This window comes from Prionailurus bengalensis, chromosome D4 (assembly GCF_016509475.1).
Source record: "Prionailurus bengalensis isolate Pbe53 chromosome D4, Fcat_Pben_1.1_paternal_pri, whole genome shotgun sequence".
NCBI classification, from domain to species: domain Eukaryota; kingdom Metazoa; phylum Chordata; class Mammalia; order Carnivora; family Felidae; genus Prionailurus; species Prionailurus bengalensis.
In genome coordinates, this window is record NC_057359.1 from 91,769,377 (window position 1) to 91,905,407 (window position 136,031).

Consider the following 136,031-nt stretch of genomic DNA (forward strand, 5'->3'; position numbering starts at 1 on the left):
TGGCAATCAGACGTGGGACGAGTGCCTCTCCCCGAAGACCACCAGCGAGGGCCCCCGTAGGGTCCTCTCCAGCACGGCGCCTGAGGCCACCTCTTACCGGGTCTGTCTCCCGCACACGGCCTCTTTCCAAACCCGAGCAAAGCCACATCCCACCCGTGGGCCGGTTTACGGCGCAGCCCGCTCTGGCCGGTCTCTGTGATGACGCCCGGCACTCAGCTGGCGACCCCAGACGCGCCGCGATCAAAGACCACCGTCTCTTCTGGGGTCCTGCCTCCACCCGCGGAGCCGCCACACCGGCCTCGCTTGCTCCTGGAGGCCGGTGTCCGAAGGGCGTGGGAAGAAGGCCTGGACCGACCCTCAGCTTTGCAGAACGGCTTCCGTCCTGGACAGCCTGTGGTGTGGGGGGGCCTTGTGCTGCTAACCCGGGTTCTCCAGAGACACAGGCCAGGAGGACATGCACAGATCGAGGACACCATTTATTGTAAGGAATCGGCGCACAAAGGCTTGGAGGCTCGCAAGTCCAGATCTGATCTGCAAAGTGGGCCAGCAGGTGCAGATAAAGTATGAAGGCAGTCGCTGGAGAATTGGCTCTTAGGGAGAGTTAGGCTCAGCCGCCTCCAGTTCATGCCTTCAGCTGATGAGACGAGGCCCACCGCCGTTAGCGAGGGCCATCTGCTTTACTCAAGCCACGGATTCAAGTGTTGATCTCCTCCAGAAATGCCCTCATAAAAACAGTCAGAATAACACGTGGCCAAATATCCGGGCACCCCACGGCTCAGTCAAGGGGACACAGAAAATTAGCCGTCACATAATCATCACGTTCCTGCCTGCGTTTCCCTCCACGGTGAGACAAAGGCCTCTTCCTGGGCCCTTTCTCCCCAGTGTTGAGTCGCAGCACATACAAGTGCGCCCCTGCCTGTCCCGTACAAGCACACAAAGCACTTTCTGATGAGGACCCTGCTGAACCTTGCGGGCTCCACCCACTCTGCTGGGAGTGTTTTGGGGACATCCCGTGGGCCCGCGGTCCCAGCGCCTAAGAAAACACGAGCTCGTGGCCCACCCCGGGCAGACTAACTGTGTAGACCGAAATCCCAAATCCCCACAGGGTGTCGGCCAGGAACCAGCCTGTGGGCGCGGGGGGTGGCCGGTCCCCGATTTGGGGCAGAGTCTTTCCAGAGAACAGGCCGGTCGGACACAGCCAGAGCCCGAAAGCGTTCTCACTGGCCTGTCCGCTTTTCCCCTTGCCCATACCACTGACTCGGCCCGGGGGCCCCCACGACTGCATCTCGGAGTCCTTGAGGGGCTCTCTGCCTACGTGCCTGCCGCCCCCCCATCTCCACTTGGCATCTAGAGCGACTTCTAGAAGTTCATAGCAGACAGTGACCCTCCTCCTCTCCTCCAAAGCCTTCTGTGGCTCCTCAGTGCCCTCGGAGAAAAAACCCATATTGTACCACGTGACTGGCCAGGCACCCTGGGACCTGGCCGTGCCCCTCTCTCCTACAACCCCCCTCACTCTCCCCTCTAGCGAGACCTGTCTCTCACGAGCCGCGTCTTCTCCAGCCTCTGTCCCCTGTGTCTGTGCCCGGTACACCCTTCCCTGCACACCTGACCAAGGCTGCTCATCCTTTAGGCCTGGCGCTTACTCTCCGAAGCCTCCCCTGGCTCCCCAGGCCAGTGGGGGGCCCCCGCTCTGAACTCAGGCCGCCCCTAACACGTTGGGTGTGACCCCCACCTCCCTCCTCCCAGAGTGTGAACTCTGCCGGGCAGGGCCTGCACCGTGGACCGTCCATCCCAGGGACAGCATTTCACAGACACGGGAGCCCCGGCCTCGCGGAGATGCTCACGTGGGAAGCGAGTGCAGGCGCCGATCTGCGGGACCCTGTCCCCGGGGTAGGGGACCCAGGCGCAGCTTGCTGACCGGCCCGAGTCACAATGAACACCTAAAAAGCTTCCACAGGAGCTCAGCTGGCGCAGCCCTGACTAGCCCGCCTGCAGGGCCCCCCTCTGCTGATACAACGTATCCAGGACCCTCAGCTTTGGGCCTGGAGCCTGCGGGTTTGCAGGGCACCTAAGAAGGGACAGGAGGCAGCCTCTGGGCTTTCTGACTCTGAGATACAGGTGTGCCGACTGAGTTCACGGCCCAGCAAAGCCCTGTTTGTGCACAATCTTCACAGCGGGATGGGGGAGGGAGGGTGTCATTTTCCCAAACCCAAGAGCCACGGCCCCTGCCCTGCTGTGTGAACACCTTCTCAGGGCGTTGTGACAAGAAGGGGTCCTGTGTCCTCCAGAAGAAGTGGCTGCCCCGGGGGCCCCAGCCTCCCCACTGGCTGCATCCCGCAGGGCCTGGTCTTGGGCCCCCCTGGGCTCCGTACGGAGCTGCACGGGGTAGGGGGGTGGGCAGGGCTGTGTGTAGACGCTGGCGGGTCGTGCCAACCGTTGGAGAACCGCCGTGTGAGCGTCCTCAGACCCAGCGGCATAAAACCACAGAAGCATCGCGTGTCCCAGTTCTGGAGGCCAGAGTCCCAAATCCAGGGGCCGCGCTCTCTGCCTGTCGGGGACCATGCGTCCTGCCCCTTCCGGCCAATGCTCCTGGCTGGGGCTGCACCCGTCTGGGCCTCTGCCTGACGTGCCCCTCTCCCGCGTGTCTCTGTCTTCACGCGGCCACCGTCAGATCAGCCCGGGGCCCGCCCTTCCCCTGCACGACCACAGCCGCACTGGGTACGTCCACACCGAATGACCTCATTTCCGAATCTGGCCACATTGTGAGCCACGCGGAGGGGGTGCTTAGGACTTTCACGTATCTTTTTGGAGGAGGGACAGAATTCAAATCAGAACGTGCGATTTTGAGGGTCAAAGCCATTGCCGTCATAAAAGGCCTCGCCCCCGGCCTGGGCCACAGGTGGGGGGCCCCCAGGGGGAAGTGGCATCCAGACTATGGGTCTGGCCCGTCAGCAGGCCGTGTGGCTTTACCTCCTGGCGGTGGCAGTGCCCGCACGTGTGGGGCCGGCTGCTTCCGCGCGGCTGCGCCCCCGCCCTGGCACCAGGACACTGCTACTCGTGGGTCAGCTCCCACAGTGCCACTCTGGGGGAGGTCCTGCCCGTGGGCGGCTGTCACGAGACAGCTGGGCACCAGCTCTGGGGGCAGGAGGGTTCCGGAGCCCCACCTCTGCAGGGGCGGCCAGATGATTTTCCCGCCATGGGTCTGATGGGGCCGCCTGAGCGGGGGGACGGGGTGCCCAAGCAGCTGGGGGTTTGAGGGTGACTCCTTCCCCCAGGGTCAGCCCATTGAGCTCGGCCTCCCCCAGCCCATGAGAACAAAGCCCCAGGCCCCTTTTATCTTGGCTGCTGAGGTCCTCCTGGAAGAGGAGCAAACCGAAGCCTGACCAGCACATCTTCCGCCCCCGTCACCTTCTGGCCCAGTCTTTTCTTCCCTTTATAATGCATTTTAATAGGGTCAGACCAAGATGGATGAACCCCACCCCGGGAGAGGGGCAGGCCCGCCTCCCCCCCCCCCCCCCCCGCTCTGGCACTCCCGAAGGCCTCCAGGAGGAGGTGTCACACGGAGGGCCGAAGACGGCTGGCCCGTGCCCTGACCTGGGCTTGTGGGTGCCGGCCGACAGCCTCGACCCGAATTCTAGTCTGCGTCTGCTCCCCGCCCCCCCGTCCCCCGGGGTCAGCGAGGCCACGCGTGGGCCCAGCCCCGGTGTGGGAGGGGCAGAGGGGACCCCCAGGCCAGCACCCACTCTGGCCACGAGGACAAGAGGTAGCCGCCAGCACTCGTAGGTGAACCTGTGCTCCGTCACTCGCTGATCCCAGGGCTCATTCACGTGTGACCCGTTCATCACCGGTTCCTTCTCAGCGCGGCCCGCCGGTTCACTACCCGCACGCTGAAGCCGCCGGCCACGCGTCGTGCGTCCCCCCAGCATGGGCTCACTGGCCTCTCTGAAGGCCCCGGGATGTGGGTGTCATCTTCCCATTTTGTGGATGAAGAGACTGGGGCACTGCGGCCAGGTCAGGAGGAGCTCTGTCCCGGCAAGGGCCCCTCCCTGACCCCTGGCCCCTTGGAGCCGCCCTCGTCCCCCATGGGGACACCGAGCCGCAGCCGGCCCATCGGAAAGCTGCACCCTCCTTTGAGCATCAGGAAAGGGGGGTCTGGAACCCGGCACTCCCGCCTCCAGGCCGGCCTTGCCTCTGCTCGGGGACAGGAAGTGCTTTTGGAAATTGGAAGGGCGTAGTCTCCCTCCCGGGGGTCAGTTCACAAATCAGCCTTAAAATGTACATGTGGGGCTTGACATTTCCCCTAACGAGAGGACTGTTGGCTGGCTTCTCTGGCTGGTCCCTCCTTCCGGGGGCAGCTCCCTTCACGGCCGCCAGAGACGGTAAGAGCCGCCGTCCTCCAGCAGGTGAATGCAAACAAAGGTGCCCGCGTCCACACAGTGGACTATCGCTCAGCCGCAAGGAGGGTGAAGCCCTGACCCGCCGCCATGTGGGTTTACTTCAGAAACGCCATCTCAGCGAAAGAGGCCAGACGCGAGCGGCCACCTGCCGCGTAACTCGACGTCCGTGAAGTGTCCAGAGCGGGCAAAGGCACAGACACGAAAAGCAGAAGGGTGGCTGCTAGGGGCTGGGGAGAGGGGGGACTACACGTGGGACGGGGCCTCAGTTTTGGGTGACGGAGATGGTCTGAGATGCGTGGCGGTGGTTGCATGACTGCGGATACGCTAAAAGCCGCTGAACGGTAGGTACGCGTTAAAAGGGTGACGTTCTTGGCTCGGGGATCACGCCGCGAGCTAAAAAATACACGCAAAAAGCCACGCAGGGTTGCGGCGGTCAGCCAGGGGCCACACCCTCCTACGTGGCCAAAGAGACAGCAGAGCCGGTCCTGTGCCTGGTGCTTTTGGGACTGGTTGCGGTGTAACCCTGGCTCGCGTCGAGGGAGGCAGACGGGTGTTGGAGGGGGCTGGTGGGATGGGGTCTGTCCACGGGGAGCCGCGGCTGCCCTTCTTAGCCCAGCTCCTGCATTTTCCAGACGGGGGACTGCAGCTCAGAGAAGGACGGTGACCCCATGGCCGACCCTCAGTCCCCAGCTCTTTTCCCTGGGTTGATGGGTGCTTCTATCTAATGGGTGCACCCAGAGACCCAGGGTTTGGACGCCAAGCCTGGGTTTCCAACCGTCCCTAGGTCTGCGGTCACACGCTGTGCGGGTCATCCATCGTCACAAGATTAGGTCCCCAAATGCCCGAGACGACAATGACCATTGCTTCTCTCCCACGGTTTCTGGGGGTCCGGAATTTGCGGGCCGCTTAGCCGGGAACGCCGGCTCTCGAGGTGTCGGCTGGGCGGACGTGACTTCATCGGGGGCTCAAGGTCCGCTCCCAAGGGTTGGCAGGTCGGTGCTGGCCGTTGGCGGGAGGCCTCACTTCCTCCCCGCTGGACCTCGCGTGTCCCCGCCCCGCGGCGGCCCGCTTCCCCCAGAGCCAGTGGCGGAGAGAGAGGGAGGGGCGGCAGCCAAACGTCCCGCTACCCAGCCCACAGTCACATGGCGCCATCCCCACTGGGCCCTGTTGGTCACTCGGGGAGGCCCCACCAAAGGGGAGGCACCAGGAGGCAGGGGCACCATCTGGGAGGTTGCCCACCACCAGCGGGAACTCACGAAATTGCCTTGGAAACCCAAATCTTCCTGGAGTCCGCGAGCGCAGCCTCCCCAGCCCTCCCCGATTGATTGCTGTTTCGCGTCCCCACAAGTAAATCGACGATAATGCCCTGCCATGACTCATGCTACACCGAGCCTTGGGACCATCTCTCTGCCTGAGGCGACATTTTTAAAGCTGCCCGACACTGTCTCTTTAGCAGGCAGGGAGGCCGGCATCCCCGAGCATCTATGGCAAGAACGTCCCCGCTCACGTCCGGCGGGGTGCAGGACGGCTCGTGCCCCCCCCCGGGGAGGGTGACAGGAGGTCATGCCCCCGTGCTGGGATTTCAGGTGATAAAGAGCGTCCACAAATCCGTAGGAGAACGCCGGCCCCTCCCCCAGCCCTCTGCGTCTCTGGGTTTGGGTCACAGCACCCTCCCCCCTTGCCCCTTCAAGCCTAGTAGGGACCTACAAATACTCACCCCTGTGAGCGCTCCTCAAATGACCCTGCTTGGGACTGCCAGCGCAGGCAACCCCAGCGGATGCGCATCCAAGGGGAGGTGTGGGCAAAAGACAGTGACGGATGGCCCCAGGTCTTGTAAATTCCGTCTCCCTGGGTTCTGATCGGGGCTGTGGACGCGAACGTGAACCAGCACGTGAACGTGTCCTGGTCGTACGAGAAATGCAGATCGAAACCCCAAGATGACACACACACACACAAAATTGTCAGAGTGCGGTGCAAGCTGGTGGCCGGTCCCTTCCTGGCCGCACCGGGCTGGACGGGCTGGACCAACGGCCATGTGGCGGCAGGTGGCCGTGAGCAACCTCTGACCCAGGGTTCCACCGCCAGGGTGTGATAACCCAAGACGCACATTCGGAAGTCCTTAGTTCTGGGAGTAGTTGATTACATCTGCCCGCTGGACCCCACTGGAACCGTTATAAATAGTAGTTGGGCTATTTAATGAGACAGGGAAATACACAGGATGTAATTTTTCTGGAAAAATTGGGTACAGGACACACGGGGGGCTCAGTCAGTTAAGCACCCGACTCTTGATTCGGCTCAGGTCATGATCTCGCGGTTCATGGGTTCGAGCCCCACGTCGGGCTCTGTGCTGACAGCTCTCTCTCAATCTCTCTCTCTCTCTCTCTCAAAATAAATAAACTTAAGGGAAAAAAAAGGAAAAATAGTGTAAAAATGGTAAATATAGCATGAGCTCTAGATTAAACAATAAAGATAATACATAAAACATGTAATGTAATAATACAATATAATATAATACGATATAATATAATAAATACATTCACAGAAAAAAACACTAGTGGAAAAGCCACAGTACTTATGATGAGATTGTTGGTATTTTTATTTTGCTTATCCTTTACTTTTGTATGCTTTCTAGACTTTTTCAACGAATGACTCTTTTTTGTTGTGGTTTATTTATTTTTTATTTTTTTAAAGTGTATTTATTTTGAGAGACAGAGAGAGAGAGCGAGAACGCTTGAGCAGGGGGAGGGGCAGAGAGAGGGAGAGAGAGGGAATCCCAAGCGGGCTCCACGCTGTCAGTGCAGAACACGGGGCTCGAGCCCACGACCGCGAGATCGTGACCTGAGCTGAAATCGAGAGTCAGACGCTTAACTGGCTGAGCCCCCCAGGCTGCCCCGACTTTTTGTTGTTGTTTAAAAAGGAAACAACTTCCAAACTCATGCCCCCTAGGACCACATGCGGAGAGAGGGCACATCTCGGGCAGATGGCATGATGTCATCACAGGGACGTCTGACCAAATACACACACGTGCCCTGCACTCTACAGTTTGCAGATGCCTTTCCCTCGCGTCCTCGCCGGCTCTGGCCTGCCTCACTGTGTCAGCTCGGGGGGGGGGGGGGGGAACGCTCTACGCTGACCTTCTGTCCCCTGAGACTCAGCCAGAACACCGGTCACCCGCAGGGGCTGCTTGTCGGGCCCTGGACCTAACTTTGCAGTCGGGATTTTGGATTGATCTTCTTCAAGAGGCCTGCAAAGTGTGTGTGCCTCGTGCCCCACAAAGCCTGGACCTGCCCCGACGTGGAGGTGTGTCGGAGCCCCTGAGGAGGACCCCTGGCGGACAGAGGGCGGCGGCGGGTCTGGGCACGACCCCCGAGGCCCACGGCTCACCCCCTGCCCCTCTCCCTGCCGCGGGACCCCGAGGAGCCCGGCCCGTTCCTCAGCCTCGCTGGCCCTCCTGGTGTCCGGGGCTCCGTTCGTGCACTTCCTCGGCGGAAAACAAGCTTCCACGGAGGTGTCCCTCCCTCGGGAAGTCCCTCCAGTCTTGGCGCCCGCACCCCGGACCACAGCTCCCCTGCCCCAGCCTCCTGCTCACCGGCCACCGCCGTAATTGCCAGCCCGGAAACCCCGCAGACGGGGCGTCTCTGCCCTGGTCTCTGCCGTCGCGTCCCCCCTGTGCCCACCACATACAAGTTCAACGCCTTTTTCTAAAGGGACACCAGAGTCAAGGAACGAATGACACCGGACCCTTGCCCATCCACGTCGCCCAACAGGCCCCGCGCGTAGGCATCTGAAGCCACGGGAGACCGAGGGGGCGGCGTGCCTCCCGCCAGGGGCGCCTCACGCCCCTTCCTTCTTGCCCTCCCCGGCGCGCTTTGCGGCCCAAGCAGGGCGTGGGCCGTCCAGGAAGGCCCCAGCCTGGCTCTGATTTCCTTCCCGGGAGCGGAGGGGCGCCTTCCCTGCTCTCCCACTGCCCCCCCCGCCGCCGCCCGTGTGGGGCATCCAGCTGGAGCTCATCCAGAGGCTGGGGGCCACCCCGGGCGGGGCAGACAGGGCCGACTGTTCCCCACTGATCCTGGCACCCCATCCCAGCCGAGCCCCACGGCCAGACGGGCTTGCTGCTTTCCTTTCGACTCGCCGTCGTCGACAATGCCCTATTAAAAGTTGAAAATACATATGCCTCCTGCCGATCTTTTTCCTTTTCATTTAGCAAGCATTGATTTCTCCCCCTCCTGCAGACGGAATAGAAATGAAATCACACACGTCTCTTTGGGGTGATTTAGTTGTCAGGGCTGGAGGCAGCGGGCAGATGCGAGGTTCCTCTTGTCACCTCGTCCACGGTGGCTGGGTGGCCTGGGATAGTCGTTCAGCCCTTCTCCTCCATTGGGAGCCCCACCGCCCCTGTCCTGGGAGAGCAGGAGGCCCTACCTGCCACCCAGGGGAGCCTCCGGGAGGCTCAGAGGACAGCTCCCGTGAAGAGCCACGTTCAAGGTTGTGTCAACACCGGGCACCACGAAGTGGCAATTATCCAATTAACTCGATTCGCGTAGACAGAACCGCCAGCATCTGCTCTGCATCCCCCCCCCTTCCGCCGGGCTCCCCATCTCGGACAAGAACAAGGACGAACGTTGGAGACCGGAACCCGGGCCTCCAGCCACACCCCGGCCGTCCCTCTCCGTGCCTGACCGGCCTGAGCCCCTCGACTCTGCTTGGTGGGTGATAAAGCCTCCCTCGAGGGTTTGTGGTGAGGATTTGCGGGCCGCCCGTGGTGAGAGTTCTGGGGAGACCACGGGAGCAGGTGCTTAAAGGGAAGGCGGGTGGGCAGGGCGTGGGGTAGAACCACTTGCACCCGGGGCCCAATGCTTCCATCAGGGTCACCCTGGGCAAACTACTCCATGCCCGGGTTTCTTCACGTGTTCCATAGGGATTCCAACAGCCTTGGTCTCAGAGACGCACAGCACAGGGTGATGGTGGTGACGACGGTGATGATGTTCACGGACAGGATAAACCAACCACCTTTCTCGTGGGTTCTCTGTACGGCCAAGCAAAAAAACAGCCTTGCCAAAGAGCCCCTCCAAAGTGATCCCTCCCTTACCGAGAGGCGGAGTCTAATACCTCTCCCCTTGAATTTGGGCTGGCTCCACGGCTTGCTTGACCCATAGGACATGGCAGAAGTGATGCCACGTGACCTCGAAGTCTAGGTCAGATGATGCCTCGGAGCCTCCCTGACCCACAGGCCTCTTAGAACCTTCTGAGCACCCTAAGTTGTGACGCAAGGTATCGAACTATCCCCAGACACCACACCGGAGAGGCCCCGTGTAGGCAATCTGGGTGATAGTCCCAGCTCAGTCCAGTCTTTTGGTAAAGCTACCAAAGAACCACACTTGTGAGTAAACCCATCTTGGACTCTCCAGACCAGCCTGACTGCCAGCTGGATGCCGCCAAGTGAACCCTGCCAATGCCACGTGGAGCAGAAGGGCTGCTGAGTGGGACCCCTGCCGGGATTCCTGACCTCTACGTTGTGAAAGATCGTGAGCCTCTGTATCTGGTGTTGGCCAGCGACAGCCGACTGGAGCAAAGGGTCTGGATGGTCTGGTCTCGGCCACATCCCAGACGAGCACGTGTCTACAGGTGTCGCTTGGCCTAGCGTCACACACCTACGTCCCCTACCTGTGGCTTGTGCCGATACGGGTCCACTTTCTACAAAGAGCCCTCTGATTTCTCAGCCTGGGGGAAGGCACATGCGCTTTGAAGCTGGTGGTCACAGGAAGGCCACGTATGGGCCGGAAAGAGCCCAGCACAGTGCGAGCCAAGAACTACCCCCAGGCCCCAGCGGGGCACCACCAGGGCCCCCAAGCACGCCCACTCCTAGCAGGGCAGCCCCAGAGGACAGGCTACGCCGAAGGGTGCCACCTCGACAGCCCCCGGGGGTCCCCAAGCCGACCACAGCCTGGTACTCTCTCCCGCCAGGCCCTGCTACAGAGGGAGCCACTGAGGAGTCCCGAGTTTGCTGCCCGAGAGGAAAAGGGGAGAAGGTTGTGTGGAGGGAGTGGGAGCCTGTGCTGGGCCAGAGCAGGAGCTGCCAGTGCCCCAGAGCACAGACGGTGGTGCCTCGGAACTTCCTTTCCTGCCCTAGATGAGATTTTCAGGGGCCAGACCGAAGTCCCGATGCTGGGCAGGATCTGAGCCAGGTCTGCCTGACCCCCAGCCCATGCCCCCTGTGCCTTCACGGGGCCACCCCATAAGGAGTCCCAAGGGTTTTTACTTTAAGGGCGAGGGGCTGCCTTTCTGAGCCTCAGGACCCCAGGGTTTGGCCGCAGCAGGGATCTAACCAAATGCCACCCCGTAGGTGAAGTTCAGGGTCCTCCAGTCAGGCAGGCCCAGCACACAGAGGTAACGGTATTTTATTTTGGGGGCTTGGGAAGAAAATGCAGCCAAGTGCTGGGCGACCTGCGTGGGTGGGGGCGGGGGGTGCAGGGGCAGCAGAGCCCATGGCTTGCTATTTGGGGACAAGGGTCATCTTTTTAACACGGACAAAAGCCACTTGTACCCCTGCTTTTTCCTGACTTCAGGAAAGGGGGTGATGTTGGTTTTAAGTTGTTCTTTTCCTTCTGTATTTAATTTTTTTTTTTATTTTGTGACGGTTTTTACTTATTTTTGAGAGAGAGAGAGTGTGCCAGCGGGGAAGGGGCAGAGAGGGAGACAGAGGATCCAAAGCAGGCTCTGCACTGACAGCACAGAGCCCGACGTGGGGCTCGAACTCTCGAACCGCGAGATCATGACCTGAGCCAAAGTCGGGCACTCTACCGACTGAGTCACCCAGGCGCCCCTGTATTTTTTTTTTTTTTAAAGTAAGCTCTATGCCCAGTGTGGGGCTTGAACTCATGACCCTGAGATCAAGAGCCACACGCACCACCGACTGAGCCAGTTGGGTGCCCCCTATGTCACTTATTTTCTACAGATTCTCTTTTTCAGTTTGTGGAACTTCTCTGACTTCCAACCTAATCTTCTGAGAGTTTCTGTCATGACTGGGTGATGAATTTTATCAACGCTTTTCTGAATCTTTTGAAATAATCGTATTTTTACAGGAGTTTTCTCCTTTAGTCTGTTAATAGGGTGGATTTTGTTGGTTGTCTTTCCAATGTTAAACCAACATTGTGTCCCTGAGATACATCTCAGTTGGTCATGAGGTATCCCTTTTATATATTGCTGGATTTAATTTGTTAAAAATTTAATACAGATTCTTCTAAAATCTTTGAAAAAACATGAAAAAATTTTGTTTAATGTTTTATTTTACCTTTGAGAGAGAGACACACACAGAGTGCAAGCAGGGGAGGGGCAGAGAGAGAGAGAGGGAGACACAGAATCCGATTCAGGCTCCAGGCTCCAAGCTGTCAGCACAGAGCCCGACGCGGGGCTCGAACTCAAGAACCGTGAGATCATGACCTGAGCCGAAGTCGGACGCTTAATCGGCTGAACCTCCCAGGCATCCCAAGTTCAAGTTCTGTAATAAGCTATAGGGCTGATCAGATCTTCTATTCCTTCTTGTGTCGATATTGTAAGGTCTCTCTTCCAATAAATGTGTTCGTTTCATCTGCATTGTCGTATTTCTTGGCAAAAAGTTGTCTATAGCATTTTCTTACTGATATTTGTAGGATCTGTGCTGATAACCTCTCCTTATTCCTGATACTGGTGATTTTTGTGCTCTTTTTTTCTTCCTGATCATAGTAGCCAGGGCTCTGTCCATTTTGTTCATCTCGAAGTCTCGGTTTTTGTCTTTGTTCATTATCTCTGTGGTCTGTTTCTGTTTCATTGACTTCTCTTTATTTCATTCCTTTTCTTTAATTTTTTTAATGTTTATTTATTTTTGAGAGAGAGAGAGAGAGAGAGAATGTGAGGCAGAGAGAAAGGGAGACACAGAATCCAAAGCAACCTCCAGGCTCCGAGCTGTCAGCACAGAGTCCGACGTGGGGCTCGAACCCAGGAACCGTGAGATCATGACCCGGGCCGTACTCGGATGGTTAACCCACTGAGCCCCCCAGACTCCCCTTTTACTTACTTTGGATTTAGTTTGCTCTTTTTTTTTTTTTTTCAAACTCATCTTAAGGTGAAACCTTTGGTCTTTGATTTTAGATCTTTCTTCTTTTCTAATATAAGCATGAAAAGCTATAAGTTTCCCTCTCGGTACTGCTTTAGCTGCACCTATAAATTTTGATACATGGGGTTATTTTCGGATTGCAAATGTATTGCCTGTATTTGGAGAGGACAGGCTGTACCCGTGATCCTAGTTCTAGGCACAAGGGAAGAAGTCGCCCAGTGATGCTGTGAGTTCCTTGGGCCACTGTGGAGAGGGCGGGGTCACCTGCTAGATGGTTCCGCCCACCCCACCCATTTCAGACTCGTAGTGGAAGCTGCACGTTCCTGCTGGGCATGCCGGCCGGGGGGCTGGTCCCAGGCCCTCCCTGTCAGAGGGGGCGCCTCCTCCAGAAAGGACCCTAGCGAAGGCGGGGAGCCAGCCGCCGGGCTGGAGGAGCTCTGCGTGGACGCACAGCTCCCGGGAGAAGAGCCTCCCCCACGGATGGGTTTGCAGGGGTGACCGGGGGTCCCGTTTCTTCTCCCAACAGTCAAGTGTTATTTTTGTTTGAAGCAAGACCTATAGAGTGCTTGCTCTGTATGTGCACCGTGCCACGATCGTTGGAGCTATGACTGGAGGGGTTGCCACGCCCCCTTTGTGGGTGAGGAAACCGAGTCTCAGAGACAGGACACACAGCCGGGTCGGCCGGGCCCCTCAGGCCAAGCCATAGATCCCCGCAGCCTGCCCTGCGGAGCCCCGGAGAATGTGGGTAATGGAGGCACAGAGGTCTTGCCCGGTGGGTCCCATGTTGGAGGGAGAAAGCCAAAGGGGACCTTTAGGGTGTCACTCTGGGCCAGAGGAGGCCAGCCACCGCCTCGCCGGGGAGACCGGCGTGGATGCCAGCCCAGGGAAAGACCCCGGGACACCCGTGAGGGCAGCTCCGGTCCCTTCAGGCAGCTGTCGTCGCGGGACCCAGGAAACCCAGTCCCCGGCACAGGGGTCACTTTAACGAGACGTGACACTCAGAGTCACATCCTTGGAGCGTCACTGATCCAGTCACGGCGGTGACACTGAGCAGGTATCGACACCATGCCCTGCATCTCTGAGCTCACAGCTGCCTTCCAGAAGGGCCCGAGGCCCTCGCTGTCAGGGGGAGGAAACAGGGTGAAGGCGGCCAAGGTGCCAGCCCCCGGCACGTGAGGCGTGGCGGAACAGGGGTTCAACCACGGGCTGCGCGGAAGGCCCTGCTCTGTCTGCACCCCACTCCGTGGGCCCCCCAACAGCAGGGCCGAGGGCTGCCCGACCCACGGGAGACCTGCCGTCTGTCCTGGCACCCGTGACCCCTTCGGGTCACAGGGGCCTGCAGTCCGGCTCAACGACCAGGTACCAGAGGTAGCAGGAGGCGCTCAGGGCCGGTGGCCTGGGCGGAGGGGGGAGAGGCAGCGTTAATCCCTCCTGGGAGGGCCGAGGGGGGTTCATGGCCAGAGTGACAGGGCTGAGAAATCCTGTTAGCCCTTTGCTTGGCTCCTTCTTGGGTGAGGTGGCTCCCAGACAAAGCCGCTCCTGGGGCAGCAGCCTGATAAAGAGCTCAAGCATTCATGGGGGGGCGGGGGGGAGGTGGCATGGGCCCCAGGAGGCACTAATCCTCTGCAGCTCGCTGAAGGGGGGGGGGGGTCAGAGGGAGGGGCCCAGCCTCTGCTGGAAGCTTCTGGCCTTGGACAAGCCCCTCCTTTCTCCTGGGCCTCCGAGTTCCACTTACGGTGGGCTGGGAGCATCTTGCTCGCGAGTTCTCTGGAAGGCGGTCTTGGCGAGGCTCTCTCGGGGCTCAGGACAGTGTGGGCCCAGCCCCCGCGCCTCCCTGGGTGGGGCTGGGGGTGGGGGCGTGCACCCAACCTCCTGCAGCGGCCAGCCCGGCCCGGCTCTGCCCTCGGGGCACCAGGCTCCCAACAGGGCCCTAGCACAGCTCCGGTGTAAGGCAAGCCGCCTGGCATCTCCAAGCCTGGCTCCTCCTGGCAAAGTGGGGCCAACGATGGCACCCCCTGGAGGGCGGGTCCCCCTGGGCTCAGACCGCCAGACTCCCTCCCACCTTTCAGCAGCCCCCTGGCTGGGCGAACAAAGCCCTTCCGAACCTGAGCCACCCCGTGGCTCCCCACTGAGTACCGGGTCCCTGGTCCGCCCACCCACGTCCCCTGGCCAGACCTGGCCCACCTTGAGGCCCTCGGAGCCCTGTGCCCCAACACCTGGCCAGAGGGCCCTATAATGCCCTCTGGGTGTCTCTGACCCTCATTTCTTTCTTCTTGGTCTCGTGTCCTGCCCCCTCTCCAGGGGGCCACAGGGTGGCCTGGTGGGACCTGGCCCATGGGGTGTCACACAGCGTGTCACCTGGAGGCAGAGGGAAGAGGGGCCTGGGCTGTGTTCTCCCTCTTCGTTGCCCCCCATCCCCCGGTGGCATCTGCGTGGTGCTGGGGTCCCGGGCTCCATCCTGCAGCTCAGAACCTTTCGGACGAGCTCAACCATTGGCTGTGTTGGCAACAGACAGCTGGGAACAAAGGCCAAGTGGCTTCTGTGTCAGCTTTGAAAGCCACTGAAATGATCTCACTTATCTGCCGCGGTCCAAATATTTTGGCCATTTAGATACAACCTTCCACGCTTGTGAAATGAAGTGTATTGTTAATTCTGCCTGGCCCAGTGACAGGTGGGCGGATCGGACAAACCCCCTCCCGGCCGATCGAGGGGAGGGAGAGCATATTCCTATCTGTACAAAGTAGTCATGGATGTTTCCAGAACGACTCGGGTGGCTCAGAGCCTGTCCCCGGAGGGAGGCTGGATGGTGGGCACAAGGAGTCCCCCATGACAAGGGGGGGGTGCAGAGAGGAGAAGAGAGGGCTCCGGGGAGACGACCACTGCTCCCAGAGCCTGTGAGGCTGTCACATGGGCGCCACGGGGGTGGGGGCCGGCTGGGGGTTCTGAGAGGGGAGACGGGACAGACTTTTGTTAACCCTACTTTTTTCTGATTATAAAGAAATAAAGGCTCATTACAGAAAACGAAGATAACTATGGAGGAAGATCTGGACGCCACCCCCCCCCCCCCCGCCCCCCGGCTCTGTGGCTAGAACTCACCACCGTGAATAAGCGGTGGTCGGGGGTGGGGGGTTCTCGCCAGACTCTTGGGCGAGCGTTCTTAACTGGAATCCTTCTGTATGTAACTTTAAGCCGCTGTGTTTTCACTTGTCAATACACTGTTTTTGCACAACTGTGTATTTAACTGGCCAATCGTTATTAACCGGCTAACCCAGTGACTGTCCAGGCAGCGCCGGCCGGCCTCCCCCAGCACCTTTGCCCCCAGGCTGTCCTCCGAGATTATTTCCCTAGGACCCTTCACGGCATGGGGGGGCACCGGGCTCCCCATGGTTCCTGCTCTGCTCCAGGCACCCCTCCCTGCCCTGAGGGGCATCGTGATGACCAGGGCATCCCCGGGAGAGAGCTCTGGAACCCCACACCGGTGGGGCGTGGAAGGCAGGCTTATTTAACGCAGGAGGTCGAGGGGGGGGGAGCTGAGTGACGGAGAGCCTCACTGAGTCTGAACCCCAGGAGGCGACACCAGTCAGACCAAGAGGGTGATGGCATGCCCTCCGGCGAATGTTTCTCTGATCGGTTTGCTGAGAGGGCCAGCAGCTGGGCTGTGGTGTGCCAGCCAGGTCCTTGGCACCGGTGGTCACGGGTGTTGTGTGGGGACAGCGGCTCCCCCAGGGGCTCTCGGCCACGCTCTCTGCCCACGGCGGATGCAGTGTGCCGTTGGCAAGGCAGGAGCTCGGCTCTCTGCTGCTGACCCTGTGCCCTCCAGCCAGCTCGGACAGGCTCCCGGCGCCCACTGGGAGGCCCTTCTGTCCCCTCCTGCCTGCCCGGGCATTGTGTTCCTCAAGAGCCGAGACCCAGAAGCCCGCCCAGCACGACGCAGCTGGTGGGGAAAAGCCCTTAACCAGCTCGGCTCCTAAGGGCCCGAGCCACTCGCCAACACCCCATCTGTGGACAGACGTCACTAGAAGGGACCTGGGATACCAGGGACTGACATATAAACACCAGCACAATCTGGAAATTTCTGCCACGGGGTCTCCATCGGGCAATGCTGGGGCCTTTCCAGACAACTGCTGGGCTCTGGGCTGAGCGGTGCCCTGACCGAATGTGCGTGGGGAGCTGCACCCCAGCCGGGCCTGATGATCCTATTAGCCAGGCGGTTTATTCAGCGCCAGCTTGGGGCAGGCCTGGGCTGGCGGCTTTGCAGACATTATCTCATTTGATCCACACTTGAACCCCGCAGGGTCAGTCCCATCACTCCCCGCACCCCCCCCCCCCCGCCACCGTCGGTTGGGGTTCCCTCCTGATTCGGGCGTCTGTGACTCTGCGGTGACTGGACGGCCCCTCTGGAGTAGACGGGATAACGGGCAGGTTCGGGGGACCCCCCAGCTGGCCCCAATCAGGGCGCAGCCCCTCCCCTGTCTTACACCTGCCTTTCCAGACCAGGATCACCGAGGAAATGGAACCAAGCAAAATGCTATACTCCAACCTTTCTGTGGGTTTCCCTCTGTTCCACCTGCCGTATTCATGTCTCCAATCTCGTGTCCACCTCGATGCTGGAGTGGGGAGGGAGGGGTAGGAGGGTGTCTTGTCCAAAGGCACCCTGGTGCGTGTGCGTTTGCTAGGTCACTCGTCCGTGGAAATAGTTTATGACCCTGAAGAAAATCTTTTTAGGGGGGGGAAAAAGTCAAACGTCATTAAGCCCGTCTGACACGCACTGAGCTCGGGGAGGCCGTCCGGGCCAGGCATGGGACCAGTTACCTCCTGGTCTCCATTCCCCCGCTACCACTTCTGAATTTCCACTGCCCCTAGGCAGGTGGAGACCCTGATGCTCACATCCCAGGGAAGAGGGCGAGGACTGGGGCCGGGGCCACAAATGCCCACTGCACGCGGGGCTCTGGCAGGGTCTGTGGGTGAAGCAGAGGGAGTCCGAAGTGTGAGTGTCTCCTGCTTGAGGGAGACCCTGGGGGGTCCAACACGTGGACAGCAGGAGCTCCTGCCCGGTCCAGGCATTTGTTGGCAGAGCTGGGAGCCCCACACGTGACCAGCGCTGCCTACACAGCAGGAGGCTGGGAGCATCAGTTGGGGGTCCCTAGCAAGAACCAGGTCTCCCTAAAAGGGGTAAAATAAAGGTCTGTGCCTGCAGGCTGGGAAACACGTGCTCTGTGTCCTTTGGCTCATCAGCGACGCTCTGGCCTGGTTTTTACCTTTCCCATCCGTCCGTCTGTCCTCTCCCAGGGCGCAGACCCCAGGCACTGTGTGCAGTGGGGCCCCGGCCCCTCCTCCCGGGTGACCTCATTTCCAGGACTGCCCCGCCCCTCCTGCCGGTGTCTCAGCCCAGAGGCTGCTCCTTTAGGGAGCTGGGACCCTCATTAGTGGGACAAACAAAGGCCCATTGTCACCAGGAGCCGGTAATTCATCAGCCTGGGGTCCGGGCTCCCTGATAGGGCTGGGGGCCAGGCGGGTGGGGTGAGGTAGGGTGGTGGTGGAGGGGGTTAACCCTCCCCCAGGTTTTCTCGGTGACAATGCCCGTGGGCACTTCCCAAAGCAAACTCTAAAAGGCTTCCTGTGAGGTATTCAAGGGGCCTTGACATCCCCATGCTGAAGGGTCACTGTACTGAGAGGTAAACCGAAGTCCTGGGAGAGAAATACTTCTCTAAGTCTAGGAGGACCTAGGTGGACAATAAACGAGGATCCTGAGGCCCACCCCCAGGGCTTGGAGGGGGAGCCATTGCGTGGCCACGGCAGGGCCCAGGGCCCTTTAAAACGGTGTCCTCCCTGCCCCCACCTTGGTGACCATGGGGGACTTTCCACGGGAGAAATGGAAAGCTGCCGATCCTGGGTCCCTGGCCTTGGGAATATCAAGGAAATAGGCCACACAGAGGCACATGGGGTGCAGGTTGCCATGGGGCACAGAGAAGCCCCAGCCAGGCTTGGGGGTTGTGCGTGCTGGGGGAGGGTGGTCTGCAAACTGCCGAGAGGGGCCCGTCGGAGCTGGGCCTTGGAGTGTGCTGTGGGGTGGCCAGCTGGGGACCGTGGTCCAGAGCAGCAGTCCTGCCCTGCTGCCGGCCTGGGGGGTGAGGTGTGGCTCGTGGGAAGGGCTGAGGTTCTCTTAGGAGTTTGGACTTTATCCCGAAGGCAGTGGGGAGCTTGAAAGAGTTTTTAAGCAGGGGAGTGACTGACTCACAGGGTGGCGGGGAGGGGGCTGATGCTCTCTTCCGCTGGGTGGAGGCTGGGGACAGGCTGACCTGTGGGGGTCTCCGGCCAGAGAGGGTGGGGCCCGGGCCTTCAGTGGCCTCCCCTGTGGGGACCCTGCGTTGCAGCTTGGAGCCGGGGCTGGCCCTCCCGCGACACCACCGCCACCGGCCGAGCCCCCCGGTGCTGGCAGTCTGGGGGGGGCGGGGAGCGTCGTCTCAAGTGCAGGTTCTTTCGATGCGAGCCCCAAGGAGCATTGGGGCCAACTCCTCGGTTACTTTCCCCATCCTTCAGTGCAAAACGACTCCTTTTTATGGCCGCTATCAATAACCGCTCCCAGCTCCCTGTTGCCCCAGTGGCCACATATATAATATTTAAACCACATTGGTGGATGACAGAGACGTACGGATATTTTTAATCCCAACAGGCTATTACGGTTCATATCATGTCTGTCAAATAAATATTATGAATCATTTCCCGTTATCTTTATGGGGGCAAGTTGACTCCATCAGTGAGATTGGGCTCGGTGGCTTTTCCCTGCATACTTACCCACCTCTTATGTATATGCATGTGTATAGAGGGAGATTCATGAGGCAATTGTCGATAATAAATGCCCCCGATAAAACACATCTCCTTCTTGCCGGACGGGCGGCGTCTGAAGAGGGCACGGAGGGGAGGGGCCGGGAGGGGCGCACCCTCTCCAGTCAGGCGAGGTTGGGGCTGACGCCAGGGCTGGGACGCTGTGGCCGATCCCTGCGGCTCCTGGGACGGATCCCGCCGTGCACAGGTTGTCCCCGAGTGCCGGGAAGGTTCTGTGGCTGGTGGCTCCTCTCTTCCCGTTTTATGGGAGGCCGTGGACCCGAGAGAGCCACGAGAGGGCTTCCGGTACCCACCCCAGCACCCAGCCTTCCAGTGTTGCTGCCTGGCCCTCCTCTCTGGACTCTGCCCGCCCCGTGCTGCCCAGCTGACCCCCCCACACTGTGAGGAGCTGGGCGCTGGGACAGTTAGCTCCAGGCAGGGGTTGGGAGCCGGTGGTTGTCCCGAGGCTTCCCCGGTAAGCAGCTGATGCCCCTGGTGCTGAAGCCCCCGCATGGCCTGGAGCCAGGCTCCCTTCAGCCTCAGTGTCTCCATCTGAGAAATGGGGAAATGCAGGGCCGGGTGTCTGGGGGAGACAGTGCCCGGCAGGGTGCAGAGGCCTGGCACCGAGAGGCACCTAGGAAGCACCGGTGTCCTCTCCTGACTCAGACCTCACGGAATCACAGGCCCTCTCCAGCCTGCGGCTGCCCCCCCGCCCCTCCCAGGCAGCTGGGACCGCTTCTAGGCAGCCTCGGAATCCAGATGGAGCGTCTCTTTGGAGGGCCCTGGAAGGAACCCACCAGTCCTCCCAAATCCTGGCCCTTCTCCCCAAACCAGCCCCTCCCCCCTCAGGCCTGGCTCACGTGAATGGCTTTGCCCAAACCGCCCTTGGCTCCCTGGAGGTTTGGAACTGGGCTTCTGCCACCCATGAGGGAGCAACCCTCAGGGCACCTGATTCACACAGCACCCATCCTCTCTTTCTGGGGTTCCGTCTGCCGGGCCTGGGTGTGCGAGGCCAGCTGTCCTTTGGGGCCAGGAGCTGTGGACAGGTGCGGTGTGGGGACTGCAGGGCTGCTGGCTTTCCACGGAGGGCCAAACCCGGCCACGGAAGGCACCCTCCCGTCCCCTCTCTGTCCTCTCCTTTCCCCCCTCCTCCCCCCCTTCCGCTCCCCTCCCCTCCCCTCTGTCCTCTCCCTTTCCCCCTCTTCCCCCTCCTCCCCCCTCTCTCCCCTCCCCATGCCCTCCCCTCCCCCCTCCCATCTTCTCCCATCCTTGCTTCTTCCCTCCGCTAAGCACAACACTGGAGGCCGAGGACACAGGCAACTTTCCGTGTCCTCCAGACTGAGGGGGAGACAGGGGCAGACTGAGGGGAGCCCCATCAGGCCTCCCTGTGCGATCTGGGGCGAGCCCTTGCCTCTCTGGGCTTCACCGCCTCTCAGCTTGAGTCATCTCAGCGCAGACAGAGAGCGTCACCCCCAGAAGAGCCGCGGAGTCAGTGAGAGAGGGCACTCTGGGCTGGGTGTTTGGGGACAGAGGCAGGCCACCCACCCATGAGGACGAGCCTAAGCCCCTGTGAGGTCCTGCTGGTCACCAGCTCGGGATCACGAGGACCCTGTTTACAGGAAGGAGCCAGAAGTGGCCGAGGTGCCCCTTGGTGTCCCCTGAACTGCTGGGAGCTGTCCACCCAGACACCAGCCTCAGGGGCCCCTGCCCGGCAGACGTGGGCCTTTAAAAAAATATTATTCACCAAGTGATTCCGGAGACTGTTTACCAGACTCTGCCGAGACAGGCACATGAAATAGACCAAAATACCTTAAAAAGCATCCTTCAGGGATGGTTTAAAAGAAAAAAAAAAAAAAAAAGCCCCAAACAAAAAACAAAACCCTCTTAGATCTCAGGTTGTAAATAGATGGGATATTACTATAAAAACATTTTTTGGCTGCAGACTACATGGCAGGAAGGCTGGGGGCGTTTTTTTCCATGGTTAGTTTGGACCCGGCTACACCAAATGGGGCAGCCGCCGTCCCGGGCGGTGTCCTGTGGGAGCATTTCCACAAAGAGCCCCGGTTTCAGGGGAGTGGAACCTAGAAATAGAAAGGGCATAGGCATTTTCCACCAAGGAGCCGGATTTGCTGCGGCCCCGTGGCCGCTGGCGGTGGCTCCAGGGCACCCCGCACCCTGTACCCCTTCACCAGAAGGCAAGGCTGAGGGCACCTGTGGTCGGTCGGCATCTGTGGGCCCCGAGGCAGGAGCATAAGTGGGTCTGAGGCCCGGGACCCCGCACTCGCTCCCCTGTCCACATGCTCGCAGGCTGGGGCTGGACGACCCCTCCTTGGGTCTGTCTTAGGAACAGAGGGCCCCTCACCCCCTGGCCTCCGTGCCTTCCCTGGGGCGGGGAGCCCTCATGGAAATTCGCCTGCGTGTGGCTCCCTGGCTCCAGGCCCCAGTGGTTCCAGCGCCGAGTTTTCCGTGGCAGGGGTGGGGCTGGGGAGGGGCGGGGAGCCAGGCTGCCCACCGTCAGAGGTGACTTCAGATGCCTGAGCCCAGCCTCCCAGGCCTCCAGGACCGGCTTTCCCACAGCGCCCAGCGAGTTGCGACCTGCCGGCCGAGCGGGCTGCCTGCCGTTCCTTCCAGGAGCTCAGTACCTCCCCTCCCGGCCAGGCCAGCGCTCACACGGGTCCGGTCCGGCCGCCTGGAGTGTCCTCACCCCTGCCTCTACCCGGTGAAAACTTCCCTCCTTCAAAACCCAACTGGAGGACCAGCCGGACCCGGAAGCGCCCGGGGCCCCCGGCTGCACGTGGCCTGGCCCTCCAGTCACTGTCCACAGCTCTTCCTGCGTGCCCATTACTCTGCACCTAAAAGAGAGTTCCCTGTGGACACGTCCTGGCTCTCCTCGGGGCTGGGGCTCCCAGAGGGCCTAATTCATCACCTAATGATAGTGGTGGCAGGACAAGTGGCAACCGAGCTCACTTGGTGCCATCTCATGTCGTCATCGCGGTGACTCAGGCAGGAGGGCATGTTGTCCCTGCTTTGCAAATGAGGAAGCTGAGGCATCGGGAGGCGGGTGACCTGGCCTGGCTGCACGGCTGGAAAGGGGCAGCGCTGGGATCTGGCCCATGCCTGTCCATCTGGGACCACACCGCCGCCTGAGCAAGGGCTCAACGGACGTTTGTTGAATGAATGAATGAATGAATGAATGATCCACAACATTGGACAGCAGGGATTACTTATCTCTCTCTCTCCTGCTCCTCCCCACTCACTCTCACCCTCACCCTCTCTGTCCTGAGGCCCGGAGCCTTGGACTGTGGACGGGCTGTCCATACAGGAGGTGTTAGGGAGGCAGCGTCACTGATGGTCACCCAGGCCCCCACGGGGCCTGTGAAGGCTTGCACCCTTGCTGGCACAGAGTCCAAGGACGGGCCCTGGGTTCAATTCTGACTTTGTCCTCACTGCTGTGTGACATGTTCCCGTACGTCCCCTCTCTCAGCCTCGTGTTCTCGTCAGTCAGGTAGCTTGTACCGTCCACTGTCCCTGGGTTGTTGGATGACCCTGTCAGGCAGAGGAGTGGGCGCTGTGGTCCTGGGGAGCTTCTTCCTGGTCAGTTGTGCCCAGTGGGGTCCCTGCAAGAAAAGGGCACCTGGCCTCTTCCGCAGTGGGAGTGGTGGGGTCTGATGATGCCGGCCGGGAGGACAGGGCCCAAAGGGACCTGACCGTGCACCGTGGCCAAGGATGCGCGGGGGGCGATAGAGGCAGGCCTGAGAACTGCTCTCCATACGTGTCAGTGCCTCCGTCTGCTCCTTCTCGGAACTTTCCCTGTGTGCTTGCCTGCCCCCGGCCCTGGCAGGAGGAAGGGAGTTTTTGAAGCTGCGTCCCAGGCAGTGAGGAGGGTGTGAAGACAGTGGCTGAAGGCCACAGTTTAACAGGCCGAGGCTGAAGGGAAGGCAGGGAGCTGTGCAGGTTGGGGGGGGGGGGGGCGGTACAGGTGGGGGCTCAAGGGCCAGCAAAGGGGAGGCTTTCTGCGGCAGGGGAGGGGAGTGTGGACCAAGCAGGAGCCAGGGGGACAGGATCAGCCCGGGGGGGTTCTGCTGTGGGGGTAGCTCTCCAACAGTGTTTGTCCCCACCCCCCACCATCCTCCTGCCCCAGTGGGATGAGAGCCCCCCTCCTGGACAGGCCCAAATGGCCCTCCAGAGACCCAGCTCCTAACTGTCAGGTGGGAGGTGGGTCCTGTTACTCCCCATTTCACAGAGGGGAAGGTAAAGCCCAGCAGGGTCTCAAGGCTTGCTCAGGGGCGCACCAGGCAGGATCCCCCTTTCCTTGTCAGGGCTGGGGTCTCTCTGGGCAGCAAGGCCGTCCACATCCAGTCATCCTCTCCCTCCACCTCAGGCCAGGGTGGCCCCAGGACCACTGCGCACAGCCAGCGTGGCTTCGGTAAGCCCCTCCACCTCCCGGAGCCTGGGTGGGTCTCCACGGGAAAGATCCTGGAGCAGTGCTCCAGGCTCCTGGGGGCTGGTGGGGAGGGGGCGCCCCTGGGCTGCATGTGCTGAGGGAGGGTCGCCCCATGCAGGTAACTCATGCACCCCAAGTCCTGCTGCCGAGCGGTCCCGGTCTCAGGGCCAGCGTCCTTCCTTCCGTTTTTAAACAAATCACAAATTTAAAAGTCAGGGTAGGGAAGTAGCCACCGGCCCCAAAGTCAGCGCCCAACTCACGGCAGCTCCTCCCCAGCCCGGTGCTTCTAAAGAGGGGTCCCCGAAGTCCGGCCACTGTGCAGGGAGCGCGAGCCCCGGCCTGGCCCGGCTGCCCGGTGGGGCCGGCCGCGGGGCATGGCAGAAGGTACCCGGGGACCGCGGCTTTCCATGGGCGTGAAAGTGGGGGCCGGCCAGAGGACGCGTCCAGAAACTGGAGGACTCCTTGGCGGAGGCCTAGCCCGCGCGCCCGCTGGAGCTCGGGCCACCGCCAGCCTCAGTTTCCCCACGTGGCGGCGGGCGGGGGCAGCGCGCGGCGCAGCCGGCCGCTTTGTGTGGCCGCCCAGACAATGGCCGGGCCGCCTAGGGCTCCGCCGCCCGCCCGCCCGCCTCCCCCCTCCGCGCGGAGGGCTGGGGACAGTGGGGAGGGAACCCCGCGCGCGCGCGCGCGCGCGCGCGCCCCTCCCCCGCCGCCCCCGCGCGGCTCCGGGGCGGCCCGGCCGCGGCCAACTCGCAAGTTTGCGCGGCGCCCGCTCCGCGCTCGCGGCCCGGCGCGCGCGGGGGCGGGGGGCGCGGGGTCCGCGGGGGGGCGCGCGCCGGGCGGGGAGGGCCGGGCCGGGCGGGGCGGCGGCGGCGCTGCGCCGAGTCCGCGCCCGTCGCGGGCCCCCCGCCGCCCCCCCGCCGGCGCCGCCGCGGTCGGAGCGGAGCGGGCGCGGGCGCGCGCGCGGCGGGGGCGCGGGCGCGGGCGCGCGGCGGCGGCGCGCAGCTCAAGTAGTTTACATTGTTGGGCGACTTTTGCAACAACTCGCCGCGCCGCGGCCTCCGCGCGCCGCCGCCGCCCCGCCGCCGCCGGCTCCCGCCGCCCGGGCCCGGCCGGCCGCGCCGGGGGCCGCCGCGCTCGCCCGCCGTCCCGCCGCCGGCCGCGGTCGCCGCCGACATGGACACCAAACATTTCCTGCCGCTCGGTGAGTGCTCGCGGGGCCGGGCCGGCGGGGCGGCGGGGCGCGTTCCCGGCCGCTCGGCCCCGTGCCCCCCTCCGCGCGGCCCTGGCCGAGTTGTTGGGGCGCCGGCCCGGGGCGGGCGGCCGGGCAACTTTTCCCGGGCCGGCCGGGGCGGGGGGCGCGGGCGCCGGGCCGCCACTCGGTCTCGGGGCGGGAGCGGGCAACGGGCCGGCGGCGGGGCGACGGGGGGGCGGCGGGCGGCTGGGGAAGGGGGTCCCGCCCCGGTTCCCCCCCCCATGCCCCCCACTTCCCGGGCTACGCCGGTCCGCCCGCGGCCCCGGGCGCGCAGCTCCAGCCGGGCTGCGCAGGGGCCGGGCCGGGGCGGGCGGAGCAACTTGTGCGCTCCCAGCCTGCGGCCGCCCTGGCACCGGGACGGCCTGTGCGCCGCCGCCCGGGCTGCCGAGGCCAGCAGGCCGCCGGCCCTGGAACGCGCGGGACCCCTCCTCCCCCGGAGCAGGGCGCGGGTGGGCAGGGTCAACGAGGGGGCCTTGGCACCGGGAGCCTCAGACCCGGGAAGGCCCCATTCCAGAAATGGGGCCCCTCACTCCGGCGCACCCGGCTGCCGTGCGGGGCGCTCTCCGGGGGGGGGGGCTGGCCCTGTACTTGGGGGGAGGACACCCCTGAGGCGCGGAGGCTCAGTTCTCCTGTCCTGCTGCCATCCCGCGCAGCGGTTTCCCTACCCCAGACTGTCCCCCCACCCCGACTCCAGGCCCTGACCCACGTAGCAGGAGGAAGGGGCTTGGCCAGGCGTCTCCCCCCCACCCCCCCGCGGCCGCTGCCCTCCCTAGGGTTTGGGAGCCAGTGAGAGGCAGGGAAGGGGGGAGGGGGTGGGGAGACTTTATGAACCAGCGCCTGGAAGGATATTAATTTGGTGGTGGGGCCGGCAGCCAGGCTGTGAGGCTGGGTGAAGGATCTGTGCTGAATGGAAATTCAAACAGCTGATTATGAATGAAACCCCTCGGTCAGTCGTCCCTCCTGCCTGCCCGCCCCCCTGCAGCCTGGGGCGCAGTTTGGCCACCAGGTTGGCAGCCAGAACCCGGCACAGCTGTGGGAACGTTTGCTGAGACTGGGAGGTGGCGGGGAGCCAGCAGGTGCCCCCCAACCCCGGGTGTCAGGGTGAGGATTTGAGCACCCCAGCCGCCCCCCCCTCCCCACCTCACAGACAGGGCGCACTGTAGGGACACTGGGATACGGGTGGTCAGATCTGGGAACACCCACTCTGCCTCTAAGGTGATGACTTCTGCAGGCGCCAAGCTCCTCCCAGAGCCCCCAGGGGTGGGCACTGCTGCCCATTTTGCAGACTGGCTTTGAGAAACTGAGGCCACAGGATACGAAGTGGTAGAGTTTAGATCCACACCCCTAGGTGGGTGCCTGCGTGTGGGGAAGAGAAAAGAAAGCTAAGTGTGGGGTGGCGGGGCCCCGTGTGGGCCGACAGTGGCTCCGTTTCCCCCGTGAAAGCTTTGCGCGCTGGCACGCACACAGAGCTAGGCTCTCCCGGAGGGTCCTTTCTGGAACAAGAATGCTCCGCTCTGTCTTGGCTCCCCGCCCCCGACGTGGCAGGGCCCTGGCTGGGTACTGGCAGCAGGAAAGGTCTGTGCCTCTGACGTCCCGGGAGGGTCCTGGGACTTGACATGTGCAGGGCCCAGGTCGCAGGATTGCCGTGCTGGAGTCCCCCCCGAAGAGGCGAGGTCCTGCCTCTGAGCCCTGGCCCCGGGAACCTGGACGGGTCCCTCAGAGACTCAGGCTTCGCCTCCACCAGGCTGGTGGCCTGCCCAGCAGTCCCAGCCCCAGGCTTGAGTGGAGAGTCCTGGGCTCTGATGACATTTTATTTGTTTTCTGAGCCGTGGCCTGCTCTGAAGCGTAGTGGAGTTGAAGGTCCATTGAAGCAGCTAGTTGCCCAGGCTCTTTTGTAAACACGGCCTGATCCCTCCTGGAGGTGAGTGTCGGAAGGCCCCGCACACTCGTCCGGGGCCCGGCTGGCAGCCTAGGTCAGCCCTGCGCTGCTGGGAAGGCTGACCCACCTGCCTCTTTCACGTGTCGGGCCCTGGGCAGAGAGGGCCTCTCCAGGCTTGGCGGGTCTGGGCACTTGGCCGTCACCTCCCTGGGTGTCCCCCAGCTACTGCCCGCTGAGCTCCCTGGTGAGGGCAGGGACGAGCCCAAGGTACAGGTACTGGTGCTAGTAAGTGGCCCAGGGCAGCCCCTGCTTCCTGCCCCTGCCCCTCGGTGCCCCCCACACCCACGGAGGAGACCTGCAGTGGCACCCACCTGGGCGGTGGGGCTAGAAGGCTGGGCCTGCACAGGCGGCCAGAGGTCTCAGGCCTGGCCAGACCCCGCTGGGCTGGTAGTGGCTCACTTGCCTGGGGGGATGGGGCAGCCAGTAGCAGAGTGATAGGCCCCCCCGGCCATCCTCTGGGGGACTCTCAGGGACCCGAGTGAGCTGGGAGCCCTGGTGAGGGGCTTCTGGTAACATCAGGGCCCCGAGGGACCCAAAATAGAGCACATTCCGGGGCCTCCCGAAATAACAGGGTCACATGACTCTTGGGAGGCTGGGCTTGGAGTCCGGGCTTGGAGTCCGGCCTGCTGAGGCAGTGCTGTCTAGGCCTGGGCACTGCCGACTGTTGGGGCGTTTGTTTTGGTAAACTCCGGAGGGGGCTCTGTTTGTTGACAGGAGAAGTGTCAGGGCGAGAAAAACAGCCCTCGGTGCGGCCTGACCGTGGCCGAGGCCTTGCGGCCTGCGTACTTGCCTGCATCTAGCTGTCGTGCCTGGGCCCGGCGTGCACCCCTGACCCCCTCTGCCCAGACGTGGGTGGAATGGGCTGGCCCCAGGAAGGGCCGTGCTGGGAGCGCCGTCGGCCGGGAGCTAGGGTTAGGCAGAGTTGAGCCAGTAGACTTGCTCACACAGGGGCCGCTGCTGGGGAGTTTGGGTAGTGTTTCCAGCTGTGCGTGTCCTTCAGAGCCTGCGGGGAACCGAGCTTCCTCCAGGCAGCCCTCTACCTGCTCTCCCTGGCCCCCACCTCGCTCCCTCTGTTTCCTCTCCTGGGAGGGGAGGAGGGGGGGCTGTGGGACTGTGCGGGCACAGAGTGGGTGATGGGGCGGGGCCGGGTGCCCATGCCAGGGGCTTGGGCGTCAGGAGAGTGGCCCCGTGGTGATTCCAGGCGGGCCAGACTTGGGCAGCACAGAGGTGGCGTGGGGCGGGGGGGTCCTAAAAGCCTCTAAAGGCCCAGACCCCGTGGAGCCTCCCACAGAGTTCTAGCATCTTGGGCCTCGTGGCTCTTGCCACCACGGTGTGTTTTGGGGCCGTGGTCTCGAGTGGCGAGGGAGGCCCGTCCTCTGGAAGGGGCTCCTGGGCCCAGCTCAGCTAGCTGCTCTCCACTAGACACAGAGCAGGGGCCACTGAGCCGGCCCAGTCTGGGCGCCGTCATCGGGCTGAGGCTTTGTAAGCCTAGACCTGCTCCTTCCCTTCTCCACTGGCTCCCAAGTGTGTCTTCCGTTGTGGGCTTTGGTGGCTGGGGCTTTGAGGTGTCCATCCCCGTGGGAACTGGCCACCGGTGGTGCTAGGGATGGGGAAGGGGTCCGGGCCCTCAAACCCTGTGTGTGTGGACTGAGAGCCTGGGCGGCTGGTGGGCTGGTGCCCCTTTGGGGATCCCCTTCCAGACCTTTGTCCGGATACTCATTAAGCGTGTTGATTTGAGGGATGCTTGGAAGAGGGGGGGGTGGGGAGAGCTGGTCCCGCCTGTACATTCCCTCCTCTGTGCAGCCCTGCCCGCGACATTTATGTCCTGTGCGATGCAGTTCCAGCCCCCCCCCCCCCCACTCCTCCTCCCCCTCCTATCATGCCGCTCTGTCACTTGCTCCCCACGCCTGCTCTCTCTGGAACGACCCGACCGTCCCTGGGGGTGGGAGGGACCAGGAGCAGCACCTTCGTGGGGGTCCGTGTCCCGTTGCTGGGCTGGTGGTCATGCGCCAGGGGTCCAGTCTTCTCTTGGCCGTGTGTGTGTGTGGGGCCTGCCCGTCTGTCTTTCAAGCCTCGGCACGCATCTGTAAAATGGACGCGGGTGCTGGGGAAGGCAGCCCGTTTCGTCCTGACGGCCCCACTTCGACGGTGAGGTCTGTGGCCAAGGGCCCCCCGGGACTTCTGCCTGGGTCAGGGCGGGCCCGGGCCTGGAGAGCTGGATCACACAGGACCCCGGAGCGGAGACCACGGCGGGTGCTCTCAAGGGCAGGCAGCAGACGCGGAAGGGAGGGCCGCCCCCGGCCTCCGTGAGTTGAGTGGCCCCTCTGCCGGGCGCCTTCACCCCCGGCCCTCTCCTGGAAGCCCCCAGCAGGCGGGTGGGGCAGCGGACACGCGGGCACCCCTCCCCGTCCTCCCATCCTGGCGCGAGGCGTTCTGAGGCTCACAGTTGTGCCCGGGGCCGCACGCACAGGGAGATCGCACCCTGGAGTTAGAAAGCAGTTATGGCGCTCGGCAGTTGAGCGAGCGCGAAATGGGGCAGAAAGCAGCTAGATGAGATTGGCGCGGCCGGGGGGGGGGGGGGGGGGGGGCGCACACGAGCGTGCAGGGCCTGGGTGTGTGCATGCTCACGCTCACATTCTCCCCGTCAGATGGCTCTGGCCCTCGCAGCTGGGCCCTGCCCGGTGCTCCACCAGGAGGTGTTACGTGTCCCGGAGATCTGTGTCCCCGCGTCCCTACATCTCTGGGTCTCTGTGCCCCTGGGTGAGCAAGGGGGCCGCTGGGGGCCTGATTTCCTCATCTCCAGAAGCCAGACGGGCCCCCGAGGTCCCTGCCCACCCCGTTTGTCTAAACTTCTCCCAAGTTCTGGGCCCTGGGCTGCCCCTTTCGAGGGTGCTGATGACTCCAGTCTTTGGGCACCTGCTGTGTACTTGGGACTTGATTTTCAGGACCTCATGGAGGCTGCAAGGAGGCAGGCCCACTGAGCACATGGGGAAATTGAGCTCTCCCATGAGGGCTGACGTGGCCTTTGCTGAGCCTCTGGGTCAGGACCGTTCCCCAGGATTGGGAGTGCTGTTCCCTCAGGCCTCTTGACCGTCAGGTAGCATTTCTAGAAGACGCTTGCGTCCCGGGGCCCGGATCTGTGCCCCGACTGGGCTGCCTAGGAGCTCTGTTACAGATCTTGGGCCCACAGGTGAGTGAGTGCTCTGTTCTGTGGGACTTGGGGGAGGACTGAAACTTCACTATGTCCCTTCTGTCCCCTTGCACCCACTGAAGGCTCTGTGGGCAGCAGAGACCCCCCCGATCCTCATCCAGGGTTGTCCTTGGCTGGAGGTGGGCCAGAAAGCTGTGGGTGGGGTCAGCAGCCAGAGGCACAGCCTGAGGACCCCTGTGGCCCGGTGCCCGCCTCCTCACCCCGCCAGGACCGAGCTGTCCAGGAACAAATTCCTGAGGGAACTGCGTGGTGGTCGCTGGGCTAGAATGGCCACACCGGGCCTCCTGGGCAGGGCGGGGCCTTGGTTGTCTCTGTGATCACCATTGCCCGCGGACACACTCACACACGTAAAGTACGCGTGCACGGAGACTCATGTGCATACACGCACACACGAGCGCACACACAAACACGGGCATGTGCACACACGCGTATGAACCCCCGTGTGCACGCATGCCTGCGCACACACAAACACACGCATATGCACGCACAGGTGCGTACCCACAGATGCACACTTGCACACACCCGCCAACACGCGTTTATACGCACGCGTGCACATGCACACATACACGCGCTCACTCAAATGCAGGCACACGTGCACACGCCGGGCCTTGCCGGCCTATCCTAACAAAGTCTCCACGAGCTTTTCCTTAGGAGGACCCAGGCCTGATGGCTGGCCTCGGTCCGCACGGCACCTGGGGCGTACCTGCTGGGTGCTGGCCTGTCCTGCCGTCCCACCGGGGTGGGCCTGAGGAGCAGAGGGCAGGCAGTTTCCTGTTGGAGCTGGTCCCTGTCGTGAGTCTGGAGGAGAGGCGGCCTTGCAACAGGTGGCAAGGGGAGGGGACTCCAGGTGGCAGGGACAGCCCAGACAAAGGCCCGAGGCCAGTCCTCCGGGCCTGCGTGGCTGCAGCTGGGAGAGATGGTGCCTTGTGAAAGGAGACGGCATGTCACGTGTCCCGGCGAGGGCCTGGGATGCAGGTAGGTGTGTGGGGGCCCGGGGCCACGGGGCATCATGGGCACGGTGATGTTTGCGGCTGGAATTAGGCTCTGTGCAGAGGGTGGGCCGGACGCAGGCCGGGGCTGGAAGGAGGAGGGGTCCCAGGAGGGCCTGGAACCTGACGTGGCAGGTGTGGGCTGCTGACCTTGCCCTGGCCGGGCCGCCCCGAGTAGCAGCCTCCTGAGGGTCAGGCCAGGCCTCTGGGCTGGCTGCGGGTCTCTGCCTTCCCCCTGTCAGGGGGTTGGGAGAGTGGTTGTCTCCCTTCCCACCCCTGCTCTCCTCCTTCCGGGCCCTGGGGCCCTTGGCCTGTCCTTCAGGGGCAATGCTCTCCAGCCCGTGCTCCGTGCCCCACGTTAACTGAGATGTCCAGGGCCTGGGGTGCTAGTGGGGCTCTGGGAAAGAGGATGGGACACTAGGGTGGTCAGGAGGGCTCAAGCCCAGTCCCGGAAGAGGAGTCAGGCCCAGGGTACCCGATCAAGTTGAAGGGATGGGGTGACCATGGCGGGCAGGGTGGCCGGGCCTCCTGGGGTCAGAGCAGGTACCCGAGGGCCATGTTGGGACTGGCCTTGGGGCCAAGGAATGGGACACTGGGAGGCTTTTGTGGGGCTGGAGCCCCTGGGGCCTCAGTGTGAGGCATTACCTCCAGGTCCCCTCCTGAGATGTTCACAATTGGCCCTTGGCTCTGAGTTCCTGAGGACTCTACGTCTGCTAGCTGGGGCTGGGGGTGGAAAGGGGAACCCTTGGTCTGAGACCCTGCTCCTGGGGTGACTGAGGGCCTGGCCCTAGCCTCTCTGCACCTCCGTGGGCCCATCTGAGCAGCGCCGGTTTCCAGCCGTGCCTCGGTCTCCCTGAGGTGCTTGGGGCGCAGTGCTGGTGGCGATGGGCCTCAGCAGAGGGGAGGCAAGAGAAGGGGAGCGCGCGTTGGGCCTGGGCCAGGCGGCGTGTAAATCCTGCAGCGCAGTGGATAAACCCGTGGAGTTCAAAGCCGGCCCCGGGTGCGGCCGCCCGGCTGTAATGAGGTTACTGATTCAACAGGCTTCCTGGTGCTGCGGCCCAGAACCGAGGGAGGCTGGGAAGCCCCGGGGAGGGATCTAAGTATCCCATAATTGACCAATTTAGCTTAAGTGTCCGCACCGGCCCCGGGCAGAGGTCAGGCGGTGACAGCCCAGGTGGCCCGAGTCGCCGCGCTCGCGGGCTCCCGATGGACGGCCGCCTCGTCCAAAGCTCTGGGGAGTAGGTGCGCGTCAGGCCTGGCTGGTGCTGCGCCCCCCCGCCTGGACACCCCCCGCCCCCCCGCGCTGTCTGTGGCGTCTGCCCTAAAGTCGCGTCCTCTGCCGTGGCCTTCTGGAGGCCCGCGTGTTGCCCCAGCCTGAGCCGGTTTGTGCGCAGAGTGCAGTGCGGCGTGCTGGGCGCTCGGGCCCCGCCGTCGGATCCCCGGCCCTTGGCCGGGCCGTTCCCCCGTGCTGCCTCGTGGGGACCCGGGAGGGTGAGCCGGCTCGGTGCGCACAGGGGACTAGAGGCCGCCTGCTGTGGGCTCCTGACGTGCTGGCCGCCCACCCCGCCTTCCGTGGTCCCCGAGGCTTCCTGAGAGCAGGGCCCTTTCAGGCGTGTGCAGTCACGCGGCCCCCGGCACGGGGGTCCAGGCAGCGCCCGGCTGATTAAGGACCAGGACAGAGAAGACCCCGCGACTGACTGTCGGTGGCAGCTGGATTCCCACGCTGTGCGGGCCGTACCCAGTGTCCTGGCGAGGGGCTGGGGGGGGTGGGTCCGGCCCCCGCTCTCCAGTGAACCCAGGCCTCGTGCCTGCGGGACCCGCTTTGCTGGTTGGTGGCCCCTCAGAGGCGGGGCCGGGCATGGGCAGCGTTGGCCAGTGACCGTCGAGGTGACAGTGGTGGCCGCCGTGGGGGCCACGTCCTGAGCCGTGTTCCTGCTCAGCCGCGTCCGTGGACGGGCCCGTGCGTGGGGGCTGTTTCGTCTGTATTCTGCGGTGGAGGTTTCAGGCTCGGGAAGGTTGGCCCCGAAGGCTAACTCTGGGGTCTGAGGCGAGGCGGGTGTCCTTCCCTGGGACAGTTGGTGCCCACTGGTACCCAGTTGGTACCCCCTGTGGCTTGGCTTTGTCCAGAACAACTTCGGGGTGCTCCCGGCGGAGGCTGTGGCTGCCGCTCTCGGGAGGGGCGCTGGGTGGGGGGCGTCCCTGGAGCCCCCTTGTGTCAGCCTGCTCGGGTGGGTGGCTGGTCGCCCACCCCTGCCTCCTCGGGGCCCAAGAGCCGCTTTCTGCAGGGGTGCGGCGCAGGGCTGGGGTGGGTGGTGCCGTGCTCCCCGAACCGGCTTGCTGCATGCCTGGGCAGGCGCCTTCTTCCTTCTTGGCCTCGGTTTCCCTGGGCTTCTCTGGCTGCCGGAGGCTTCTGCCCTTCCCTCCTGGCACCTTGGCCTTGTTCCCGTAAGCTCGTGGCCATCTGATTTGGGCGTCACAGCTGTGGACCAGCTTCTCCGGAACTGGCTCTGTGCCCTCCCTGGGCCGAGGGGGACGGGCTCCGGGCTGGGGGTGGGCTGCCCGTGTGCTGGGAAGCATGGGCTCTGAGCTGGCTAGGGTGGGGCTCTGGTTCTGAGCTGGGAGAGTTAGGGCCAAACACTTTGGGGTAAGCTGCTCGTAATGGGGAAGTTGTGAGCCTTAGGAATGGCTGGGCACCGTAGGGGGCGGCGGGGGCACGCTGTCACCACCCGAGGCCAAGCCAGGCTCTTCTTGGGCTCTGACCTCCCCTGCCTGGAACACTCCATGGCTCCCCATTGCCCCCAGCATGGAGGCCAGGCCTCTGCTCAGTGTCGCGTGGCTCCGTAGCCTCTCCGGCCTCATGAAGCACCACTCCTTCCTCGCCTTCTCGTGTTTGTAGCTTGCTGGCGAAGGCCGTCCCGTGTGAGGAGTGAGTGCCAGCTCTGAGGTGGGGGCTGTGTGGCCCTGGGTTGGCAGATTTGCCTGTCTGGCCTTCAGTTTTCTCAGCTGTAAACCGCCTGGGGAGGCTTCACGGAGAAGGTATTCTTGTAGTTGGGTTTTGAGGCACGAATAGGAGTTTGCTGGGTAGGCTTGGGAAGGGAGTCCAGGTGGAGAGAAGGGGTGGACTCTCCCTGGGGATTTCTGGCTCCAGCCAAGGGTGTGGGGAGGGGATGCCCGTGTGGACGGGCGTTCTCCCTGGAGAACTTCGGAAGGATCTGACTGCGTGGCCGGGCCGCTGCGGCTTGCCCCTTGCTGGCTGGGTTACAGGTCTGTCTGTGCTGGTGAGGAACCACAGGAGCATTGGTTTGGGGGGGAGGGGTTGGTCAGCTGGTCTGGGAATAATTAACCCTGTGAGGAGTCAAGGGTGGCGGTAGGCCTGGCTCTCACCTGGTGGGCCCCGTTCCGGCTGTAGTCAGCCCCTCGGAGCCGGTTGCCCGCTGGCCTCATGTCCCCTCTGCGTCCAGGCCCTGACATGTCCCTGTCTGGAGCATGACCCACGCGGGCCCACCGCGTGTTACACCAGCTCAGAGCTCCGGTTCCTGGGGTGAGTGGCCGTTGCCGCGTCCCTCTCCGGGTGGAGGTGCTGGGGGTCCCTTCCCCACCCCGCCTGGCCGTCCCCGTATCCCTGGTCCATCCCCGCGGTGCCCCCTGCTGCACGCCTGCCCCTTCCCCCCTGGCAGCTAGGTGTCATTTCCCAGGGGCCTCCTGCGTGAGCGCTGCCTGGAGGAGAAAACCGATGGGGCCAGAGTCCACGGGAGGTGGCTCACCCCACCCCTGCTCCTGGACTTTCTGCCTAGGACCAAGGTCGGGAGGAGGGCTGGGAGGTGGGGACCACAGGCATGGGTGCGTGACCCCTGGGGCAGGGCAGTGCTGGCTTTGGCCTTCCTGGGCCCAAATGGGGGGTCAGCCAGGGGAGGGCAGCCGGGACCTCGCTCTTCCTCCTTCTGTCTCGGGGACACAGGGTCAGGGTACCAGCCCTCCTGACCTGCGGGGCCCGCCTGCCCCCAAGGCTGGGACCCCAGGGAGCCTTACCCCCGAGAGGCTGACCCCTCGAGAGCGGGGGCCCCGGGGGACGGGTGGCCCGCCTGCCTGTCCCGTTCTGGCTCTGCCACGTGAACTCTGTGACAGGGAGCACGTTACTTCCTCCCTCTTTATCTGGGTTTCCTCGTTTGTCAAATGGAAGGAAGGATGTTGGGGCCGGAGGTGGGAAGTGTGGCGGCTGGTGGCTGCTCCCGGTCGGGACTCTTGGCAGCCGTGCTGCCTGGGAGCGGCCCTGCCCCCCGCGGGTCCCCGGCCCGCGGAGCGTCCCTCCTCATCCGTGGGGTGGCTTCTGGTCCCGTTTGCGGCTGAAGCCACGGTGCCAGGCGCTGCCCGGCCTTGCGAAATGTTTGTTGATTGAATTAGTGCTTCCCGCAGGTGCCTCCCCTGCCCTCTGCCCTTCAGAGAGGTGGTGGGGGGAGGGAGGCTGCCCCTCACGAAGTTGACTTTCACAGTTGCTGCTGTGGCACGAATCACTCTTTTTCCGGGGTCTGCTGGCTGTCGAGGGAGGGGGTCCCGTTGTGTGTAGCCTAGGAGGGGGGCAGGGAGAGGCCGGACAGGGGGCCAGGCCCCTGCCCTGGAGGGTCCCCCGGGCGCCCTCGAGGGAGCCTGCGGCCGTGTGCGTTCCTGCCCACGGGGCGAGCCCCCCGGTGGACCCCCGTGGATGCCAGCCGCTGCCCGCTGCCGGGGAGATCTTGGGTCTCCCGTGGGCCCAGATGTGCAGATGCGTGTGGGGAAGGCCCCTCAGCCCCACATGACCAGTCGTGTCGGGATCTGGTTCCTTCCTCTGCTGCTCAGCACGTCTTGTTGAAACTGGGTCGTGGGGGGTGGGGGGGGGGAGGGGATTAAGGCCTGGCCAAGAGGTCCGGAGCAAATCTCTCGCCTGCCTGCTGTTCTTGTCTGTTCGTCTGACTGGCTGTGTGTCTGTGGACATCTGGCCCCGCTGGGGAGGCAGAGTTGAGTGAGGCCCATCCCCCGGTGGGGTCAGAGAACAGGGAGGGACCCAGTGCTGCCAGTCGAGAGCGGGTCACCTTGGGCCCGATGTTTAAAGCCTTTCGGGGCCTCGGTATTCTTGTCTGCAAAGTGGGGCTGATGGTGTGTCAGGGCAGGTCGCCTGGAGTGAGAGTGGAGCTGAGGTCGACTGGCCTGACGTGATCCCTGCTCTCCTTCTGGGGAAGGAGATGGTGTGAGTGTGGTAGGAAGGGGTACCGCGGGCAGGCGGGGCACAGGAGAAGTGTTACCAGCCTGGCCTGGCGTTTGGTGGGTTGGGCCCCGTGAGCTGGGTCGTGAGGGATGAATAGGAGTTTACCTGCGAGAGGTCGGTTTCTGAATCTTCAGACGTGCACGTGAGCTTTGTTTTGTCAGGGGCCACCCCAGAGCGCCTGTGTGGCTACAGCCGAGCGGGGCGGGGCGAGCTGGCATCAGAGGGCATGGGGGAGGCTCTGCGTCCTCTGCCTCCAGGGAGTGGGAGCCAGGGGAGGCTCCTGGGCCAGGGAGGGCGGCATCTGGCCTGTGCTTCCTAGGAGGCTCTGCCGCTGTGTGAGGAGCGGGGCCGGAGCGCAGGGCGGGGGAGCCTAGCCAGGCGGCCGTGGTCTCGGGGCTCTTGGCCCGAGTGCCTGAAAGAATGATGTGCCTTTTCCCAGACGAGGAGAGCGGTAGAGGGGGCAGGTCTGGGGGGCGGTCGGGTTGTTGGCCGGGGAGGTGTTCTGACCCCCGGGAGAGGTCAGGCAGTGGCTGTGCGGGCCCGCACTGCAGGGGAGAGGCCCGGGCCGTGGTGGGCGGTGCCCCAGGGGGTCGGCAAGCCCGGGCGGCGGAAGGGGGTACCCGGAGGGGCGGTCCTGAACCCGGCTGGGGTGGGACCACCCCCCCCCGGGCTGCGCCTGCAGGGAGAGGTGCTGTTTGAGCCGGGCCTTGGAGGTGGGACCCCCCCCCCCTTTCCCTTTCATTTCTCGGCACCTGCTGGGAAGTTGTGCCCGTGGTCCTCGTGGGTCTGTGGCCGCAGAGCTGCAGTGGCCTCTTCCTAGAGGCAGCCCCCCCGGCCCCACCCTGAGGAGGGGTGCGGAGACGTGCTGGGACTTCCCTGCGTGCCGGCGGGGCTCCCGTGGCTCGTCCCCTCTGCCCCCAGCCCAGGGTCTCTGCTCTTTGATGGCCCATTGGAAGAATGTGGCAGCCGTCGCGAGAGAGGTTGTTTCCGCCCCCCCCCGCCCCCCCACCCCCCTGCAGCTGGGGGGCACCGCCGGAGTGTGGCGCGTCCCGGGTCACCGGGCCGGACACCGGGTCCCCCTGCACCGCACCCGGCACGCTCCTCGCGGGGCGCCTCTCTGGCGCGTGCCGGGAGGGCCAGCCCCAGGCACCTGAGACGCGGGAGAACGGTCCTGGGCCGCGGCCACCTGAGCCCAGGCAGCTGGGCAGTGCGGAGCATGCGCCTTGGCCTCGCGGCCTGGTTTGGGTCCCAGCTTAGTGTCCGCACCTGCATGCAGGGCTCACGCTAGCTCCAGGGCGCCGACGGTTATAGGAGACGGGGCGCTGCAGGCCCAGTGGGGAGCACAGCCTCTCCTGGTGAGCCTCCTCGGGCTGGAGGGGTGGGCGGGTCTGCGGGCCTGGCCCTCCGCCCGGAACCCACCACCGCCAGGCGGGTGATTCCTGCCGACCGCCTCTGGCTGCGTCTGGTGGAATTCAGAGAACAGGCACGGCCGTCAGGAGTTGGGCCGAGTCCTCCCAGCACTGGACTGCGGGCAGCGCTTGCTCCAGGTTGACCGGTCCCCAGCCCCGGTGGTGTCCCTGGCCCCTCCGACCAGCCCCAGGGTCACAGGGCGAGGTCACGTCTCCTGACGCCTTCGCTGGCTGCAAGTCTTGGGAGAGGCGTGCCCTCCCGAGTGCCCTCCCTGCCCACAGCCCGTCCCTGAGACCTCTCTGCTCGTGGGCAGTTACTGTGTGTCCTGCACTGGGCCCGAGTGGGGGAGGGGCGGCTCCGGAGCCCACGCTGACCCTGGACGTGGCCGATAAGCCGCAGAGCTTCTTATCGGAGGGGCCGGCCAGTGTCCCTCACCCCCTTGGCCATCACTGCGGTCCTGCGTGGAGGTCAGGCCCTGTGCCCCGTTCAGCCCGGTGGGAGGGGGGCAGGGGCCGGGCAGATCATGGCCTTGGGGTAGCGATCAGACCTCGTGGGGACCTGGGGGTGTCTCAGGGACCCCAGAGCGAGGAGGTGGTCTGGCCTGGGCCTCCCTGCCCTGCTGACTTTCCGTCTCTGGATGTCTGCCCCTCTCCCCCCCCCCCCGCCCCCCCCAGTTTCAGAGAACAAGGTGACTGCTGTCACCACTGCTGTGCCCCTGGCTGCCTGGACCACGCTTGGTGCTTGGTGGCCCACACCAGCCAGCACCTGGGACCGCAAGCTGGGATCTGGGTCCCCAGCCCACGTGCCTGGGGCAGGTGGGCTGCTGGTGTCTCTGGCCCCAGGCTTGCCCTCAGGACCCGGCGGTCACGGGGCCCAGGGTCTACCTCTCGTCCTCCGCTCCCAGCCATGGGGGCTCCTACCCCGCACTTTTCGGCAGGTGCCGAGGGTCTGTCGGCTGGAGGGTGCTGGGCAGAAAGGCCGGGATTGGGTGGAGGGCATGTTGCCTACCGCTCCGTCTTTCTTCCCCACCCCCACCCTTGGGGACCCCGTCCTTCCCAGACTCTCCTCAGGGACTCGGAGGCATAGCCACACGGGGCGGGGGGACCTGGCAGGGTCACCCCTGTCTGGAGTCAGGGTGCGCTGCACGCGTGTGTGCGAGAACGTGTGAGTGCGTGAGCCCGTAGGAGTGTGCGTGCCTGAGCGTGCACGTGTGTGTGTGTCCCGTGTGCCCTCTGCCCCTACCTCCTGCTGGCCGGGCTGCACACGGGCTCGCCCCCGCCCTGTGGGCTGGCTCCCTCGGTGAGGGCTGACAGGTGTCTGCCGGGAGGCCGGACGGGCGTGAGCCAGGAGGGGGCTGGCGGGCGGCTGAGCTGCGCGAAGACCTGGGGTTTACTGGTGGAGGCCAGAGGATGGAGAGGGTCGGAAGCAGAGGTGTGTTCTGGGAAGCTGGCAGACCGCCGCAGGGAGGGCGCTTTGGGGCCGGCTGACGCTGGGTGAGGCTGGGCGCGTCCCTGTTAGACTTCCCTGGCCAGTCCCCCCCGGAGCCTACATTAGTTCCCCCCGGGAGGGGGCTGTGAGCGTCAGATCCAGTGGTGGCCCGCGAGGGCTCCTGGGAGTAACGGGGGCTGCTGGGGCCCGCCCGTGGCGCGTGTCCACTGCCGCGGGCCCAGGCTGTGGCAAGCATCGCTGGCCGGGGGCCGCCCTCAGAGCCCCTTTGAGCTCCCGCCTTGGCACCCTCGACCAGCAGATGCCTTACTGAATGGAGCCAGTAGGGGAGGGTCCTCACAGAGCTGAGGAGGGGGAGGGGGCCGCGTGCATGAGCTGTGCCTCGGCCCAGGTGGACCCTCCTTGCTCTCTGGCTGGGTGTCTCAGCTCCAGGATCCGCTCAGGGCGAGCCAGTCCTGCAGGTAGGGTCAGTCATGCTCACTTTAGTATGAACGAGCCTAGTGCCCATCCTGGACGGGCCCAGTAGGAAAGGATAGGAAGGCAGGTTTCCTCCGATTGTTGCGTGAGGACGTTTAGGTCCGATTGCCCCGTCCGTGGTGAGCTGGTGCAAGCCGGGAGCCGGGTTCAATGTCTTACTCTAGCTGGTGCTCTTATTTTCTGACTGCCCCCCTGGGGCGGTGGGGTGAGCGAGCCGACGGGGAACTGGCAGAGGGGAACACACCTGGGGGAGAACCTGGCGGAGAGGCGTGTGGGGTACCAGGACCCTTGCATGTTGTGCCTTTCTCGGCACCCAGGAGGTGGGTTTGTACCCCACGGGTGACAAGTGGGCTCGGCTCCTTGCCCAGGGCCAGCCGGCTGGTTGGTGGCAGAGCTGGGGTTTGAACGGGGTTCTCGGGATTCCTCTTTGAGGCACGTCTTGGTGGCAGCTGGAGGCTGGGGGAGACATTCCTCGTCTGGGAGGGGCCCGGTTGCTGAGCCCGCCTGCCTGCCCGGTGGGGCCGTAGATGCCTTGTTTCCTACACAAACAGCCGGGGCTGGCTGGAGCAATTTTATTTTTATTTCCTATTTTTACTTCCCCGTTGGCTCTTTTTAGCAGCTCTGGGTCACATAGGCCCCCGCCCTCCAGGCTCCACCCGGCTTCCTGGCCCGGGCCTGGGGCCTCAGAGAAGATGAGTGTGTGTGGCTCCGGGTGGGGGGAGGGACTCGGGCCTTGGCTTGCACTCACTTGGCGATGGGGAGCTCACTCCCTCTCCAGACAGTTCTGTAGTGGCCCCTTTGCAGCCTCTGAAACCAGCCACCGGCGGGGTTGGCGGGGGGGGGGGGGGGTGGGGAGTGCCTTGGTTCGTGACTCAGTCACCTAACACCCCTGCCTGGTTCTCAGCTGGAGGTTGAGGCCGGCGGTGGCCACGACAGAGGGGAAGGCAGGACCGGTATAGGTGTGTGTGCTGGGTGGGGTGGGCTGTGGACACGTGGGTGAATAAATATGCCGTGTGCCTGCCTTGGACTGGACAGGGCGGGCCGAGGGCAGGGCTGGACTTGGCCTTGTTCAGACCGTGTCCACCAAGGGCCCTGGGCCAACCTGCTGAGAGACCGGCCATGCTGTGGGGTCAGTAAAGCCCCTCCCCCCAGGGTGGGGGTTGTTGGAGCATCGGAGGTGGGTGCTGCTGGCTAGGGGCCGCATGGAGACCCCAGGTTAGGGGGCGACTCCCCGGGGGCTCGTGGCCCAGACTGGGGTGAGGGGCCTTGGGGACCGTACCTGCCTGTGTGAGCACAGCTGGGTGGTGTGCCGGCATTTGCTGGATTGGGGTCCTGAACTGTGAGACCAGGCCAGAGAAGGCACCAGACCCTCCATGCTCCCAGGCTGAGTGGGGCTGGGGTGCGGGACCAGCCAAGCTGTGGCCCACCAGGTGCCCGGTGCGGCCGGTGCCAAAGCTGCCACAGGTGAGGCCTGGGCTCAGAGAGGCTGGGCAGATTCTCAAGGTCACACAGCTCGGGGTGTGGGGTGGCCGGTCCCCCACCCTCTCCTTGGCCCCTTCGTCAGACCAGGAAGCCGAGGCCTAGGGAGCCGGAATGCTGCTGCCACGGTCCCACGGGTGGCAGCTTGGGACCCCACCCCTTGCTGCCCGTGCCGGGCCTTCGGTGGTGGTGGTTGGTGGGGGAGGGGCTTGAGAGAAGGGAGCAGGTTTACCCAGGACCTGCTGGGGGCCACGCACCAGGTGGAGGGCTGCAGCATCAGAATGGAAGGCCCGCGTGGCCCTGACGTCGGGGCGCTGCTTGCCCGGATGGGGACACGGGATACAGACGTTTCCCACGCGGACAGGCCCACCCTGCCGATGCTCGTGGTGCAAGCCGGGCCAGGTGGCCGGTGGCCGGCCGGAGAGCGGACGGGTGGGTCTGGACGGGGCCTTAGGGCTCCATGGTCGGGAGGGCTGCCGGGGCGACTGATGAAGGACACAGGCTTGGTGTGGGGCTGTCCGGGTCTGGCCCCGCCCCGGGGGCGCCTGCTTTGTGTCTGTCTCTCCATCACTGGCAGGAGCGACGGGTGCCGAGCGGCCACGGGTCCCGAACTGCACCCTGCCGAGGTCCGCTGGGACCCTCTGCCATCCTGAAGGGGCGGGGTGAGCTCCAGGTAGGGCCTGCGGCCCGCTTTCTGCAGGGCACAGGTGTGGTCTCCCGGGCTGACGTGGGAGCCCCAGCAGCGCTCAGGCCTGCCGCGTGGGTCTGGGGGCTTCTGGCCCCAGGAGGCAGTGTCGGACCTGCCCGGCCTCCCTTCTGGCCCTTCCTGTCCTGGCTGGCTCAGGAGAGTCCTCTGCCGAAATCCCACCGTGTGGGTGATGTGGGTGGCTCTGGCGTGCACGTGTGGGTGCCGGGACTGTTGGTGATCCCATGATTAGAGGCCAGGAGACCGAATCCCGCAGCTGAGGCGGGTGAGGGGTGCTCCCTCCCTGGAGGGGCCCAGAGATGACAGGATTTACCCCCCCCCCCCGCCCTTGGGAGGTGGCGTATGTGGGCAGGGGACATCTGGGCGGTGGGTCTACAGGGTGGGGGGCTCCTGGGGCCTGGGAAGCCCTGTGTGGGTCGGGTGGCCCTGGGGAGCTGGGGCAGCTGCAGGCACACCTTCACAGCTGTGTGGCCTGGGCCAGCATCGCCCTCTCGGGGCCTGGACTTTGTTAAAACCTGTGAAGTGGGGCAGTGACTCTGGCCGCTGGGGAGGGCCTGAGTAGGGCCAGACCTTCAGTTCTTGCCTGGGAGCAGGGAGGATTGGTGGCAGGGGCCCCCTCTGAAGCTCGGTGTCCTCGTCTGCGGGGTGGGGAGAGGAGTTTCTCGCTCTGGGGCCCGGGCCTGGGAGGGATTGCCCGTCAGTGCCCGGTGGCACCAGGAAGGTGGGGGGCACTCGGTGTCGGGCTGGGCCAAAGTTCTCCCCTAGGAGGGGGCGGTTTCAGGGGCAGCTGGCTCCAGAACCATCCTGGGCACCTGGGATCTCCAGGGGCGGGAAGCGAGACCCGTTGCCAGGTGTGACCTTGGCATGGACTTGGGGGGTCCGTCCCCTGTGCAGTCCCCGCGGGTCTCTCCCTGTGCAGCGTCCCGGCCCCCAGCTTCAGGGAGCGAGCACCGAGCCCTGCAGGGGAGTGATTCTGGGCTGGGTTCCCCTTCTTCCGGCAAAGCAAAGAGGATCTTTCGTAACTGTGGGAAAGAGCATTTCTCCCCGAAGGCGGGCGGGGGTGGGGGCTTGGTCAGCAGATGTGACGTCCCCTGCCCTCCTGCCCTCCTGCCCTCCTGCCCTCCTGCCAGCAGTGCCCTCCCGCCCTTTGCCCGTCCTCACGGCCCCACCAGGGCGGCCCAGGTCTCCCTTGGCCGGGACCTGGCGGTCTCCCGGGGGTCCCTGCTGGCAGAGCGAGCCTCTGGCCGCTCCCACCTCTGAGCCTTTGAGCAGGCCCTTCCCTCTGCTTGGCGTGCCTGCCTGGCCCTGGCTCTTCCAGCCCTGCACCCCGATTCCAGTGAGCCTCCTCCCCCCTTGCGGCTGGTCCCCAGACCTGAGCTGCGTGTCCTTGCCCTGTGAGGGTCCCTGCCACCGCACCTCTGCTCCACGTCCCAGGAGGGGATCGGGCCACACGTGGACAAGTCTGCCTTGGCTCACCCCGTGCCTCAGTTTCCCCAGCTCCAGGTGTTCCCTTCCGGCGCTGAGGAGCCAGGACGGTGTGGCTTATGGTCCTCGGGGTGGGGGGTGGCCGCTGTGGTGGCAGGGGGCCCGGAGCTGGCTCATTCAGCTGGGATCTGGCTAGCGTGCTGTAGGTGCTTGGCAGGGCCTGGGGCCAGCGGACTTGGCTTCCTGCCCACACTGCTGGAAGGGTCTGTGATTCGGGTCCCACCCCTGTGCTCCTGACTCAGCAGCCGCAGGGTAGGGGAAACCGGAGGTTTCTCCACAAAAACCCCAACCCTGGGCATCCGCCACAGGGCCCAGATTGCTCTCTCCAAGGTGGGAAGTGGGGTTGCTTCCTGCCCCTGGGTTCCCAGCAGATGGGGGCTGGGGCTGGAGCCAGGGTGTCTCCCCACCCCCCGACCCCCGACTGCCCTTCCCCTGCGTACCACCCTCTGTGGCTCCCCAGTGCTCACAGGGGGAAGTTCTCACTGCCTCCCGGCCTGGCTCTCCTTCTGCCCGCCCTGCCCCTCCTGCCGCCACCTGGGATACCCCTCGGTCTTCAGGAGCAAGGCTTGCTTCTGCCTCCGGGCCCCACGCCTCCTCACCTGCAAGCTTCCTGCTCTGTCCAGTGCGCACGTACGCGGCCTCCTCGGGGGGGGGGGCCCTCCTGGGCTGGGTCTCCTCCGGCCCTCAGCAGCAGTGATGGCGAACCATCACCCTGGTGGTAGTGGCAGGGTGGGGCTCGGAGCCCCCTCGGCGTCCGTGCTGGACCCCGTGGTCAGACGTACATGTGGAAGGGAGCGTTGAAGCCCTCTAGCGGGGCCGGCCTCCTGGGGCCTGGGGCTGCCTAGCAGGGCATTTGGGCTGGTGGTCACAGGACCTTTGCTCGAGCTCCTTGGAGAGGGTGCCTCCGGCCCCCTGAGGCTCTGTCTGCCCCAGTCCAGTGTGTGTGGTGGCTCCTCTGTCTGGACCACCGACGGAGGGTCTGCGGAGGGGAGGGACGTGGTTGCGCTCCAGGGGTCATCCGTGAGTACTCGGTAGGGGGCGGTTTGGGGCAAGGGCCTCAGTTTCCACACTGTCAGGTGGGGAGACCAGCCCCCGTCGGGGTGTCTTGGGGCCCATGTCCGCACTGCCTGGGGCTGCACCTGCTCCTGGGGGTGGAGGTGCTGGGGAGGAGGTTGAGGGTTTGGGCTGAATGCAGAGACGGGGTTTCGCGGCCCCGTGGCCACCAGCGGTGGGCGCACCTGGTGCCCACCCTGGGACCAGCGTGGGGGTGGCCATGCCGGGCGTGGAGCCTGGGTTTGAAGAGCTGCATTCGGGGTCTGGGTGGCCCCCCGCAAGCAGGGTCTGGTGGGTACGTGCCATTGTCACTCTGACCTCGCGTTCTGGGCCTGGCCGCGCCTGCCGGGTCTTGATTCCGTGCCTGATGGCCGCTTGAGTGCCCCCCCCCCCCGCCCCCACAGTGCCAGCTGCCTGCTTGATCCCTTAAGGTATTTGCGAAACATGAGCTAAAACAGGTTCTTCCCCGGGGTGGGGGGTTGGCCTGCGCAAGGGGGGAGGGGACGACTGAAGCTGAAATGAATGCGCTGCGTGGTCTTCCTCCCCCCGCCCCCCCGCTCACCGTCAGCGCGCGATGCGTGACGAGGGAGAGCGAAACGTAATTAGAGTCTCGACTCACTCGCTTCATTCATGACTAAATCTGGGTCAGCTCCCGGCACAGATAAGCACGAGCGGGCGCCGCACGGCGGGACAGCGGCGGGGCGACCGCACCCGCTTGGCGTGCTGTGCCCAGGTGCCCCCTCCTACAGGAAGCCCTCCTCGATAACCCCCACTTGGGAGGCTCTTCCCCACCCCTGAGGCCCAGTGTCTTCTGCCTCTGGTGGTGTCTTTTCCCCACCTTCCCCGTAGGGACCAAGTTGGGGGCAGGCAGCAGCTCTCGGGGGGCACGTGGGGGCGTGATGTGCTGTCAGGGACCCCCTGCTTGCATGCACACTTGTCCCCAACCGCTTGGCCCTGATCGTGCCGTGCGTTTTAGAGCTCTCCCACGCTGGCATGGTCCTTAGGTTGGAGTCCCAACTCTGGCCCTGGCACTCGTCCCTGCTGGGGGGTGGACCAGCTGTACTGACCTGCTTCCTGTTGCTAGAATGTTCCCAGCCCTCTCCTTGCTCATGGCCTTTGCACGTGCTGCGCCTTCCCCGAAGGCCCTTCCTCGTATCGCCCCGTGGCCCATTTCCTTCCTTCTGGTCTCGCTTGGGTGTCGCCCCCCACAGACCCCTTCACTGCCGTGGCCTCACCCCCACCGTCAACCTCAGCCACCTCAGCCTCTGAGGGTTTGTTGATGGGGCTGCCGTCTGTCCCCCTGACTGGCGGGTGTGCTCTGGGACTGTGGCCGCCCCAGGGACCGTATCCCGGCCTGTATCCTGGCATCCACACGCCTTCATGGTGGGTGCAGCGAGAACGCGGCTGAGCCCCCGCTTCTGGGGTCTGCGGCTGCCCCTGCCCTCTGCCTCCTCCCGCTCGTAACCTTGCCGAGACGGGGGGGTGCCCTTCGGGAGGGGTGAAGGGAAGGTGCTGCCTCTGGCGGACGGCCCACGCGGCATTGCTGGGCTCTGCGTAGCGAGCGCTCTCAGGGGCCTCGGGTGTTTGGGAGGCCAAGCTGGGCAGTGTCTGGATAGATGAGAGACGCCGGGGGCCTGGCCGGGACCCCTCCACCCACGTCCTGATTCTTAGTTTGTAGGAGGGGGAAACTGAGCCCTGAAGGGGAGGTGTTTGGCTTGGACTGAGGCCTCGGGGGAGGGTTTGAGAGGAGCCGCCTCCCGGCTGCACGTCCTGGGCTGGACCTGGGCTGTGGGGGAGGGCCCCTGGCCATCACTGAGGTCACGGGGAGGGTCCCAGGAGGTCACCGTGGAGGTGATAGGCAGGCAGAGGTGAGGCGGGAGCCTAGGAATCACCCTTGGACGGATGGCACGGGCAGCTGGGTGCAGAGCCTGGTGGAGAAGGGGTTAAAGATTGAGAGAAGTCATCGTATTTCTAATTTTCCGTCGTGATTTAATAAAAATGTAAATCGTGGGGCGGAGGACGACCCACCTCACCATGGTGTTGACCAAGATTAATTGTGGGCTCCTGGTGGTCAGCCTGCCTTTGTCTCCACGCCCCTGAGCCTGGTGCTTCTGCCGGCCCCGGAGGCCAGAGAGCGAGGGCCAGGTACCACGCCCTCCGCCCGGACGGTCGGGGAGCCGGAGCGCCAGGGGCCGCCGCGGGAGTGTTGGGGCATCTGCTGAGGAGGAAGGCCCCAGAAGGAGGCTCTTCGCTGACTCCTGCACTCCCGTCTCCAGAGGAGCTCAGGGGCTAGGCCAAGACGGCCCGGGGCCTGCGGTGACTGTGGTCAAGCCCCGGGTGTGTGGGGGTGATGTTTGCGGTGGGGTTGCAACAGGGGAAGAGGTGGCAGGCAGAGCCGTGGAGGAAGAGCATTCCGGGCTGAGAGGCAGCGCGTGCAAAGGCCCTGACATGGGAGCGAGCCCGGCCTGCGAGGGTCAGCGCGCAGGCGGACGCCGGGTCCAGCCACGAGGCGGGGGCGGGGGCCAGGGCCGTTGGGAGACGAAGCCGGCTGGGGTACAGGTGGGGCTGCTGGGCCTGTCCCGAGAGCCATGCAAAGCCCTCATGGGGCTCAGCGGGGAGCAGGACTCTGCGGGAGTCTGGCGGCCCTTGGCCTGGGTGAGATGCTGCGAGGAGGTGGGGGGGGGGGTGGCTCGTGAACCTGGGCTGTCATTAGAGCCACGATCGACAGGCCAGGGCGGGGTTCCGGGGGCTTGAGCTGCCCGAGAGGTTTCGGTCTGGGTGGGGGTGCTGTTTGTGGGGTGTGGCGGGGGCGGGGTCCGGCGTTCTGGGTGGGCCTTGCGGACGGCAGGGCCTCACGGGGCCACGTGGAGGCTGGAGCAGCAGACATCGCCGCCCAGGCTTGGGACTCCGGGGTCTGCGGTCAGAGCGCAGAATGTTCTAGGGGCGGCATTCTGTCCGCTGACTCCGGATAGTGGCAGTGGCCTTTGCTGGCGTGGCGGCGCGGTGTCCATGGAGGGATGGGTGCGGGGAGGGTGGCCGCAGTTTGGGGTGCATCGTGGCTGGGGGAGCCACACGCACCGTAGAGCTCGGTTTAGTGGAGGTTGGCGGCTGTGGGGACTCTTCCTCAGACAGTCACCTCCCCTCCTGAGAGAGGTCGCTCCCGCATGTCAGACCCGCGCCTGGTCCGGGGGTCCCGGGGCTCTGGTGTGTCTGGCCCTTGGCTGTCAGGCAGCGGAAGCTCGCTGGGGCACCTCCCGGGGATGCCAGGCACCGAGGGGCGCAGCCGGGCCCCAGCGAGGGCGGGCTTCTCCCCCGACACCGGCTCTGCCTGGCTGAGCGTGGGCCGTGCTGTCTCACCACGGAGAGAGGCTCCGGGGGCGGGGGGCGCAGGCACGTCGGAGACCCGGTCGTGCCCCAGGTGGGTCGTGCCTGGTGACGCTGCGGAGGCTTTGTGCCTCGTCACCTGTGCATTGTTGGTGGTTCTGATCAGGGGAGCTCTGGGCAGGGAGCACCTCGGCCCGGGTGATGGGCTTGGCCAGGTTTGGTGGGAGCGGAGAGAGGGCACCCGTGGGCGGGGAAGTGGGGCGTGGACCAGGCCTGTTGGGGGGCTCTGGAGGCGGGGGCCGGTGTCTGGGAGGGAGCGAAGGAAGGCGGGCTGCTCGGGTGGGCTGTGTGTCGGTGGGCCTCGGCTGGGGGGCTGGGGGGGGGCGGTGCCCTCGTGAGCTCTGCCTCTGAGGTTCCGTGGGACTGAGGGAGTCGTGCCTCTGGGTGCGAAGTGCCTGCATCTGGCGGTGGTGACCGCGGCGGTTGGGCTGGGGGCGGGGGTCCCTCAGCCCCTGAAGCTCTTCATGTGCAGAGGGCACGCGGGGACCGGCGCCAGCGTCTGGCTGGGCGTGCGTGGGGCAGGCCGGCAACATCGGGAGGGCGCGGATCCCTCCGGCCAGCCATCTGGTCTCGCGACGTTGGGGGTCCGTAGTCCCACCTGGGGCTGCCTGCGCCCTGGGGTCTGAGTGCGTATTCGGCCACGGGACACCTGGGAACTGCGGCTGTGTGTGCACGGATCCGGGCCCGCGGGTGCCGCCCGCTCTGGAAGGCTGCTCAGAGGCGGGCCGGCGGTCGTCTGTGTCAGAGCCGCGTGGATGGCACCCGCCATCTCGCCCCGACCTCAGCAGCCCCCTCTCCTCCTGGCCTGGCCTGCCTGGAGGTCCCTGGCACTGCTGGGCCCCTGCCCCGCACCCCGGAGCCCTGACTCACGCCTCCGTCCAGAGCACGCGCGGGCCCGGGGTCGGGAAAAGCGGGCCCAGCAGAGGGCCGGGCGGGCTCCTCTGCCCGAAGGTACCAGGAGGCGTCACGCCCACCGCGCGCTTTGATTGAACAACCCGTCCGGGGTGACTGGGCAGCTGGTCAGCGTCAGGCTCGCGTGGCAGGAGGCGTGGAAGCCGCCGGGCGCCTGGCGGGGAGGGAGTGAGGCCGGTGAGGGAGGGGGTGGGCGTCAGAGACCCCGGGCCCGTGCCCGGGCCCCCACTTACCAGCTGGGACTCGGGGGGCCCTTTGCCCCTCCGAGTCTCAGTTTCCCCATCTGCAAGGGAGGGCGTCTCTACAGGCGGTGCGGAAGCGTGTGGACGGCGTGTCGGCGGCTGGAGGGGCTCGTGCTCCTCCTCGGAGGCCTGTGGTTTCTGTCCGGTGAGGACCTGGCGACGGCCCGGGAAGGGTCGCGCGGGGCCGGCAGCCGTGTCCCCCGGCCCCGGCTCCGGGTGCCTGTGCGGAAGTGGGGGGCGCTTGCCGGGTGGGGAGCCCTGCTCTCCGGGCGGCCTGGGCTGCAGCATGGCTCTGCTCTACCTGTCCTTCCGCCACCGCTGCCGCTGCTCCCACTCGTCTCTGTCCTCCCCCTCCGCCCCCTTCTCCCCCGCTCCCTCCTCCCCTCCCCTCCTCCCCTGCCTCCTCCCCCTCCCCCTCCTCTCCTTCCAGGCGGGAGTCTCCTGGCCACACTAGGGGCTGCTCCTCTGAGATGTTTTTGTTCTCTGCTGAGAGGTGGAGGTGGGAGGGAGGGAGGCCGGGTGTCCTTGCCCCGCTACCAGTGCCCGTGGGGACACGTTCCGGGGAGCCGAGGGTCCCGCTGCTGGTTGAAGCACCGTCCCTTGTGGGCCGCGTGGTGGCTCCGTGAGGGGACAGGGCCCGCACTTGACAGCTTGGCCACGTTTCTGCTCCTCGGCAAGGCTGGGCAGGTGCCCAGGGACGGCGGGCAGGGCCTCTCTTCTCCTGCAGGGACAGCACACTCAACCTTGAGGCGTAACTGCCCGATCGTGAGGGAGGGTTGGCGTCAGGGGCCGGGCCCTGCGACGCTTTGCTTCGGAAACTGCAGTGCTAGGGATGGGGCTGCTCCTTCCGGAAGGTCGGGCTGGCGTTGGGGGTCCAGCCACGGCAGGACTGTGGCCAGGGAGGTCTTGCTGGAGACTTCCCGCAGGGACTCACCCACTAGAGGCCCCCCACCATTGGCACGGCTCGCGAGGCCCCCAGAGCCGGGACACGGGAAAGGCAGCACCCACGACCCAGGTGACGGGCGGGATGCCGGCTGTGGGGCCAGCGGGCGTCTGGGCTCTGCTCCCCCAGGCCGCCCTGACCTCATCCCCCCGAACTTGGTGTCCTCCTGGCTGGGGGAGCCCCTGGAGAGGGCAGGGAACCGACACCTCGGGAAATGTGATCCCCTCCCTGGCCTGTGAATATTTCATCAACGGATTAAAAATTGAAGCAGGGCTGCTCCCGGAGGGCGGAGGAGGGGCGCCGCCTCTGTGTCCGGCCTGTTGGAGCATCTTTCTCGGCGACGGAGCCATGTCTGTTAGAACGTGACGTCGCTGTTGAAAATGCCGTTGCGCGGCCTTCTTTAATTAAGATGTAAGAACCAATCTGCTGCCGTGAATGAATCCTTGACCGTCCGAGCGAGAGGCGACGGCGCACAGGAGGGCTGTTGGAGCGGGCGTGCGGGGGGCCTGCGAGTCTTCGGTGGAGGCCACGCAGAGGCTGTGGCGGGGCCTGGGCGCGTGCTGGCATGCGTTGGTGGGGTCATTCTGGTCTGTGCATATACGTAGGCTTGGGTGGGAGAGTCCGGCCTCTGTGTGTGCGCACGTCTGTGCGTGTGCACGTGTGGGGCTGGAGAGGGCCTGGGTGGCTGAGGTCTGGCTTCCCGCCGGTCAGGAGACCTGTCGTGCCTGCATTGCCTGGCGCCTGGAGAGCCGGAGCCCTGGCAGCCCTCTGGGGGGGGGCGTGAGGTCACACGGGCAGCTTGGGGACGGTGAGGGTCCCAGGTGTGATGTGGGAAGGGTAGGCAGGGCTCGGGTGCAGCAGGGGGACGGTGTACTGGGCCCTGGGGCCGAGGGAGAGAGGGCCTCTTTCCGGGGCTGCCCAGGTGGATTGATGGGTGCCTGGCAAGACCAGAGGGGCGGGCCGGCTGACACGCGGCCTCCGGGCCTAGGGAGCTTGTGCTTGAATGGGTAGTGCCACCGCTCGAGGTGAGCGCGTCAGGGTTCCTGGCAGGTGCACCGGGTCAGGAGGACACGGAGGTGGGGGCATCCAGCCAGGTGGCTGCTTGCCGGGACCCCCAGGGGTCCGAAAGACTGCATCAGGGCCCCTGGGTGCATCTCAGGCACCAGGGAGGGTGCAGGGGCCCCGCTCCAGGCCCCCTGGCGGGCGCGCCGGACTTGGCCGTGCTGCCCTGCCCCTCCCCTCCTCTCTGCTGCCCAGTGGCGGGCAGAAGTGGCCCCTCGCCAGGCAGCAGACTGCACAAGGCTGAGTGTCTGGACCACCCAGCCTCCGGCCATTCTCCTGCTGGGCCTCTCTTGGAGCTGATCCCGGCTGCTGACGGGCGGGGCATCGGTTTCCCGGTGCAGGTGCCGAGGGGTTGGGGCCGGTGGGGGGGGGGGGGCGGTGCCTGCCTGGGGGTGCGGCTCTGCGTTCGGTTCTTAATGTCCACGTGTGTGTCCTGCGGGGGCGCAGAGAGGGTCCTGCTTGCTGTTTGCACAGTCAGCCGGGGGAGCAAGGGTGCCCCACTCCCTTTGGGGACGTTGAGGCCTCAGCTGGCCTCTCTGGCAGGCAGGGGGAGGTGGGGGCCGAGTCACCCGAAGCGGGGCTGGTGCACCTTTGTTTGCTCTTTCTCCCGACCGTACCCGTACCCGCAGCACTGAGCCCGCAGGCCCGTCTTCTCCTTGTCTTTGTTTTCTTTCCCCGGGGACTCAGCCCCTCTTCCTGTCGTGGGCATCACCAGGCATTTTACACCTGGCGGGTCCTGCGGTTTTGGTTGCCGAGCGCGGTGGTTCGGGCCGTGTGGCGCAGGCTGGGCAGGGCAGGCCCAGAGGGGGCTCTGGGGGCCGGGGTCCCCCTGAGCTGGCTCGGCGGGGAAGGGGTGCTGGAGGTGTGCTCCCGAATGTCCCCAGGAGGCCGAGATTCTGGTGGCCTGGGCTGTGGGGTCCTGGGGAGCCCGGGTGGCCTGGGCTGTAGGCGTGCACGTGTGCACGTGCGTGCCTACACCTGTCCACGTGCACGTGTGCTCACAGTTGTACGCGTTAGGCCGGTCTCCCTTCTCGCGGCCTGGCGTTCCTTGCTTTAAGCAGACCCTCACCTGCTTTCAAGAGCGTTGGCTTTACCCAGAGGTGTCCTGTCACCTTCTTGGAACCTGTGTGTCCCCAGCACGCTCCAGGCCTCCTGGAGGTGGCGCCTGGGCACCCCCCTCCTTCTCCAGGTCAGCAGGTGGTCCGCCCCTCCTTGTCTGTCTCTGGGCAGGGGGCTCGAGGGGCCAGGCCTCGGGATGCCAGGCCAGGTGATGCCAGGCCTCGGGAAGGGAAGGGGTGCCTTCGGAACGGGATCCGTTTACAGGGCTGGGTGGACCTTTTTGGTAAGTCAAGCCACCCGGGGTTCCTGACCTCTGTTGGGCCGGGTGATGTTGGCCAGACTCGGGGACCGCTCCGCACACATCCACAGTCCTTGCCGGTCGGGGAAAGTGTTCCGAAGGTGCTGGTTTGGATAAGGTCGGGGTGAAGGAGAGGTGCCGCCTGCGAGAGCAGTGGCCCCCAGGCCCCTGGAGAAAGGGAGCCAGGACTAGACCGTGACCTCTTGCCTCCATAACATGTCTCCCCCCACGCCTCTACCTGGGAAGACGGTAGGCGCGTGCGGCCGGCACCCTTGCTCCGGTGGGCTGAATAAACGGGGCTCAGCAGCGAGGAGTCTGGGTCTGGGCCCTGGCAGGAGGGTGTGCCGTGCCGGGTTGGTGGCGTGTGCCCGGGAGGACGGCACAGGAAGAGGCACGTGCCCTGCGGGGCTGGCCGGGGTCCTCGGCCCCCCGCTGCTCCTGCAGCCGGGCTCCTCCACCCAGAGCTGAGCCAGGGGGGCTGTGTCTGTCGTTGTCCTGACTCATGCAGAATCGTCGGCTGCTCACTGCCTCAGGTTCCACGTCCTCTGTCCTCGAGCAGCCCGGCGGAGGAGGCCTTCCGGAGGAGGTGCCGGGGTGAACGGATCTCCCGCACTAACCACAGCCTCGCGTGGGCCAGCCCGTGGCGCTCGCCGTGGCTGCCCTTCGGGGCCACGGGTGGAGTTTGCAAAGCACCCTGTGCCCCGGCCACACCCCACACCAACTAGACCAGCGGCCCCGGGGGTGTGCCCAGGCGCTGGGGCTTCTCAGTGACTCCCTGACGGGTCCTAACGTGCCATCAGGTCGAGACCCACCGGCTCAGGGCATCCGGGTCACGTTCCTGGGTGCCCTCCACACGGCTCCGCGTGAGCGCCGGGCATCCGTGAGACTCCAGTCTTCAGGAGCTCTGTTGTTGCCGTGAGCCTCAGATCTGGGTCAGACCGCCCTCCCGGGCCCCGGGCCCTCCGTATTCCTCAGGCGATGATTATCCCAGCCCTCAATCTGTGGCTTCTGTCTGTAGATCCGTGCACTCTGACTGTCCTTGCAGGGGCCACAGGAAGTGTCACTGGGGAGTTTGGGAGCCTGCCCCAGAGTTCTGGCATGTTTGGACCAGAGTGACCCCCAGAGAGACTGGCCCCCCTACTCTCAGGAAGCTGCGTGTATGGGGTCTCCGTCGTAGAAAGGCCCAGGACGCAGAATTCCGCGAAGAACGCATATCCCTCTCTCATCTGCCCATGTTGGCCTTTGGGGTCCAGGGTGGGGCTGGGGCTGGGCATCCCTGAGCCCTCCTCTACGCCAGGCTCCCCTCTGCCCGCACAGTGCTTGGGCACCACCCCCGGGCGAGAGGGGCAGCGGCTTTGCTGGGGAGGCCCCTGCTGCCCGTGTCTCTGTCTCCCCCCCCCCCCCGGTCCGTCCTCATCTGGCAGAAGCGTGGTCCCCAGGCCCTGGGATCTGTGCCGCGGGTTTCCTGGGTCAGTGTGAGCAGTGCTGGGTGGGCCATGCGGCTTGTCCAGCTTGGAGGGGGCAGGGAGCCCTTGTCCGGCGGGCCCCGGCCTGTCAGCGAAAACCAGCCCGAGCCTCGCTGTGGGTCTGGGAGGTGTCGGAAAGCACCCTCACCCCCGCGCCTTCCTGGCCTTGGCGTCCTGGTCTTGCCCTCGGGAGGGCTGGGTTGGCGAACGATGCTCAAGTGCTCACGGCTCAGCCCGGCCCAGGGGTCGCTGTTGGTCAGTGTGGGTCACTCTCTCCTCCCCGGGGCCGCACGTCCCGGCTGGCGCAGGGAGGGAGAGGCCCAGGCCCGGAACAAGGGGCTTGGTGAAGCAGCTGTCCGCAGCGAGGTTTCAGAGTGCCCTCTGTGGCCAGGGCCGGATGAGGGCTGTTGGGGGTGGGGGGACGCACCCAGCTTCTATTTCCATGCACGGCAGCCTGGAAGGGCGGCGGGTCCTTGCCACACCACGGAGGCAGGTAGGGACCCGGCTGTCTCGTACAGGTTGGAACGCTGCTGGGGGTTCCTCCCAGGGCCCTGGGCTCTGTCCTGCCCAGGAATCTGCACATTTTGGAAAGCTTTGTAGCACCCTGGTCCTGGGAGACCGGAGGTTTTGAGGTCGGCCTGCTCCCAAGGGTCAGAGAAGCGCTGAGTGGGGGAGGCTGGACTGTGGCTGGGTTCTGGAGTGGCCACCTGCCCTCTGGGATGGCTGCTGGGCCTTGATGTACCCCTCCCCCCGCCCCTCGCCCTCCCGCAGGGCGGCAGGGCCTGTCCGAGGCCAGGTCTCCCTCTTCTCGGGGCTGGAAGACCACGAACCCTGCTGGCCGTCCTGGGGGGCTGGGGGCTGGGGGCTGGGGCAGGCGGGGGCTTTCCTTGGGAGCCGCCCCACCTTCATCCGACTTCTCAGCACCCCACACTGTGGACTACATCGGTCTGTTGTGGGCGACCCCCACTGGGGAGCAGGGCGTGTGGGCAGGTGACTCAGACGGCCTGAGCCAGGCTTTCCTCAGCAGTGAATTGGGGGGAAAAGAGTCGTGTGTTGGGTTTTTGTCGAGTGGAAAGGAATTGTCCAGCTCACGCCTGGGACACATGCGGGCAGTCGGGCCGGGCCCATGAGAACGGTCCCTGACGGACCTCCAGACCAAGGGGGCTGAGGGACCCCACCGTGTACCCGCCGCAGAGCCCTGCAGATGAGCGTGCCTGGGCCAGACGCCCCTCTATCCAGAGAAGGCTCGGGGAGAGTTAGTGCCTCACCCGAGGGCACCAGCCCCTGTCCCCCAGTGAAGGGCCTGAGAGCGCTGGTGATGGTCCTGTTCGGTGGCTCTTGGACCGGACACCCTTGAGCCCCAGACTGGGCATATGGTGGACCTTCTCATCGTGGGCCAGCTGGAAGGGAAGGGCACCGCGTGGCTGGTGGCAGGTGTGTCCTCACAGTTGGGAAAGAGCTGCTTTCTCAGGGGTATGGCCACACCGCGCCAGCCTCACCCTGCCCTGGGGCTGGCTCAGCCTCCAGCTTGTCACGGAGGGCGGCTCCCTGGGGCCCGCTCGCCTGTCTCCTCCCTACCCGGCACCCAGCGGGCAGGCGGCCCCGGAGCCCCAGCACCCAGGCTCCTGCAGGGCACCCCCAGGAGGCCTCGGGCCCCTCGCAGGGCTGGGGAGCAGTGGAGGCGCATCTAGGGCAGAAACAGAACAAAACAAGAATCCGCCCCCAGCCCCCAGCCCACACCCCGAGTCTTCTTATCTGTTCCGGGGCCTGTTGCAATCTCTTGCTTGGTGCCGTGGGGAAATGCGATGGTGAGATAGTTGTCAGGCGAGGACTGTCTGGGCCAGTCGGACAGGTTTGGTTCCTGCCCGGGGTGGAGGGGAGAACCTGGCCGGAGGTCACTGCCTAGAGCGGGCGGCTCATGTAGGCTCCTTGCGGGTCCTGAGAAAGGGGGCTTTGCACAGAGCAGGGGACTGGCTGGCGGACGTAATCGAGAGCAGATTTTAGGTAGAAAATGCCCTACCCAGCCAGAAGTCAGATTTCTGCTAGTCAGAACCTTCTGGAACACAGACATGTGCCAGAAGGAGGCAAAAAGGGCTACCCTCAGCTCGGATCCTCTGTTCTTAGAAACTTGTAAATCATGGTTTCTTAGTAAGTTTATCAGTTTTGCCCTGGTGACCTTTGACCTGTCTTATCATAGGACAAGACCTCGGGGACAGTTTGTAGCAAACCCGAGTTTAGCAGGGAGAAGTGACAGCCGAGGAGGAGGCAGAAGATACCAACTGTGACCTGGGCCACCCAGTGAAAGGGTGCCCTGGGGACACGGGCACGTGGGGGAAACGGATCGTGGGATCTTTTTGAGACTCTGGGACATGGTTGGAATGAGCTGTGGTGCTTCCGTGTGCTTCCATGGACAGACCCTGGTCGTCCGCCACCCGAGGGTCATCTCCTTCACGGCGGTCCCCACAGGAGGCCGCGTGTCGCTTCTGAGAGGCTGCCCTGGTGCCCCACCCCCGGCCTGGGCCAAGAGTGAGCTCTCTTCCCCGTCGGGGCTGAAATGGCAGACTCTGTCCAGCCCAGCCGGGGTGTCCTTGCCTGGTGAGGATCCCGGCTCAATGAGCCGCAAGCCGGCCAGGAGGCCCGTCAGACTGTCAGAGGCCACAGTCTTCAGGCAGGAGGTGGGCAAGGGTGCAGGGTGTAGTTGAGGCGAGGGACGGGACTTGGGCAGTTGCGGTCCTGGGTGAAAAGCGTCTCCGTTAACCTGGGCTGGGGTGGAGCTTTTGGGAAGGCTTCCTGGAAGAAGCGACAGTCTACAGGTCCAGACGAGGGAGCAGCCTATGCAGAGGCCTGTGCAGAGAGGAGTCCTGGGTGTGTGCGGGGAGGTCAAGAGCTGAGGCCTGGCAGGTCTCAGGGGCCCCGTATGAAGTCTGGACTTGACCCTGTGGGAATCGTGGAAGCGTTGTGTGCGGGAACCAGACGGTCCAGGCGCAGAGAATTCTCCAGGAATCCCGGGATCTGGCTTTCCAGGCTTCTGTTTGGGTGTGGTTCCAGCAGAGAAGAGCTGCCTTGGGCCCTCCCTCCCCCGCTCTCCTGGGCCTGGTCATCAGTCAGCAGGACAGGGCAGGGCCTTCAGCCCTGGCGGAGACAGGCTGTTCCTGGGGCGGGCCTGGGCCAGGGCTGGGGTCTCCATGAGGTGGCGCGGCTGCCTTGGGAGTGTTGGCAGGTCTGAGCCTGGCCTGTGTCTGAGAGTGTGCTGCTCAGGTGGCAGGGTGGCGGTGGGGGGAGCGGAAGCCCTGCGATGGGCGGCCCTGGGCTCAGGGGAGGGGTGGGGGTCCCAGGACAGGAGAAGGGAGGTGCAGGTGGAGCCCTCGTGGGCCAAGCCTCCCCCCCCCCCATGACAGTGGGGCCCATTCTGTTCGGGGAGCATTTATTGAGCACGCCTGGGTACAGGAGAAGCTTGGGGGAAGGCCCAGGAAGAGTTCGGGTCTGCAGCCAGAGAGTCGGGGGGCTGGGCGGAGGCTGGGTGAGGACCGAGGTGCAGAAGTGGCCGTGGAGAGCTGTCCCGGGCCATCGTAGGTGAGAGCGAGGGGGCAAATGTTCCTTTCGGTTGGGCTCTGGGGGGGTCCCTGCTCCATCTGAGGGTACCTTAGGGCCAGATTTGAAAGCCACTGATCTCACTCTGCAGCTGGGGAAACTGAGGCCCAGCAGGGGACACCCACACCCAAGGCCATGCAGACCCTGACGAGGGTGTGTCGGGTTCAGTGGCTTTGACGGGGCGCCCTTGGGCCTCTTGTGTTTTGGAGTGCGGCCCTGAGATAATTACGCGGCAGTAATGAGCTAATTAGTCATGGTGGTTGCCCTCTCCCAGCCCCCCAGCCCCTCTTTCTCGCCTCAGGGGACGCTGGAGTGTGGCTCTGTCTGCTAGAGGTGCTGGGCCACTGAGGGTGGGACCCCCGGGGAGGTAGCTAACCCCCTCTCCCCATCAGTGGGCCTGGATTGGTTTTTCCTGACCTGGATGAAGACGGCTCACTGAGTCCGCTGAATACATAGAATCGTTTGTGGCCCGAATCCTAGGAGAGGGCTGGGTGCGTGTGTGGCATCGGGGTCCAGAACAAGCTAGGGTTGAGCCCTGGTGGGAGCAGCTGGCAGGCTGCACCCCCGCTCTCACTGGGGTGTGGAAGGTCCTGTGACAGCTCTTGGTGCCCTGGCCCGGGCCCCAGGCCGCCTCCCGTCTGTTTCCCTCTCGGGCAGGGCAGCCTGGAAGGGGCCCTGGATGGGCCTGGCCTGTGCAGGGAAGGGGCTCGTGCAGCCTGGTTCCTCATCGCCCCACCAAAGGGCGGCAGAAGGTTCTGGAGCTGCCCGGGGTCCCGAGGCTGGCAAGGGGGCGGGGAGCCAGGCAGGGCAGTGGTGCAGTGACGTCATTCCCAGGGCTAAGTGCCGCTGCAGGCTGCACACGGCAGGCCGGTTTCCTCTGGCCCCTTTGGAGGAGGCCCTTCCCTGAGGCCCTGCTTTCACCGCGTCTTGCCTGGGGGCGGCCCAGGATCCCCGGGCTGGCCGCGGGGTGCTGGGCCAGCGCCACACTACCTGCACACTCGCCTGTTGTCAGGGGTGGGGGCAGAGCGGGCAGGAAGCAGCTGTTCTTTCCCGCTGCCACCCCTGCTGGTCACGGGATGGTGCCCGGTGGCCCTGCACCAGCCTCGGGTGCGAGCGTGGCCCCTCTGAGCCCGCTTCCTTTCCCCGGTGTGGGTGCCCACGCCCCTGCAGGTGCCGCTGCCACCGTGGCTCACGGCTCGGGTGTGTGGAAGCTTCATTAGCAACGGAGGAACCTGATCGGGCGTCGGGCAGGCGGCGCTTTGGCCGCCGGCCCTGCCTTGTGTGGGGCCAGACCTGGGATCTGAGGCCTCTGGCTGGGGTCTCACCATCCAGGCCTTGGGGGGCAGTGTGAGCAGGGGCTGCCCCCAGCAGGGCCACGGCCTGGGACCTCCATCCGGGCTGAGGTGGGGCAGGCCCCAGTGGGCGCTGGGCGCTCAGGAAGGCAGGGCCCCCTGGGACCGCGATCTGGGGCAGGGGAGGCTGTGGGGAGGGGGGGGGTCCCTTCCCCAGTGGCTGTCAGAGCCCTTGAGCCCTGTCTTTCTGGTCTGGGGTCCGGGAGCCCCCTCCGGGTGGTCTTGGAATCCAGGAAGCCTGGCAAGTTTTCTGGGGTGCCTCTGGCCGGAGGAGCCCCCACACCGTGCCTGGCTTGGGCCCCCCACTGCCTTTCGTAAGCTCCTCCTCTCCCCGGCTCTAGCCAGGTCTTATCTGATGGGAGAGAGCGGGCCTTTTGGTGTCAGACTTGACTTTCCCACGTGCCCTGCCATCTGACTCATCACGTTAACGTAGTAACCGTTTTGCTGATTTGTTTATCGGCTAATGATTCTGGAACTTTCTCTGGGTCAGGCACCTGGTCTCAGAGCCAGAGGGGAACTTAGAGATCCTGTTTAATGTTCTCATTTCACAGATGGGGAAACTGAGGCCTCTCTCGAGGCAGGTGGCTGTCTCTGTGCTGTTCCCACCCCACCCCCCACCCCCGGACACCACCCTGGGTCCCATGACCAGCTCGAGCTGAGGGCCTACTGCGTGCAGAGGCTCATTTGAGGACCTGCCCCACTGTCCCGTGCATCCCACCGCATCCTTCTCTCCCTTAATGTCCCCGTGTGGCGTCCATGCTCCATCCAGCCCCAGTCCATCCGGTGGGGGGCACAGGCTGTCTGGGGCTGGGACACAGTGTCGGGCGGGTGCAGGTGACAGATAGGGCTGCAGGCATGGAGGTGCTGGGGCTCCCGGAGATGAACACCCCTAACACAATTCATCAGGGACTGTGTGCTGCTGGTGGTCACACGGTCATTCGTTGGTAACGAGCTTTGTGGCACCATAATTTGTGCCTCTTAATTGCCAAGCAGGCACCTAATGGCTCTGGAGGTTCCTTGTTTGGGAACAGGCTTGTGGCTCTCAGGGCTGCCTTCCTTCCGCCTAAGTGACCAGGTGGTGGTAGAAGCTTCCAGAGCAAGAGCTCAGAGCCTGGGCACCTTGGGTGTCCTCCTGGTCTAACCCGGGCTGGAGATTCCCCTGCCAGTCTGCAGACTGGGGACAACAGTGTCCCCTGCAGTGAGCACCCTGGGGGGCCGGGATGTTCCCACAGCCTTGCTGGGCAGGCGTCTTGGCTCCTGTAGGGACAGCCCCGCAGTGCAGCCATCGAACTTGGCCCTCTCCCAGCCCTGAGCTCGCCCCTGGCTGGCACCGCCTCTCCTGGCCTTTGTCCCACTTCCCGTGTGGGTTGGGAGGGGACGCGGCTCTGGACGGACGGTGAGCGGTGCTTGTCCATGCTGTGGTGGTGCTGCCCCGCCTGCCTTCCGTGGGTCCCCGTTGTCCTTGGGCTAACCTGCATCCCTAGCCCCTGCCCTGCCTGGAGCCTCAGCCCAGGTGCACGCGTCCCGCAGCCTGGACCAGCCCCACAGGGGGCTCTGCTGGATGGGGCATCTCCTGGACCCCTTCCCAAGTCGGGGTCCCCGTCGGATGCTCCCACAGCCCCCAGCATCTTTCCCTTGTGCCCCAAGCTCCATGGCTTTGGTGGCTTGTCCCCACCTGGCTGTGAGCCCCGAGGGGGCAGGAGCCACGCCAGGCTGGGCACAGGGGCCCCTGTGGCCAGTCCCTCTGAGCAGGAGAGGCAAGAGGCCCCCCCGGAGTGACACTTGGGGTCTGTGTGGGAGCCGTAGCTGAGCCAGGCCACAGGGCTTCACCTCGCTCTCACCGCCCACCTGAGCCCGTGCCTTGCCTCCCTCCCACACTCCTTTCTCCCTGCCCAGGCTCTGCTGACACTGTTATACCACCAGGAGCCCCTCCCTCCCACCTGCCTCCCCTCCTGGTGGTGCCGGGTGCTCATTTCTGCAGTGCTCCGCCTGGGGACACAGACCCAGCCGGGGGGCACCATGTCTGGTGATGGATGTAACCCTAGTGATGGCTGCGGGCCAGTGGGGCGGCAGGACCTCGTGGCTCTCCGTCCCCACACATCCAGCCACGGCCTGCCTGCTTCCGAGGCGTCCCGTTCCCTGCGGAGCCCACGGGGCCGTCCGCCCACCCCTTCCCTGCCAGGAGGGGAGGGGTGGAAAGCGTCCATTTAGAGGATCCACTGATTTCGCCGCTCACCGGTTTCCCATCTGAGCGCCCATCCCTGGCGGGCTCGGGGTGGACCGGGCACGCAGGCTCTCTACCGAGTGCTGGCCCGCTTCTCACCCCTCACCCCTGCGGGGGCTCCCGTGTCTGCGTGGCTGTTTGCTGCTGTCTGGGTTCTGTGACTTTCTGCCACCATCTCCAGGAAGGCCCCAGGTGGTGCCCGCGGCCACAGGGCCGTGTGAAGCTGTGGCGAGGACGCTGCCAGGAGCGAGGCATCCTGTGCCGGGCCGGGTACTGAGTGCACGTCGGCGCTTGGCTAATGTGGTGGCACGGCTGCCCGTCTGCCTGGGCGTGGTCGGCGTGGCCCCTGGGTCCTAAGGACGGCCCCGCGCTGCCCCTTGCTGACGCGGACGCGGACGCTGAGGGCGCCCGGTCGGGAGGGCGCGCTGGGCCTCCTCACGTCCAGGGCAGCGCCCACTTTCCGGCACACGTGGGTTCAGGCCGCGGACTCTGGAGTGAGCCTCGGGCTCCCTACGGTCTGTAATCCCCACTCGTTTTAGGAGTTCGGGGAGGAGTCTTCCCTGAGAACGTTACAGCTGAGAGGCGGTGGTCCACGCCGCGAGCGGGCTTTCTGCTCTTGGCCTCTAGACTCCTGCCGTGGTGTTGTGACTGATCTTTCTTTCCCTCCAAATCTCAAGCTGAATCAAGGCCTCTTCTCACCGAGCTGAGCTTCCAAGGTTCACGGCGTCTTGTCTGAGGTGCAGGCGCTCGGGGACAGGGTGCCGGAGCAGTGGGGCGGGAGCTCATGGGCCCCGGGAGGGGCAGAAGGTCAGGTGAGCGTCCGACGTGCGGGGGCCTGGAACCCCAGTGGAGACAGGCCAGGTGATCTGCTAAGAGGATCCAGGATGGGCCTTTGCTGACACTAATGACAGAAGCCCCTTTCGGGTGCCTACCTGTCACGGGCACTGTCCCTTCTCGGGTCGCAACAGCCTAACGGGGCAGTTTACAGTTTGGAAGCTGAGGCCCCGACAGGTCGGACTGGGATTCTCACTGCGGCCTTGCCCTGCTCGCCTGGCCTTGGCCTCCTCTGGGACTTCTGGGTGGCTTCCTGCTGGAGGTGACCTGGGCTGGGTCAGGGAGGTGGTGGCTGTGGGCCCTGAGTGCCCGAGGCGGAGCTGACCTCCTGGCCCTGGCTGGAGAGCATTATGGATGAGGACGTCTGTCCCCTCTTGCTGCTTCCCCTGCCTCTCAGAAGAGAGCAGGCAGGCCGGAGAGAGCTGTGCCCTATGCCCGGGCACCCTGTGTGAGGGGCCAGTCCTGCAGTGTCTGGGGTGGGGGGTTCCTACGGTGAAGGCTGTGCGGGTTCGGGTGGGGAACGGAGCTGGGGTCGGGGTGCAGGTTGCGCCCCAGGCCCCGGGGAAAGCATCCATGCGTGCCGTCTCACAGGGTCCTCCTGAGAACCCCCTTTGAAGACGAAGAGGTGGAGACTCAGGGCCACACCTCAGCCCACCAGCAGCTGGCCAGAAGCCCCTCTGCCCACCTGTTCTTTCCTTTGGGGGGCAGTGGTACCTGGGCGGGTGAGCCAGAGAGGTAGCTGGGGCCCGGGTCCTGGGTGCGCCCGGAGTGTCGGCCATCCCAGCCTCGGGGACACTTTGGCCGGTGCACCTGCTCCGAGAAAAGCAGCTGTACCACATGTTCCGAGAGACCTGACCGTTCTTGGCTTATCTGGGGTCTTACACACAATGGCCTCAGTGTGGACGGGGGGCTCTGGGGCCGTGTGTGGCCAGGCCCCTGCTCCACCCTCTTCAGCTGTTGCTAGCTGGACGAGGCCAGTGCCAGGCCCCGGGGTTTGTGCTGTGTGTGGACCGAGCTCTTACTGACCCTCAGTGTACCTGGGATGGGACAGTTGGTTTGACCTTAGTGGCTGCAGACCCTGGCCAGGGGTGGCTGTGAGGGGCCAGGCAGACTCAAGGAGGGGCACTTGGAAGGAAAGGAAGATGTGTCAGGCAGAAAGAATCCCCCCACCCTGTCATCCTGCCCGGCTCAGGCCTGATTTGGGGAAGGAGTCCCATGTGGGGTGGGGCTGGCCAGGGAGGTACATGCAAATGCTCAGCAATGAAGCTGAGTCCTCTGTGGGGGGGATCGGGGGTCAGGGGTCAGGTGAGTGACCTCTAGGAGCAGTATTCTGTCCTGGCTGGAGCCTCAAGACCACGGGATTTTGCTGGCACCCCCTCCTTCCTGGAGGGGTTGGGTGGGCACGTCCTCAGCATCTCGGGCCGGCCCCCGGGTGCTTCAGCAGCAGCCCGGGAGAGGTGCCCCTGCCGGGCACAGACGGGAGACTGAGGCTCGGAGACGCGGGGGCCACAGCAGAGGGGCTGCGGTCCCAGGGTGGGTGGTGTCTCGGCTCTTGTCCCGCCTGGGTGGTCTTGGGCGCGCACACGCAGGGAGGGGCAGCAGCCTGTGCTCTCCCACCCTCCCGGGTCCACGGGCCTGGGCGCGGGCTCAGGAATCCCACATTATCTCAGGCCGCTTCCAGCTCCCTCAGCAGGGCGCGGGGCCGCTCCCCTCTCGCACCACCGGCCACATCTGGATCGCATTACCTCGGGGTGTCGGCGGCACAGCAGCCGGCCGCGGCGGGCTCCCGGGGGCAGCGGAAGTGGCCCCCTCCCCAGCACCGGCCGCGGCTGCCCCCCGCCCCAGGCCCCCCTGGACGGGAGAGGCTGGCCTGGGGCCAGTGTGGCCGTGGGAGGGTGGGGACGACCGTCTCTCCCCAGGGGGTGTGCCCCTCTCCCCGCCCACGAGGAGCCGGGTGGGGCTGGAGAGGGTCTCTGTTGGCCTGGTCTTCCAGCTTCGGGGGAGTAGCACCTGGAAATCCAGCCTCAGCGTGTGAAGGGCCCCGGAGAGACTGTCCCCACGACAGCTGCGACGACGTGGGCGTGCGGGGAACTGAGCCCCAGAGAGGTGGATCGCTCGCTTGAGGCCGAGCAGTGCCCCGGCAGGCCCTGCGGGGCCGTGGACGCTGTGCGCCCTGGAGGGGCAGCTGGGGCGGTGGCCTTGGGGCCCCGGAGGGCTGGCGGTGCAGAGGGGGACCGGCCGCCTGGAGACCGGGTGTGAACCCAGGCCGGCTCTTAGCCCCCTGCCAGGCCGTCGGGGCCTTTGGGGTGTGTCCTGGGCGTGGAGTCTGCCTTCATGCTGCTTCCCAGGCCTTCGCTTGCCCCCCTGGGCAGTGGGCGTGTGTGGGCGCACGCACCCGCCCAGGGGCACAGCACGTCCTTAGCGCCGGCGGGTGGAGGGCTTCGAGGGGCGACGCCGTGCCGGCTTCTCCCTACCAGGTGCCACCCCGGGACCTGCCCAGCCCGGTTCTGGCAGCCCCGCTCAGCCAGCACTTTTCGCTGACCCGGCAGGAACTGCTAATTAAGCTAATAGTTCCCAGAGCTCCCTGACATCAGTTGATGGTATCTCTGCGATAAGACGCTCTCTGCCTGCTTGGCGTAATTTGTCATTAAACAAACACCGCTCGGCTCGCTCTGGAGCCACCTCTCCCCTCCTCGGAGAGGCCGCCTGTGTGGTTGTGCTCCAGGCCTGGGCTGCCCCGCGAGGGCACCCCGCTTCTGCGACGCCCGGGAGCCTGGCTGCAGCGGGTATGATCTGGGGGGGGGGGGTCTCCCCAGCCCCTGGGGACTCTTCCCAGTGTCTGAGGGGTGAAGCGGGGGGCTTCCCCAGCCCCATCCTGGGGAATAGCAGCCTGCAGAAGATGAACAGCAGGGCGGTGGTCCCCGTAAAGCTACACCTCGTCCTGGACCTTGTCTGAGCGGGCCCCTGTCCCTGCAGCGGCCTCCTCCCAGTGAAGGAGGACACGCCTGGGTGTGTGGCCCTGCCTGCTCCCAGCTCTTGCTCCCTCCCTTGCTGCCCGGTGCCCCCACAGGCTCCGGGAAGGGCTGCTCAGGGCTTGATGGGGGTGTGGCCAGGCCTCCTTCCAGAAAGAAGGGCAGCGGTCCCAGGGCTCCGATGAGGGTGCCCCTGTGGGCTCGGGGGCTCCCTCCCAGCCCTGGTCACCCCCTGCCAGGGGGCCTCCCTGTGCTCTGGTGCGGTAGAGATGCTCCCTGTGGAGTGAAAAGGCCCAGGCAGCAGAAGGTTCTGGAAAGTTGGCTGTCTTGCCTCGAGAGAGAGAGCGGGTGTGCTGTTCTGTGGGTGGTGCACACGTGTGTGTGCACGTGTGGCTGTGGGGGTTGGTGGCCACCACACCTCTGAGGGCCTTTTGGGCCCTGCTGTCCCCACGAGCTCCCCACCCAGGGCCCCCTTCCCCGCACGTGCTGCCTGGGCTTGGGAGTCATGGGCCTGGTCCAAGGTTCCACCTGGGGCAGCTGGGTGACCTTAGCGCATTCCCCCCGGGCCAGGCGGGCCTCCGTCCCCACGCTGCCCCACCGTCTCCTGCAGCCTTATGGCTTGGAGGCGGCAAGGGGGATTGGAGAGGCCAAATCGGGAGACCCCTCCTTCCAGCTCAAGGCCCCATCTAACCCGGAAGCTTGCACGCAAACACATGGGTGTGCGTGCACACACACATACATGTACACTTGCACGGGGACCCCGACTCGCGCAGGCCGGTGTGAGGAGCAGGTGGCAGCCTCGGCTGGGCACGTGGCGGGGGGCGCCTGACTGCCTGACTCCCCGGATCTGGCCTCGGTCTCCTGATGTGGGGACAGGAAGGAGGCCCGCCCGTCCTCACCAGCAGATGCCTTCAGGGGCCTCAGGGGGCCGTGTGGGCTGACGGTTTGGATGTCCTCGGACCTGAGCTTGAACCCTGGCTCCACTGCCGCCTGGCAGAGCCTGCTCTCCCCCGACAGGCTCCCCTCTGGCCAGCTGCTCCCCTGCCCTGAGCGCCGGGCTGCCTTTGGCCCCGCCGGCCCCTCCTGTTCCCGGTTCTCTGTGAAGCCCTTCCGGGCCCCCAGAACCACACCGGGCCTCCCTGCCCCTCGACCCCTAATTCCCTCCTTTGCGTGCTGGTTCACCCTCTGTCTCCCGCAGTGGGCTTTCTGCCGTGTCCCCGCATCTGGTGTGGAAGGCAGGCCGGTCACCCCTCGTCTGGAGTTCTGTGTCTCTCTGTTGGTGCGGCCTGGCTGTGCTGAGCCCTTGGGGATTTCAGGGAGCCAGTTGTAGCTTGGCAGCCCCAGGCATCCTTCTTTGTCACCCCGAGCTGTCCCCGGCAGTCGTCTGTGCTTTGTGCGGGACGCAGGGGTGGGGGCGCCCGGACAGACACGTGGCCCCTTGGAGCCGGTGGTGAGGCTGCAGGTGGGCGGGGCCGGCTGAGGCAGGCTCTGAGGGCCGTGGGTAGGCTGGAGGGAGGGACGCTCCTGGGCCAGCCCTGCTAGGAGAGGACACGGCCAAGGTGGTGGAGGGCGTACCGCAGTCACGGAGGGAGGCAGTGGCCAGCCCGGGGTCCGCTCTGCTAGCTCATTCGGGATGCGATGCGTACCAAGGGCCTGGGGCAAGGCCACGTCCAGCTGAATGGTGGGTGGCGGTGCCGGGAACCTTAGCCCCCGAGCTGGAGATACAGCTGGGGGGGAGTTGGTTGCAGCTGGGGCCCCTGGGCCGGCTCTGGGGTCAGCAGGTGGCAGGACCCTAGGCCGGTAGCAGACGGTCCCCGCTCCCCCGGGATTTACCCCTAAAGCCGATCTGCCTTCCCACCAGACCCCCACCCCAACCACATTTTTGCCCTCCTGCTGGCCCCATGGAGGCAGCTGGGGTGTGGGTCAGAGGGGTTCCTGCCGACCCGCTCCTGCAGGCGTGTCCTTGGGGGAGTCCCTTGCCCTCGCAGGGCCTCAGTGTCCTCCTCTGTGGGGCGGGACCTCCCTGAGAGTTCAGTGGGACCGTTTTCCTGGAGCACGGGCCCCACTCTCATTTTGCTGATAACTCAGCAAAGCGGTGTGGGCCACAAGCAGGCCCTGGGCTGGGCTGGGCTGTGCAGAGGGGCGCGTGTTCGCTCAAGTTGACCGGCCGCCGTGTCAGCTGAGATGGCCTGGCGAGGTCTGGGCTGGCGGGGTGCCCCGAGGCCCCGGCCTCGCCCCGGCAGGCCCGCAGGGGACTCCTGTCGCTGCTTCACAGCCGTGGCTCGCAGGCCTGGGACAGAGCCTGGCGGCTGATGCTAGGCCCGGTGCCCCCTGGCTCACTGGGCCTGCAGCCCGGCGCAGGGGTGTGGCAAACCGGCTTTGGGGGTGGCCTCTGCACCTTTGAAATGACCCAACCCTGTGTCCGCGAGTCCCTGAGGACAAGGGATGTCACCCAAGTTGGGGGACGGTGAGGGGAGGGGGCCGAGAGCGCTGTGCCCGAGGCCAGCATCCCCCCTGCGTGGCACGGCGTGGCAGGCGGGTGGCCTGACAGGATGGCGGTGGTCCTTCCCGGGTGCCTGCGTGTTGAAACCAGTCGCTGACGTGGCCGGCGGTGTTGAAATAAGTGCTCACGGGTTTCCCAACATCCTGCCAGCCCGTCACAGGACCCGGTGTCGGGAGCCTGGTGCAGCCTGCGCCTCCCGGTCCGGGGTGCCCGGCTCCTCGCTTCCTCCCCGAGGAGACAAGGAGAGGCCGCCCGGGGCTCTGGCAGCGCTCGTGGCATCAGGAGGGGGTGACATTACTCCGGGCCCACGTAGTCCTTGTGACCTGCCCGTTTTCCATAGATCACTGGGCTTTGGACTGGGGGAGGGGGCAGGATTTGAACCCAGAGCTTGGAGCCTGTGCTGTTGTGGCCAGCAGGGCAGGGAGGAGAAGGGAAGGGAAGGGAAGGGAAAGGAGGAGGGAGGCAGCCCGGGGACATCTCTCCAGCCTGGTGGGCGTGCACCAGTCAGGTAGCAGATGGTGCAGCCGAGGGTCCCGGCCCCTGCGCCCCCTGGGGACTGGCCTGGCTGAGCGTGGGCCCCTTTCTGGGCTGACCTCCTGCTGAGGAGATGGTGGAAAGTGGGGGCCCTGGAGCAGGGCCTGGTGCCTGGGACTGCCCTGCAAGAGGGCAGACAGCGGCCGCGATGGCTGTGGTGACTGGTCACCCCCTGTGCTCCAGGCCCTTGACTTTGGGGGGATTGTGGAGCCTTCCCTTATCCCCTAGAGTTTCCGTGCTCATGCTTGGTGTCTAGGGGGGAAATGGGGCTTCCAGGGCCCAAGTGACCTGCTGGGGTCACACCGCCAGTGGGCAGGAAACCCCGTCCACACTGCTGGACGGTGAAGGCCGCCCTCCCTGGGGTTCTTCTGGGTCAGACCGGGAGGACACGGTATGGTGGGAGAGTGTGATCTCGGGGGGCACACCCCAGCTCTGCCCTTCTGAGGTGGGCCGCCTCGGGCGAGTGGCCCAGGGTCCCCACGGGGACCCCGCCAACCCGGGCACAGAGTTGGTTGAGAATACTTCCAAGGTCTGGCTCTCTGGGTGTAGGCGAGCAGGACAGGGCCTCGCAGGACAACAAGGCCCCTGCTACGGGGACGGAGGGGCCCGGGCTTCTGGGAACCTGTGGTCAGGCCTCACCCTGGCTGCGGCGTCTGACTGTCGCTCGTCAGCAGGGGAGGGGCGCTGGAGACTGGTGTCTTATGGAGGAGGAAGCAGATGCCCAGAGACGATGATGGGCTGGGTCTGGGCCACACAGCGAGGCAACCACCAAGCCAGGGGCCGTGGAGAAGGGGGTGTCGGGAGACCTGGGCTCTGGTAAGGTGGGAGTCCCTGTGGTTGGGGTGGGGAGGATGTGGGTGACACTTGGGCTGGGACTGCCGTGGTGGGAAGGCCCGTGGCCCCCGGAGTGGCTCCTGGTTATTGAGCACCTGCCGTGCGCCAGGGCCGTGCTCAGCCACGCCGCTTCCGTCCTGAACTGTGTTCCAGATGAGAACGTCCTAGCCCAGGGGGGTGACGTCGTTCCCTGTGGCCTATGGCCAGGAGGGGGTAGGACTGGACTTGGGCCCTGGTCTCAATGCCTCCTGCTAGCAGGGCTCCCTGCATCTGTCTGCCGCCCTCCCTGGGGTTGTGGCAGGGGTGTCTGTCCCGTTTGCACAGAGTGCAGGGGTTGGTTTGGAGGGGAACATAGGAATCTACTGTGTTATAGCTGGAGGAAGGCGAGTGGTTCCTCTTACGGGAAGCCTTCCCTGATGTCTGCTCTCAGATAAGAGTACCTTTTCTTTGTGGGCTCCTGGAAGGGTCTCCGTGTGAGTCTGGACTACGCATCCCAGGGCAGGGCCCGGCCTTGTTTATCTGCCTATTCCTAGCACGGGTGTCAGTGGGGGGCAGGTGTCTCATTGGCGGGCACTCCGTGATATGTGAAGGGAGCAGAAGCCTTTCTGAGGACAGGGGCGCTGAGACCAGTGGGGTTGAGTCAGATGCCTGCGGCCCCACCTGGCCATGAGTCATGTGGCCAGGAGTGGAGCCCAGGTCTGCTGGCTGTGGGCCGCTGGCCGCTCTCCACCTGTGTTCACCATCTGTGGGGACGGATGAGGAAAGGCCAGCTTTGTGGCCCCTCGTCTCCTCCACTTGTGTCCTGGTCCCTTTTCTTCATGTGTGATGGCCTCTCTTTGCAGAAGAGGAAATAAAAACTCAGAGGGGTTGTTTAACTGCTGGGGGTTGCGCAGCTTGTCGGTGCTTTGGGATCTCTTTAAAACTTGCTGCTTGCTTGGCTGGTTCTCGGTGAATCCTGCATTCTGCCCTGGCTCGTTCCTACCTCTCTCACCACCACCCTGCCCACGTATTTATAAGACCTCATGGGGGACCTCTGCACGCCAGGCCCCAGGGATGCCTGATGGACCAGTTGGGGCTCCTACCCTCAGGAGCCCCCAGACCTTAGCAGCCTCAGACAAGCCAGCAGGGGGGCCCTCTCCGGGGTATGTGGTAGAGGGGGTCCCTGCTCTGGCTAAGAGGATCATAAGGGCGTCCTGGAGGAGGTGTTGTTTAAATTGGGTTGGAGAGAGCCAGGAGACACGTAGAGGGAATTTCGGCCCAGGGAACACCCTGTCCAAGCCTAGAGGCCAGAGAGCCGGCGCGTTCCTGGAAGTGACCTGGTTCCCAAGGCTGGGGGAGGAGAGTGGGCAGGCCCAGACAGCACGAGCAAGAGGAGGGCGGGGGGCGGGGGTGGGGTGGTGGCCGCTGTGGCCGTGGTCGGCCCAGGTACCACAGGATCCTTCCTGCTTCCAGAATTGGAGTGGCTCCTGGGTGCTCCGCTGGTGCGGTCTGGGTCTGGGAGGTGGGGTGGGGCGGGGGGTTCTCCTCGTGGGCCTTGGCCCTTTCTGGAGCTCTGGGGCATGCTGGGGGGAGCTGGCCCTGGGCAGCTGGCAGAGGCCCCCCCGCGGGCCCCGGCCCAGAGTAAACCCCGGTTCACGTCTGGGTCAGCCCAGGGACCATTCGGATGGGCTGGCGTTCGAGTTTGCCGAGTGGCCTCTCCTCCTGACGGCCGAGGACGACGGGCGGGCAGAGGCGAGTGGGCGGGGGTCCGGGCAGGGAGCTCCCGAGGCTTCTTCCAACTCACCTGGGGGCAGGGTTGGAGGGGCTCCTGGGTGGGTGGAGTTTTGGGGAAAATCAAATCTGTGTTGGTGTGGAGGGGCTTTAGGTGGGGGGTTTGTGCCAGGGGCCGGCAGACAGGGGGATGCTGAGATTCTATACAGCACTTCCCCCCCCCTCCCAAAACCCCAAACCAAACACCCTGCGACTCTGTTACCAAAGCCAAAGCGAAAAGCAGCCATCGCGTTCCCCCCCCCCCCCCACCGCCAAGGTTAGTGCCGCGGGCGTCTTGCCTGGGGTTGGCCTCTTTCTCGACCGCAGATAGCTCGTGGCATATCCCGGCGTTTACATTTGAAACAAAAACGGAGTCTAGATTTTTGGTTTCTGTCAAAGTTAGGATGTTCCATAGAAGCGGCCTGCCCTCTTTTGGGGGAGGAAGGAGACCTGGCCTTTTGGTAGGACTCATGGACAGTGGAGGACAGGACCGGGGTGCTCCTGGAGAGGACCCGGGACCCTGGGGGTCCCGTGCTGGTCGCTGCCCTCCCGCTTCCCCGAGGGCCTCGCCCGGGGTTGGGGTTTCCAGGGGCTACCGGACCCCCAGCAGGGTGTGCCTGTGGGGCGTGTGCGTGTGCTCAGGCCTATCTAGGCCTCACTGCCCTGCCTCAGTGGTCTCCGCCCACCTGTGAGGGCACAGGCTCCCGCCAGCACCCCTGACGTCAGCACCCCTGCTGCCCGCTCTGCTGTGTCTCCTAACACGGCCGTCTCCTGCCCCCCCCTCCCCCCACCGCACCTTTGCCCGGCAGCCTTGATCTCAAGTGTGGCCCATACTGACCAGCTGCGTGGCCTTGGGTAGGTTGAACTTTGTGTGACGGAGCCTCGCTCTCTGTGTCTGTAAAAAGATGGCGATGCCCGTAGAGCATTTGAAAGACCCGAATGAGGCGCACGTTCTAAAGCGTCCAGTGCGGGGTCCTGCGCATCAGGGATAATCAGGGGACTCTGGCACCCCTCCGGCTGGCATTTACAGGAGCCGTTGGGGCACCTGGCAGGGGCATTTTTGCCATCTGAGGGTACAGGGGCTTTCGGGAAGGACCTGGCCAGCATCCTGCACCTGAGACCAACGAGCCGTCTGGGCTCTGAGGGGTGGTAGGGTTCACGTTGTCTGTGGGGTTCAAGAGAGGCCGGAAGCCGCGGTGAGGGCCAAGGGCCCTGGAGTTTCTGGGCCTGTGGAGGGCTGGAGTGGATGCGGGCCGCACTCTCACCGTGGCTGGCCGGGCGGGTGGGCCGGCCTGAGTTCACCTCCAGGCCGAGCGTGGTCTGTGCGTCCTGGGCCCACACCCTCCCTTCCTCCCCGGCACACTCTCGGCTGCTGTTCCTGACTGGGGCCGGCGGGTCCTGCTGGGGGCCCTGAGATCCCCGGCCTGGAGGTGAGCGTAGTGAGGGGCCGGCACTGGAGAGCGGGGGCCCTGGCCAGTCTTGGTTAGCGTCTGGGACCTGGTGGGGGCGGAATCCTAGGCTTGTTGCTTCTGAGCTGTGGGACCAGGGGGCCCCTCCCTCTGTTCCCGGGATATCAGGCCACCGATGGGCTGGGCCGGTACCCCCCGGTCACCCTGTGCCGTCCCCTAGCGCAGGGGTGGTGGCCTGAGTTCCTGATCACCTGACCAAGGAGCTCGCTCCGGGGCAGGGTCCCCGTTGTGCGGCCCCCGTGGGCAGCCGGCCCCTTGCTTCGAGGCCGAATGCGCTCACCATGAACACTGTACATCCATCCCGCTTGTGTGCGGCTCTGGGGACCTCTCGGTCTGGCGACCCCACACGGCCCCCACCAACCCCATCACCTCTGTCCTGGCAGCTGTCGCTCTGTGTCTCTGTCTCTTCTTGGACCTCATGTCAAGGGCCTCTTGAGGTGCCCGTCCTTACTGAAGCCCTTGCCTGTGCGGTGTGGTGTGTGAGTGTCCTTGGTGCTGGAGGCAGGACTGTGCCTGGTGAGGCCCGCCCTGTGCCGGCCTGGTGGCCCCGGGGTCTGGGCACCGCCGCCTTCTCCGCCATGGCCGCGGGCTCCATGCTGGGTGTCTGTAGTGGGGGGGGTGTTGCGGGGGAGCCTGCCCCCAGTGTCGTCACCGTGGGTCGAAGCAGAGTCTCGCGTGGCCTGGTCCACACGTGCCGTCTCCCCCTGGTTGGATCTTGCCCTGTTCTTCCGGAGATCTAGAGTTTTTGTTCATGGCTTCTGCTCTCTCCTTTCTGCTCCCGTGTGTGTGTGTGTGTGTGTGTGTGTGTGTGTGTGTGTGTGTTCATTGGTCGCAGCCTCACTGGGGAGGCGATGGGGCACTGAGCAAGGCCCCAGGGGGCCTGGGGAAATGCAGGGGTGGCAGGGCCGGTGTGGGGCTGCCGATGGCATGGCCTGGCCGACTGCCTTTGGGGATTAGGGGCGCCCTCAGCAGGAAGCTGCGATCCGGGCAGGGCCAGGGCAGGGAGAGAGTACGGGCGAGGGCTTGAGCTCCCGGGGGTGCCCGGCCACCGCGAGTGTGATGGTTATGCACAGGGCCCTGCACCGGGACCCTGGCCCCACACCTTCCTCCGCTTTAATGCCACCCCCCCACCCCCACCCTCCTGTCTCAAGGTGGAGCGGAAGTGATAGTCTGCCCTGGGGGGACCGTGGCCTGGAGAGAACTGAGGATACTTGCTGGTTTGTTTGCTTGTTTGAAGCCAGACTCTGGGGCGCGTTCCCTGTCCGCTGGGAGGGCGGTAGATGCCAGCCAGACCGTGGCAGTGCCCCGGGTCAGGTGGAGGTGGCGGTCCCCCCCACCTCCCCATCCAGCGCCAGCTCAGGGCCGAGGTTCACCAGCCGGGGTGGGGGTGGGGCCTGACCCCCAGGTGGTGCACTGCCCTGCGGCTCCCCTCAGAGTCAGGGTTTGCTGAGGGAGGCTTGTTCTCTGCGCGCCGAGGGCTCCGGATCCCAGAGGTGCCCCGGCCTGACCGTGCGTCCGTCTGTCTCCAGCCGCCACTGGAGGTCCTGCACGCAGGCGGCCGTCCTGGCCCCTGGCCACGTGCTGCCTGTGTGAGTCCCTCAAGCTGAGCGGAGGGTGGGAGCAGGGCTGCCCTTGGCTGTGACTTTGTTTTGTTTCCTCGAGTCAGATTGTCCTATTCCATCCTGTGCCCGGAAGAGAGGCCCGCTTCTGTCCTTGGGCGGGGCTGTGAGCCCCTCTCCTTCCCTCCCCGGGGGGTGCGGGTGGGGCAGGGCCTGCTGCCAGGGCTCAGCACCCGGTCAGTGGCTCTCCTGCTGGTGCAGCTCCTGGGGCCTGGGGCCAGGCTCCTGGCCCCCTCCTGTCTCACCGGCCCAGGGGGGCCGTAGGTGTGCAGTAGGCCTGGATGCCTGGCTGATCCCTGTCCTGTTTGTCCTTGGCCGTATTCTTTCCCGTACCTTCTCCTTTTTTTCTCCTTCAGTCTCTGGCCCCGTTCACCCGCACTAAGTGAGGCCCCTTAGATCTTCCTCCAAGGTCTCTGCCCACTTCCCGTGGGCTCCCCAAGGGTGAAGTCGGGGCCATCTCAGGACACCTTTGTGACCCATTCACGGGAGACCCGGGTGGCCGGCACTCTGTGCTCCTGGAGGCATCCCGGGACGGGGACTCCCTTGTTCTCTGGCCATCTGTAGGGATGGCCTCGGGGGGCCTGCGGTCAGGAGGGGCCGCAGTGGCCCCCCACCCTTGGGGTGGTGAGTCAGGGTAATGGGCATTGCTGTCGGTGGCCCTTGTGTGTCAGAGGCCAGCTCTGGCCCTTTGAGCCAAGATGTGGCTGCCCGCTTGGGGGTGTTCCCATGCGCCCCTGACTGCTGGCCGGGCTTTGCTCTCCTGTCTCTTGCCCCTTCTAAGCATCCCTCGTTCCCAGGAGGTGACGGGACACCCCTGATGGACAGCTGAGACCTTGGCCTGGCCTGAGCGGAAGCTCCATGTGGGGGTGGGGCCTGTAGATCTGCCTGGCCCCCCAGGGTGAAGCCCGGCCTCCTGTGGGGGGAGGCAGTGGCCCCTGTGCCTGGGCTTGGAGGGTCTGGGACCCTCCCTGCTTGGTCGGCATGCTGGCCTCTGGGTCGGGCGAGTCAGGGAGGCAGTGGCCCCATCTGAGTCCTAGGCCCTTTCGTGGAGGCCCTTGGGCCTTCGGGCTTTCGGGATCGGGCCTCCAGCCCTGTAGGGGCTGCGTTTCCTGAGCCACTTGCCCGAACACAACCTTCCCGCATCCCTCCTGGGAGCCCCTCCGTGACACGGTGCTTGGCCGGCCCCACAGCGTTGGGGACACCCAGTTCCCAGGCCCTCCTGCCATCTGCCAGCATCGAGTCTGGACAGGTGTGTGTGCAGAGGGCGGCCGCCTGCGTTGGGGGCCAGGCGGCGTTCCAGCCCCGTGAGTCACGCTGATCCTAGGAGCGGGGGTGGCAGGGGCCAGGCTGTGGGGTAACGTGCTGAGACGTGCCGCTGACCTGGCACGGGGGAGTAGGGGGAGCGGGTGTGTGGGGGCCTGCTCGCGGCCTCCCTCTCAGAGACCCCGCCTCCCACCAGGCTGTGCGGTGGGAGGTGGGGGGCTCTCTCGTGGGCCGGGGAGGCTGGGTGGTTGGTTGTGAGAAGTTGGTGCCTCCCGGGTCGGTGCCGCCCAAGGAGCAGAGGCTGCTTCGTGCCCACCTTGCGATTGGGCAGCAAACCCATGGGGCAGGGAGGAGGGAAGGCAGGGAGGCAGGAAACATGGAGTCTGGCCCCTGGGTCGGGTAGGTCCGCGTCCTTGGTTGTGCAGGGGGCAGGCGTGGCAGTGCGGTGGGCCTGAAGGGCGGGCCTCCTGGGCCTGTGCCCCACGGCTACCAGGACTGTGCTGCCCCACTCCTGTTCCTGGGCCGGGCAGGGATAGAACTGGCCAGGCAGCCTCACCTTCTGCCAATCCCTTGCACCTGGTTCTGGGGGCCAGAGGCCAGAAGAGGCCCTCGGCAGGGCTCAGGGCCACCAGTCCTGGGATCGGGGGCCTTGGAGCGGCAGGTCCCAAGGTAGACGGTAGCCAACAGCTTCTGCTGAAGGCCCGCTTTGCTGCAGAGACAGCAGAGCCCCAGAAGGGTGGGCCGGAAGGCTCGTGCTCCCCCACTGTGGGGAGAGGTACAGACTGGTAAGGGTCTGAGCCTGGCAGAACCTCTTGCCAGCTCTGTGACCTGGGCACAGCTTTTCAGGAAAGAGCCCCAGACCTTCGGAGGGCCATCCGGGTACCTCTGTGAAGGGCAGACGTAGGGGAGGGGGGGCAGCTGGAGCAGATCTGAGGCTCAGAGGTTTTCAAGAGGTAGATGGCTGGGAGTGGTGACCTGAGGGCCGGTCTTGGGCTAGGGGCAGGGGTGGGAGATGACCAGCCTGGGCTGTTGGGCTCAGACCTAAGCCAGCGACCACAGGGTAGGAGTTGGTGCTCTGAGAGGGTTTGGGGCTGAGGCTCTGTCCCAGCCATTTACTCTGTCTGGCAGGGGCAGGGAGGCTTCCTGGAGGAGGAAGACCCACAGTGAATAATTGTGCCTGCTCTGAGGGCCAGGGCTGGGGCTAGGAGGGGCCGATGGGCATACTGACTGGAGAGGGCTGGGGGGCTAGACCCCTGTGGCCCCTCTGAGAGAGGGAGGTGGGCTGGCCCTGGTGTGGGTGATGGACGGGAGACCCCTGGGTGAATTTGAGGTTTCCAAGCTGATGGTCAGCGGTCTTCCACAGCCCTGGTCAGGGCTTTGACGGGTGGCTCCCTGCCTTGAGGGGGTCCTCCGTGGGGGCTGTTTGGGCACAGCTGTCCCGGACCCTCCCCGGGCATGTCTTCACCGCCCCCCCCGCCAGCCCCGGGGGAATGGGGGAGGCTAGCTGGCCTCTGCGGCAGCCCCCGCCCCTGGCAGCACGGGAGCGAGTGGCTGTGGTGGGGTTGGCACCTCCTGCCCAGCCCTCGCCCTTCTCGCCGCTCCCTCACGGCCGCCGCGTGTGGAGAGGAAGGAAGCTGAGGTCCGGTTTGCTGTTCACGGGGCACCCGGGCCGGGAGGGGGAGGCCGGGGCGGGCGGCGGGGGCTGCAGGGGCCCGGGGCCTGGTGCTGAGGCGGATCTGGCCCACTGGTGGGAGGAGGAGGCTGGGCCGCGGGCCTGAGTGGGCAGAAGGCCTCTGGGCTGCCATCTTGGACGTGGCCTCACTGGCCGGGCAGACCGGAGGCAGGGGACTGGCCAAGAAGGGGCCCTGCGCCCGGGAAGAACAGTAGGTCTGTGGCCTTGAGGGGTGCTGGGGGGATGGGAGGAGGCTTTCAGGTCCCGCCAACCCCCTCTGGTTACAGACAGGGAAGCTGAGGCCGGCAGGGGGTGTCCCCATGGTTCCGGGGTGGGGTGGGGTGGGGTGGGGGAGCTCTGATCTGGGGTGTCTCCTGGTTTCTGTGCTGCAAATGCTTCCGCGGCCGACCTCAAGCTATGGACGATGTCTCACGTCGCGAAACGCCTACCGGGAGGAGATGCGCACTCACTGGGCGGCACCCCCACCCCCACCCCTGCCGCTTTTCTGTCCGCCCCCCAGCCTCCCGGTTCTGCTTAGCACCTACCACAGTCCTGGCACTTGCTGACTGGTTGAGTGCCTTTGGATGGGCCCACTCAAGGCGGGGTCTGGTCGGGGAGAGCCCGGGGGCTGTGCTGGTAGGACTCTGGGGCCACGTGACCCACATGGATGTTGCTCGTGTGCGTGTGTTGGGAGGGGGTGGGTGGCGGCTGGCCTCCCCGGGTGTCCGCACACAGGCGGGCCACGGTGGGGACTGGTGACCAGGGGGCTGGTCTCACAGGGACTGCCCTGCCCTGGGAGCGTAGGCCTGCTGGTCAGGCCACAGGCAGCTGAGGACGATCTGGGGGACGCAGTGGACCACCAGCCACAGCTGGGCTGCCATGTTGCCTCTCCTGGGCTGGGCTTGTGGTGCTGGTTCCAGGCAGGACCTCGCCGCACCTGTCCATCGGGTGATCTGATGCAGGTGTGGTCCCGGGCCCTGAACCAGGCGGACAGGCGCTGGGAGGTGTGACCGGGAGCGAATGAGGGATCGCGGCCAACCTGGAGGACGGACAGCAGCAGCCTGGGTCTCGTGTGTGGCCAGAGTCTTGCTAAAGTCAGGCTGCTGCAGAGGTGGCTTGTGTCACTGTCATGAAAACAACACGTGCGTCGCAAACCAAACGCAAACTGAATAGAAGCGCAGGAAGTGACGTGCCGTTTCCCGCCATGGATGTGGGAGTCCCAGGCCCCTCCAGTCTGCAGCGCGACTTCTGGGGCCTTCCCCTGGATCCTGGAACCCCAGATTGGGCAGATATTCGTGGAGGGCTGGAGCGTGACGTGGGTCCCTGGTGACGTGACAGGATTGGCTTGGAGGATGTGACGGGCCGTGGGGACGTGAGCGCCAGGGGGAGCCTGCCTTGGGGGTAGGCCAGGCGTCGGGAGTCCGGTGGGCGCCCCGTGGGCAGGGGCCTGCCCCAGTCCCACGGCCAGCTGGCTTTCCGGCGGAGGGGGGTGCAAGCTGGTGGACAGGTGTGGGGTGTGCTGGCGTGGTCTGGGGGCCGCCCGGGCCCCTGCCATCTGGGCAGGGCAGCCCCACGTGGATAGACCTGGTTGGGCCTCAGGCTCCTCGCCTGGCGGGGGGCCTGTGGGGCCGAAGTCTGCGTGCTGTGGTCCCCCTGCCCCCCACTCCCAACGCCGGCCCCGAGCCCTGGGCTGATGGGCCCCGGGACGCATTCTGTGGCCTGAAAGAGCGGCCGGGGGCGGTGAAGCCTTCCCGAAGACCCTCTCCCCTCAGAGGCTGAGTCCCTGTGGCCCCTGGAGGCGGGGTCCACCCAGACCGGCTCAGGCCCCGCTTCCCTGGCCGTGGGGCTCCTCGTTGCTCCCCCACGCCTCCCTCCGCCCCCTGCCCTAGCTGGGACTCAGTCCTGCAAAAGAAAGACTCCCAGGGCTCAGTGCACAGTGTCTCCTGCTGGGGTGCAGGGGGACGGCATCGCAGGTCGGCCAGGACAGGCACGGTCCGTCAGGACAAAGGAGCCCCCCCGGGCGGCTGGCACCACGTGGGCAAGCGCGCCCCATCCTCACGGCGTGCAGCCGGGGAAGGGGGCTTGGCCGGGTCAGCCGGCAGGGGAGCCGGTGGGGCTCTGGTCCGCCTGCGTCGGGGCCTTGCCCCGTCCCCCGGCCCCGGGCCCTGCCGGGCAGTTTGCCCATCTGCCTCACCATCTGCAGGCTCAGATTGAGGAAACGAGGCTGGGGTCCGTGTCCTCTTCCAAGAAGTGCCGGTTTCGGCCGATGGGAGCTGCCTGTGGTCACAGGTGTCTGGGTGAGAGTGGTGGGCCGGGCGGGCCCTGGGAAAGGGGAACTCGCCCGCTGGGCCAGCGTGAGCGCCACTGGCTCCTGAGGCTCGCAGCTGCTTTGCAGAGACGCCGGTCCTCCCAGGCCTCCTTCCCCACCCAAGCTCCCGCTGCCCGTGTGCCGCCACACTGCATCGCCGGAGGCCGTGGGACCCCGAGCCAGCGGGCCGGGGGCTGATGGGGCCGCCCCCGTGGTGGGACCTGTCTCCCACGCTCGCCATGAGGCTGCACCTCCTGGCCTCTCTTTCGGGAGGGGGCCTGGCCTGGCGGGCAGGGGACCACAGGTGGCCAGCAGGTGAGGGCCGGGCCGGGCGGGCGGGCGGGCCTGGGGGCAACCCGGCCTGGGAGGGTGCCAGTGTCTTGCCTGTGGGGTGTGGGGCTCAGCTCGTGGAAAGTCTGCCCGGGGGCCCAGGTGAGAGCATCTTGCTCCCTCCCGATTCTGACCAGCATCCCCGGCTGCCTCTCTCAGCTCCTCGTCCTTTAGATGTGCGAACAGAGGAGACTTGTCTGAGGTCCCGTGGGCACGGCCGTGACTGGGGTCCTTTGGTCTGTAGACCCGATGGCCTCGGGCTCAAACTCCTGGTTTCTGGCCTGCCCCGAATATGTGCGCGCTGGACTCCAGGGAGGGCGGCCAGCTCTGGGGAGGGCGCCTCGGGGTCTGGCTCACTCCCCTTTTGCACATGAGACGGGGACCGTGGCACTGGTCTAACTGGGGGCGGGGGTGGGGTGGGGCGTGTGGATTCCCGGTGGCCTGAGTGTGGGGTACGTGGGGAGGAGGCCTGTGGGGGTGGCTGGTAGCCCTTCTCTGCTGAGGAGTGAGAGGCGGGAGCCCCAGCCGCTCCCAGTCGAGCCCCTCGTGGTGACGGGGGTTGCACCTCTGGCCTTCCCGGCTCGCGCCGTGTGTCTCTTCCGCTCGCTGTGAGGACACCTGCGTCTTGATCCCTCACCTGTGCCAGGATCTGTATAGGCTGCTGACTTACCTTCCTAGACGTCCCTGGGAGGATGCCGTCTTCTGTGCCCAGGCTCAGGGGAAACTGAGGCTCGGGCGTGCGGTGACTTGTCCAGGGCCACACAGACCTGGGCGGCTGGGGGTGGAGCTCAGACCACCTTGCTTCTGCAGCCCTTTTCTTAAGTTTATTTACTTAGAGAGTGGGGGGGGGAGGGGCAGAGAGAGGGAGGGTGAGAGAGAATCCCAAGCCGGCTCCACGCTGTCAGCACAGAGCCCGACGGGGGGCTCGAACTCACGAACTGTGAGATCGTGACCTGAGCCCAAGTTGCGAGTCGGACGCTCAGCTGACTGAGCCACCCAAGCGCCCTTCTCCCAGCCCTCTTGTTAAAGTCCTTTTGCAGTTTGTGGGCGTTTAGCCCATGATGTCTCAGGCTCCTGCTTGCGTCTCTGTGTCCAGAGCCGCGGCCCGGCCCGTGGCGTGCCGTGTGGACAGTGCTGGGCGCCGGGCAGGACGGTCTCTGGGAACCACTGGGCTTTGGGCCTGGCACCCAAGTTAGAACATGGCCGCTGGGCACCTTGCTGTCCTGGCCGGGGGCTGCCTGCCCTAAACGTGCCCTTTGCAAGCCTTTCCTGCACCCTGTCGGGAGCTAAGGGACGGGCACACGGGGCTCGCTCGCCTGGGGCCGGCCCTGGGCGTCTGCGGGCTCAGCTCTGCCCTCTCTGCCAGGCTGTCATGGGCGAGCCACCGTGCAGGGCCACTCGGGGTCTGGGTCTGCAGCGATGAGGCTTCTCGAAGGCCCTGGCCTCCTACAGCAAAGAAACCCTCTGCAGGTGGTTTGGAACCTGGGGGTCTGTCTTTCCGGCTTTGGGGGTGCCAGTGGGCTGTTTGGGTTGGCACCCCACCCCCCCGGCAGCTCACCCTCGAGCACGAGAACTGTGCGTGTGTCTCGCTTCCCTCCACACTTGACCCTGGACAGGCCCTCCAGGTATTGGCTTTGACGTCCATACACGTAAGGTGGGTGCAGGTAGTGTTTTCCAGGTCGGCTGAAGCTCTTGGCGTGACAGGTGTTTAAAGTTGTGTAAAACCGCCCGCGTACGTAAAACACCCCGAGCTGCTAGGCCCTCTCCTGTGCTGGGCGCCGGGCAGGACGGTCTCTGGGAACCACTGGGCTTTGGGCCTGGCACCCAAGTTAGAACATGGCCGCTGGGCAACGTGGGACAGGCGAGCCTGTCCCACTTGGCTGGGTGGCTCTCAGCTGGCGGGTGTGAGATGTGTGAACGGGGCGTTGTGGGTGCAGCCCACGTGTGCGTGGCAAGGGGTCATCGTGGGCATTTGGTGACCGGGCCGGGCTTTCCAAGTGTCCCGCGGGGCCTGCTGACCGTCTCCCCTGCGGACGGCTCGGGGACAGCGCTCTGGCCACGTGCAGGTGGGCACGGGGTCTGCCTGGAGCGGGCGCCTGGCTGCTGGGCATTGTCCCCCACCTCCCACCTCTCGCGGCCACGTTTAGCGCTTTCCGATCGTTTATTCTCTGGGAAGCGGCGTGTTCGCCTTGTGTGTGGCATTGCGTCCGCAGGCTCTGAGCAAGGACTTCCTCCGCGAGTCGAGTGCATGGGTTTTGGGCTCTGGAGTCCGTCAGTGGGGGCTGTGGCGGGCGCTTGAGGCTTTTTTTGCTGGTCTCTGGGGTGTTTCTGCACCTGGATCTGGGGTCTTCCGACGTCTGGGTGGGAGATCTCTGACGGAGCCAGCTTGTTCTTTGACGTCCTCGCAGTCCAGGTGACACAGCCAGGCGCCCGCGGGGCTAGGTGGTAGGGATTCCCCAGGCATCCGGCGAGCTGTGTGTTTGCTGGAAGGATCCAGACCCTTTTCCCACTTGGCAGGGGCTGCTGCTGCATGGACTGTGTGTGGGTTTCGGGAAGTGGGTGGGTTCCACGTCTGAGAAGGCGTGTTTCTGGGCCCTCGCCGCTTCTCTCTCGTGCTGACAGGGTGTCCGCTGTCCCTGGCTGGGGTGAGAGCTGGGTGCAGCTATCTGCCGGCTGGCTTCCCCCCAGCCCTCTGCGCCTGGCCTCACTGAGCTCCAGCGCCCCGGGGCGGGGCTCGGGTCACCTGGGCCCCTCAGCCCTGCCGCGGGGAGCACACTTGGTCACCTGACTCGTCTTGTGGCGGCTGGCCGGCCCCCAGCCCTGTTACCCTCCCCCCTCCCCGAGGCATTCAAAAATGCGTGTTGTTGGTAGTTCGTAGAAGCTGTTTTCAGATATTCCCAAGGACAGTAACAAACGGTGGAAACATACTTTCCCCAGATTCCCTCCCCCACATCGATGCTGGCCTTGGCCACCCCCTGGGGGTTGCTCGTGACACCCAGAGAAGTGGACATTGGTGAGCCCGAGGGGGCCAGGAAGGGGCACGGGGGCAGCGAGTGTGTGGGTGGAGGCCCCGGCCCCGCGGGGCGAGCAGGCAGGAGCACTGGGCAGCCACGGGGCTTCCCCGGGGCTCCAGGATGGGCCGGGGGCTTTGGGATTTGGGGGCTGTATAATGGGGAGCCATGGTAGGTTCTAGCAGTGACGGTGGACCATGACCATCCTGCCAGGTGATCAGCGGCGGGGGTGGCCATGGGGACACCGTGCCGAGGTGGCCGCGGCCGGGTCTCTGTACCAGGGGGACTGGTGGGCGTTTGCCGGGGGCAGTGCTGTGCAGATGGAGGTCGTGACCATCCAGAGCCCAGGAGGAAGCCCTCCTGGGCCGTCTGTCAGTCTCTTTATCCCCGCTTCTGCCTGGGGACCCTGTGGGCTGGATGCTCCTGTGGGTGCTCCCTGTAGCCCTGTCCTGGGTGCTTGGGAACAGATACCGCCTGTCCCTCTCCATGGCCTCACCCCCCCCCCCTTCCCCAGGTACGGCAGGAGTCGGTGTCCTGGGGGCGTGGTTGGATTGTGAGGACAGGGCAGAGGTTCTGGGGTCAGCCGGGCCTGGCCCTGTGCTCGCACGGCCACCTCGGGGCCTCTGTCTCCCCCCTCCCTGCTCTTGCTGGGGGCCCAGAGGAGAAAGTAGTGGGCGGAGCCTGGCACACAGCGGGTCCCCGGCAGATCTCAGCTTGGGAGCCCAGCCCAGCCCAGCCCGTGGGCCTCGCAGGCCCCGAGGGGCTCACAGGTCAGCCTGTGCTGGTCCCAGAGCAGCTCCTGCATGGAAGCTTCTTGCCCAGAGCAGAGAAGAGCTGGCAGGGTTTTCAGCAGGGGTGGGGCGGGGGTGGTGTGCCAGGGTGACCTTTGAAGAGGCTGCCCTGGCCTTGTAGGGCCCGGTGGGTGGGGAGCGGGGGTTGGGCTGCTGTGCTGTCCAGGTGAGCACCCACAGAGGCCCTCGCCTGCGGAGGGAGGTGCCCCTGCTCTAGCTGAGATGGGGAAGCCCCTGCTCCAGCGGGCAGACGACAGGTTCTCGGTCTGTGTCACTGGTGAGGCCCTGTCTCCGGTCTGCAGGGCCCCGCCAGGCGGGTCCCCGCACGCGACTGACACCGGCCGGGAGCCCCTGGCTGAGTCGGTGTGGCGTGGGTGAGCCTCTGCCGAGGGGAGCGTGGCCAGGGCTCACAGCACGTGGCAGTGGGGGTCATGGGAAGCCCTCCGGGAACTCCTTGGGAGCTGAGCAGACGCCCTCTTCCCCGGGGACCCCTGGCCTGGCCCTGCCCCACCCACCGTGCGGCCCCGGGCTCTGAGCATTCGTGCCCACGGCCGTGAAACGGTGGTGCTCCTGGGCAGAGGGGGGACGTGGGAGTGTCTCCAGGTGCGACCAGCCCACCCCAGGCCCAGAGGAGTTTCACCCGGAGCATCTCCTCTCCCTGGCCCTTCCGGAAAGCTCTGACCTGCCCGGCCACCTGCCTGGGGGCCCCCACACTCCACCACAGGCGGGTGGGGTGTGGGCAGGCTCAGCCCTGGTGTCTGCAGATGTGTTCCAGGGCCTGACGGGGATGCACGTGAGAGTGAGAACAAACAGCTGTCGGGGGCAGGACGCACAGGCGTGTTCCCCGACAGAGCAGGGCCTCTGCGCCAGCCAGGGCAACGTGGCTCAAAATGAAACAAGAATCATTTCTTTTCCTGTTGAGAAGAAACTGGTTCAACCAGCCCGCAGACTCGGGGCCCTCTCTCCCCCGCAAGCTCTCCTGCCGCAGGCGGGGTTTCACCAGGAATCCCCCCTTCCCACCCACCTTCCTCCACAGTCTGGGCAGCACCCCACAGGTGCTGGGGACAGTGGAGGGGACAGCCTGGAGGGGAGGCCGTGGCGCTCAGGAGCCCTCGCCTGGCCTCGGAGAGGTGAGCGCGCTTCCCGCTCCCTGCGCTCTGTCCCCACAGTGGGCGTCGCTGCTGGGCCCCAGGTTCTGTGCCTGTGGCTCAGTGCCCGGCCGCCCCGCTGGCCGTGGGGGGTCTTCGTGAGGGCGAAGGGTCCTGGCCAGCGGCTCTGGCTCTGGCTCGGGAGGAACCTCTCCCACCGAGCCCTCCCCCTGCCCGCTGGACGAGAGCTCCCGTGATCAGACGGGGTGTGTGGGGTCGGTGTGCTGTCGAGTCCTGCTTAGACTCGCCCTCTGCGATACGGGGGTGTCTTCGGGGAGACTTCACAGCCCTCTGCGGGGCCGCGGGGCAGGCTCGCATGCGTGGGGATCTCTGATTTGCAGCGGCCGGGGTGCCGGCTGCAGGCTCATCAGGGCAGGCTGCCGGTTCCTCCGCATTCCTCTCGTCCCCCCTGTTTCTGTCCCTGCGCCTCCTCCCCCGGCATTCCAGCAGGTCTGGGGGCGTCCACGGCTGCTGCTTCTTGGCCCGTCTGGCAGGCTGTCCAGCAGGCAGCATGTGTTAGACTGCCAAGCGGGGCCGTGGCCTGGATGTCTGGCCGCAGCATGGGGAGGTCTGCCTGCTGCGCCCGGGGACGCGGGCCCGGCCAGCCTGCTGGGGGTCTCTGGCCACAGGGCTGGAAACCAGCTCTGTGTACTGTCTGGGGCTCCTTGGCATCTTTCTGGGAGCATTGCACTGATGATTGGGGCCCTTTCCTGGCTCCCCCTGCAGTGCTGGCCGGGGTGGCTGGGCTGGTGGGTAGCCCCATCGGCGAGGCCACCCGCAGCCTTGTTGCCCCCTCGACCGTCTCTGGGGTGGAGGGATGTGGGCACCTCTTGGTGAGATCAGATGCCTTGGAGCCCCTCAAGATTTGGGGGCCCTAGGTGGTGGCTGTGTGGCTTGCACTCGGGGGCCAGGCATCTTTGAGGTTTCTGCCTGTTGGATGGATGGATGGATGGAGGAACGGCACTGGGGACAGGAGGCTGCCCGAGCCCTCGGGATGGGACTTCCGTCCCACAGCCACTGACCTGACGCCGCCGGTCCTGACCACTGCCCCTCCGAGTCCCTAGGCCTCCGCAGACCACGTGTCTGCTGGTGCTCAGCGCCCCCCTGCCCATCGCCCGTGGTCACGTGGCTTCTGGAAACACTGGCCCTGCCCTGAGTCCTAGGAGGCTCTGGAGTCTCGGGGAAGAGGGAAGGGAAGGTGGGGAGTTGGCGTTTCCTGAGCCGCGTTTGGGGCTGTCTGTGCGACAGGTCCTGGTACCTGCTACCTTGAAGCTGTGAGCGGCCCGTGGGGCCTTCTCCGTCGCACCTGGGCACACAAGGGTGGCCGGGCGAGGACGGGGCTGGGCCAGACAGGCAGGGCTCCGGCGGGGGCGCGGCCCCGCCGTGCTCCTGGCGTCGTGTGTCCCTAAGCTGCGAAGACTTCGGGCTGTGTGCCGCTCCAGAACTCCCCGCCCTCTCTGCTCCGTGGTGGTCTGAGCGGTGCCTCCCTAGGTTGGGTGTGCAGCTCGTCCTCAGGTACCCCAGATAGTGCTCGCCGCGGGCCTCCATCAGAGCACTGCCAGCCTGGGGGGGGTGATGACACCCCCTGCTGCCAGAATGAGGGGAAGGGGTGCAGGTGCATTTGGTTGGCTGGGCCTGGTGTGGCCCCGGCGGGCAGCCTCTGGCAAAGACCCCGGCGGGAGTGCCCGGGGCACTGGTGCTGTCCTCAGCTCTTTCTCCAGCACCTCCCGGGCCCCGGCACTGGCTGGCTGCTCGCGGGGAGCCCCTCCTGGCCGCCCCCTGCCTCCCGGCCGTGCTGCTCCCTTCCTCCACGGTGGCTGGACTCCAGCCACACCTGCTGCCCCCCGGGCCCAGCTGCGATACCCCTTCCGTACGAGGTGGCTGGGCGAGGGCGGCCACGCCACTCTTCTTCCCCTGCCCCTCACCAGCCCTGGCCTGCTCAGTATGGCCAGCAGAACCCCAAAACCCCATCCCTTTCGCCGCTTGCGGCAAAACCCACTTAGCATCAGTCTCTCTGGGCTTTAGGCTTTCATGTGTGCCGTGGGGCAGGACAGGGGTTTGCTTAGGGGGTGAGGTTGATGGTGATGATGGTGATGGTGGTGATGTTGACGGTGATGGTGTAGACGTATCCGTCGTCGAGTGCTCAGTGGATATCAGCACAGACGTTGTGTTACCCTGGGCTTTGTTACAGAGAGCGGTTTCCCCTGTTAGACCCTGTGGGCCTTCCTGGGGTCTTTCTCCATGAGGCGCGTCGCAGGGAGTGTTCATCTACCCTGGGAGTTTGAAGTTGGTCAGGGCTGAGGGCTTTAGGTTGGTGTCTCCTCATTGGGACCCAGAAGTCCCAGCGCCTGTGTTACTGTTTCTTGTTCTCACACCCTGGGATGCCAGGGAGTTCCTCGGGAGAGCAGCCTGGCTGGGGCCCTACAGTCCTACTCTCGGCCTTTGTATCTGTTTCCCCTGGGGGTCCAGACGTGTGAGCAGCCATGCTCTGTGCCATACACCCTCCTGTGAGGGGCTTTGATTCGCAGCCCCTCGCTTTTCCGTGCGTCCCACACTCCTACTCCCAGCCCCTGATCACATCCCGGGGGCCAGGATATGAGTTCAAGGAAGGAGAGCCCAGCTGCGTGGCTGCTTCTGGGGTGGGGAGAGGAGCCGAGCCCCTGGTTTGCCTGATGTGGGTGGGGGTCAGGGGCCTTAAAGACAGGTTTGGCGTCTCTGAGTTCTTGAGGCCTTGTGCTCAGCTGGGCCCCAGGGCCCTGACCTGGCCCAGCCCACCCGGCGTCACTCTGAGGGGAGGACACCTGAGGCTCTCCGGGGAGCCCCTGACTCTTTCCAAGTCTCGGGCAGAGCCTCTGCCTATTAGGTCCGTGGTGGCTGCTCATTCTGGGGCCAACACAAGGCCGTGGGGCCGGCAGGGTCATGATGTCCGTCCCTTGGCTTTCGGTGTCCACCCTGCCTGCCCCCTTTCCACCCCTCCCCTCCTGGCCCCCCCGGCATCCCTGTCTGTTGCAGAGGGCGGGGTGGGGTCGTGCCAGGAAATAGGACTTTGGAGAGGCCAGCTGGTGGTCTCCATGGGACCCATGGGGGTGAAGTCCCTGTTGGGTGCCCAGGGACCAAAACCCTTAGAGCCGTTTCCTGCGGGCACATGGGGGCAGGGTGAAGGAATGCACGTCTTGGCTTGCTGTCCCCGTCCTCTCCCTCCCTCTCTTTTCTGGGGTCTGGGTGGATCTGGACCACCCCGGACCCTGTGTAGAGCTGGGCAGGTCCACGTTCTGGCCCCCTTGGGTCCGTGTGCTCGCTGAGCCCGGCAGAGAGAGACCCCCGAAGCTGCCTGCCTGGCACATTCACCACCCTGCTCGAGGCCCCCGGGCTTGGGGCAGGACAGAGACCCTCATGCTCGAGGCCCCCGGGCTTGGGGCAGGACAGAGGCAGGCTGGGGTTTCTCCTCACCTCTGTAAAGGCCCAGCTCACCTGTGTCCTCCTTAGCAGGGGCTGAGACTTGGGGCTGGGACCACTGGTTTGGGAGAGGGCAGAGTGACCCCAGAGGAGCTGAAATTTCAGCCTGAGCCATCTGAGCCGTAAGCTGACACTGGGCCAGGAGGTCGTGGGTGGGCCAGGCTCCCCGGGAGCCGGAGGTGACAGGCCCCTGGGTCCCAGCCCACCCTCTGCAGGGTGGGAAGCAGGCACGGACGGGGCACAGGGGCCACCACGGTAGCTGCTGCCTTGGGTGCACTCTGTTGGCAGAAGGGGAAACAGGCCAGGGGCCCTGAGTCCCGGCAGCGGTCGGCTCTCCCTGCGGCTGGGGCCTCCGCATGTCAGGGGCCATCTGCCCAGCCGGCCCCAGCTCCTGAAGGCCCCTCGCCCCGTGGGGCCAGCGGGAGCTTCCCCTCTCCCCCTCCTTGTGTTCCAGCCACTCGCAGCTTCCCCCAAACCCAGACGCGCCGCGGTCCTCACCGCGTCCCCACCAGGCCGCCACTTCTCCCTCCCCTGGCGGCCTCGGGGAAGCAGTCCTTCCGGAAGGTGGGGGCTGTAGGTGGGTGTCTTGGGACGCTCCTGAGGGCCTGCCAGCTCCTCGATGTGGGGTTTCGGTTCCGGGGGGGGGGGTCCCCGGGCAGGGGCGCAGCGTTGCAGGGGTGGGGGGAGCTTGTGCTCAGAAGTGTTCCTGTTCTTACAACGTTCTTCCCCTACGTTTGTGCCCCTCTTCCTCCTGGGCACCTTCGCTCCCGCCCCCACGCCGGCCTTCTTGCCCCTCCCCGAAGTGGGACCCCTCCCCAGGCTCCCTCACTTGGACCTCCTGTCCCTCCCTCCCCACTCTGTGCTTCCTGTGTGGCCCGCCCGGTGTCCTCCTCCTTCCCACTGGACACGCGGCCCCAGCCCGTGGCCTGCTTGGACCCTGCCCCGATCGGTCCTGCCAAGAAGGGCCTTGGAGGAGCCCCAGCTCCCCTTTCTAAGAGTCAGGGGTTCCCTGGCTGTCTGGGGGAGGTGGAGCCCCCGGGGCGCGCCCCCACCCCACCGCGGTGAGGCTGGCATTTCCTGCCTCCTCCCCGCCTCCCTCCTGCCATGCAGCCACCGGAAAGGAGGCGGTGGGGCTTCCCCGGCTTCCTGCCGTGGGGTCCCAAGGGCGGGGGGGGGGGGCGGGGGGTCCTGGCGGGACCCCATGCGGCTGTGGAATTTTGGAGAGTGGAGATGTCTCTTCCCTCTCCCCAAGGGACCTCGGGCCACCTGTTCCTGAGTTGTGGCAGTGGTTTCTGCTTGTAAGCAGCCACGACCGAGAGCCCACCGCCCCAAGAAGCGGCCCCTGCCGTTGTCGGTCCCCAGGAGACCGTTCTCGGCTTCAAACTTTATTAAGCATAGCTCTTAACCCCCAGGCTCTGGGGCTCAGGGAGGTTCTGGGCGCCTGCTCTGGGGCTGAGAGCCCAGGGCTTCCCACCTCTGCCCGTGACTCTGAGGCTGCCCTCCAGGTATTTGTGTGTGAGATGCAGTTTTGTGGCCTCAAGTATGTTTTGTGCTAAAGGAGAGATCCGTCCACCACCTCTTCCGTGCAGCCTTCCTGGACTGAATCTGGCAGCCCGTCCAGGTCTCTTTGCCTGTGTGGGGGCTGCTGGGCCTCCCGTCCGTTTGGACAGAGGCCTGTCTCGTGGAGGTCCCTATGAGCTCCGAGTCCCACTGATGCCTCATCGTCCCAAAGAGGGCATGGCAGCGGGGAGCAGTGGAAGGGGTGTGAGGTGCGGGGGTGCTGAGGGTGTGAGGCTCGGCGTTTGGGCGCCGCCCCTCCCCACACGCCCCCCTGCGCCCCCCTGGCCAGGGAGGGCCGGGTGTCAGCTGGCTCCCCCGTGTCTGAGCTTGATGTCCTGCAGCCCCGCCCCCCCCCCCCAGCCCCACTGAGCGAGGATCAGATAAGTGTGTGGCGATCAGCCAGTGACAAGGCCCCAGCAAGTCCAAAGTATGACTTTTAAAGAATAAGGCCTTATCGCCGCCTCTGCTTATCAGCGGGTAGGGGCGGATGGCAGCGGTGGGGCCTGCACCCACGTGGAAGGGGGTGGGCAGGGCCTCTGCGAGCCGAGGATGTTTGGGCATTTTTTTTGCCTTTTCTTTCTAATGTTCCCCTTCCTGGCCAGAGTGTCTCTCTCCAGAAGACTCCAGAAAACACACCCAGCCCATTGTCACCCAGGCTCCGGGAAAGTGTCTTCTGTGGATGTTCTGTGTAAACAGGAAGCACCCAGAGTGGGGGCCTGGGAGCAGCAGGGGTCCCGAGGAGGCGGGCTGGGGTGGGGGTGGGGTCCTGGGACCCAGCAGCCCCAGGGCTCACGGCAGGGTGGGCGATTGCTGGACACTGAGCACGCAGCCTCGGGCCGGGCGGGCAGGGTGCCTGCTGCAGAGGCTCGAGGGGGGGTGCTCCTTCCCCCATGGGCTCCCCTCCTCCTGGTTCGCAGACTCGGGCTGGGTGCAGGCAATGCCTTGGGGGGCTGGGGAGCTTTGGGGTGCAGGCCGGCGGCTGGCAGTCAAACAGGCCTCCTCCCTCCCGGCCTCCCTCCCTGCCGCCCTCCCCCTTTCCGGCCAAGCTTTCTCCTGCCTCTCCCTCCCTTTCCTGGGGGGGAGCAGCAAACAAACAACCAACCAGCAGCTCGGGGGGCACCGGCCCCTGCAGCTGTGAGCCTTGGTGGCAGCAGAGGCCCCTCCCAGTGGCTGTGGCTACGGCTGCACCGGGCCCCTGGTGGAGAACAGCCGCAGAGAAACCCTGCGGGCCCTGCTCTGGTCAGGGCCCAAGGGCCCCCAGGAGTACCTGGCAGGGGGGGTGGAATCTAGGAGTGGCTTCTCTTGCTCGGCCCTGGAATCATGGTCTCCTTCCCACTTGTGGGAAGGAAGGTGGGCGGCTCCCCCAGGGATGCCGTCCTGAGGCGGGGAGCCCCAGACGCCCCTGGCTGAGTCGCCTCTCTCTCTGTGCTGCCCTGGGAGGCGTCCGCCAAGCCTGTTTGGCAGGGTCCATCTTGCTCCCCTTTTCCTGCCACCCAGAAGTCGGACAGGTGCTTCTCCAGACCGTGTGGAGGGGACAGCCCCGGTCCAGGCCGTGGCCACCTCCTGCGGAGCAGGCGTGCGGAGGGGGAAGCCGAGCCTCGGGCAGGGGTGAAGCCGACTGCAGGCCGGAGAGGCGGGCCACAGTGGGTCCCTGCTCGCCTGGTGCAGGGGCAGCTGCGGGTTTCTGGGCTCCTGTCTTTGGGCGGGCCCGCTGCCTTCTCTGTGCCTCAATATCCTCGGCTGTCACAAGTGGGTAGGCAGGGACGTGGGAGCTCCGTGAGGTTCAAGATCTGCAGCCGGGCCTGCGTCTGCTGTGCTCGACCGCCTGGCCTCTCCCTGCCTGTCCTCTCTCGTCAGCCCTGCCCCCCCACCGCAGGCTTCCCGCGGGAGTTCCCGGGGTGCGGACCTGGGGCCCTTAAGGACTAGTAGGGCCGATCTGCAGTACCCATCCTTGCCAGCAGGTGCTGCTACCATCCGGCTCTGGAATTCTTCAGTTTGGGTTTTCAAGTTCAGCAAAGCAGTTGATCCCCACTTTTGTGAACGGCTGGGATTTCGGACGGAGCGGACGAAGCTGCCCACTAGTGGAGTTGGACGGCGAGCAGCCGCAGGCGGGCTCGTCCACCCCCGACTCTACTGTGGGACTCTGGTTCCACGGAGCGGGAAGTGCCCAGCGGGCAGGGGGCTGCGCGATGGGGGCAGGTATAGGCTCGCAGAGGAGGGCGTCTGGCAGAGTGGCAGAGCCTGCTGCGTTCCTGCCGGAGCCGCCCACCGTGCCCTTCGGGCTGATCCCCCCCTCCCCCCAGCGTCTCCAGGGACAAGTTCATAAATCCCTGCATGAGGGTCTCGGCTGGAGTCACGAGTGCCAGGCTCCGACTCTGCCGGTTGGCAGCTTTGTCCTGAAGTGTGACGGTGCATGCCCCCCCCCCCCGAGACCGTTTGCACAGGGAACATTCAGGACACAGCCACTGCAAGGTTGGCGGAGGCGGGTTTTCCACGGGGCCGTCGAGGGGTGCAGCCCCCTGACCCGGGGTGCATGTGGACAGAGGCCACGCCATCGTGTCTGTGGTCCCGCTCAACCTGGCGGAAGCGCCTGTGGTCACTGCGGGCTGGAGCGAGAAGGGCCGAGGGAACATTTTGCCAACGGGAAGGCTGAGGCCCAGAGGGGGCCCCCGCTTGCCCGGGGTGGGGGGGGGAGGTGGAGTCCACTGGCCTCTGCCGCCCTCGGGCCGCCCTCGGCTGGTTCCTGATGGAATGCTGGAGTGTTCGGCCCTGTGGGCAGCGCGTTCGCCACCTGAGAGCCTCCCTCCGGGGAGGTTTCTTCCTGCTGAGCCCCCAGGCTGGGGTGCGGAGGCCTAATTAGCGCTTGCGGGGCTTTGAAATCCCTGAGATGAAAGTCTGTGTGTGGGAGGCCCCGGCCCCTCCCCACAGCCTCCGTGGGCTGCTCGGCTCTGAGCACCGGCCCTCTCTGGAGCGCGCTGATTTGGGGCACACAGGAAGTGCGCATCTATCTGGGGTTCGTGGGTCAGAGGGCCACGGCTGCTGGGGCGCCTCCTGGTACCAGAGCCGCCGGGCCCTGGGCACTGTAAGAACACAGGCCCGGATGTGCCGTCTGCAAGACGGGGTGATAATAGCGCCTGCCGCAGGCCTCCCACCTCCTCCCTTGCGTTAATCTACACTGAGGACACGGGCTGGTTTCTGCCACGGCGTGGGCACCCTGAGGCGTTGGTCTCGTCCTCTGTGCCGTTGTTCCCACACCTTTACCTCAGCCCCTTGAGCATATGGGCAAGGGGACTGGCAGCTCGTGGTGACCAGGCATCCCAGGCGGACAGGCAGCCTTCCCGTCTCCCTGCCTGTCTGGTGTCTGCCCCCCGCCCCGGCCCAGCCTGAGCCCCAGCACCGGGGCCACCTCAGAGGGGGAGCTTCCGGCACCCTGGCCCGGCCGGACCTCGTGTTGGGGGGAATTTGCGGCCCGAGCCGTTACGATCGCCATGGGGGCGCTGGGGCCCGGCCTCGCCGCGGTCTCTGCGCCCTGCGGGGAGCAGGCCGGGCCGTGTGGGTTCCTGACCGCCCGCCTCTGGGTTCTTGTCTTGCAGATTTCTCCACCCAGGTGAACTCCTCTTCCCTCAACTCCCCCACGGGGCGTGGCTCCATGGCCGCCCCCTCGCTGCACCCCTCTCTGGGGCCCGGCATCGGCTCCTCGCTCGGCTCCCCCGGCCAGCTGCACTCGCCCATCAGCACCCTGAGCCCGCCCATCAACGGCATGGGCCCACCGTTCTCGGTCATCAGCTCCCCCATGGGCCCCCACTCCATGTCAGTGCCCACCACGCCCACCCTGGGCTTCGGCACCAGCAGCCCCCAGGTAAGTGCAGAGGCGGGCCCTGTCCTGCGGACCCTCGGGGGGTCCTCTCCCCCCCTTTATGTCTGGGAAGCCGAGCCTCAGAGTGAGCGGTGGCTTCGGCCTGAGTTTGAGCCCGGGTCTGGCTGACTCCCCGGCCCTCGACTCTCCGAGGTCATCAGCTGGCCTCCCCGCTGCTGATCGTTTACGCCAATGTGCCCCCCCCCCCCCCCCCGCAGGGGGCTCCCTTGCTCCCCTGACTCGGAGCTCTGTAGGGCAGGGCGCCGCCTTCCTCAGCATTCACAGCCACCCACCCCCCTGAGCCCCTGTCCCTTCTCGGCCCTTCCCTCCTGGCCGCCGCGCATGCCCACAGCAGGTGGTTCCGGCGCCCCGGGCCCAGAGCCCCGGGTGGCGTGTCCAGTCTCTGTGCCGATGTGCCCTCCTCAGGCCGGGCCCCAGGCCCCACGGTGGCCTCAGCTCATCTGTCAGGGCTCGGTGGGATTTTCCACGGGCATGGGTTTGGAACAGTCTGGCTTTCAGGGTTGTCTCTGAATCAGGAAGGAAGTGGTGCCTGGCAGGGCCTGGCTCGGTCTGGTTCTTGCCGTGGGGACCGTGGGGGCCCAGTCCACCCTCCCCTGGGCACCTGTCGTCCAAACCCCTGCAGAGCTGTCTGGAGCTCTTCTGGAGATCCCTGGGTGGTGACGGGTCCCCGGGGCCCAGCGGGGTATCCTTTCTCCCAGCTCTGTGCGGTTCCTGCTGGGTTTCTTGCTGGGTGGCCAGAGGGCCTGCCTGAATCCCAGCGGGACCTCCCTCTCTCTGGGGCTCGAGCCGTCCTTCCTGAAATAGGTCCGAGTCCAAGGCTGGGTTTGGCCATTCTTGCCCCGAGATGACAGCCCCGTGGTGGAGAGCCTTGGGGCACATCTCCACGGAGCCTCAGGACAGCCTCCTGGGGAGAGACTTGGACGCAGGCTTCCCTGCCCAGAGCCACACATGCCCTCGTGACAGCCACATCCCATGGGCTCCCAAGCCCCTGCCTGCGGGGCAGTCCCCTTTGCTGCTGGCCCCAGGGTACCACCGAGCTGGAGCCAGCCCACTGCCCCTCTCGCTGGGCCTCCAGAGCTGGCCTTGGGGGGAGAATCTTGCTGGCTTTTCCAGAGTGACCTTGTCAACCTTTTGTGGCTGGGGGACGGGAGCAAAAGAGCTGGGGTCTCAGGCGTCAGTGCAGAGCTCCCGTGTTCCTCTCGCGTCACCTGGTCCCCGGAGCAGGCAGGAGGCCTGAGGTGCTGGCCTGAGGGAGGCTCGGCTGCTTTGCTGGGCCTGGCCAGGTTATTTTTAGCACAGCCGCCCCACCCCCATTCTTGCTGGCTGCACAGCGAGCCGGGGGGCAGATGAAGACTGAGCTTGCACCTGCCCCCCTGGGGACCGCGACAGAGGCAGGCACCTGCTGGCCCTCAGCCCCATGAGGCTCCTTGCTGGTCGTAGGCCCACCACCTGCCCTGGACACCCTGAGGGCTCGTGTTCAGCAGGAGCCTGGGCGTAGCAGTGGTGTTCCCCGGACCTTGGGGTCACCTGCCACTTGCCACTGTTTGCCCGTCTGGGAGCGGGGGCGGGGTAGTACTGGGGAGCGAGGGTTTGGGGGGCCACATCTGTCCTGTTCTCTCTTATTCTCGGCACCCAGCCAGGTTCCCGGCGCTTGGCGGTGCTGGTTGAACCCAGGTTGCGTGTGAGTGAGGGGCCCCAGGCCCCTTGAGGCTGATAAGGGGATCGGGGCAAGAGTCAGGCCTGGGAGAGGGTGTGGGGAGCAAGCCCGCTGTGCCCCAGATGGTCACTGCTGTCCCACGTGTCCCTCTGTCCATCAGTCAGTCGCGCCACAGTGAGTTTTGCCACGGTCTGAGCCGCGCGCTCGGCCTCTCCCGTGGCTGCCCGTCCTGGCGAGGCCTCAGTTTCCCGGTAGCGCCTTCCCGGAGTGAGTGGAGCTTCTGGGCTTCAGCAGCTCATCCTGGAAACCTGGGGTTCCCCATATTCACGAAGAGTGTGGGTGGAGTTCAAAGGGGGGCATGCCCCACCCTCTGCCCCAAAACCACAACCGCGAAGTCATGGTTGGCGGAACCAGCGAGGTTCTCCGATTTCTGCTGCCGGAGAAGGGCTGGCGCCCTGCCGAGGGCTGCCTGCTTGAGTCCACGCAGCCCAGAAGGCCCGCCAGCGCCCCCGGTCTGCCTCGCTTCGCCCTCCCTGCCCAGAAATGGGTGCCTGGGGGTCCAGATCCCAGGCGCCGGCACCCGGGCTGCCCTGTGCCTCTTTCCTGGTCTGGGGGCTCAGCACAGGGCCCGGGAGCACCCCCACCGCGCCCCAGAGCCCTCTGGCCCCACCGGGCCTGCCGTGGGCACCACAGCATGTAGCCCTCGCCAGCCCAGCAGACCTTCCCTGGTGGGGGATCTGCTCAGGCCAGTGGGCCGGCTGGCACTGCCTGCTCTTTGTCGGCAGTCCCGTGGCCGTGAGGCCTCCAAAGACGGGGCATCCCCATGGTTTGCCCCTGCCCTGGGGGTCCTGTGAGGCAGGGGAGGCCAAGGGCCTGGTCCCGCGGCAGGAGGCCTGAGCCTCCACCCCCAGTTCTGGCTGCGGATGGCGGGGAAGCCTGCTGTTGGCTCGGGAGGAAGGGCGTGGCGGGTGCGGAAGAGAGGAGCCTCCAGAGGCGGCGGAGACCCTGGCGGGGTCCTGATGAGGCTGCTGGTTGTTTCAGCGAGTCCTGTAGGCTCCAGTGGGAACTGAAAAAAATGCCAAGGATATGAAAGGGGAAATGGGACTGGGCCCCGCCCTGGCCACCCACGTGGCCTCCAGGCCCTAGCCAGGGGCTGTTGGCACCGTGGATGGGGTGCAGGGGGGCGGGGGCACAGCTCCTCAAAGAATGGGGGGGCCAGCCCAAGGCGCATCAGCTTGGAGCTGGGAAGGGCGAAGTGTGACCCCTGACCCCGCACAGCCTGGCCCTGGTGGCCTTATGGACACCGTTTACTAGTTGAAGCAAAGGATCGATGTGGGTGGCCCCAGGCCTGTGGTGAGTGGGGGCTGCAGCCAGCCTTGTCTCCCCACGTGTGCAGGGTCTCCTAGGGCTCCCAGAGGCCTCTGGGCTGACTGCTGTGCCCCTGGGAAGCCTGAGGCCGGGAGGGCAGGGATGCCCCCGGCACATGGCCGACAGCCACGGCACTGACTGTCCTTCCCGCCTGGAGCTCCTTCCCACGTGGGGCCCGCCCAGCCTTCCTCACTGCAGTGGCCCTGCCTCAGTTTACCTAGGGCAGTCACCAGTTCTTAGGGCCTGCATGTACACGGGAGACAGGGCAGGTGGCCTGCCACCCACCCAGCACGGTGTGGGCAAGCATGAAAGAGGAAATGCCCAGGTTCCTCTCCCTGGTGCCCTCGAGTGGATCCAGCCACGTGGGGTCCTGGCTGGGCTCCCACAGCGTGGGGAAGGCTGCAGCGGGGGCAGGCCTCCTGCTCCCATGTCCTCAGTGACTCCCGCCTCGTCGGCCCCCTCTGCACCCATGTCGTGCCTTTCCTGAACGGCTCAGTGGCCCCTCTGCCTGGGACCCAGCCGGCGACGTCTCCCGGAGGCCGAGTGTGTGCAGCAAGCTGCCCCTGTGTCGGCTCAGTTTTCCTGACAGTGGCCCTCAGCTTGGCCCACGACGAACCTCAGGCTTGGAATGATTGAATGATTTCCCCAAAGTCACACAGCGGATGGAAGAGGACATAATCCAGGGGCCCCGCCGAAGGCCGTGCTGTCCCCACCACCCGCCTCCGCCCCGTCCCCACCGAGCCAGCGAGCTCTGCAGGGCTGCGCGGGGCTATGTGTCCCGTGTCGCTGGGCATTTAGGGAACGGCGTGTGACGGGTGGGGTCTCCGAGTGGCTCTGGGCCTGTTCCCCCTGCAGCATGCGGGCATCGCCTTGGTGCCCACCGCCTGCTACCCAGAGGCCTGCCTGCCGGGCCCCTGACCTCCTGAGCCTCCACATCTGTATCTGGGAAGGGACGGGGGGTTTTCCACATGGCAGAGGCGAACGTGTGTGGTGCACCTGGGCACAGGAGCCCTCCGCAAACGGCCCCTTCTCTGTCCCCTTTCCTGTGGGAAATGCTCCCAGGCCTGGGGACGGTGCGCAGAGAGTGCCCTGGTGCCACTGGACAGGCCGCTCTGGTCCGTGGCGCCCTCTCACGTGATGGCCCCCAGGGGTTTCTCAGGAGCCCCCCCCCCCCCCCCCCGGAATCCCGGGTGGGGGGGGGTGGGGAGGGTGGTCAGTGCACTCAGAGTCACAGGGCTCCGGGCGGGGGAGGGGCCCAGAGCCACGGGGGCTGGAAGGACCCTCCCAGCCTCCCAGGCCGGCGTGGAAACAGGCATCGGGGGCCTTCTGCTTTGTGTGCTCGGAGCACCAAGTTCTCGCTGCCCCGTGAGAAAGCGGTGGAGGTCGGGGGCCGTGGGGAAGGAAGGAGGTGAGGTTCCCGCTGGCAGGAGGGGCCCGGGGCTACCCGGGGGCAGCCAGGCGCCTGCTGTCCTTCCCCAGAGACGCGCACACCGCCCGGTTTCCGCCTTTGTCAGGGGTTTGCAGAAGTGGGGGGCCGGGGGCCGCCGGGCCGGGGTCCTGGCGCCAGTGGAGACAGGCCAGCCCGTGGGCGCAGCGGGAAGCACCCCTGGGCCCTAGCGCTGCCGGGAGAGCTGGGGTGGATGCAGCGGAACCAAAACTGCTGTGTCATTGCAGCGGCAGCTGTTGCCAGGGCGACGGTGAGGTTCCCACGCTTCCTCCTGGGCAGCATCGGGCTGTCAGCCTCCGGGTGGGGCGGGGCCGGGGCGGGGCGCTATCTGTCCTGCTCTCCTTGGGTCACGTGATCCGAGCTTCCCCCACCCACCCCACCCCCCCGCGGTGTGCTGCCCAGGTGGACCCCAGCTCCCGTTCCTTGCTGTGACCGGGCCTCAGCGCCCAGCTGCGGGTTGGGGGTCCCCAAAACAAAGTGCCTGCCTCACAGGGGAGGGGTGCGAGCTCACGCTGCCCTGTCCAGGGCTCGCTCAGTGATGGGAGGTGGGTGAGAGTCAGGGGGTGTAAGCAGGGCCCTGGGGGGGGTGGTCCTCCTCTGAAGCCATGGGGGGGGGTCCCTGAGGGCAGGGCAGGGCTCAGCGGGGCTGGGCCCTGCCGCTCCTGTGCTGTGTGGCCTGTGGCTGGCTTCGCCCCTCTCTGAGCCTCGGTTTCCTCTCCGCAAGGTGGGGGGGGGGGTGTTCATTGGCGCCTTCCTGTGGTAGGGCTGGTGGGGGGATGCTGGCACGTGCCCCCCTGGACGCCCCCGGTTTTCCCTCCTCAGCTCAGCTCGCCCATGAACCCCGTCAGCAGCAGCGAGGACATCAAGCCCCCGCTGGGCCTCAATGGTGTCCTCAAAGTCCCGGCCCACCCCTCAGGGAACATGGCGTCCTTCACCAAGCACATCTGTGCCATCTGCGGGGACCGCTCCTCAGGTAGGCCGTCGTGGTTGCAGCGGGACCGCAGGACTCCCCCCACCGCCCCCCTGGGCAGGGCGCAGCGGTGCGGGGAGGCGGGCGGCCGGCCGGGTCCAAGAGGGGGCTGATCGGAGCTCCGCAGGCCTCTCACGCCGGGCCTTCTGGTGTTTTCGCAGCAGTGCGATCGCGAGCAGGGGAGGCGGCAGGGGGGACGGCGGTGGGCGGGGCCTGGAGGCCTCCGTCGCGGGGGGGGGGGGGGGGGGGGCGACGGCGAAGGTGGCGGCCTCGCGCCCCTGCACCCCGACCGCAGGGGTGGAGGAGGCCGCACGCGCCCGGGCGGGGCGCCGCGCTCACGGCCCCGCTCCCCGCAGGCAAGCACTACGGGGTGTACAGCTGCGAGGGCTGCAAGGGCTTCTTCAAGCGGACGGTGCGCAAGGACCTGACCTACACCTGCCGGGACAACAAGGACTGTCTGATCGACAAGCGGCAACGCAACCGCTGCCAGTACTGCCGCTACCAGAAGTGCCTGGCCATGGGCATGAAGCGCGAAGGTAGGCCCGCCCGGCGCCGTCCCCGCGGCTCCTCCCACGGCCCCGCCCCGCGCACGGCCCCGCCGGCCAGCCGACGGGGCGCTCGCTCCCTCCAGGGGCCAGCCCCGTGGCTCTCCCTGGACGCTGGGCCCGCCTGCTCTTCGCCAGGCTCTGGGCTTAGCGGGGGCCGCCTCCATCCTGCCCGGTGGCGGCTCTCAGCCCCGCGGGGGAACGCGATCAAAGCCTCTTCGGGTGCCAGTGGCCCAGGGCATGGGCTCTGGGACCGGGGCGACGGCCGAGACTGCAGGTGCGAGATGGGGAGAGGGAGGGTCCTGAGGTCGTGTTGCGGCCGACTGGTAAGGGGACAGTCAGGGACGCCGTGGCAGGGACAGCGCTGATGAGGGGGCGGAGTGGAGCAGGGAGCCCCAGCCGCCACGGGGGTGCCGCTGAGCCCTGCTGCATGCGGGGGGGCCGCCCTGTGCCCCACCTCCCCCTCCCTCGGACCTCCTTCAGCGGGCGTCTCCGCCTTGGATTCGGAGCCCGTTTTATTGACAACCGTTTGTTAGGGGCAGGGGGTCGGGGCAGGTAGGGAAGGTCACCTGAGGTCATTGAAATCGTCCAGTTGTTCAGCCAGACCTGGGTCTGAGCTCTTGACCCCAACTCGCGGTGCGACCTCTGCTCGGCCCCCCCCAGCCGTCCGTGGGCTTCGGTTTCCCGGTCTGCAGGCTCGATGACTCCTGCATCCTGGGTCGCTGTTACGTCTGCCTCTGCGCTCAGTCTCGCAGCCGGCGCCTCACGGGGCTGGAGACGTGCTGCGTGGGGTCAGGGTGTGCGTCTCGGACCTCCTCGTGGGGCCTCCAGTGGGGCCTCACCACCTAGGACCGTCCCCTGGGGTGCCTGCGGCTCTCGTCTCATTTCCTGTTTTACCCCCCTCGTCCTTGTTAGGAAACTTGAGACCCCAGCCGGGCCAGGTGGTCCTGTGGGACTTCTTCCTCGAGGCCACGAGGGCAAGCGGGACGACGGGATGTCCTGCATCTGGCACTTCTTCCGGCCAGGGCGGGGGGGGGGGGGAGCCTCGGGAGCTGCAGCGCTGAGCTGCAGGGGTGGCCGGGGCCTCGAGGAGTGTCTGCCCACCCACCCTTCCTCGGACAGGCAGAGGAGCTGAAGCCCAGAGGGTCCAGGGCTTGTCCGAGGCCATGTGCCAGGCGGGACCCAGGAGGCCCCTGGTGTGTCCGCGTTCCTTTACGCTATCCAGGGGGCCAGAGGAGGTGTGCACCCGGCCCTGGTTCCTCTGGGTGCCCTTTGTAATCAGGGAGGGTTGGCCGGGGGTGGCCCGTACAGCTGTGTTCCCGGGATGGGGACTTGGGGGGGGCAGGCACATGGTGGGTGGTGGATGAGTGTGTTCCCTGGGCGTAGGGCACTGGCCAGATGGCCAGGTGCCAGTGGGCTGGGGGGGAGGCTCGGGCTCCCTTGAGGACACCCCAGCACAGAGCGAGCTCGGGTCAGCGCCCGAGACCACTCACTGGCCGAGCTCAGCACTCCTGGTGCCAGGCGCCACGCTGGGCACTGGGCACGCAGCAGCGAGCCGTGGGCATGCGTCCACTGCAAGGGATTGTCGCGTTACCAGGCGGGGCCCCCAGGTGTGCTCAGCGCTGGCAGGGGACACAGAGGAGGCGGTGACCCAGCTGCAGGCAGATGTCAGGCTGATGCCTTCAGAGCGCAAGGGTGTCGGGTAGACCGGGTGCCTAGCCGGAAGGGATGGCGTGTGCAGAGGCCGAGGGCATCAGCAGATACGGCATGCTGCAAGGCCTGGATGCCATTCCCGGCCCCAGAGAGTCACCCTCCGTGGGTCCCCGGGACTGTCTGCTAAATGAGGATCTCTCTCTAAGGCCCCCTCAGCCTGAGTGTCATCAGACCCCAGCTGCCTGACCTCCCGAAGGTCTGGGAGAGAGTGGATGCTGCAGGGTCCCAGGGCTGGGGAGACCTGGTCTGACCCCCCTCCTGGCACCCACAGTGACTGGGTCTTGTGAGTGGCTGTTAGAAACAGCTGCTTCGCGCAGGGCCTCACTGGGCACCGGCCCCGTCTCCACACTCACTCTAGCCCCCTTGCCCGTGATGTGGGGATTCTGCCCTGACTTCACTCACAGAAAGACGGGCTGCAGGGGTGGGCACCTGGGGGGTCTCCGGGCCAGCACAGGCCGAATCCCGTCTGCAGCCGTTGGCTTGGTCCGGGGTGGCACCAGCCCGTTTGTCTCTCTCGCCTGATGGATAAATCTGGTGCTTTGGGCGCATTCCCGAGGCGGCGCACGGCCCTCGAGACCTGATTTATGGGCCGTTAGATAAATACCTGATCCCGTCAGGGCCCACCTCCCCTTTGCCTCGTACTGGATTTATGAGTCACGAACGTGCGGTAAAAACCCTCCTCCGGGCTCTCTCGTGCCTCAGACGGCACTCTTACCCATGCTTTCCCGTGTGTAGCCCTGTGGCAGGGCCCAGGCCACAGCCTCACCCTTGGGAGGGGTGATCAGTGGCTGCAGTGTGGCTTTAGTGCTGGCCCTGCACGGGGCTCCACAGTCTCCCAGGCCAAGAGGCCTGTGACTGGGGACTGGGGACTGCCCCCAGCCCCCCCCCCCCCCCCCCGAACTGGTCCTGAAACAGCTTTCTTCCTGTCTGCTGCCCTGGGGACAAGGCTGCTGCAGCGGGACCGTGGGCCGTAGGGGAGCGCGTAGGATGTGAGGTGTTGGCTTCTAGGCTGGCCCGGGCTGCGGGGCCCGTCGGTGAGGCCCTCGATCACGCCTCTGTCACGGGTGAGGACCCAGGCGCGGGCCCAGGCAGCGCTGTCCTGTGCGGCACGGGAGGGCGCGGTCGGGGTGGGCACGGGTGGCGACGGCCCCGCCGCGTGCTGGCTGATGAGGGGCGCTGCGGGCAGGCAGATAGCATCTGTGTTGGGCAGTGCCGGGGCCTGCACGCACCTGCACCACCTGGGACTCGCTCCACGGCATTCCAGGGGGGGAAATGCCAGCCGTCCGCCAGGCTGAGCCCGGGCCTGTCTGCTGGAGCACGCGGGGGCAGGGCTCGGGGGGCCTGCTGGCGCTCCTGGTCCGATGGGGGGATCCGGCCCCCACCAGGGGTGGTGCTGTTCCAGGCTGGAGGGGTCGCCCCTCTGTATGCCTCTCTGCTTCCTTCTTCTTCCTCCAGGAAAGCCTCTCCCTGCTTCCTTCCTGCCTCCCTTTGCTTTCTGTGCTCCGTCTCCCAACCCAAAGACCGGGGTGCAGAGAGGGCAGTGCCGTGTGTGTGTGTGTGTGTGTGTGTGTGTGTGTGTGTGTGGTTGCTCTCGAGTACAGACTCCTTGACTGTCCTGGATTGAGTCCCGAAGGAAGGGAGGGAACGTGTCCCCTGAGCTAGAGAGCCCCTCCGGCAGGACACCCCCTCTCTGGGTCTCAGTGGCCCCGGCTAAAGAAGGGGCGTTGGGCCAGGCCTGCCTGTCTCTGTGCTGGAAACAGAGGAGGCGGCGGGGCTGGGTACTGCTCCCATAGCCACCCCGTCCCCTGCCTGGCTTCCCGCCCAGCCCCCATGGCCCGCAGGGGTGCAGCGGACACGGCAGTGGGTCGGGGAGGCCCCCGTTCCCCAACCCCCATGTCAGCGTCTCCCTTGATGCCTGGGACCCCGCTCTTGTCCGGTGTGGAGCCCCCCTCCCAGGCGCATGTCTGGCGGCCCCCTCTCTGGTCTTCCCGGGGCGGTGGGGGGGGGGGGCTCAGGCCCAGGGCGGGGGCGGGGGGTGGGGCAGGGAACGAGGCCCTGTGCTCACAGACGCCTCCCGCCTGAGGCTCCCCGGCGCTGGCATAACGTAAGTCAAACATGACTACGTCTAGAAGGTGACTGAGCTGGCAAAACATAAATCCCCGGGCTCTTCCCGCCCCCTCCGCCAGCTACAAATACAACCATAATATTTATAATGATGCCGCTCAGAGGTGCTGGCCCTCCACGGCTTCAAAGTACTTCACAAAGCATTGGCTAATTAATTCGCGCTGCCCCCGCCGAGGAGGCAGGTGCTGGGGACCCCCACCCGCCGCTGCCACCCCGGGCGCTGCCCCCACACTCGGGCCGCCCCGTCCGCCCGCCTGTGCAGTGGGAGGAAATCTGTGACCGGCGTGTGGGGAGCGTGGGAGCCAGAGGCGGGAGCGCCGTGCGGGGCCAGCCCGGGGCCGGGGCTGCGGTGCTCCCTCCGGGGCGGGGGGAAGCAGGGCCACACAGCTGGCAGGGGCAGGGCCACGGCGCCCGGAGCCACCCGCTGTCCTGTGAGCTCAGCCGTGCCCCCGTGCTGCTCTGGACCTGCGTCCCCAGCTGGAAGAACGAGGCAGTTGAGCCAAAGTGCATGCCTCTCGGCTGTGTGCTGGCCCTGAGGGTTTCGGATTGTGCCCAGAGCACAGACCCCGGGACCACCCCCCCCCCCACCCCGTCCCCGCTCAGGGTCTCGGGGACACGGGCCTGCCTGGACTCTGTGTCCGTCACCCCAGCTGCTGGCTGCATCAGTCCGTGCACGGTGGCAGCAGGGTGACCACGAGGAGGTGCCCTGCCCCAGCCCGGCACCTGCCACATGTTGGGGTCTGGAAGCCTGGCTGGAGAGGGCCCACGTGCCCTCTCCAGAGAGCACGACCGTGCCTCCTTGCCACCTGCCCGCCAGCTGGAGCTCCCCCCGCCCCCCGCAGCCCCCACCTGCTGTCGGCCTTTGGGAAGCGCCAGCCTTGCAGAAACTCTGACTTGGGCCTCCTGCCTGGCTCCTCGGCCCAGCTGCTGCGATTTGCAGGTGCTGAGCTGGCCCCCGTCCTTGAGTCACATTCTGTGAGTGCAAAGGCCCTCTTCCGTGCTCTGGGTCTCAGAGAGTAGCCTCTGGCACGGGGTTGGCTCTAAATAGCCACCTGTCAGTGTGGCAGACATCGCCTGCCCTCAGGGAGCCCTGCGGGGTGGTAGAGAGGTGTCCGTTTGGGCTGTCAGGAAACTGTGGGCTGTGCTCCGGGAACGAGGCAGGCCTGTGGGACCCTTGGGGCCGGCACCGTCAGGGAGCCCTCATGCCCCCCGGGCTGGAGCGGCGAGAGAGGAACGGGGGCTCATGGATCCCCGGGGGAGGGCTGGTCCCCAGGAGCCATGGCCTTGGGAGGAGGTGGCAGGTGAGAGCCGAGGCTGGGCGGGGAGGCGCCAGAGCCACGGACACCTCTTCCCGCCCTCCTCCCTCCTGCCCGTCCGTTGCATTTGCCAGACCCATCAGGAAACCAAAGGGGAGAGGACTTGGTAAGGCAGCCCGAGTTCGGGCCCTCAGAGCCAGGGCAGGGGGGTGGGGTCTGGAGGTTCAAGGAGGTGGTCTCATGACAGCTGGCATCTGTGAGACCCGGGGACGTGCTGTGCCCCACAGAGATGTCCTGGAGGGGAGAATGAGCCCATCTGAGGCCCAGGGGGCCATTGACTCAGGAAGCCCCAAGCCACGCTGCACCTTCCGCTCTCCAGAAGGCTCTGCCCCAGGACATTGGAGCAGGAAAGAGGGCGCTGATCGCAGTGCCCTGAGAGTGTGAGGGTGTGAGGGCGGGATGCCAGGCTGAGGTCTGCAGGGCAGGGGCTCTGAGCTGGCTTTGGGAATACAAATCGGGGACCGGTCAGCGATGGGGAGTGCGAGACCCGGGTGGCACAAGGAAAGGCCCGCTGGAGGAGGAGGGTCTGGCCAGCATCCTCGGGAGGGCCGTGAGGCCCCCTGGCTGAGCCCCCACCTCCAGGGCTGGCCGGAAGCTGGGCACTGGTCCAGAGGGCCTGCAGCGGTTGGAGTCAGCTGACCTCAGCTGGCCCCTATGCAGGAGCGTGACCCGGGGGCTGCAGGTTCGGCTCCCTGCAAACGTCACTGTATTTTATCTTCGTGCTCTACCCACGGGCCCCCCAGCAGCTGGCCGTTCGCCAGGGCCTCTGGTGCTGCAGCTCTGGGTGCGATCTAGGAGCCGGACGGTGGGGGTCCGGGTCCTGCGATCCCGGAGCGGGACAGTGAGGCAAGCTGCTCTGAGTCGGGTGGTCTGGGCACCCATCCAGGTGAGGGTTCTGAGGGGCTCTTGAGGTTTGTTGGGCACTTGGTTCGGCAGAGTGGCCTGCCGGGTGCAGTCATGGGGGCTGCGAGGGGCCGAGTCCGAGGACTGTGTGCCATGAGCACCGGCCCAGGTCTCAAAGCCCTCGGGTTTCCAGTAAGGGAGTGAGCTGCCTGTACCCCTGGGGTGCTGTGGGGGACCTGGGCCTGGCGTGTGGGGCTCCCCCAGCCCAGGGTTATCTTCTGCCTCTTACTGGGAGCCCTCTGGGCTTGGATGTGGCCACAAGAGGTGGGTCCAGCTCTCTCGGTCCTCGGGGCCTCCCGGGGGTCGGCCTGCCTCTGGGCTCTGCGGCGAGGGGCTGTTTCCAGGCCCTTTCTCTCAGCTTAGATGGGCCCGGGGACAAAGGTCTCCGTGCTACACTCTTGGAAGTCCCCTCACCAAGCTCCCACTCTGTGATGGGGTCTTCAAGAAACCGAGGGCCTTGTCTGGGGGCGGGGTGGGGGGCTGAGGAGCCGGCCCTGAGGAGGTCGAGGCCACCCCAGGGGCCTGGTGGAGGGGGACCATAGGAGGGCGGGCTTGGGGGAGGCTGCTGTGACGGCATCTGGGCATTCCCGACACTCCTAGCTGGCTCAGGCTGAAACAGTGCCGTGTGGACAGCCCTTCTGGCCCCGCACCGGGCTGCCGGCTGTGACTTTTCCCTTCGGCTGACTCGCTTTCCCCAGTCCAGGGCCCTTAGTTCTCTTACTGGAGAGGAGGGGTGGAGGTGGGGGTCCCCCAGGAGGCTGTGGCAGCCCCGAGGAGCCATCTTGGGTGCTTGTGGGGCTCTGGGTGGGGTCCCACAGCCTGACCCCTGGGTCCCGGCCTCTCTTGGGAAGGGCAGTTTGAGCTTCATGGACTTTGAAGTCCGAGGTCTGTAAACGCCCATCCGCACGGTGCCCTGGCGTCCTCCCTTCTGTCCACGTGGGTCTGCCTCCTTCCATCGGCTTCTCTCCCTGGGCTCCCAGGGACTGGGCCATGCCCTGTCCACCCATCTGCTCAGCCCTCCAGCCCCAGGGCTGCCCCATTCCCCACCGGGCTGACCCAGGCCATCCTGGCTGATGCTCCGGGTTGGCATCCAGCTCCTGGTCTCCCCTGGGCCCCCCTTTTCTTTCTGCAGCTGGATGGGACTTTCAGAGACGTGTGTCCTATCCTGTCCCTTTTCTGTGGCACAGGAACTTGCCCCTGCTCCCGTGTACCCCTTGTACCGGCTCTCCAGCTGGTGTGAGAGGCCCATTCATCAGGAGTATCTCTGATTTGGCTCTGGGCCTTTGCACACGCTGCCTTCTATGCCTGAACTATTACCCTTGTCTTTCGTGCCTCTTTACTTTTCTTGCCGCTTCTTCCGGGCAGCCTTCCTGGCTTTGTCTGAGCCCATAGTCCATCAAAACTCTTCTCACTGCACGTTAGGCTCCCTGCTGAACCATCCGTCAGCTGCACGAGAGCTGGGCCCCGGGTGCCCTGGCCTGTGTATGCCTGGCCCCAGACAGGTCCTGATGTGGAATTAGCCGGACGAATTAGCGAGAGGCGGGTGTGCTCTGTGAGTGTGTGTGGCTGCTGAGAGGCAGAGACCGGGCCGTGGTCTGGCCCTCACTGGCCCTGGCGGGTGTGCTGGCTCGGGGCCGACACGACTTGGCCCCTGGTCAGGGGGGGGCGGGGTGGGCGGGGTGGGGGCACTGCCCAGGGAGCCGCGGGCTGACCATGGCCTCCCTCACCCTGCAGCCGTGCAGGAGGAGAGGCAGCGGGGCAAGGACCGGAACGAGAACGAAGTGGAGTCCACCAGCAGTGCCAACGAGGACATGCCGGTGGAGAAGATTCTGGAGGCGGAGCTGGCCGTCGAGCCCAAGACCGAGACGTACGTGGACGCGAACATGGGGCTGAACCCCAACTCGGTGAGCGCCACCCCTGCCCACGTGGTCCCCCCCTCCCCACCGGGACCGCAGGGGCCGGCGTTGCCTGGGGACCGCTGGCCCCTGGTGAGCGTCGTGGGCGAGAGGCCCCATCTGTCGTGGGCCGTGCTGACGCCCGGGACCCCGCACGTGCTGTCCCGCCCCACGGGGCCTGCAGCCCGCGCTCAGCTGGGTGTCGGGGGTCCCGTGTGTGCCCCCACGTGGGGTCAGGGCTGGGCCCAGAGCCTGTGGCCCCGAGGTGGCACTGGCCTCTCTCCCTCCGTCCTCCGCCTGGCTCACCGCGGCTCCCACCGTGCTGGACACGCCCTGTTTGTCCACCCGTGCACCGCCAGGGCCCTTGCACGTGCAGCTCTCTCTGATTCCTCCTCTCGCGTCTGTCTGGGCTCAGGGGTCTCTCTTCCTGGGGCCCTTGCCCCCTGTGGCCTTCCTCCACGGCCCCGTGAAGGCGGGCCTGGCCCCAGGGCATGGCTCAGAGCTCCCTTTACGGCCCCCGGCACACGGCAGCCGGTCGCGGGGTGCATGGTGGGTTAATTCTCTCTCCCCGCCACGAGGCCGGGGCTGGCGTCTGAGCTGCTCCTCGCCGCCCGGCCCCGGCCAGGGACCCCGCCTGCCCGCGGGTGCTCGCACACAGCCCTCACCCTGGCTACGCGTGTCCCGTGTGCTCACGAGGCCCCGGCACTGTGAGGCCGCCGTGGCTGGCCACCTGGCTTCCCCGGACCCCCGTGGGGGCGCCCGGTGCCCAGGGCCACAGCCCCTGTCGGGCCTCCGCTCTGGCGCCCAGCCGGGGAGCAGGTGCACGCGGGGCCCGAAGGCAGGCGTCCGGCACTCTGCTTGTGGACCGAGCCCACCCCTCAGGGCCCCGGGAAGGGGGGGCCGGCTTCGAAGGGTTCACGGTGGGACAGAAGCTCCGGGACAAAATCGGGAGATAGACCAAGGGCTGCCAACGTTTTTCTTCCGTCGAGTGCAGACGTTATTAGGAACAACCAGCTGCCACCTGCTCCCCCTGCCCTCAGAACCGGCCCGGAGCTTCGGGCCGTGCCGAGGGCTGGCCGCATTGGGGGGCGCCAGCCTGCCTTTCTGTGGCTGGCCTTGTTACAGCTTCCTCTGGGTCGGCCTGGCCCCCCTTTGGACAACTCATTTGGCCCCGTCCCTCAGACAGCAGGAGGGTGGCTCACTCTGGAGTGGCAACTTTCGCGCCCTGGGGCCGGGACGGGGCGGGGCGGGGGGAGGGGCCTGCTGTCATCTCTTGGGACACGTGACCTGTGCAGCCAGCTGCAGAGGCCACTGCCTGGGAGTGGTTCAGGGGCTCCGCTGGGCCCCTCGTGGGCTCCTAGGGGGCCAACAGCCGGTGGCCAGGGAGGCTGGTTCCCTGGGCTGCCTCCAGGAGCTTTGAGGCTCCTCCACGCGCCCCCTGCTCCGCACGGCTTCCCCGGGCCCCTCTCCACCTGACGGGGCCGGAGGCGCAGAGCCCGGCAGGGGTGGCCTCGGACAAGGCTAGCTACTGGGTGTGTCGCCCTCGTGAGCTGGGGACCCCGCGCAGGCCAGCCTCTGTGCCAGTGCGGATGATGGGGGTGCTGCGTGGGGACACATGTGCCCTGAGTGGAGCCTGGCCCCCCGGCTTCTGGTCGATGTGGAATCTGCTGCAGGGAACGCAGGAGGGAACACCCACCCCCACAGGCCAGCCCTGGGCAGCAGAGGGATTTTGGGGTGAGGGCAAGTATAGGGGTGTGCTGGGGGCCGTCACCCTGGGCTGGGGGTCCCATGAGCCCCAGAAGCCCTGGCTGATGCCTGTTCCTACAGCCCACGTCCCCCAGCCCCTTCCTACCTGGTGGCCTCTGTGACAGTTTGTCACCTGGCTTCCCATGCAAGCCCTCAGCAGGCCCTTCCCGCGGGACCCCGGGTGTTGAGACTGCGCCTCCCTTTAGGGCAGATGGCCGCTGTCTGGGGAAGCTCCTCAGAGGAGCCTTTGCCCCTGCCAGGGGGCCCCGGCCCTTGTGGTTCCCGGAGCGATGGATTTCTGCCCCCCGCCCCCCCGCCTCAGGACCCGAGGCTCCGCCTGCCAGGAGCCTGGGAGGCCTGCCTGCGTTTCCTCATCGGTGAGGATGAGAGGAGAGGTCCCTTCTGGCTAGAACTTTGCAGAAGGGGCTCTGATGCCTGCATCTGGATACCGTCTCCACAGCCGGGAGGAAGAAATGGCTCGGAGGGGCCAGCACTGTCCCCCGCCCCCCGGGTCCCCCCGGCCCAGCTCCAGCTTCACACCTGCCTTTCTCTTTCCCTGACTGCGCCACAGGGTCACCGGGCCCCGCACCGAGTGCTTCAGACGGCAGCGTTTTCACTATCTTAGGGTCCTGGTCCTGGAGGTCTGCGGTCCCAAATCCGTGTCTGCGGACTGGGGTCGGGTGTGGCAGGGCTGGGTCCTGCTGGGGAGGACGCCCCCTTGCCCTTCCGGGTGCCGGAGGCGTCCTTGGCTCGCGTCCTTCAGCGAGCGTCTCTCCTGCTCACTGTTCCCGTCTCTGACCCCGTCTCCTCCGTCGTCGTCCCACCGGGGCATGCCCCCAAAGGCAGATGTAAAGTGGCCCGTTCGCACATTGGTCTTGCGGCCTTCCTCAGCCCGGGGCAGGTGCCGCGGGGGGGGGTGGGGTGGGGGACCTGGTCCGGGCCTCGTTCCCAGCAGGGCGCTCACTGTGTGCCCCTCCCCCCGCCCAGCCCAACGACCCCGTCACCAACATCTGCCAGGCAGCGGACAAGCAGCTCTTTACCCTGGTCGAGTGGGCCAAGCGGATCCCGCACTTCTCAGAGCTGCCCCTGGACGACCAGGTCATCCTGCTGAGGGCAGGTAAGTGGCCGGTCTGGTCGGGGCCGGGGAAGGCATCGGAGGGGAGAGGGCATGGGCCTCGGGGCCCCGTGGTTGGGACGCCCCATCCTCCCGCAGCGTGGGGCTCCCTGCCCCGTCTGGCCTCGCTCCACCCTCCCGAAGGAGGTATTGGGTTTGGGGTCTCTAAGCGGCCTGCTGAGAGGTAAAGCGCTGTCTGGGGACCTCTGGAGAGGGTGAGGGGACTGTGACTGTCACGGGCTGCCCCAGTGAGGGAGTTGTGTGTGTGCCCTGCCCTCTCCCCACACCGAGGCCTCAGCTCCTTCTCTGGGTGGGAGCGTCGGCACTGGGGTTCAGCTCGGGCCCAGTTCCTGACACGTGATGGGCGTGCCGTTTTCTGCCGTGGGACTAGGGTCCTCAGAGCAAGTTCCTGCCAGAGGGACAGCAGGGACCGGGGAACCAGCTATGCTGGGCCTTCCTTCAGAGGGTGCTGGCAGGGGCACCCCCCCCCCCCCCCCCCGCCGCCAGCCTCCTGCCCCACCGGGCCACCTGCACGTGCTGGGTGGTGCTGTGTCCACCGGCTGAGGCCGTACCCCGACCCCGGCCCTGCCCCCGGCTGGGCGCTGAGGGAATGGCAGAGGGCAGCCGGGCCCAGAGGTGGGAGGGGACCAGGCAGGCCACGCGGGGCAGCAGGGAGAGCAGAGTGACTCTTGAGTGATCCCACGGTGTCAGGGCTAGGGCCGGCTGGGGAGGACAGGTGCTCTTGGGGCCGGCCCTGCCCCCAGCCTGGCGGGGAGGGGAGGGGCGCCTTCTCCAAGAGCTCCCACTCTAGTTGGAGCATAAAACCCAACACCCAGAGCCATCAGGGGAAGGTGGGCAGAGGCCCACGTTCTCGACCTGACTCACTGTGGTGGGGTAACCCCTGCTGTGCCTCAGTTTCCCCTTCTGTAAAACGGGGCTGCTCCTGGTTTTGTTGTAGGATTGTAGTCAGCATTGAACGGGATGGTCTGCGTGATCCCGTCTGCCACGGGGCCCGGAGCCTTCCGAGCCCTTGGGAGTGTGGCTGTGAATTTCGCCGTCCTTGGGGAGGAGGCTCCGGGCTTCCCAGTTACACAGGACTTCTCAGGGCCTTTATTGCCCCAGTTTGTGCCGCAGAAGAAAGAGGCATTTGCCAAACACAGGTGCTTGGGAACCTTGTCCCTGTGGCACGCTCGTGTAGGGGTTCCCCGACCACACTCTGGGATGGTCCTGTGATAGAGCGTGCTGCCTTTGGATGGCAGCCCCATGGGGCGAAGGGCGGCCCCGGGGCCCGGATGCAGCCGCGTGACCCTGCGCCCTCCTCCCCCCCAGGCTGGAACGAGCTGCTCATCGCCTCCTTCTCCCACCGGTCCATCGCCGTGAAGGACGGGATCCTCCTGGCCACCGGGCTGCACGTCCACCGGAACAGCGCCCACAGCGCCGGGGTGGGCGCCATCTTTGATAGGTGGGGCCCCCGGCCCACACTCCCGTCCCGCTTAGCGTGGGTTCCGTTCACGCGGGTGTCAGATGGGGACACGGAAGTGTAGGGACGAAGGTTCACGTCTCCCTAAGTCTGTCAGCGAGGGGCACCCAACAGCCGCAGCCTAAACATTTTGATTTATTTCCTCCCGGCTCTCTTTACTTTATTTTATTTGAAAAAATTTTTCTAACGTTTACTCATTTTTGAGAGAGAGGGGGAGAGAGAGAGAGGGAGAACGAGCAGGGGAGGGGCAGAGGGGGAGGGAGACCCAGAATCCGAAGCGGGCTCCGGGCTCCGAGCCTCGGCGCAGAGCCCGACGCGGGGCTCGAACCCACGGGCCGCGAGATCGTGACCCGAGCCGAAGTCGGAAGCTTGACCGACGGAGCCACCCAGGGGTCCCCTCCTGGCTCTCTTTAAACTCCTGTGCTGGGGATGGAGCACTGCACTTTCTGAAAAGGAGGAGTCACCGTCTTACAGCAGCTGCTGTGTTCTTAATACGTGGAAGCCTGAGGGCGCCCTGCCGTGTCGGCCGCTGCGCCTTCACCTCCCCGCACCCCTGCGCTCCGTAGCACACACGCAGGGAGGCAGCGCTGGCGGGGGTGGCTCCACACACACAGCTCCCTTGTGCTCCACCCGGCAGGGTGGACAGGAGCTGCCCGTCCCCGGCTGCAGGCACCTGGGTGTCTGGTTGAGCCAGCTGCAGAGGAGGGGCTGGGAGAGACGTCGTAGGGTCCCCGGGGCGGGGGACGCAGCACGGGAGCAGTGAGGGAAGGTGGTGGCCGGGCTCCCAGGGAGCCCGAGTATGGGAGCCCTGAAGTCAGAGGTGAGCGGGGCCCCCCGGCCGTCACCCACGGGAGAATAAACGCAGGAACCACGCTGCCCTGTAGGGCAGTTCCGGTAGGACCAAGAAGTCGGCCCTCGAGCTCCCCGGGATGTGTCAAGTGCAAACGGACTGTGGCCACGTACCCTGGCAAATGCTGGTTTAAACAGCATACAGGCGTGTCTCTGCTGCAGGACTTCTCAGGGCCTTTAACAGGCTGATGTACAAGGTGCCAGCAAAGGCAGCTGCGGGGTGCAACCATTGTCCACAGGGGCCTTCTTTAGAGAGGATGGCCTGCTGGATCTGCTTTGCTTTAGGAATGCAGCCCCAACCCTGCACCCAGCCGCCAGTTCTGTGTCACAGCTGCTAGAGAGGTGACAGCGACAGAGGCGTGGGGCTGTACCCCGCGTGGGCCCAGAGCGGCATCGGAAGGAATCTGCTCCTCCTTGCCCTTCGAGCGAATGGAACGGGTGACCCCTGCCTCAGGGCCCCGCTGGCCGCAGCAGAGGTGGTGGGGCGTGTAAGCGCCTGTCCCCTCCCACTCTGTCCCCGAGGCTCCCTGGGATCTTCCCCTCTCCAGCCCGCAGACCCTTGGGGGCTCCCCGGCTCCTCAGGGTGAGCATCCAGGTTCTTCCCAGGCCACCGTCCTTGGTCCCCTGTGGCCCAGCCTCGCCAGCCACTTGCCACTTCTTGGACACGGCCGTCGAGTTCTGGGGGCCAGTGAGCAGGCCGACGAGGTCGGGGAGCGCAGGCAGCCCGGGGACCCAGGAGCCCGCTGCCCGCTGGGGCTGGGCCAGCTGAGGTTGGGTCGGGGCTCCGCCCTGTGACAGGTGGCGTGGCTTGGTCTGGAAGTGAAGCCCCCTCGGGCGGCTGGGAGGGAGCAAGGGGGGCCACGTCCGGGGGACCCACAGGAGCGGTGTGGGTGCCGTGCGCCACGGCCCTGCTTTGAGCCGTGGGGAGCCGTGGCGGCGGACTCTTCCCACCGTGTCCGGGTCCCTGGCTCCCCTCGGTGCAGCTGTCACAGGTCCCTTCCTGGCAAATCCCACCTGCCGACCGTCCTGAGAAAGGAAAGGGAGCCGCCGGTCCCCGGGTGGGACCACACGCGGGGCGCGGGGGGACGTCAGGCCCCGGCCGGGCGGCCCCCCGGTTCGGCCCGGCCGTTCTCGGCTGTGCCCGGCGTCCACGCCACTTCCCGAGCGAGCCCTCTGGGGAAGCAGCGGGGGTCCCCGGCGAGGCCACGGCCTGACTGGGACCGCGGTGCCGCGTCCTCCGCAGGGTGCTGACGGAGCTCGTGTCCAAGATGCGGGACATGCAGATGGACAAGACGGAGCTGGGCTGCCTGCGCGCCATCGTCCTCTTCAACCCCGGTACGGCCCCCCCTGGCACGCCCCGGGCGCTCGCGGCCCATCTCTCGTGGCCTCTTCCTGGCGGAGCGGCCACGCCGCCTTCTCCTCGTGGCTCTCGTGAGCGTGAGAACGTGGCGGCCTCCGCGGGCAGTGGGGCTCAGTGACTCGCGCTCCTCCGCGGTGCGGCCGGGCCTGTGGCCGAGCCCTCCGAGCCCCGCGTCCGCGGCGTGGCGCCACCGGCCGCCAGAATCCCGGTCGCTGGAAGCGGCAGCGTCTTCGTGAACTTCCAGTAGGGAAGGTCTGGAGCCCGGACGGTCTGCTGGGGGCGGGTGGGAACGCAGGGGGGCAGGCTCGGGGCCGCCGCGGGCTTCTAGGGAGGGGTGGGCGAGCTGGCCGGGCCGTGGTGAAGGCGGGGGCGGGGGAGGGGGTGGGGGGGTTAGCGGGCCCCCTGCCCTCCTGCCTTGCGGCCGCTCCAGTGCTAAGGGATCCGCCTGTGGATCTGTGAACGTCTCCTTTAGGGGAGACCCCATTTCTGTGGGGCATTTTGTCCCCCGGATTTATGCTCTAAGCCTGTGATCCTGCCAGCATGGGAGGCCGGGCCACACATCTCGGCCCCGCCCGGTGGGGTCCCCGTTCAAGTTGTGCGTGGCCCGGCCGCTGGTGCCCCTTCGTTGTCCGAGTCCTGGGTGTGGGGCTGCTGGGGACAGGAAGGAGATGGCTGGAGCTGGGGCCTCCTCAGGGCCTGGGGGCGCTGAGCTAAGGAGAAGCCTGGCGCGTCCCCGAGAGGCCCAGGACCCCAGGCCTCCTGTGGCATTCAAGCCGGGCCTCGGCGCACCTGCCGGGATGTCAGGCTGCCGGGGCAGTGCTGCTGTGAGCGCCCCCCGACCTGGGGCCCAGAGGCGACCCGACGGCGGGCCCGTCCCGTGGCTGAGCCGCTGTGGGGCCGCGGCGGCTTCAGACGGCTCCAGCCTCCGGCCCCCAAGCCATCAGGTGGGACCACACTTGGCTGGGACCAGACCCGGGGCCTCGTGAACCCTAGCGCGATACCACCAAGGGCTGGCTGCTGCGGGGAGAGATGGGCTCGTCGGACGTTGGCTTGTTGGGCCTTGGGAAGCCCCAGGAGACAAGGAGGCAGAGAGGACGCTGGACGGAACTGCCTGGCCCGGTGGGCTCCGACTGGTTCCGGGAGCCCCACGACTCTCACCCAGCTGAGCCCCGGCCCGCCCTGTGCGCCTCGGATCCCACCGGCGGGCCCCGGAGGCTTTGGTGGCTGTGGTCCCGGGCATCGCCGTCCACGGGCAGAGCCCCTTCCGGACCGGGCTCCCGCCCTCAGGGTCCCAGGACTCGGGTGGGGGGGGGCGGTCCCCTTGTGTTTAAGCCCCGATGGGGAAGCTGTGTCGCGAAGTCCAGGGATGGGCCCGAGGTCCCGTGGCCAGCGAGTGGCAAGTCGGGACCCAGAGCCCGCCCGTGGCTGCCGGCCTCGTCCGAGCGGGGAGCTCGCCTGAGTGCCCGGGTGTCCCGTGCAGCCTCCCGGGCCAAGGCCTCTGACCCGCAGCCCCTTCCCCTGCAGACTCCAAGGGGCTCTCGAACCCAGCGGAGGTGGAGGCCCTGCGGGAGAAGGTCTACGCGTCCCTGGAGGCATACTGCAAGCACAAATACCCTGAGCAGCCAGGAAGGTGAGCCCGCGGCCCTGGCCCCCTGCCCCGGGGGCCCTCGGGGCCTCACTCCAGACCCCCGGCCCCAGGCCGGACGGCCACCCGCTCTCCCGCACGGCCGTGGGAACTAGAAGGCGGCACCGCCTCCGTCGGGGAAGGTGTGCGGAGGGCGGGGACCCCGCGGATGCGCTGTCACACCCCTGTAACTCACCGGAAACGGTCCGCACGCGGCAGGTGCTGGTCTCCGCGGGGTGTGAAAATGAAGCCCGCGGTCTCCTCCGCCCCGAAGGGAACCCCTAGAGGCGGGGCCTTTGCGTGCTAGCCCCCAGCAGGGACGGGGGCCAGCGCAGAGCGGGTGCTTCCTAAACGTGTTCAGAGTCTGCCTCCCGCCTGACGGGGGCCACCGGAAGGGCTGGGCCTCATTTCTGGGTCCACAGTGCCAGCCGCACAGGAGGTGGCTTGGTGCTGCTGTGCCTGTCGTCCTCCTCTAGCCCCTCCCTCCGGAAGGGCCTCTCCTGGCAGGGCGTGTGCCCCCCAGCCCGGGACACCAGACCTCCCTCTCCCCCGCCCGCCCCGCGGTGCCCTCTGGCTCGCGCACCCGACTGTGCCCCGCTCCCTCCCAGCCTCATCTGGTTTGGTTTAAACTGAAACTTCCCGGGGAGGATGGAGGGCAGGCCTGCTTGTTTTTCCTGGCTGCACGCCGCAGCCCATCTCGCCAGCTCAGCAGAAAACCGCTTTCTCTGGCCCCGGTCCAGCCTCTATGCTGCGTTTTTGCTTTTAAAACGTGGGTTGCATGGCAGCCAACCCCAGGGCTTTCTCCCCTGAAATACAGACGCTGTGAATAGTTAACGAGGCCCCGCAGCCCCTCGAGGGTCCGTGTGGTTGCTGGGGGGGGGGGGCAGCTGTGGACATCCCCGGAGGGGACAGGGCACTATCCTTGGTGGGAGAGCAGCTAAGCCTGGTGTCCCTCCTCCAAGAGCCCCAGCCTTCCCCCTTCCCTCCCCCAGTCAGTCTGCCCCTCCCCACCCCCAGGGGCCGGGCAGGGCCTGGGGATCATGCCTCTGGCCCAGCTCCAATAGAGCTATTTCTGGGGAAGGGGTGGGCGTTGGTATGGGGCCCCTCAGGATGCCAGCGCTTTATGGGGTGAGGCTTGTTCGAGCACAGACCTGCTGCCCGGCCCACAAACGGCCCCACCTTAGTCCCCCGCTGTGGCCAGAGGCACTGCTGATACTCAGATCCGTTTTTGTAGCTCTCTCCCCGACTTAAAATCCTGCCGTGGCTCCCTATTGCCCTTGGAGAGAGCCCACATATTTTAGCTTTCCCGTAATGCCGACTCAGCCTGCGCCAGCCCAGCCACTGCCTGGCTCTGATTCTTCATCCCAGGTCTTTCTTCCCTGGATCTTCCTACGGGGTCTTTGTGTCCACCCCGCCTGTTCCCGCCTGCAGGCCCTGGCCGGCTGAGCGGCCCCACCTCCCCCTCGGGCTCAGCACCGCTGGGCAGTGGGCGGTGGGCGCAGGACCAACCTGGGTCCCGTCCCCAGGCGCCCAGCACGCGGCCACCGCACAGGGAAAGGGGGAGGGGGGAGGGGGGAGGGCCGCCCGCTTCCTCTTCCACGGGCCCTCCCACAGGTTCGCCAAGCTGCTGCTGCGCCTTCCCGCTCTGCGCTCCATCGGCCTCAAGTGCCTGGAACACCTTTTTTTCTTCAAACTCATCGGGGACACGCCCATCGACACCTTCCTCATGGAGATGCTGGAAGCTCCACACCAAATGACTTAGGCCCGCGGCCTGTCCTTCGCACCCGCCTGCTCCCCCACCCCCGGCCTGGCCACCCCGCCTGGCCGCCAGCTGCTCGTCCCGGCCGAGCCCCGTCCCTGCCCCTTCTCCGCCTGGCCTGTTCGACGTGGGGGCGCAGCCTGCTAAGCCTAAGAGTTGCCGAGGCCTCCTTACGTTCGGGGCAGCGCGGCTCACCTGGCCGCCGGCCTGCCCTGGAGCTGTAGCAGCCGCTGGTGATTGGAACATCCCGCGCCACCCTCCTGTGTCTGCAGTGACCCCTTCGCCGCCCGTCAGGTGCCCCCCGGCCAGCGCGCCCCGCCCAGCGTCAGTGGCGGGGTGCCAACGACCCCACCTGCACCGCCCCCGCCCCGGGGCACTTGAGAGGGGCTCTGGGGCCCCGGGCTCCCCTTCCGTCGCAGGGACGGGCCAGCAGCCCCTTCCCAAAGATGGCTTGCAACCTCGCCCCCGAGCCGACCGGAACGGGAACTGACCTCCGTGCAGGGTTCTGGGGCCACCTCAAGGCTGCCGGGACTGGGGTCACCCACCTTCCCACCTCGGTTTTCTCTCTGCATCACCCTGGTTTCAGCTTCTTCGCTCGCACAGCCCCGTCCGACCCAGGGTAGCCAGACCCAGTGCGTGGCCCGTCCTCCGTTCTGCCTTCTGTTTCGGCCTGTGAGGAGGGGGCCTGTGAGGAGGGGCGGGCTCGCGCCCGGTTCCTGGAGGGCGAGCCCGCTTCCCGGCCTTCCTAGAAGTCCCGGCCACGCTGGTGTGACTCAGCTGACCTCGCGGGCAGAGATGGCCTCCGGGGAGGCCCGCAGGGTGGGAGGAGGGGAGGCCCGCAGGGGTGGGGGGGCATGGAGAGCCAGAGGCCCGGCAGGACGGTGGGGCTGCTTCCTGGAGCTGCTGGGAGAGAGGCCCCCTTTGCTGGCTGGCTGTTGTGTGTAGGAACCTCTTGGAATCGGGGACGTCGCGTGCCAGCATCCTCGGGCCTGCGGTTAGATGCCCCTCGGGGACAGCCAGCCCGGCTGCTGTCTTGCCTGGGCAACAGCCTTATGTGGGGCTCCATCGGACACCTGCTCCGGCTCATGGCTCCCCATTCCAGCCCAGCACCTGCTTCCGTAGCATCTCTGCGACCCGGGCAGGGGCGCTGCCTCCTGGGCGGGGGTGGGGGGGCACGTTCCGAGCTCCGGGGGTGCAGGGGCTCTCTCAGGTTGAACCGGCTTCTTTTGCACTGTAATGCCCTCCCTTTGGTCTGAGTACTTTCCATTCTCACGCCTCATACTCCATGAACCCAGCGTTTGTCACTAGTGGGGGCCTGAGCAGGGATGGGGGGTGAGGGGATGCAGACAGCTCCTGCCCTCTCGGCCCTTGAGGGGATGACCTGTACCCTGGGCGGGGGCGGGGGGGGGGGTTCCTGAGGCAGGATGCGGAGAGGCAGGCCTGCTGGCCCTCAGGCCTCCGTGGGGAAAGTAGCTGTGGCTCTTTTCCTTCCAGAGTCCCCGGCCAAGCTGGAAAGTGAGGCTCCGGGCAGAGGCTCTGAGGTGGCACAAAACCCTCCTTTCTCCACTGTCCATCACGTGGGGAGGTGTCCCCTGCTAGGCAGGCGGCAGAGGCGGGGTGTGCTGGGGCCTGCCCAGCTCCCAGACGCTCCCCCAAGTCTCAGCAGCCTTTGGGGGCTCCGTTGTGGCCAGCAGCGACGCAGGGACGCTTGGGGACTCCCTCGCGGGGTCCCCGGTCGTGGAAATAAATGGTAGACTGCCCGTCGCCCGGCATCCCTGGTGCCTTCTGCACCCGGTCCTCCCCACCCCGCCCCCTTGGGCACGTGGGAACGTCATCGTTCTGGGCCCCGGGGGCCCCGGCTGTTAGTCCGTAAAGCACTGAGGCCCCCGGGCTCCCGCTGCCTCGACACCCCCAGCCCCTCTGCGCCCCGCCCCCCCCACAGCCCGCAGGCACAGCGTCCCAGGCCCTTGGGCTGCCCGTCTCTTCCATCTGTCTGCTGTGCTTGTCATCCATCCAGTGCCGTTTGAGAAGGCGGTAGATGGGGAGACGGCCCGTTGCTCAGTAGAGAGGTGGGATTTTTACGTGACCAGACCTTTAATAGTATTACCAATCTGGTTCCATTAAGGTGATTTTTTTGTAATTATTATTATTATTATTATTATTATTATTTTGGTGGGACAATCTTTAATTTTCTAAAGATAGCACTAACATCAGCTCGTTAGCCACCTCTTGCCCGTCCCGCCTCGGCCGGGCCGGACGCCGCCCGGGCCCCGGCCTGCAGGTGCCTCCGCGCACTTGCTCCGCGGACTCACTGCCCCGCTTTGACATGCAGACGGGGTTCCCACAGCAGAGGAGCCCAGATGACCGCGTCCCGCGTCTGCAAGGTGTCCGCAAAGCCAGGCTCTGGCTTGCCCCCCCCCCCAGCCCCCGTCAAGTGTCTCCTTGGAAGCCAGCCTGCCCTTGTCACCTGGAAACACACGGTCGCTGGGGGAAGATGGCCCCACGCCCTCGGCTTTCCAAGTCTCGGCGTTCCTAGAGGATTCGGGCCGGCGGCAAGCATGGGGAGCCACGGCAGGGCTCCCTCCTCTGCGGGGGGCCCCTAGGAGGGCCCGGCCGGACGTGCAGCCAGTGGGTAATCAGCTGATGTTGTCCCCATCACGGAATTCGGGCGCGTGGCCTGGTCCCTGCCCTCGCAGGGGTGTGGTGCAAAATGTCCGTGCTGTACAGAGAGGAACTGCGTGGAGCCCCACGCCGTCGACACGCAGCACACGCGTAGCAGTTACCACGTTTTGTTTTCATTTTTAATCCAGACTTTCCCCCTCCTCCCGTGTTCCCGTACGTTTGCTTCACGTGAGCAAGTAATAAGGACCCCTCCTTTGGCGAGATCCGGGTTCGAACGAATATGTCGAGGCAAGGAGTGCATCTATTTTAAGATGCTTTGGAGCGAGCAGCTTCATCGGTCCCCCATCCTTAGCCATGCCTTAGCTGGGACGCGTAGCTAACGCTTTAGAGAGGTTGACAAGTACGTACAGAGATAAAATGTCTAAAGCATCGGGAAAGGTAAAAAAAAAAAAAATCTATTTTTGTACAAATGTAATTTTATCCCTCATGTATACTTGGATGATGGGGGGGGGGTGGGACCTGTTTTGTTTCTGCTTCTGGACACGGAGGCGAGAGCTTCCCCCCGCGAAGCCTGGGGCGCGGCGCACGGGCTTTGTACGAACCGCTCTGCGCAGACGTCCCCCTCGGGCGGGGGTGGGGCGGAGACGTTCAAGGGTTTTCTTCCCCTTCCGAGAGGTCTTTAAAGCCTGGCGGTGTCCCGCCCCCGTTGCCAGCCGGCCTTCCCGAGACTCTGTTTGGCTGTGAACTTCCTTCCCTGCGTGATTGTTCTCTGAACACCGCCACCGCAGGTGCCGGGCACGGACGAACAACGGTGTCAGAACGTGGAAAGAAACACAGAAAAACTGAGAGGAGAAACAAAATATGAGCGTTTAAAAATACATCCCCGTTCGGTTCTCGTTTGTTCGGGGGGCGGGGCGGGGGGCGGGGAGGCCTCCCGCTTTGGGTCTAGAAGTCGGCCGCGCGAGGGGCGAGCGGGGCTTCTGGCTGCCGCGGTGGGGGGGCCTTCCCAGGTCTGCTCGGCTCCGGAGCCCCCCGGGGGCCGGGCCAGAGGTCCGAGAGGGCCCCCCCACATCCGTGGGCGCCGGGCAAGCGGCCACCTGCCTTGCCCCAGGCTGCCCGAGCCCAAACGGGGGAGCGGTCCCCACACAGGCCACAAGACGAAGGAGGTCACCTCGCTGCCCCGTTAATAACGAGGTGATGACACCCCGTCTGCTGCGTCCCGTGTGATAAATGCTCTTCGCGTCCACGCTGCCTGCGGGCCGGGCCAGGCCACGGTTTGGAGGTGGTGCCTGTGCCCTCCCGTGTACCCTCTGTCCAGCGGGCACCTTCCCAGGGAGGCTCTGGGAGCCCTGAGGGCGGGGTCCTGCTCTGTGGCACCAGACAGCTGGCCCGAGGGTGAGGGTGGCTCCCGGCCGGAACGCGTGCAGCCGACCACAGGCCGGGGGCTCCCCTTTCGTTACCCCACCCCCCGAATGTGCTCACACACGTGCACACAAACGACACGCGAACACACAACGTGTGTGCGTTCACCCACGTATGCACGTGCACAACTGGCCCCCCCACGCGACACGTACCCATAAGACACGCGTGTGCACGCACACGTACGTTCCCACAGTGTACACAGGACACGCACACACCCACGGGTGCAAGGACCTCAGTAGCCCCAGCACTTGCGAGGCGGTCACAGCGGGAGCGGCTCACCCGCCTTCTCCCCCCCCCCCCCCGGGGCTTATTGACGAGGCGGCCGCACCGCCACCTCGAGTCGCTCCCCAGGCCCCAGGGCTGGGTCGGGGGCACCAGTGGGACTAGAGCAAGTGACGACGTGGTTTGATATCAGTTTAAGACTCCTGTCAGGCCTGCTGCTCCCTCCGTGTACCCTCCCCTGGGTCAAGGCCTTGGCCTTGCCCGCGGGAGCTCAGCCGGGTCGAGCTCAGCCTGGAAGGGGGCGGGCATGGGGAGCCCCACCTCTCCCCGCAGCACAGCCCCCCCCCCCCAACTCTGGGCCTTGCCAGGACTGGCCCACGCTCTGTTCTTGTCAAAAGCACGTATATACCAGCCGCGGGGGGCCGCTTCCTTGGTCTGGAGGCGGGTCGGTCCTGGGAGGGCCTGGAGAACAGGGAGGGTCCCTCCCTGCTGACGGACCCCTTCTCCTACCTTCCACACGACCAAACCCACTGTTGAGCGACGGTCATGTGCCCCGAGCAGGTGCCAGCCCGGCTCTGGACGAGGCCCTCGGGAGTGGTCGTGTGGGGAGGGCTCCTGTGGGCTGGGAGGGCCCCAGGTGTAAATGTCCCCGTCCGAGAGCGGCCCGGACAGCTGCAGAGCCAGGAGGGGCCTCGGGGGTCCTTTGCGGGAGACCAGGAAAGCAGTATTGCCCAGGCCCTGCGCTGGTGCTCGGAGGGCAGACCTGTGTCTTCCTAATGAGCCGGGGCAGGGGAGGGGGTGGGGGAGGGCGGGGGGGGGGGGGGCTCCAGGTGGGGGCCGAGCTGCTTGGCCCTCTCTGTCAGTCTGAGCCAGTCCCGGGTGGCCAGGGGCCTGAGATGACCTCTGTGGGGGCCACCCTGCCCCAACCCAGGGTCCTCCCAAGGGTTCTCCAGGACCCAGTCTCTGGGGAGCACACCCGGGACAGCGTGCTTACCCCCCCGCCCCCACATCTCGGTGAGGGAGCACAGAGGAGTCAGGCTGAAGGATGGGGCCAGGAGGCAAGTGAGTCCAGGTGGGCAAGGTTCTGACGCCAACTTCCTGCGGTGAGCAGGGGCCCTGGTGACCCCCCGGAGCGGGAGCACCGCTCTGTCCTATTGAGTTTCCAGTGGTCCAGCAGAGGCCCCGGGCTCCGCATGGGCCCACACGGCACAGCCACCTGGCCTCGGGCCTCCCTGCTGCCTCCAGCTGCCTCAGTGACACCTGCCTGGGGCCGTCACCTGGACCAGAGATGCTGGGCTTGATAGGTTTGCCACCAGCGGGATCAGCCAGCAGGGCTTGGGGTTGGTAACGGGAGAGGTGAGTGTGGGGCAGGGGGATTTGGAGGGACGGTGCTGAGCACTCACTCGCTAGTGACAGGAAGGGGCTAGCCCTGCCATCAGGAAGCAAGCAGGCAGTGTGATGGGAGGATGGGAAATGGGGGGGGGGGTGGCGGCTGCAGGGGAGAGACCCTGCCTAGGACACACATGACAGGAGCTGGTGCCATCGCTGGGCATGAGGACAGCAGCATCCAGTGACAGGAACCCCTCGGAGCCGGTCAGGGAAGTTGTGGGGACCTCAGGCAGCAAGGGGCTGGAGCTCGGGAGGGGAGACCATGTAAAGATCTCAGTCCCCAGCCCCTAGTGCCCAAACGGTCCCATCTGTCCCTAAACTCAAGGGCTGCTGGGGACCTTGTGTTCTGGGAGTGTCAGAATATCGCCATCGCGTTGTTTGTAGCCGCCCTCCAGCCGCCGGGCCCAGGGCACCCAGGTCAGCCTCCCTGACGCATGCAGAGCCCCTGGGGAGTTCTCTGGGGGTGGGGGGAGCCCCCTCGGGAAGCCAGACCCCAACCCCTGGCGCCCGGGTGCCCAAGGCACAGAGCAGCACTGCCCTCTGCTGGAGGCGCCGGGGCAGAGCTCACCCTGCCTCCTCCGCTCCCTTCTTGTCCCATCCCTCTGTCAGCAGGCGCCCCTGCAGCCCCTACCCGCGGCGGCTCCTGATTCTCTGTGCATCAGCGTCCCCAGGAGCTGGCTCCCGGCCCCTGAGCCCATAAATGTGACGGTCTGGGGTGGAGCCAGCATATGTGCCTTGTGGACACGCCCAGCGGGGGCCCAGGCAGCCCAGCCACTGTGTGCTCCGCCTGGACCTCGGTTCCCCGCCCCCGCCCACAATGAAGGCAAAAGGCCTCACACCCCAGAACTGTGATGTGGGTGTGCGAGACCTTGGTCATCCAGGTCAGATGCTCTGAAGTTGCCACCATGCTGTTTTATTTTGCTGTGAAGAGACTCCAACACGGGGCGAGGACCTGGACAGGGGCTGGGGCTGGAGCCTTTAGAGAGACAGAGAGCCCCCGAGGTCCACCTCTGGAGAAGGCCAGGGCTGTGGGCCCGGGTTCTGGGGCCGGGGGCCCAGGAGGTGGCTTTGGAGATGGGGACCCAGAAGGTGGGGCATCATTGTGCCCTTGAAGGTGAAAATCCAAGGGCAGGTTGGAGCTGCCTGCGCGGGGGTGGGGGGGGGGTGGGGGGGCGGTGGGAATCTGGAGGGTGGGGACTTCATTCATTCATTCATTCATTCGTTCACTGGACGACACGCCCCACCGCTTGGACTCCGCACTGCAACCCGAGCACAGCTGTTCTTGACCCTGAGCCTCAGGCCCTGTCTTGACACCTGGTGACCCTGACCCTAGCTGGCAGGGCTGGCTGTGGGGTCTGTGACCAACGCCTATGAAGCAGAGCACGCTGCACACGCCGGGGATGAGAACCCGCTCCCACTGGGGGACTGGCGTGGGGACCGGTGTTGGCTGCGGTGTGTATGGGCACGGGTTGCTTGGGAGCTTCCGGGCCAGTCTGGCCCACTGCCCAGAGAGGATCACGGGGCAGGGGCCGGAATGAACCAGATGGCACCTTCCTTGGCCGCCTGCCCTTCAGGGGTGTCCCGGTGCAGCAGGGCTGGGGAGAAGCTTCGACGGCCTCCCCGGCGGTGGGGACGACAGGCCTCTGGTGCAGACGGGAGAGGGCCTGGCTTCCCCTGCCCTGCCCACACCAGCAGCTGCCACGGTGGCCAGGGCCATCCCGGGAGGCTGGAGGGTCAGGAAGCCGGGCCCCCGGTCCAACCCCAGCTGGAGATCTGGGGGTGCAACGCGTACCTCCCGGGCCTCAGCTTTCCGTCTGTGGCCGGGTGAACGCGGTCGAGAGCGTGCTCCGCAAAGGCTCCGAGTTGAGAGTCACCTCGGAGGGAAGGAGACAAATCAGGGTCGCACAGGGCAGTGGAGCCTGGACCGCGGCCTCCAGGCAGCGCCTGGGGGAAGAGCAGGCCGGCCGACACCTGCGGACCTTCCCTCGCCGGACGCTCTAGCTCCCCGAGGCCAGGTGGGAGCTTCGAAGGTGGAGAGACTTCGGCACGTCGTCTCCCTCAGAGGAGGCTGCAAGGCGGGGCGGTGGGTTCCCCCAGAGCGAGATGTCGCCCAGCGATCACACGGCTGGCCGTTTACACAACGGCCCTGACGACACGCCCACCCAAGCCCGCACACGAACGCTCACGGCAGCTCTGGTCACCATCGGCCCGCACGGGAAGCAGCCCAGACCCCCCCCCCCCCCCGCCCCGGTTAGGTGATGGACACGGAGCACCCTTAGCGAGAACGAGAAATGAGCTGTCAGGCCGCAGAGGGACCTGGACGCATCGCGCACGCGTGCTGGCGGCCGGTGGAGGCCGGGGAGAGAGAGGGCCACGCAGCGTGTGGCTCCATTCACCGGGCCTCCTGGAAAACGCAAAGCCACCGAGCGGGCGAGCAGACACTGGTTTCGGCAGGGGGAGGCTGGGCAGGTGGAGCGCAGGGGACCCTTTGGGGCGGCGAGCCCCGAAACGGTGGATGCGTGGCGTTGCGCGCCTGTCAAAACCCACAGCCCTCGGCCGCCCCAGCAGGGGGCCTTGCGGTGTGCAAACCGAGGGCCCCAGGCCGCCCGGAGAATGCCGGGGCGGAGGCAGACGGGCGCAGAACAGGCTCCCGCATGTAGTGCCATGTGCACGGCCGCCTCGCGGATGGCGGGGGGAGGCGGGGCGGGGGGGCAGAGGTGGGGGTTTGCAAAGCTAAAGGCGGAGGGGGCGTGTGCGGGCGAGCTGGGGCCCATCTGGCACGTGCCTTTAAGTGCGGGGGGCTCGGGCCTGTCCCTGTCGGAGTGGGGGTGACAGGCTGGCGGGGACAGGGGCTGCGGCAGCCACGCGGCGGGTCAGAGCTGGAGACGGGAGTGCGCGCTCCTGCTGGGAGGCACACGGGACCTCCCCGCGCTGTCAGCCGAGGGGACCAGAAGCCGCCGGCGGGCACCCAGACCCCGGCCTCTGACGGGGCCGATTCTAGAGCTGGGCGGGCGGGAGATGGACCTGGGGAGCCCAGAGCGTCTCAGGGCCAGAGAGGGAAAGGGGTCTGGTCAACCAGAACGGCGAAGGCCCAGGAGTGGGGCTCATCGGACGGACACGGGGCGTGACCCGCACGGCTCCGGGTGGCCCAGGCCGCCGGAGGGAGGTCATGCTGGCGGACGGCTCCAGCTGTGACACAGACACCCGTGAGTCCGTCCGTGCTCACCTGAACACATTACGGGGAGGCGGTCAGAGAGCCGCGAGAAAAATGCTAGATAGTTGGCGTAGATGCTTCGCGCCCGGGAGGTGGTGCCTGACCCCGCTCCCGAGCGCGGGCTGGGCCGAGGGACGGGGTCGAAGGGCAGAAGGGGGCCCCACTGTGCAGAAGCCGGGCAGTGTGACCTCGGCCAGTGGCCAGAGCCACCGCCGGTGACGGCCACGGCGTGCGCCCCGAGACGATGTGGTGAGGACGGTGCCTCACCTGGTGGTCCCCACCCCCACCCACCTAAGCACCCACCTGGGGAGCAGATCCCGCGGAGGGACACTCTACGGGCCGCCCGGCCCGTCGTCCTCGGAACAAGGGAAGTCTGGGCAACTCTCCTTCCAGAGGGGTCCAAGGAGACGTGGTGGCTAAATGTCACGTGGGGTCTTGGGGATCCTGGGGGCAGGAAGAGGGCACTGGGCGAAAAACAAAGTCCCGACACACCAGTCCTGGCTCGTTTGTTAGGACAAATGTGCCCAGCAGCGTGACAGGACGGCGTGGAAAGGCCGCTGGGGGGGGGGGCAGGGCGGGGGGGCTCAGCGCGGGGGGCCGCTGAGCCTCTTTGTACCTCTCCGTAAACCTAATGCTGTTCGAAATTCAAAAAGTTTATTTAGAAAATCGAAGCGGCATGTATACAAAAAAAAAAGTCATCGACTGTTGTCTGAGCTCTTACTTACGGAAACCCACGCGTTTCCCTGTGAGCTATTCCAGCTGTTGTCAGTGAAGACTCGGCTTTTCCAGAAAGATTCTACAGCAAGCCCTTATTAGTATCTCATATTTAGAGGCGAGAGAGAGGGAGGGAGGGGGGAGAGGAAAGGAAGGGGGAGGGAAGGAGGGCACCCAGGGTCCTGAGCACACTGGGGACCTCGGAAGCAGGGGCCACACCGCGCGCACGTTACGCTCTGTGGTTCAGCCCCCAGCTCTCCTGCAACACTGGCCGAGCCCCAGGCCCGCCGGACCCGGGGCGGAGGGGCCCCAGAGCCAGGAACCTGCAGGCAAGCCTTCCCGCCAGACAGGCAGGGTTTCTGAGAGTTTCTCCCCGTCCGGGGTTGGGTGGCCAGGGTCGTAGGAGGGAGAGCAAGCAGGCCGTCAGTGCAGGGGGTGGGGAGTGGGGGCTGGGAGTGGAAGGCGGGACTCGCCTGGGCTGCAGGGTCCCCGGTGGGCCGAGTGGAGGCTGCCCACGGGGCCGAGGACCAAGATACGGGCGTTGCGGGAGGGCCATGAGGTCTCAGAGGGCCCCAGGGTGGGGGGAGCAGGTCGGAGGGAGGGGCGTGGGAGTCTGCCAGTGAGGACAACTCCAAAGACCGTCGGCTACGACAGCAGGTGGATTTTCATTAGGAAAACAAAAGCAATCCACACACACACACACACACACACACACACACACATAACGAGCTAGGAGGAAACCAACTGGATTGGGGGGCGGGCTGATTGCCGGTTCCAACCAATGGCAGAGCTGCCTGGAGCACTGTGCTGAGAAGGACTCTGAGGTCTTGTCTGGGGGCAGGAGACGGAGGCCTGACCGGCTGGGTCTGCAGCGGCTTCAGGAGAGTGGAGGCAGGGCACCCGCCAGCCAGTCAGCCGGAACTGTCACTGTGCACCTGCTCCCCTGGGTCAGTTGGGGGTGAGGGGGCAAGTGGGCAGCCGGCTTAAGGGTCTGGAGCCAGCCCCCTTGGGCGGCCACCCCTGTGACTTTGGACAGCCCCTCTTAGGGCTCCAGGAATTCCAACGGTCCCGGACCCCCTCCCCTAGCCCAGGAGTTACGGCCGCTTGTACAGCTGGGTTGCACATCTCCGGGTGGACAGTGGGTGGCGCCATCCAATTATTCCAAGCTGGAAGTCCCTGGATGTTGCAACTTTAGGGGATACATATGCTATGGAACTAGCGGGTTCAGTAAAGCCGATCTCTGCACACGATGAACTCTGCGGATTACGGCGCTGAACGGAGTCAAATTCAAAGAGACACTTCACGGGCTCTTTGTAGTCCCTGCAAACCCCTTTCCTTGACTTGTGGGGCTGCACGTGGGCGTGATTCCGACAAAAAGTGACGTCCCTGGAGCACGGGATGGGCGGGAACCTCGCCACACCTGGAGGTTTTCAGCCTTCTCCCCGAGAAGCCCCTGCCCCTCAGGACAGGTGTGATGCACCTGGAATGAGGTCAGACCTCCCCGGGTGCCTGGGGACACTGCAGCACAGGCTGTCGGCACCCGCGACCGCCACCAGAGGGCAGCGTCGCCCCGCCGAGCGCGGCCCGCCGCCCGGCGGTGGACCCTGCTGATTGGCTAAGCCTGCCGTCTCCCTGGCAACCGTCTCCGGCCCGCCCTCTCCCCGCGTCCAGGCGCCCCGCGCTGCCTGCGGGGTGGTCCGGGGCCGCGAGCGCCCTGTCGCGCGCCTGGGGCCCGGGAGCTGCCCGAGCTGGAGCCCCGAAGCGTCGAGGGGCCCCGTATCAGCATCTCTGGTTTCATTTTGGTCGAGGGGTCCTCTTGTCCTTAAATGCTTGCTTTTCCCACATCCTGTTCTGGAAACAGAGCAGAAAACAAGAGAGGGAGCTTTCCAAGCCAGACAGGAAGGCCCCGGGAACCCTGTGACCTGCCTCGCCTGCCTCCCCCCCCCCCCCCCCCCCGTCCCCCCAGAGCCCCTGCCTGCGCCTCCCAGCTGGTCATCTCACACCCGGAGGGCAGGGAGTGGGCGGGGAGGTTGCACCTGCTCCTGGGGGGTGGGGGGGGGGGGAAGGGATGCAGGACGAGGGGATCAAGGCCCCCAGGCCTGGGGGAGGTCCAGTGGGAGCCCCTCCGTGGCCAGACCTTGTCCGGTGTGACGTGATTATGAATTGTGAGCACCCTGGACCCCAAGGTGATGCCCCCGGCCTGTCCCCAGAGCCTGCAGAAAGGCCCGGGAGGGCACCTTTCCAGTTCTGAGCAAGTCGTGTGAGAAGGGCAGTGAGGGACATACCAGCAGCCTCTGCAGGGCATCCAGTGGCCAATGGGGGGCCAGGGCCATCAGCCCCAGCCGAGCACTCTGAGGAATCACGGGAAGACAACCTGGGGTACATAGTGGGAGCAGGCCTCAAACAGGGGGCCAACCATGTGACCAGCTAGGGAAGGACCACCCAGCAGGGAACAGCAGGGGAGATGGCTCAGAGGCGGGAGTGTGTCAGGTGTGCAAGGAACTGCTCAGAGTAGAGACGGGGAGGAAGCAGCCCGTGCCTGGGGCCCGGGAGGAGGTTGGGCAAGAGGCTGGGCAGCATGAGGCCCACACGGCTAAGCGTCAGCCAGACATCTGATGGCTCCGGCGGCCTCCTCCCAACCGCCTTTCAAGTGACTCTGCCCCCGACCAACTGTCCACGACCCTCCTGCTTCCCTCTCCTTGGCCTCGCAGACTCTGAGAAAAAGGCCAGCGCCATGCCTTCCCCGCCATGTCCCCAGCTGGTCAGGGGCATGCTAACCAACCTCTGAGGCTCCTTGCTCACGGGGGGCTCCCCGTCTTCTCCTCGGGGTGCCCTGAGACCCCAGCACAGGACCAGGCGCCCCGCACAGCTGAGCACGTGACATGTGGGTGGGCCGTAGCCGGGACGAGGGGGCTGCAGGACGACGGGACAGTCACGCTGGGGTGAGTCAGAGGCTCCGGGGCCCTCGGCCTGAGCACCCACCCACTCATTCACTCACTCATTCATTCATTCATTCAGCAAACATTGCCTGGAAATCTGAGCTGGTTCCACAGATAGCAGTTAGCAGAGTCCCTGTGACACAAATGCAATGTGGGCCACATACGGGATTAAAAATGTGCCAGTCGTCACATCAAGAAGCACGCGAATTTTAATAATTTTTTTTTATTTAACCCAGCACGTAGAGTCAGTGTCATTTCAATATGCAAGCAATATAAGTTACTAATGAGCTATTTTGCATTTGGTCTGGGGGTACAAAGTCTTTGAGATTTGGTGTATATTTACGCTCCCGGCCCATCTCCGCTTGTACAGGTCACGTTCAAGCTCTCCAAAGCCGCACGTGGCTAGTGGCTGGCGTATCGGACCGTGAAAGCCCAGAACATTCTCATGGGGCTGCACGCAGGCAGCAAATGTGGGCCGATGTGTGTCAGGAGGAGGTCCCGTTCAAGGTCCTGTGGGAGAACAGAGGGGAGCGCAACCCATGGAGGAGGGGCTGGAAGGCTCCCCCTTCGAGCTGGGCACTGGAGGATGACTAGGCAGTGCTCTGAGCGCAAAGTTTTCGGCTTCCATTCCCCTCACCCCGGGTGGGGCTCATGACGGTCGAGGACAGTCTGGAGAAATCGAGGACCGTCAGTGACCGCCCCACCAGGTGCTCCTGAAGGAACCATTGGCTTAAGCCCTCTTGTTAGGGCTTATCTCTACCCCTGGGGCCAGTGCTGATGTTTTCCCAACTTCTCGTTACAGACGCTGAGGTCTGGGGGTTCAGCTATGCCAGGTGGGCCCCAAATCTTGAGCTCTATGGCCAGGCCGCATATTGCCTGGTCCCACTGCTGCTTACAGGGCCGTTGTGCCTGTGTTTGTGAACCTTCCAGAACCTTGGCCTATGTGTTACCTGCGGGGATTCTCTAGACTCGTCTGTAAGCAGGCAGGGTTGGTAGGATTATCTGGTTCCTGCTTGTTTGGTCCTCTTTGGGCCTAACTGAAAGTCTGTCGCTGCCGCCGGGGCCCAGGCCAGCCCGCTTGGGTGCTACCTGCTTCGACAGCTCTCCCCAGGGACCAGCCGGGAGAGCCACTGTGTTCACAAAAGCCATTAGATACGGATCTTCCAAAATGTGTCCACAAAGAATCAGAAGATTAAACCTGCCTCGGGGACGTCTTTGGACGGGTGCCCGGTGTGGGGGTGGCTGAGGGCCGTGACGGCTCTGCGTGACCAGAGGCAGGTGGCTTCTACTCTCTGGAGGTGGCGACTTGCCCTGCCATCAGAGGAGGGGGTTGTTCTGGGCCCCTCCGTCCCCCGAAGCTGCCTCCTCTGTTGGGGCTTCATCCGGAAGGGAGAAACGGAGAAAAGGATCCCCCCGCCCCGCCCCGCCCTGCCCCCTGCAGACATTCGCTGCACATTCCGCGGCCGAAGTGGTCCCATCGCATTCTTCTTGGGGGGCCTGGGCGGGTTCGAGCAGGGCCCACCTCGCCGAGGGGCCAAGTGGGCGCGTGGGAGGAGCGTGGGCCTCCGTGTGAGATCGGGCGTGGATTCGGGCTCTGTGACATCCGCGTGGCCACCGCTCACCACCTACAAGGGGGACGGGGCAGCAGGCGTCCTGCCCCCCACCCCCCACCCTGGGGGTGGGCGGGGGGGGGGCTCCAAGTCTGCCTGATGCTTTCCTTCCCCATTGTCCCCTACCTGGGCTCCTTTGGGCCCGGTGCCTCCCAACATGGTGCGCGGCGGGCTGTGTCACTGGGCAGGAAAGGGTTAACCGGGCAGCCGGGGTGTGCCCACAGCCGGCACTTTCCAAAGGTCTGGCCCTGGCCCAGCTCCTGGGAGGCGACCTCTGGGCCCTTCGGATGTCGTCCTGCCTTTGTTTGCCTGGGGCCTCGGCCCACACCAGAGGCATCGACGGGGGCCCTCGGGCCACACGGTTTCAGCTCGACCTCGGGGGTGGGGGGTGGGGTGGGGGGGTTGCGCAGAAGGCTCAGGTCGGCCGCGTCTACGTGGCCGATGCCCAGTGACAACCTAGACACCTGAGCTCAGATGGTTTCCTGGCTTGGCTGCACCCCGCGTGTGTGGTCACACAGGGTCCTGGGCGAGCTGACCGCCGTCCATCGGCCGGAAGAGACTGTGACCGTGAGTGCAGCGGCTTGGCTGGGCTCTGTGAGCCCTAGTGAATCGCTGAACCTGAGCTTGGTCCTGGGGACGCCTGTGCCGCATCTCTGGTGGTTGGTCCTGGAGGCAGGGGAGTGGGGAAGGTGTCGGCCCCGTTTCCCTCACGGCCCCCAGAGGGCAGTCCTGTTCCGGGAACCCAGGGCACCACACATGCTTGTGACAGCTGGCTGAGGCTTCCCTGGGGGCCTTTGACCCCTCTCTCCTCCCGTCCGCATCCCCAGCTCTGCCCACCCAGGACATCCACCTGCCAGCCCAGAGTCCCCGCGCAGAACAGATGTGCAAAGGCTCTGTGGGCTCGGGGGGATCAGATCTCAACCTCCTGGGTCACAGGGAAGCAGACAGGGTGGGGGGGGGGACGCGAAGAACTTTGGACCCAAAGACTTTGCATCATCTCAGAAGCTGGAGTGCTTGGGGGCTGGGAGGGGCTTCCAAAGGCAGCATCTGGGTCTTTCCCCGCTGGCTCAAGGCTTTGATGGTGGCAACAGGGCCGGGAGGCCTGGCCCCGTCCCGCACCCCGCCAGGGGCCCTCATGTGCCAGCCCCCCCCCAGAGGTGCCTCAGGACCCCGACAGTGTGTCTGTCCAGCCTTCGGGCCTCTGCTCAAAGCTGTCCCCCGGCCTCGACGTGGGCCTGGGGAAAAACCGGGCTCCCCTTGAGGCACAGGTGTCCCTTTGGCCGCGAGCCCTCCGGAACCTGCCCTCCCTGTTCAGCTCCACACCTGCCTGCAGGTGGCTTGGTCCGGTTGAGGCGCTCCCTGGTGCCAGCCCTGGACAGAGCTGCTTTTAATTAAGGCTCCCAGCACAACCCCCGTCACATGGAAACGGAGGCTCCGCGTGGAGACGTGGCTTCCCCGCGGCCGCTCAGCCTCGGCTGCGGGGCCGGGAGGCCCAGCAGGACGGTCTGAGCCCGAAGCCTGGTCCTGACGCCCTGCCCTGCTCTTTCCCGGGCCACGGCCTCCCCTCGGCCCACAGTGTGGCCAGGGCCCCGGCCTCCGGGGAGAGGGGCTGTCCTTAACGCCCCGGGGCCCCGGGACCGTGTCCTCCCGGGGTCCAGACCCGGAGCGTGGGGGCGGCCGAGGACCCGGGCCGGACTGGGGCCCGCCTCCTCCCTGGCCTGCGGACGTGGCCGGCCGCCCCCGCCCCGCCACGTCGCCCGGCCGGCAGGAAGCTGTTCACTCTTGCTCTCTTTTTTGTGAATTTTTGGAGGGTTGTTGTTGCAGGAAACATCTGGACGTGGTCCAAAGAACATAATGAAAAAAGGAGCGAGAGGGGGAGCGGGGGAGGAGGCAGGGGTTGGGGGAGGTTTGGAAAAACCATCTGATCTCACTTTGCAGAGGCAACTGTGATTATGCCCCTGCGGGTTTCACAGCCGCTTCAGATGCAGACCGTGCGGGTGACGTCAGGAGAAAACACGAGGCCCCAGATAGTTTGGTGACACACGGAACACGGAATGGGTCCCAGGCCGGCTCCTGGCTTTCGAATCAGGACAGTCGATGGGCCACGGGTCTTTTCCAGAGGCAAGGGAAGCAGGACAGGATTCCCTGCTGCGGACTTACTGGGGCGTCTGGCCGGGCGGCCCCGGCTGGGGGGGGGGGGCGGCACAGAGGAGAAGCGCTCCACGGGGCTCCTCCCCGAAGTTCAGTGTCTGTCGAGCCCACCGCGAGCCCACCGACTCCGGGGGCACGAATCCGGGCCTGGCCCAGCCCACTCTGCTCTGCCCGCCGGCCGTGCCTTTGGCATCGCGGGCTCCCGGGTCTGGGGGGAGGGGGGCGGATGGTGCCCTGGGGGTGCAGGGCTGGCTCAGCCCTCGGGGCTCCCCAGTTCAGAGGGCCCCCACCCTGACGGAGCCCAGGCCCCCGACGGAGGGGACCACAGCCCGTCCCAGATAGCCCCGCTGTCTGCAAGGACTTCGCGGTCGGGACAGTCTGCATGGGGTTGGGGGGGGGGGGCTAGCCCACGGCCGTCTCCACGTTTCGTCAGAAATGTTTCTTGAAATAAAACCAGACATGCCCAGTGACGTAGCAAGGACGAGCGGGTGTCCGCCTGAAGGGACTCGGGTTCAACCGGACCAGCCGAGCCGTGTCAGTCCTGAAAGCCAGGCCCTGCCCTGGGAGCCCACCCAGCAGGGCGTCCCCTGAGCACAGCCCCTGTGGGCCCGTAGGGCCCAAGTAGAAACCACCCCCTCCCTCCTCCCCCAGCCTCTCCTTCCAGCGGACAGGTGGGACCCGGCTGAGGTCCCCGAGGACACGGGGTGTCCGGGCAGAGGGCTCCGGGCCTGCTCGGGGCTGTGGGGCTCAGCCTGGAGCGGGCCCCGAGATGGGAGGGGGTCGGAGCTTGGCTCAGGACACGGGGGTGGGGGGGTGGGGGGGCGCGTCTGTCTGGGAAGCGATTCAGCGGTGGCTGCAGCAGAGCCTTGAGTCATGGGCTGGGGCCTCCTGGCCTCTGGGGGGGGTCTGAAGACATTTTTTCCATGGAAAGTAGCCGCTGGCTCTCCGCTCAGCAGGGAGCTCTCTGTCCCCCTCCCACCGCCGGTGGGGGCCTTGGCAGTGTGCTGCTGATTCTCTGTCGGACTTTCCACCGGCCTGGGGTGGGGTGGGAGCACCAGGCAGGGGTCAGACGGGCGGGTTCGGGACCTGGGTCAGCGGGCAGCGAGCGCCTGTCTTCTGAGTCTTTGCTTCACTTTCTGTTTGAGTCGCACTTTGGGGTCAGATGGGACGATGCACTGGGCCCGGCTGGGAGGGGACAGACCCGACTCCTTTGTCAGCTCTTCAAGGGGAAGATGGGGGTGGGGTGGGGGTGGGGAGCTGCAGGAGGTGGAGGGGGGGTGTTTCCCCCCCCAGACCTCCCCACCAGAGCCCAGGGGGAGACGCACCTTCCTGCTCCGTGGGGTGCCCCCCTGCCCATTCTGCCCGGGGCCCCTTGGCCATAAGCCTGTTAGCAATCCCCCCTGCAGCCCCTTGAGGGCCTCGTCCCCACCACGGGAAACGCAGGCATCCCCAGGAGCCCCAGAACTTTCGGTGCCGGCGGGGGGGAGGGGCAGAGGGTCCGCAGTGATGACCCGTGGCTCAGTGTCACCTGAGAGCAGCTGCTTGTGGCCGAGCTCGGGGGCCTCCCCTCCTCGTTCCTGTCGGTGGCATGGGCGGGAGGGGAGGCAGCCGCACGGCAGGTCTCTCACCTGGGTGGGTGGCCTCCTGGCTGGGTGTGGATACAGCCTAGGAAAGACCCAAAGTGGGCTGGTTATCGCAAGCGGTCTCGGCAACGTGGCCCTGGGGCTGCAACGGCAGAAGCCCTGTGACGCTGCCCCTTCCTCCGGGAAGCCCTCTTGAACCATGTCTGCCCGCCTGACTTTCTTCCTCCTTTAGACTCTGCCGTGGACCACACGGTCTGCCCTTCCTGTGTTCTAGCTTCTGTGAATAGAGAAGTCTCGTGTCTCTGGAGATCTCGGCTCCCGGAGGGCTCCCCGTAAGCGCTGGCTGTGTCGGCCGAGGGGCGAGCGGGTGCCGGGCGTGTGGGCCCGTAGACGGTCCTGGGCTACAGGCTTAGGTGCGACCCCCAGCCACACCACCCACAACCTGCGTGGACATGACCACGCGGCCCGCCGCTCTGAGCCTCAGTTTCCCCTCCTGTGAGATGGGATCGTAGCGGCACTGGCCTCCCTGGGTTCCCGGAAGGCTTTCACGGTGACGGATCTCCAGGCGCCTGCAGACCATCCGGGTCCGAGCCGCCTCCAGAAGGCCCTCTGCCCCCACCCTGCCCGTGACCCGGGAGCATAGCCCACTGACACTGGCGAGTGTTTGTTTGTTTTTTAGAGAGGGAGGCTTCTTTAAGGATGCGAATATCCTGTTTCTTCTTGACCCTTTGCCCATTAATTTTAGCATCCCTGGGGGCTCCTCCTGCCCGCAGCGGTCACTGATGCGCGCCGACAGCCGACAGTGGGCTCAGGGCTAGGTCTGCCTTGTCCCCTACGGAGGTCCTGGGCAGCTCCCAAGGGCGGCGGCTGTATTTTTCACAAGGCGGCAGGACAGGAGGATCTGGGCTCTCTGGGCCTGGACAGGGAGAACCTGGCCGTGCCCTCCTCAGCTCTCTGACCTCAGGTAACGACAGACCTTTCCTCTGCCTCAGTTTCCCCATCTGTGCCACGGGGCCAGCTGCTACCTCAGAGGGCTCTGGTGAGGGGTCTGTGAGCTGCTGAATGCGAACACGGCCAGGGCCAGGCCGCGAGCCGCCCGGGGGGAGGGGTGGCCGGTGGTGGCGGTCCTTCTCCGGGCTGTGACGACTTCCCGCTGTGGCCACCTGCCTTGACGCTCTTTCCCGAAGGCCGTGAGGGCTTGCGGGGCAAGTCCTTCGGGATCCCCCAGGATAAGCTCTCGCTCTGCCGACTGGGGAAACGGAGGCCTACGGGAGTCACAGCCAGAGAATTCACCCTCCCCACGGTGGCTGCCTAGTCCCCCTCTGAGTATGGGCCTCAGGGACCTGGAGATGGCAGGGTCCCAGCAGGAAAGGGACACTCCATGTCAC

The 136,031-nt window shown here is 65.8% G+C and overlaps 1 protein-coding gene across 7 annotated transcripts; it reads left to right on the top strand.

Annotated features, from left to right (window-relative positions):
* Positions 1-24,850: 24,850 nt before the first annotated feature.
* RXRA (retinoid X receptor alpha) lies at positions 24,851-120,277 on the top strand. 7 transcript variants are annotated; one of them, XR_006295069.1, is made up of 11 exons: positions 83,975-83,996; positions 92,624-92,889; positions 98,202-98,352; positions 98,706-98,885; positions 106,685-106,854; positions 109,579-109,708; positions 111,035-111,167; positions 113,278-113,369; positions 114,919-115,024; positions 116,633-118,846; positions 119,110-120,277. XR_006295069.1 is itself a non-coding variant. In XM_043566528.1 (10 exons), the coding sequence occupies exons 1-10, from the start codon at positions 24,932-24,934 to the stop codon at positions 116,778-116,780; spliced, it is 1,404 nt and encodes a 467-aa protein (XP_043422463.1). In that variant the 5' UTR covers positions 24,851-24,931; the 3' UTR covers positions 116,781-120,277. The 7 variants fall into 7 exon arrangements, 6 of the variants coding, with proteins under 6 accessions (XP_043422463.1, XP_043422462.1, XP_043422466.1 ...); XM_043566528.1 differs by lacking the exon at positions 83,975-83,996 and adding an exon at positions 24,851-24,959 and having other exon boundaries at positions 116,633-120,277; XM_043566527.1 differs by lacking the exon at positions 83,975-83,996 and adding an exon at positions 34,611-34,690 and having other exon boundaries at positions 116,633-120,277.
* Positions 120,278-136,031: the final 15,754 nt, after the last annotated feature.

Coding starts and splice junctions, on each gene's coding strand:
- RXRA (XM_043566527.1), top strand. CDS start 34,636: ATGACCCACGCGGGCCCACCGCGTGTTACACCAGCTCAGAGCTCCGGT. Junction 109,709..111,034: donor GGTCATCCTGCTGAGGGCAG/GTAAGTGGCCGG, acceptor CCTCCCCCCCAG/GCTGGAACGAGCTGCTCATC. Junction 115,025..116,632: donor TACCCTGAGCAGCCAGGAAG/GTGAGCCCGCGG, acceptor GCCCTCCCACAG/GTTCGCCAAGCTGCTGCTGC.